Raw genomic sequence first — 144179 nt, 5'->3', positions numbered from 1 at the left:
TTGGCACATTCATTCACTGCCTAATTTTTATCTATTTCTTGTCTGATTTACATTCCCACTTGACACTGATATAATTTTGCAGAATTAAGCAGGGAAGTCATCTTACAATTTTTCCTCATGTTTTAAAACTTTCACTATGTTTGAGTCTTGTGTGGTCAGCAGGTATGTATGCAGTCCTACAATTGTAGATCTATACATGTAATCAATTTTAAGGAGGCTCATACCTCATTCAGAATGGGGAATATATAGTCTTAGTATACATTGACTTTTATAAGTCATTTGATAAACATGAAGCATCCTTCTTGTTTTCCCATCTAACCAATCCAACACCTTTTGTTGCCAGTCAGCCACTGCAAAAGTGTAAGTTAGAGCAGGAAGAGCAAATTGGTTTATAGCTTGGACCTTGTTCACAGATGTCAATGTTGTTTTTAGCATTAATTTTAGCCTTCTGAAATATTCCTTACTAAGTTTCATTCATATTTGTTCATGTTTTATTATAGCAATAACCAATGACATTGGTGTGATATATTGAAGATTTACCCAAGGATGGTGGAGTTTAATCATGAGGGCAAAGCCTGAGTGATTAAATAAAGCAAACCATGGGTAAATCTTCAATATACCACACCACAGAGTTGGTTATTGCTATTATACAATGACATTATTTAAGAAAAAAAAAATCTTACTTTTCTTAAATAATGTCTTTGTATAATGCCTCTGTGGTGCCCTTCTGCATTTTTTTCCAGTATCCTAGGGCCTTCTTGATGTACTGCTCAGGTGTATGGAACTTGCATTCTCACACTTATGCAGTACATTAGTGATGTATAAAGGAAGCAACAGAGAAAGGAAGATCTCCGTTACCTTTTTTTTATTTTTTTTATTTATTGGTGCTGCGGTAGCATTGTCGCCTTGCAGTAAGACGCTGTCTGGTTCGATTCTCAGCTAGAGCGTCTTCTGCGTGGAGACATGCGTAAATGGGTGTACCTTCATTGAAGGTTGTACGTCAGGGCTGGCAACTCGGTATGTAAAAATCTACTGCCAATCATTAGTGGACCGGAGTTCTGCTGTGGTGACCCCTAACCGGGAAAAGCCGAAAGACACAACATGAACAAAAGAAACCAGGAGACTTTTAACGTTCGGGAGAGATGAGACAGTGAAAATAAAAGGATAATCAGGGACATTTCTTTAGTTTTGCAGAACATACCTGATTATCCTTTTATCTTTTGCTGTGCCATCTCCCTTGTTAGTTTGAGGTCTCCGATTTTGGAAACTTATTTTTAAAAGAAAAAGAAAACAACAAATATTATGGGATATACTAATGGAAAAAAGTCTGGGTGACTGGACCTTTTTCCATTTGTATATTCTCAGATTTACAATGGGCACACTGGTTGGGCTGACCAATCAGTGTGCTCCTTTTTGAATATTAGTGGCCACTTATTGTATAATGTTGATCCTTCATCTGTTCCAAAATATTTAAGCACTTCCTCTTGCTCTAGTTCTTTTATATCACATCCCTATCCCAGGTTGAGGTTTTCTTGATGCTGCAGCTTTCCTACTTTAAAGGCTGCTTTTGCACATATATCAAAATTGACATTCTTATATCATCTGGAAAAGTTTTGAATACTTCCAATTGTGATTTCAGTTCCTCATCTGATGAATTATACAGTTTTAAATCATCCATAAAAAGAAGATGAGAAGTCTTTACACTTTGCTGTTTTCTGAGAGCCAGATTGTGGGCATGACCTAATCTGTTAAGTAGAGCTTAATGGGTTAAGGGCAAGACAAAAGAGCAGAGCTGACAAACAGTCACCCTGGAATATCCCACTTTGAATTTTTATCCCTGGAGTAATAATTTGTCCTTTACCCTGGAATACTACATTGTCCTTTATCATGGCTTAACTGCAAAGTGGTTTGCTATTGTTTCATGGTTGTAATGTAGTCAATCAATACAGGGTGTATGTTATATATTTTAAGTACTTATTTGTCTGTGAATGTGGGATACAGTTAAATTCTATGCATGCCATACTTAGATTCTTCCCCGTTTTGCAGTTCTCCGCTATTGCTTTATTTAACAACTTTGTTCCATATTACTTTCTATTGTTATCCTTTTGTTCTATTGGCATCATTGAGTTTTCTTCTAAATGACTATAAACTATGTCTGCAACAATTCCAGTATGTAATTTGTACATCATCAGAAAGCAAGTTTGTGGTCTATAGTTTTTAGGATAGCTTGCAGTTACATTCTTAAGGAGGAGTATTGTTTTTTCCTGTTGTTAACCAGGTTATTGTCTGCTTAAGGTGTGCATATAAATAATTATTACTCATGGCTAAATCTAGATGTAAAGATTTTAATACTTTTATGTAAAAGTTAGGTGCTGCATATGGGCCTGGGGTTTTACAGTTGAGATTTTCTTAACTTTGTTTCAATTTCTCTGGCCATTACTTCATCCCATTTCATATCCTGTACATTTCAACTTCTTATTCTTTGTTTTACTTCTTCTATCCACTCAGTATCTTTGTTATATTTCACAGGATCTTCATAGATATTTCTCCAAAGTGTATCTATTTATTCTTTTTTTTGGATGTGTTTCAATTCCTTGTGGTTTACTTCCCAAATGTCTATAAAACATTTTTGGGTCATCAACAAAATGTTTAATTTGTTCTTTTCCTTTATATTTATCTGCATATCTTCTACATTTTTCTGCCTATGCTGATATTTTTAGTTTATTATTTGCGATAGTGCATGATGGATCCTGATCTGTTCTGATATTGCACATTGCTTTTATCACATCTATCTTTTTGAGCAATTGTGTTGATCTGTTTTCTCTTCTGTAACAGTGGCAATTCTTGTCTTAATTGCTTTATAGCATTCAATACGTGTTTGGGGATGAGTAGTGAAATGTATGCATGCAGGTTTGGTGATGACATGTTTAAAACTGTTTCTTTGAGTGCATGTAAGGTGTTTGCTGGGGGATGTGTGAAAGGGGAAGGGAGTTAGTGCTGTGTAAAATAAATGTTTGTGCATCTCCTAACATGAGAAGAACTTATGTCAAGGTAAGTACGGTCTCAGAGATTGCTATATAAATGTTGAGGGAAAACATATGGGGAGATTGCCTCCTATGTAAGAGATGATTTTTTTGTGTGTTATTGTGTGTATGAGGTTTGCATGATTCTTAGATAACTATGTATAATTGTGTGTGTTTGTGGGGGTATTTGCTTCTATGAAATTAATTATGTTGCTTACGTGCTGTTTGTCAAGGAGTGTGCTATTTGACTAGCTGGTCCTCCTACCAAGGGGTACAAATAGAGTAGAATAACAAACAATTAAAGGAAGACAACACTAGCTAAATCACTTAGAGTTTGGAGTGAAAGCACAGGAGAGGAGTTCAAGAAAAAACTAAAGGCTCTAGCACCTCAGCCACAAAAAAGCATACCAGTATTTTGGAACAGTGGATAAACTAGTGTTGGCATAGAAACTTGAACAGTGAAAGCAGAGTAGGTGATGAAGCCGATAGGATTAGAGAAGAAACCAAACAAACCCCAGTTACACAAAAGGTCAAGGAGAAAAGATTATGGTTGTTTGATCTCATGTGCATGAAAGAAGAATGCCATTTGGGAGAGACAAAAATAATGTATGAATTGACAAGGGCATTCATCAAAGAAATGTGTGAATTGCATGAAAGAAGACTTGTGACAGTCATGCATGACTGATGAAAAAGATTAGATAGGGGCTATAAATCAAGAGAGGTGGCAACAGTTGATGGCACAAGTTCACCACCATATAGAATCTGGAAAAAGGGACTGGATATTGATGATAATAAAGGACAACAACTTAAGTTGGACAGTATGCTAGAGCTGTCTGTGTGATAATGAGGCACTGATTAAGTAAGAAAGGATAATAATTCTGTAATATTACTTCAGAACAGATAATTAATTCATATTAGTAGGCTCTAGGAACAGTTAAGGTAAGTAAGGGAGAGACAACTATAAACATTGAGAAGAAGAGATTAATTTTTCCCAGAATTTCTCTTCTACCTCCTTTTCTTTGAACAGCCTTGCATTCACTTTTTGATTGCTTCCTCCCTTCTCTCCATCTAGTGATGCTTCTTGCCTCACCATATATGCCATTTCTTTATGTTATTTATTTAATTTAACTATTTGCATTTGTTGACCAAGATAATCCAACTGAGCCAGTAGCTTCTTTTCAGCTAAGTCCTGATGACAAAAGCTCAAGAAACTTATTTCCAATTTTAAGCCACTTTTAAAGGCATAGTAACCATAACATATTTACAAGTTGATTGTCTAAAACACTTGTGAAAAACTAATTTGTCAGTTTTAAGAAAAGGGTTGACTGTTGTCTAAAAATAAGTTTGAGATGGTGAATTAGAAAGAAGGAGTTGAAGATGGAAAAAAAATAAATTGTTAGGTATTTGGTTCAGGAAGGAGGTAATTGGGATGAGAGGTGCTAGGCAATAAATTGAGGCAGGTGATGAGTCAAAAAGAGGAAAATAAATGATTAATCTCTAGTTAGAGGAAGGAGGGATTTGGGTTAAGAGCTGGAGGAAATGAGTTGTACAAGTTTAAACAAAACAAAGAGGAAAAGGCGCCTCAAAAGTAACTTCCACAAAAATCAAGAAACAAAACACCTGGAACCACCAAAAAACACAGACTTTGACTTTATTGACTAAACCACACATACAATAAATGATTAATTTGCTCACCGTGTTTTTTGTCAACAATGTAACTTACTCAGCAAAACATACATCATTAAACACATCCCCCTTATATATAAGCTAATCCTTCACAATTATCCAATCACTTAGTAATTAATTAATTCAACAATTATTCACAAGGAAAGCATTTAAAAAAAGACTTTCTAAAAAGGTTTTTCACAACAGGATATTCATTTCATTGATAGATACTATTTCATATCTACTGTCATCTCTTAATAATTCTTCCATTTTGGCACCATAAATGATGTTATCCATAATGACCATTCCCCCACCTTTATCTGGCCTTGAAATTATTATATTTTTATTTTCACTCAGCTGTTTCAGTATATCTCTCTCCTGCCAAGTCAAATTAGATATTACCTTTGACTTGTTCAATACATCTCTGAGTTCCCTCTCTACCACCATCTCAAAATTCTTGAGATGTGGATGTAGAATAGGATTAACTATACTTTTCTTTTTAAGCAAATTATTACCATAGGAGGAGAAATATATTATCATGTCCTTGCTGTTTTCATACAATAATTCCAATTTTTTCTTCCTAGTAAATAGTTTTAAATCAATTAAAATCTTACTAATATCACTCATAATTGGGGAAGAACTTTAAGCCTTTCATAAAAAGCTTGAAATGCCATTCATTAATTTCAACACTACTGTAATTAAAAATGTTGAAATTTTGAAACTTAAACGCATGTTCATTTATCTTAATAATACCATCATTATTTGCTATAAATTCATCCTCCATTAAAGCTTCCCCTCCTAGTTATGATACTGCACTATCAGCTTGTTCCTGATTCTTTCCGAATGTCTTGGTAAAGTGAATTGTAAAGGGTCACTAATGTCATACTCCTGATTTTCAAATTCCCCAAATTCCTGTTCATCATCTATTAACCTATTATTATTGTAATTGCCCCCTTTATGAATGTCATTACATTCTCTAGTTTTCCATTGATTTCCATTGGGAACATTATTTTCTATACCAGGTTCACTAAATCTCAGCCGTTTATTGCCCCCATATCTTTCCTTGTTATGGAGAACATAATTCCCACCATAACTAGCCCCTTATTTGATTCCAGGGTAACTTCTATTTTCTTTATATTCAAGAAGATCCCTTTCAATTTTCCTAGACTTTCTTCTAGAGATATTTAAACATTTATCATCAATTTTCTTCTTGATATCATAGCATTTATTCCTTTCGTTAACAACTGTAAATAAAAGATCTTTTAAAATATATTCATTAACCTCCTCAATTTTCTTAAATAATTTTTGCCTTTCAACCTTATTATCCCTAATGATAATTTTCATAATCGCAAACCCACATGTATCAAAAATATGAATCAAGTCTTTAATACTAGCTTCCCTTGTGTTATTTGGATATTTGTAAACACGCAGCCCTTTGGGCACTATTTCAAGTGACAGACATTGTTAAGTATAGATTGTTCAACTGTAGCATTTTATATTTCAACATTAAATCCTGTAACAAACCAATATTCTCATTATATGTTATTCACCCTATCCAAACCAAATTTTTTAATGTCTCTAAAATTACTGTAACCATCAGTCTCTTTAAGCCAGTCCTGCCACAAAAAGTCACTGCTCGTTTCAACGCATTTATTACATGCCTTGGAACTGTTGATTTCACCCATCGGTTTACTATGATAGTTCATACGCTTCTCTTTAGGTCTCACATCCAACTGCTGTTGTATAACAGAGTCATTGACACATTCGTGACTTTTGAATATATTAGGAGTGCCCTCAAAAACTCCATTGTTGTGATTCACTTCTCTTCCTTCGACCGTTAGAGTATGTCTACTTCCCTCTGGCAAGTCAACATCACTGCGCAATTCTCTCAAGGCTTCCTGGTTACCAGGCAATGAACCACTGTTATGTGCTCCCAACAATTGTGAAATATTACTATTCAGTAACATGACAACTTGTGTAAGCTGCCCCACAGCATTATGCAGCTCGTCAACCTCATTGACTTCCACTAAGTCACGTTCCTCCACTTTATTGGGCTCCATCCTCCCTCGAAAACTTGACCAAACAAAACAAATAAGAGGAAAAGGTGCCTCAAAAGTAACTTCCACAAAAATGAAGAAACAAAGCACCTGGAGCCACCAAAAACCACGAACTTTGACTTTATTGACTAAACCACACATACAATAAACGCTTAACTTGTTCACCGCACTTTTCGCCAACAATGTAACTTCCTCAGCAAAACACACATCATTAAACACATCCCCCTTATATATAAGCTAATACTACACAATTACCCAATCTCTTAGAAACGAATTCATTCAACAATTAATCACAAGGGAAGCATTTAAAAAAAGACTTTCTAAAAAGGTTTTTCACAACAATCATACATAATAATACATATAATTCTCCTTACTATAAAATACATAGAATTACTATCCTCCTATAAAATACATTGATGTAAAAAATACATAAATATAAAAAGTAATTATAACAAAACATTTTTATCAAAACCTAACATCTATATAACTAAAAGAATACAAGGGCACCATCATGTGGCAAACAAAATTATTGCACCTAACCCATTGTTGACAAAAACGCAGTGAACAATTTAAGCGTTTATTGTATGTGTGGTTTAGTCAATAAAGTCGAAATTCACGGTTTTTGGTGGCTCCAGGTGCTTCGTTTCTTGATTTTTGTGGAAGTTACTTTTGAGGCATCTTTTCCTCTTATTTGTTTTGTTTGGACGAGTTTTTGAGGGAGTTGTATAAGTTTGCCACACACACACAGAATGAAATCAGTCTCCATAATGATTTTCAGATTTTGCAGGGTGTATGAAGTTTTGACTTTGGGAGTTTGGTTGCTGGGAGGAATGTATTTGATAATAATATCTGTCCTTCCACTCCACCGTGACCTCTCATTTGATAATAATGTTTGTCCTTCCCATCCTCCATGACCTCTCAGTTGATAATATCGGTCCTTCCCCTTTACCGTGACCTTTCATTTGATAATATCTGTCTTTGCCCCTCCACCGTGACCACTCATCCTTGCCAGCTGTCTCATGTCTATTCCTAATACAGTTATAAAAGTAATTTAGTAATCCCACATTCTTGGATCTATTTCCTTCCTTCCATTCTATTAAAGTTACATCCGCTTATCACTGCTTAGGTTGCCTTTCTATTTGCCTTCTATATGCTGCCCTGGCCCTGAGGCTAATTATTAATTTCCTTCTTTGCCTCTTCTGTGTTTATAAAGGATTTGACTCCTTTCAAAAAACAAATTTTCTTGTCATTGGAGACTCAGTAGTGAGACACATGAATGTCCGATTCACCAGGTTGGACAAGGAGAAAGTCAAGGTCAGCTGCCTGTCTAGTGCCAGGCTTCATCAGATCAAGTATGCACTCAGGTCTCTTAGCAACAAGTACCATTATGACTCTGTCATACTTCATGTTGGTGTGAATGAATTGAGATGTACCTCACTGTACTATATGAAGAGAGACATGGTTGAGCTCTCTGAGTATGTACCCCAAGTAGGTATGTTCCTAGCCTTGAGCAGCATATTGCCATCACCTAGAATGATGCCACAGTGTAAACAAAAAAAGATTGATTTCAATCACTGGCTTAGTTTCTGTTGTCATTCAAAGGGGATCCAGTTCCTGTCAGCATGGGAAGCCATGGTTGTCAAACCTCACTTCTTTGCCAGAGACAGTTTGCACCTGGCACCTCTAGGCTTTCAGCTTCTGGCAAAGGCTCTTGCCACCCCCATACTGCCTTTTTAGGCAAGGTCTCAAAAACAACATTACCAACATGAAATTAGCCAACCAGAACTAAATAAGGGTTGTGCTGCTAAATGCTAGGAGCTTAAACCAAACACTGCACTCCCTGGAAGCACTTCTATCACTAGAAGATGTAGATGTCTGTGCAGTTAAAGAAACATGAACTGACATCACCATTAAGTCCCCTTTTTAATCATAGCCTAACCACAGGCTTTGTTCCTGCAGAATGGAGAACAGCAGCAGTCATTCCTTTCGACAAAGGTGGCCTAACAACAGACCCGGGGAATTACAGACCCATAAGTCTGACTAGCCTCCTCTGTAAGGCCAGGGAATGTATTATTATGGACCTCATAAATAAAGACATAGGCTACCTCTAAACCCTGGATCCTATCCATTTTGGCTTCATCAAGGGGAGATCCTGCCTGTTAAATCTAGTGGACTTCTTTGAAAATGTAACCAGGACCATTGACAAGGGTAAATCTGTGCACACAGCATACCTCGACTTGGCAAAGACTTTTGACACAATCTCACATTCAAGCATTACCAATAAACTTAGCAAACTAAATATAAACCTCTTCATTGTAAGATGTGTTGCCAATTGGCTCATAAACTGGACACACGCTATCAAAGTGGGTGACTCCACATCAACTAGCAGACCTGTTATCAGCAGGATGCCACAGGGGTCAGTGCTGGGAACCCCTACTGTTTGGTATATACTTCTCAGAAGTTCAGGTCAAAACTAAGGAGTTGTGGCTAGCCAAGTTTGCAGACAGCTGCAAACTGTGTGCAATTATTGAATCCCCAAATCATGTCAGTATATTCCAGGAGGGTCTCACGCAGACCAGCAAGTTGTGTATTAGTCATGATCTCAAACTGAATGCAAAAAAATGCATCATCATTCCCTTCAGCAAAAACAATGTCCCTTCACTCTATCAAATTAACAACAATACCCTAAGTACCCAAAAAGTGGTAAGGGACCTGGGATCACAGGTTGACCGCAACCTTAACTTCAACCATCATGTGTCTACTGTAGTAAGGAAGGCTTTCTAAGTAGCACACTTGATTAGTAAAAGCATCACCTCAACAGCAAAAGAGGCTATAACCCCACTATACTTAGCACTAATCCAGCCCATAATTGAGTATGATGCCCCATTTGGCATGTACCGCACAAAGCACCTGTAGCAACTGGAGAGACTTCATAGGTTTCTAACAATGAAGATCAAGGGACTCCAGCATGTGCCTTACACAGACCGACTAAAGTCTCAGTCACTATACTCCGCGTCCTATAGACTTCTTAGGGGAGACTTATACCTGGCCTACAGAGCAATCCAAGACCCAAACTTAATGAAATTGCTGCATTTCAATAAATCAAGTGGGACTAGGACTACCTGATCCAGGGACCTAAATACAGCCTGCAACTTAAATAGGACATGCTGGAAGGACAGACAGATTTATCTCCCAGCAATAGCCATGTCTTTGGAACAGGCTACCAGTTCCTGTCACCTTTATGACACTGTTCAAGAGGAACCTAAACGAGTGGATGGAGCACCATAAATTCTTAGCAGGGACAGTGCTCATATCCCACCTGGACATGGGTATTCATCACAGAATGCAATCTTGGGTATTGACTAGCATTTTCATGGCATTACATTGGGATGAAATGGCTAGGCTTAAAATGACCTTGGGTTCAATAGCATAGTAATCTCCTATGATCCTATGATTTGAATTCCTCTGGCTATGCACCATAATATCCTGTGGTAATCTATGTGAATCTACACCTTTCCTTTCAGTAGCATGGTTTCTTGCATTGAGTTGGCACAATGTGTAAACCTGTACTTTAGGACTCTCTGCCTCACTCTCATCTGGCTTCTAGTGCAATGTTGGAAAGTCTTTTGATCTTCCTAAGTAGCTACAGAGTCAATATATCCTTTACTTTTAAAAACAGGCCACACTGTATTTCTAACCAAGTTTCTTACTCAAAGGCATAAGTAATTATGTATCGGGGCAGACATTTCAAAACTATCCTACTCTAAAAGATAACACATGAAAAGTATTATTTGCTTTCTGATATAACCCATCCTGTCAACATTTATAGAAGCCAAAACCAGCAAAGTGAACTTAAATGTAAAACAAAATAAAGTAAATAGAGAAAGAAGAATGAATGCATTGTAAATGCACTTACCAGTTGCAAGCTGGTAGAAATAACACTGGCAGAGTTGTCTTCTGAAAGTCGTGTCGCCTACAGTGTCTACCTATTCAAACATTTTAACAGAAGCTCCAGTATCCCATTAAATCAATAGTAGCTCACAAGCAGGCAGGCCATTTATCTCTATTGTACAATAAAGCAATAACTGAAGAAATAATTTCTGCCTTAGCTATAATAGTAATCTATCAATCTGACATTAGCAATATCAAACAAAGCCCCTATAAACATTAGAGCGAATGCTACATCTGTGAACTTACCCATTACATGTTGGGTGAACACTAAAAATAGTATTATGTCTGAAGGCAGAATATCTGTAGTGCTAATGCACTTTTCTTAGTACCTCAGGGAATCACTGCAGGATTGCAGCAATTGTGATTTACAAATCAAGTTTCATACATCTCCAATGCCCAGTCTCACAACAATATATACATTTGTTTACCGGCAGCATCTGATTAAGGCATAATGAGGTAGTATTTCTTCATATAAAGGGCTGTAAGTTAATGGACCAGTCTCCCGAAAAGGTAATAGGATCAAACAGTGAAAAAGGTCAAGAATGCAACAAGACTGGAATCAGGAACTTTGGATCTGTTAACCACATTCACTTCAATAGTTGGAGAAGCAATGGATAAGATACCATGGAAATACTTTCGAGTCCCTAGAGTGAAACAACATGATGAATTAAAAATAGCCATGAGTTTTTGATTACCATGTAATTTCTTTCCAAATGATTCCAATTTTATTAGTGGGTTATGCTGAAATTTGATAAAGGAAGCCCAGTGGATGCATATACCTAGATTTACATGTTTTTATTCAATCCCACACAATAAACAGATGACAAGTTGAAGAGGCTTTATTTGGGAGTTATTAAATTATATGTGTGAGGAGTAGTTGAGTGACAGAAAACAAATGACTATGGTAAGAAAATCATTGTTGTAGAAGACAAAGGAGGTGAGAAGGGGTCCCCCAGTGCTTGGTCTAGGGTTGTGCTCTTTGGGGTACACATTTTAGACATCTCAGCAGTCACCGAAACATAATCCTCTTTCTAGTGGATGGTACCAAGATGGAGGTATGTGGGTGATGAGTAATTATAATGTAACAGTATAGGGCCTAGAAATATGACAAGTACCAGTCAATGTAAAGAAAAACAAAATACATAATCTTGGATCCAGAAGGGTAGAGCACCATAAGGGTACTCACATGTCATATTTAAATGTCACTGACCGTAAATGTGAACTACTAGATATAGAAGGTAAAAACAGACACCAAGGCCAGCAAGATGGTGTGATGTGTCCTAAAAGGAACAGACTCAAGACACAGCAATATCTTGTTAACATTCATTTAACTATGTCAGACTGCAGCTAGAGTAACTTATAAAATGTTGGTTCTCATATAAGGAGAAGGATATGGGGATATTGGGGTTTGAGAGGAAGGCCACTAGAGTGATACGGAGCCTGAAGGATGACAGGTATCAGCAGAGACTGAAGGAGGTAACCTTTTAACCCTAAATGAAAGTAGCTAGAGAAGGAACCTGAAGTGGTGTCATAAGATTGTGACTGGGAGCTGAAAGGTGCAAGCATAGGGAAGACAAGGATGCATTAAGGGGCGACAGCTACAACTATCAAAGCACAAATTTCAAAAAGAAGTGGGCATGGGGAGCAAGTTACTAAAAGGAATTATGGATTGCAACACCTATCACAAACTCTAGAGTGGATTGGATGCCTACAAAAATATAGTGTAGAAAACGTGCATGCTAAATGGTCTCATGTATCTTTTCTTTCATCACTGTTATGTAATGCAACATTAGAATACATGGGGCATGTATAAGGCAATACACTTTTATGATGGGGTAGAAATGTAGTTGTCGATTAGTCAAGATTTGAAGATTATACTGTAAGTGGGGAAATGGGCAGCCTAAATGACCCAGTCAGTTTTCAGTTGCCATCATGTTTCCACCTTTCTGTTTCCAGATAATAACTGCACTGCTCAAATTATTTGTAAGTGGGTCTGTGCGTATGTGTGTGTGTGTGTGTGTGTGTGTGTGTGTGTGTGTGTGTGTGTGTGTGTGTGTGTGTGTGTGTGTGTGTCTACATAAATGACAGGCAACCTTTGTCACAACATTTAATGACTTATACTCTCCATACCTTTAGATGGGCACAGCTTACTGCTGTGAACAATTAGATTATATGGATGTTATGTCTAACTGCAATATTGCTGTGTAATACCAGTATGGTTCAGTAAAAAGCTTTTAAATCTGGACTAATGACAATCTCTAAATAATGTGATTCTGCAGTCATGACAGGTGATTTCAAGCATGCATTTTATATTATGCATCACCAATAAATGTTTTACAAAAGATTTACATTTAAGGAGAAATAGTGTACAAAAAGTTTCTTTAGGAGGCTGTTAGGGGATATGCACTAATGCTTTTATGAAATATAGAAAGCATTCAGTGGAGGGATATGTACTAATGCTTTTATGAAGTATAGAAAGCATTCAATGGAGGGATATGTACTAATGATTTTATGAAGTATAGAAAGCATTTAGTGGACAAAGGTAAGGAAAATATCAGGTGCAATACGTTTACTGTTTCGTTAATGTCAATGTTCTCATTGTGTCCATACCTAACAGTGGCCCACCATTCCAAATAAACTGTTTCATAATACTGTCAAGGACACTAAAGCATGTTTCTGAGAATGCCATTATATGCAATAATAACTCCATCTTCATACTTAACAAAGGACATTATGAATTGAGCCTGTAATGCATATTGTGTTCGACTATGGCTGCCAGACAGATTTTGTAAGGATATTTAGTTACTTTTCCTGCATTTATGACCATTATATATAATCTCTAATGCATATAGACACTACCTGATTTCCAATGTTTTGGCATTAAGAGAACTCTTTCCATCTAATTCTTATCTTCTGGTGTATCTCTGAACATTAGTGAGCCATTCATCTTTGCTAACATGTATAAATGAAGAACAGGTGGCAGACATTTGTCATGAGCCTTTCATTTGCATTAAATAGGAAACTCATCGTGATGTTTTTCCTTGCCTTGGGCAGTGCAAAAGCAAATTGTGGTCTCATTTGTTCTACAGCCATTTCTTATTCTGATTTCTGCAGCTGTCTGTTATCACACGCCCTGCATATTAATGCCAGGAATCTAGTTCTTGAATTGCATTATGTTAAAGCTTTAGATGCTGCCAGTGCTATAAATTTTCCTTTTAGAGCTGAAGTCACATTAGTAACTCTATTTCTGATACAATGACAGCCTTGCCAGGATTCTGTCTTCAAGGCAAGATAAATCTCTTAGATGCTGTACTGCTGTTACATACATTAAGTACATCTAACAATAACCACACAAAGCCATTCTCACCAGTTTGACCTTCTTGTCTTTGTTATATTTTTCACTAACCCAGTGTAGGTAATTTGCTTTTTAAGGTTTCTCTTACATGAGAAGATAGCTTAATTACATTTATTATTTTACCTTAATCTCCGAATTGTTATTGGATAGTTGTCATGCACTTTAATGCGCTCACTGTAAAACAGTAACACACAGTTAAATATACACTCTTTTCTTTACAGTAACAGTGTTGTGCCACCAAGCTAACTCATAGAATGCTTCAATCAATGCACTGCCTGGGACACTTTTTTCCTATAATAGCATTAAAAGGATGCAGTACCTAAACATTCTGTACATTCCATTGCCTGTTTGGTAATTAATGCAGAGGACTAACACTTTGATGTATTGTGGGCCTACTCCTGCAGTTCAGGGTTTAATTCTCTCACCCTTTATTTGTTACTGTATGACTGAACAAGTCACTTAACCAGCTGGTGCATACTATGGATCAGCTATCTACTCACTTTAAAAAATAAATTCCCTGTGCCTGTCTGCATTAATAGTCTTAACATGGGTATTGAGATATCATTGCAGAGGACTACAAAATGATGTAGTGTATTTTTGGTGGTTTTATGACATGCCATGATTGCACAAATAAAACCATGTGTATACCCTAGCAGAATTACAGTGCATCCTAAACTGCACTGGGAAATGAAATAAAGCACAATGTGCCAAACCAAACTTGCACTATGATTGCTTTTCTTCCAAACCCGCAGTGTGGAGTATTACACCATAACTTATAGGAGTGGAATATTATATTATAACTTGTAAACCTTACTAAAGAGAACCCCATATACGAAACCCATCAACAGCTGTTGCTTTATACTAATGGAAAAAAGCCATCTATATACCAAAAAGATACAGGGATTTTCTTTTTATAGCACCCATCTTATTTATTTATTTATTTTTTGTCTTTGTTGACTAGGAAAGTTCAACTGGGTAAAGTCCATTTTCTGAGGAGGCCCGGGGAGAAAAGCTCCACTGCAGTACATTTATATTAACAAGTGAATTTCAGACACTTCTCAGAAAAACAACAGTTACACTTCTCATGAAACAACAGAAATAATTACAAGACAGATATATATATATATATATATATATATATATATAGTAAAATATTTACATCAAGAATTATAAATCTACACAGTTCTTCCAACTGTAAAATCTTGCAGAAGTAAATCGACTGATACTCCAGAAGGGAAAACATTGTTATAAAGAAGATTAGTGTTCTTTCATGTCAGTGAAGAAAGGTTTTCAAGGACTTTAAGATACATAATGAAGTTAGTTATAAAACCATGTAGGAAGGGAAATTTATTAATTCATAGGTTTGTAAAAAGTATGAGTGATGTATTGAAGTAAGTTATAAAATAATGTATGAGGGGATGGAATATAATATTATATAGGAGGATTGTGGTAGAAAATAGCATAAGACAGAGAGCATGGTATAGGATTGTTTCTGTTTAGGCTGCCTGTTCCAAATTGGTGTATGCAGAAGGGTTATAACTTAATTACAAGAAATGCATGAGAGGAGTACAGCTGTGGATGGGTGCAGTTAGAAAAAGAGCAAGATGAAAAGTGTTGTTTAAGAGGGGGTTGTAATGCAGGAGGGAAAATTGTTAGGTGTGTAAAGATTCAAGTAGAGGAGGGCAAAAAGTTTGTGATGAATAAAAGCTTGTGCTTCCACTAGAGGTCTCATGCTGGTGATGAACATGGGCATGACCAGGATTGGGAAGTTATTGTTTGAGCTGAATTTTATAGCTTGAACATTTGTTAATCATTTTTACTAGTATAGGGTTGATGTTCCAGAGGTTGGAGATGTAACAGGAATATAGTGATTTTCCCAATCAATTATTAGCCTTAGTAGTGTTTAGTACAAATTTATCATCAGAACAGACCCCCGGATTCATGAAGCCTGCACCAGGCGCAGGCGTAGCATATGCCAAATATGTCCGCCGAGCGATTCAGGTACGAACCAACTGCGCACGCACTACCGGCGTACGCCAGATCTATGCAGCCCTCGGCATAGGTATGCAAATCACCCCATGCACAGTGTCGCATCATGCTAATGAAGGCATACAGCAATTCACGAAGTGGTGCAGGCGTAGTGCAAGCCCATGGAAATGTAAACCAAAAAACATGGTTTACATTTTCCCAAACAGAACATCGGAGTTATGGAAGCAGACCAGACTCATGTATTACAAAGTTAACATATGCTAATGGTGAAATACATGGCCAATGGCACAAGAAAAGATGTGCAACACCTAAAAAAACAACATTTAATGTCATGTCCACAGTAATGCACAGTACAACCACAGGGCATGTGTGCACAAACAGGTATACAAAGGAAATATATACAAATGTCATAAAATCGCAATGAAAGACAAATCAGGATTGCACCATAATATGCAATGGTAGGCATGGCACACCACAAGCAAGGCGCAAGGGTTGCCAAGGGCCCGCGACAGTGTTTGGCGCTGTAACTATGAATTAGTAGTCAATGCATGCAAATAAGGCAGGTAATACTGAATCGCAAACGTCCTGCCGGATTAAGGATGTACCTGACGGCGCTATAACACTGAGGAGTGTATCAGAGGTGATACATGACATCAGCAGAGGGGTGTGCCAATGTATCAGTAAGCACATTGGAGCAATGCAAATCTGGCCTGGCCGTTGCTAAGCAAAGCTGCAGGACAGGGGTGGGGAGGAAGGTATAGAACCATTTAGCTGAGAGCACACATGGTGCCTGAAAGCGCATGTGTATGGGGATGAACTCGTGCCTGAAACCTGGTAAGCGGATGCACGTGCCGTGAACAATAGCACAAACAGGAAGGTCAGGGGAAGAAAAGAAGGAAATGCTGAAGCAGGGTAATTGGCGTACTAATGAGCAATTAACACCAATCAACTCACGGCGGCCAATCGACGGCAGTAGACAAGCCTGCATGCAGAAACCTGCAAAACAGGATAGGGGAGGCATAGGATTGAAAAGAAAGGAGGGGAGGACTTGGAATGCAATGATAGGAGAACTGTCATAGCAGAGCAAAGCAAACCCACAGTAGACCGGCAATAGCACACATTACGCAAGATAAGCCAGGTCTAGGAAAGTACAAATGAAAGCAGGCAGCTAAATGCATGCCAGCAAATGGTAGGTGTAACGTGCACAAATGTAAACGGAAGAGCAGGAGGTAATTCACGGCATCCAAATGTAATGCAACATCAAAGGCAGCACAATAGTGGTTCCATTAATAAAACACAGAAGATACCCTGTAACCACGATCGTACATACACACCCTATGACATCATCATCAGTGTTCACAGCAAATCAGTATAAAGTGTGAAAGCACCCAACACACACCTGTGTACTCCCAAACACCGCACCATAGGTGTAAACAGATGGAAAATGTACATGTTGGGAGCTGCCATAGCCGTGATTTATCAGCATGTGTTACAGACCGACGGTGTTGTGGAGGATGATGCCAACAACCACCGTAGGCCTCGGAGAAGGAGAAGAGTGTTCAGACCAAGGGTAACCTACCAGGGGCTACATGATCTGGAGATAGTAGAGCATTACAGGGTGGACAGGGACATCTTACAGCAAATAGTAGAGCTGTGCCGGCCACGCCTGAGAACCAGAAACAACAGGGGAACCCATCTCAGTGGACACGAAGGTATGTGTAAGCTTGCGAATACTAGCCACAGGTACCTTTCAAAGGCCAACTGGAGATATAATGGGGATCTCACAGGCATCGGCATCCAGGGTACTACACCAGTTCCTGGATGTCATGTTACCACATGCCAATGAGCATATATACTTCTCCCGAATGCAGGAGGAGTTGGCCAGCAATATGCGTCACTTCCACCATGTGGCAAACTACCTGGAGGTACTGGGTGCGATAGACTGCATGCACAAAAAAATCAAGTCACCACCCAGTGAGTATGGTAGGCGCTACATAAACCGCAAGGGATTCCACTCCATCAACTGCCAGGTCGTGTGCATTGCCCAAGGCATTATCATGGATGTGTGTGCTGGCAGCCCTGGAAGCTACCACGACTCCCATATCTGGCATGCCTCACAGCTGTATCAGGTATTTGTCAGGGGGGACATCCAACAAGGCTACCTTGTGGGGGATGCTGGCTATGCACTGGAGCCATGGATGATGACCCCCATCAGAAATGCACACACACCAATGCAAGAACGCCATAATGAGGCACACGCACAAACCAGAATCATCATAGAGCATGTGTTCGGGATGCTGATATCACGGTTCCAGTGCTTGGACACATCTGGTGGAGCCTTGCAGTAGTCTCCAGGCACGTGTGCCCACATCTTCATAGTATGTGCCATGCTACATAATATTATCCTGCGGAAACAGCTGTAGCAGGGTCAAAATAGGGGAGGGCCTCACAGCCCACCGTAATTGCCAAAGCCAACACAGGCACAGAGGGATCCAGACCATGGACACACTGTGCCAGCCCCAGTAGGCAGACGGAGGCGTGCCCAATATGCCTACATCTTGACAAAGAGGGAACGTATAGCACATACCTTGACAGTAAAGGCTCCCACGGACTGAAACCCCTCCCCACCTGCACACACAGTAACATGGATGGCACACAAACACGACTACCTGTAAATTGTGATGTATAGGTGACCCACTGTGGAATCCTACATAGGCAGCACTCAAACATTGTACATGCAACAGCCATTGGAACACGGAAATGTCAACACCTAAACAGTAGATGTGCCTATCAGCATCTGTCAGTGCTGTGTGTATAGGTTCTCAGGTACATCGGTAGGTACACGCCTGATTGTCAGAGACAAAACACCAAATGGGGCAAACAGTGACTCCTGTTGCCACAACATCAAGTAAGCAACTGTCGCTTACTGGAGCAGAGGCAATCGCAGGAGCACATGTGTGTAAGCACTGTCCTACACACACTCATCATGGATTCCCTGCTGCGTTACTGAGGGGCTCCACAAAATGTAATCATGGATGTTGTGTCAAGGCAGGGGATGTACCCATGACAGGCATTCATCACCCCGGCATGCTGCATGCACGGTCGTATGAAGGTGTAACAAATTATCGGGTTTAGCTAATTGTGATATACATACCCAATACCGGAGTACAGCCAGTAAACATCACATGGACATACCATTAACTGGACTCATCAATTTGTAAACTACTGGAGTTATCCATGTGAGTGTAGTGTGGAGTAACTGCTGTAGTGTACTGCACATACAAAATGACATAATACGTGTACAACCCCCAGATGTCCATGTGGTACATGCAGTGACTGTTGTGCATGTTCCCGGTCCCATGTCCCGCAAGGGATGTAACGTAATCCCGATGGCAAGGGTAATGCATTCTGGATGCAGGTCATCGGAATATGTGTAGCACAGGTTAGCGGGAATAAGCGTTGCATACAGCTGGTAAGCGATGTTTAAATATGCAAAGTCGCAATTAGTCACAAAACCAAGGAAATGAGATAATTCCACAGTAAAAGACCACCGATAACGAAGTATACTGAAAACTGTCTTTAATAGACATGACAAAGATGAAAAAATGAACAGTAATCCAAATAAAATCGAGCGCTTTCGCCTGGTTAATACCAGGCTTTATCAAGATGCATGTTAAGAAAACCCAATGCAGAGCATTTCTCGGATACCAGCACTTAACTTGGTGAGGGTATTGTTGCAGCGTGTTACTACTGTGTACCAAGCTAATCCCATCCTGTTATTAACAGAGAAAAGTCCGGCTTCGGCTCTTGGAATCCATTCCTGTTTGACAGGTAGTGCGGCTTGTATACTCATTGAGGGATGGAGGCAAAAGAACCAGGTCAGGTGATCAGCAAATGACTATATAAAGCATTGGGTTTTCTTAACATGCATCTTGATAAAGCCTGGTATTAACCAGGCAAAAGCGCTCGATTTTATTTGGATTGCTGTTTATTTTTTCATCTTTGTCATGTCTATTAAAGACAATTTTCAGTATACTTCGTTGGTCGGTGGTCTTTTACTGTGGAATTATCTCATTTCTTGATGTTTAAATACGACTATACTGATATGCGCGAAACAGGGCTAAGCATCATCGACCACTGCACAGATCACGGTCAGTGATGTACAGAACAGGTGAAACCAGCATTAGTCACCCCTGAACAAATAGCATCTGCTCTGACGGGTAAAACGACCACTGCCAGGAGTGGAACAGGCATTCATGTATACAATCACCCAACACTATTGCTAGGCAAGATGTACGTACAGTAGGGTTGCCACAGTTCAAATGACCAATGTGGGACATATGCCAGATGTCTGCAGGACGACACATATACCCAGCCAGTACAAAAACCAGAACATCAGTGTTTTGCATAGATAAAAAGTATATTCTAGTAATGGTCGCAGGTACGTGTTCCATGTCCTGTAACATGTAGGTGGGTCAGATACAGAATAAGTGTTTTATGCAACTATGACATAAACTATAGGGAATATGTTTGTCCTAAAATAGCAGGACATTTACTATGTTCACAAATATTTCACAGGACACAACTGCACAAAGAGGGACTGTCCCTCGCAAAGTGGGATGGTAGGTAATCTTAACCTATGGCAGGTGTGTAATGTGACAGGTACAGACACAAACGTGCAGAGTCCAGGAAACACAGTATACACTGACAAAACACACAATGAAAGGCGTAGCGTGCCTGTCACCACCCCGTCCGAGATATGTATACATATATATATATATATATATATATATATATATATATACACATAGATATATATATATATATATATATATATATATATATATATATATATATATATATATGTCTACACATATGTAATACAGATAGAAAGGGTGATAATGTGATATATGTCAATATATAAGGGGTCACTGACATCTGCAAATATACAAATATATAGATAGGTCGACAACATTCAAAACACCTTTGAGGTACAAATAAATAGGATACCGCCAGCTATGGAATGTGTCACACACCGACACGTGTAACCAGGAGGCTGAAAAACAGAAAGAACACAGTACTGGAACAGTAGAACCGCGAGCAAAATGACAATAGTACGGACATGTAGTCACCGCTGCCGGCGGTGTGGTCCACGTAGGTACCGTGTACAACTGTGGTTGTGAGTGATGTAGCCTGTGTATGTGTGTGTTGAGGGTGCCATGTGTGTTCCCGTGTGACTAAAGTGTGTGTGTGTGTGTCCGCATCGTGTGTCTGTAGGTGGCAAGTCGGAGGTAGATGATTACAGTAGGTGTGGGTATAGCTAGCCGTAGGCATGCGGTAAACACCTGTCCCACATTGGGAGGGACAGCCCCCCCTGGGCAGGTGTGTCCTGACATGAAACATTACAAAGGGCAACTGTCCAAGAGTTTAGGACATTAGTATGTCCCAAATATTATGCAATAGTTGCAGGAAATACTCATGCCTATATGTAAGAAATGGAAATGTTACATGCAAACCAATAAGTAGCTAAGGACCAAGAAAAATTGGTATGTAATGAGGATAAAAGTATGTGCTAGCCTGTGTACTGACCGTGGCCATATGTCAGCCTGTAAACACCACTGTGTGACCTGCAAGTGTCCAACTATGGCCATATGAAAAGGTGGCAAGCCATGTCACAGAGGGTCTGACACCAACACCACTGCAATGACTGCAAATATCTGGGACAGACATACACGGGATAGCAGTCATTTACAAATATCCCTGCACATATCGCCGTACATCCGGAGGTATGGAAGTATCAACCTCACCTGCATACCATATAGATACCAATTAACAACGGCGCAAAGTAAATTCCCATAACAGAAGTCTATTAAGTGATAGCACTGTAATTAGGGAAGGGGCCCACACACATATATATGGACTACGTAGAAATGCAAGCCCCACAAAAATAAAACTTATATGCTACGTACACCCGCCTACATCCCCCATACTGGAAACAATAGCAATACAGACCGTAACCACAGCCCAAACATCTAGTTAGTCAATTACATCTGCTGAACCGTTAACATAACTTGTGAGTGACACATTTAAAGGCGCCATGCAAAACTGTATCTGCCATATAACGGAACAAATGGCAATGTTACAGGTGTTTGCAATAGTCCTTTATCAGACGGGTGGGATGATAGGTATAGTCACAGGTAGAACCACATACTCAAGCCATCACACACAATCCACGGGGGATATGACTCCAAAATAGACTTGGCTCTACACATAGCAGTTACAATTACACACAACAAAGCACAATACTGTCTCCCTGAAGGCAGGGCAAATGGCCAACGCCCAAGTGGAGAATTCAATTATACCCCACTGTTGCTGCGTAATTGGCGAATGGAGTAGCTGCACAGCTGAAGTGCACGTAATTAGTCACACCGGACCACCAATTGGCGGCAGTAAACCACATGTTGCAGGTATAGACGTATATAAGGATGACTTGCCAGATATGCAAACTGTATGTTCATACCGTAAAACAGTTTAAAGAGTGATACAGAAGAGCGAGATAGAGACGAAATACCGGAACAATATCAAGGTATGTAGAACACTAACTGTATGTATAGTATGTTCTGTATTAAGTTATGTCAGTGTATGCATAGCCTGGTTTGCAGTAATTAAAAGTGTCTGCCATGCATAAAGTGGGGAATGGTATTTATGTAGTGATGTCTTGCTGATCGTACTAATGTTTGTAGAAGTTGTGCGTCCAGCAGTGGGCCACAAGGTAAATAGCACAGACACCACAAAGGATGCAACATGATGGCTTTAAACAGAACAATGTCGTATGACCCGCCGTCAGTGGCAGGGTATGTCCAATAAGTACGTGCCATAGCAGGGGATAGTATATGTGGATATACTGTAACAGTACGCATGTGTATGGGCATATAACATCAATGACATGTCTAAGGTGGACCATCTGTGCAAGTATGCTTTGAATTATGGGATACCATGTAAAACATGTGTAATGTATAGTACAGTAGATTGATATGTCAGATATGCTACACAGGAGAACAGGCATATGATGCATAACAAAGGTATTGTATAGTGATGTGAGTAGTATGTAATTAATTTATGTAAAAACAGTTATGATGGCATAAATAATGTAATCCACTCTGTGCATTTGCAAAGGATGCAAACATTACTCCCATACTAGAATAGCAGAAGAGATGTGGCAGACAAACATGAACATGACTGGCGTGTACAATAACAGGATACATATGGCCTGTAGTCATGGGACATTGTAATAGCGTGACAGCTAATCCAACTGGAACGGCTATTCCAGTAACCATGCACAAAGGACATGTAATAGCTCCACAGGTTCATAGTGGGGTACCATGCAGTCTGGCAAGTCTATGTGTAACAACAACTACAGTGTGCACACCAGTGGCACCTCCTAGGGTAGTGTCCTATGAACAGAAGAGCCATGCATAACCTGCATCTCTGCACAGTACAGCCACTGCAGTGATCCCTGGCGTACATGTGTCCACCATCCACCAAGCAAGGTATCACATGAACACTGCTACTGACTGTCCATGTGTGATGGACATAGGAATCATGTCCCAAAGCATGGTGAGTGTCTGGTCTGGGAATGCAACCCCAAGCACATGCCACGCACTGTCACGTGTGTGCACGTATCCATGAGCATTATGCTCATAGTGACTATTGTTTATGTCGTGTATGCGGAGTATATCCATTAACATATTTGCAGACACGGGCCCTGTCTTTGCAGCAGAGGTCACCCCTGAGTATGTAATCTGAAAATGTGCACAGATGTGGTGTCTGTACATAAGCCGCAAACTTTAACTGTCGTAGCTCAATAAACATCATGGCGTTTTAATGTTGAGTTATGTAAAGCTGTTGTGTAAGATACACCCTAAGTGGGGTGTTGTACCCATGGATGTGTGTATAAGTCCGGTGTTTAGAGGTACAATGGGTGCCTATGTACCAGCTACACACCCAGTACAGACATGTGTAGGCACATAGAAGGTTATCCACGCCACAGTGGCAATGTGGTAATCACAGGAGTGTGTGCGACATACATGTGACTTACAAACACGTACAATGTGACATGTATGTAGGGGACTAACACCTATGTGATAACCAGTGGGTGGATGGTGTACTGCAAAGGTGATGTTCATACCAAGTGTCATGCAGGTAGAGGCCATGATGTTCATATCGGTATCCGTCACAGTGACACCCGTATGGATGGGGGTCTGTATCAGCTGGTGGAGCAACAACAGTGCTGGATATGCAGTGGTCTGTAAAGCTAGGCAGGGAAGTCCCCTCAGTAGTAGCCTGTACAACAGGGAAGCATATACCGAACATTAGGGCCCCATGACTGAGGACTGTGGTATGCCAAGTGTAACTGGAATGCAGTATGTGATATGGTATGCCACCCTCAGTGTGTGTGTCCCATCCATTAGCCACTTTGCATAACATCCGGGGACATATGTTGTGATGTGCAGGTGGATGTGTATGTTGTCAATACCAGAATGGAGAACGGTGCTGAATGGCAGCGAGAGGACAATGTAGGCTGTGTGGACCCCCGTGTCATCATCAACTACTCTGGTGACTGTATGAAAGGTGTTCAACAGGTGTAGGAGGCATGCTGTAGCCCCAACAAGACCAACCCAGCTGGCATCAAGGGACCAGAGCACAACAAAGACTCAGCGAATGATGTCCATGATGGTGTGCCCTATAGCTGTGCATATCAGTCCAGTGAGGTGTGTAGGGCAATAGTCCCAGTCGTGCATTGTGGCACCACCTGTGTGGAGTGTTACTGTCGCTGTGTGCCAGTCAGGGGCCACAATGTCTGGTACAAGGCTATTACTGAATATGGTGTCCCAGTGAGGAGACATGCCATTCAGAGGTCTGTGGACATCACAGCCTGGGATTTTGTAGGGTGACAAGGGGCCTGTGTCCTAGGACATATAGAGTGCAGGTCAGTAATGTGTAGGTGTGACCGCAGGTACACCGCAATGTTCCTGCAAGGAATGTGGCCACGTAGGGAGTGAGAGGGTGTAATGTTAGCATTGAAGCCATCAGACAGCATGTTGCCAACATCACCTGTTACTGTCATGTTCCAGAGTGACAGTTGTATGTGTGAGCAGATGTGGGTATTTCATATGACTACTGACATACCACCATAATGCCTTGTGGTACATCTCGGAATGTGTCACAGTAATGTGTACGTAGCTAGTTATGGAGTATGTGATGAGGGATCCCGTGGCCCTACCGAGGCTGACCAGTGAGTTACCCTACCCATGGGAATGTACACCACTGTGCAACAGCCCCCACCTGTTGTTGTAAAGTATGTCCGTGGGACCGCACCCCCAGAGTGTCGTCTATTATCTGGTGTGTACCATCATGGCTCTGTGTGGAATAGCATGAACCATATTGTCGTGTACGTGCTAATGAAGTGCACTGGGGTATGTCTCAGTGTTTGCATGTGCATTGTCCACCTGCACATGTGTCACGACATCAACTACCGCTGTCATACGACATCTGTAGTAGGTGTTGTAGTACTCATCTACTGTGTATGCCGTGAAGTGTGTGGTGCCGGTATGTGGCTAACAAGGGTGAGTAGCATATGTTCGTATTCCACCAATGAGGGGATAAACCCAAGTGTGGAACAGCAGTCACATGTTGGTAGTGTCCATGTCAAGGATACTGTTGGTCTTGGAGGTGGTGTATGGGTTGAACCAGCTGAGCGGAGGTTATGACTCATGCACAGCATACGCCTAATGTGTTGGTACATGTGCAGCTATCACAGTTAAGTGTGGGTTACTGTCAGTCTCACATCAGTAGCAGCAGTAGTTCCGGACACAGTGATATGCACGTGGAGCACCTGTCATGCATTGTGCTAAGTAACCAGTCGGGATGTGTGTACAACATAGTGGAATATGGGGACACCTCAGCCATGGGTGTGCCAGTCCAGGTACATGCCTGAGAGGTACGGTCTGTCTATAACCAGTCATTGCAGGTGTGCTCTTCAGAGCCAAGAAGCAGGTCCCACTCACTGCAGAGATATTGAAGTGGTGCAGTATCAGGTGTGCCTTGCCTGCGTGCATCACAGAGGATGATGTCAAGCATTGTGTGACATGACCACATGCTTCACTAGTCAGTTCCCGTTCTGGTGGTGACTGTTATTGGACACTGTGCAAGACAGGCAGTATAAAAGCAGCAAGAGTCCAACATGTGATCCATACTCCCAGGGCTGACAGGTGCAGGTTAACTGTGCCACAGCATCATGTTGTTTGACCAGGTCTGTCAAAGTGGACGTATACTAGATGCCTGTGGAATGACAGCAGAAGCATGGACAACTGTTGGGAGTGACACAGTCATTCGTAGTACAGTGGTAACAGGTCTGGATGACTGCAAAATGCTTCCCAGGGCTTGGACCACACCATCAGGGCTACAACACTGGTGGGCTATTGCATGACCCTGCACACGTAGTCTGTGCCCTGAGATACAACTTCAGTCACACAAACATGGAAGATGAGTCACATCATACCTGCTGAGTTGTGGCATGTGTGCATAGGTTATGTTGCAGAACCAGTTACTTGACAGCAGGATGTAAGTGACTATCGCCTTGTGTAGCCTGCTGAGTGGAACAGCAGTGTGACCGCCGACAGTCACCTATGACAGGTGTGTAGTGTATGTTATGACACCCTATTGGCTGTATGTGATGGGCACACATGTCTGTAGGCTATAGGTTGGTGTGGTTGTGTTTGGCGATGTGGGCTGCCATTGGTGCCCACACAGAGTATGGAGGGGTACTGTACAAGGTGTCTCTGTATGTGTGGCCTGTGGTGGGGATCATGTGGGACTATGTGATGTGTGGGGTGCGTTGCCAGTGTTGCACATCCCCACATGACTGTCAGGTGCAGTCAGGGTTGGTGACAGTATAACCCCCAGCAGGGCTGCATATGTGCATCCCCCACAGGCTGTACTGTTGTATGTTGGGAGGTGTGCATTGACTGTGTACATGAGAATAGCTCTATTGCCACATGTACAACATAGTCATCATAGTGACAAGCAATAGCACTGGTACGTGCCAGTTGGACATGCCTGTATATAAGTGGTACATGTCAGGTGGACACGCTGTATAAACCACCATGTCTCACGAGGTATGTGAGTGATGTGTGTACAACAGCTGTTGTACTGTAAGCAAGCTGGAAATGTATGGACAGACAGTGTACCTGTGAGGACTGGTGTGAAATGGGTGCTAAACTAAGCAGTAGCTCATAACATGCCAAGAAGCTCTGAACAAGTGCCGAGCATGCCCATACATTACAGATAGGGTGGTGGATAATATCAACCCACAAGTGTTGACGACAGTCATGATTGGTGGCACCGCATCAGAACACTGCCGTGTATGGTCTGCAAGTCCATGAACCATTATCAATGTAGATGTTAGCAGTAGACAGTACGGATGTTCAGCTACAAATGCCTTTGTATGTCACAGGAGTGTTCTACTAGTGGCCTGTTGACAGACTCACGACTACTAAAGGTGGTACAGTGACATGTGCATATCACAAGGTGTCAGCTACAGTAAACCAGGGTTAATGTGTTGTACCCCACCTGCATTGTAGCCCATAGCTTACAGACAAATGTCAGCCATCTGTGTATGTGAGGATGTGAATGGCCATGACCTATGGGCAATAGTTGTCACAGTGTTGCGAACAACATACAGAATGGGCTGTGTGTGTGAGGTGTGTGACATGTGCACATTCTGGTGGATGATATCAGCAATGGCACCACTAGGGGAATACCCCCGTAGCCATTAAGAAACACCTAGGCTGTGGTCAACATTATGGACACTCTGTTAGGGATGGTGTAGTGCAGTACACCTCCCTCAGCTGGAGACGTCTCCCTGGCCCTTTAGGTAGTCATCCGAGGTACCCATGACATGACAGGGTGGTATCCATGAGTACGGAGATCATTGGACAGGCATACACAGCACCCTTGTGACCAATATTGAAATACACATCACCCTCCAGGGGTAGGGCCCATGTGTGGATGGCTGATACTAGCCTCCACAATACTCACCTCCAGTATGCAGCATGCTATCCACTTGCATACAGAGATATGCCACGCTATGCTGTTAGACATGCTACATGTCCATAGCCTGATCTGAAAGACATACGTCATGGACAACCACCGTTATACGACTAGGATGGCCACATGCTGGACAGACCCCTGTGCCATACCTGTGACATACTCCTGCCATACCATGCAGCCCTGTCCACATAGCTGCATACATCATCCATGTCATACATGGTGTGATGGCCATATGGTAGATGTAGTATCAACTATCTGGATCAGTAATGTGTCACTGATGCCCCTTGCGGTGGCGTAATGGGTGTCAGATACAGCTAGGAAACCCAGCCCATACATGCTATAGCCGATAACCTTACCTGCAAATGACATCAGACTAGCCATTGTCCCATGTCTATCACATGTGCAGCACAGGCGATCCATGGCAGGATGTTGAACAGCTGTACAGTGCAGTGTAGATGTCTATGGCAAAACAGATGCATGTACAGGTTTCCATGCATACTTGGTGCATTGTCACTGCCCAAGTCCAGTAAGGCTGTGTCTGTGTTGATATGTGACATATACACAGCATCAAGGTCAACAGCATTACCGTGGATACATCAGGCATGTGTAGATAGGTAAGAACACCAGTGCAGGCAAACAGACATGCCCACATGAAGATAGACGTCACATGCAGTAGAAACACTAATGAGGTGACACACATATATGGGGATGATATCCAATGCATACTGGGTGTTACTTGTGTATGACACATACATGCCAGTCATGTTAGTGTCATGTTGATTTGCAAAGATAACTGTGCAGATGTACTAGAAATGTATGTGCAGCAGTATCACTGTACATGTCTGTAAATGTGACCTGTCACCTTCATCATGTCTTAAAGATAATGCCTCATACACGCCTACCAGCATACAGCCGACAGGAGGATGATGTCGTAATCCCGTACCTCCATGAGAACTATGAGGTGTTATTTAGCCATGTGCCACAGCACACACAGCAGTAGGACGACCTGTGGCAGGATCTTCGCAGGAGGGTCAACAAAGTGGGCGGCCACAACCGCACCTACCAGCAGGTGCGCAGACACTGCATGGACTTGATACGTCATGCAAAACAGTGTGCCACTGCAATCACCAGGGAACAAGGTGGAACATGTGGTAGGCCATCAACCCAGCCTCCACTCACACACACAGAGGAGCTACTGGCCAGTCTGGGAACACCCTCGGAACAGCCCCCACAAACACTAGCTGCCATCGTGGAGGTGGGTGTCTCCCAACCAATGAGCCTGGAGTTGCCTGGTAAGTCAGTACTGAACATATGGCCAGTATATCCCATGTACGTGCATGTGTCAGTGTACATCATGTAATGTAACAACATATGCAAGGTATGTGGACACACATGCTTTATGCTACCCTGTGTATGCACCATACCTCTGAACTGTACAGGTATTTGCAGGTTGTCCAGATGTCTGCCTCATATTGTCAGTGTGTTCCCTTTAATATCTGTCCCTTTCTGGCAAATTGCTGAGGAATGGAGTCATTAAATGATGACATACATTTGTGTTTATGACTGCACATTCTGTGTAAAACCCATGTGCATGCAAACCTATTAGTCTAGCAAATTTCTAAGTTTGTAAGAGCAATATGTCACAGTTGTCCCTATATGTCCCCCATCATAGTAGGCTTTGTCCACATTTATTGTTCTAAGAGGTTGAGAGGTATGGTATGCACAGATGTGATTACTATATGCTATTGTACAGGCAAATGTGTTAACTTGCACTGTGCACCCTGTGGCTGTCATACAGTCATGGATAATGTTCATACTGCTGTATCACCCTATACAGGTACCTCTGGTGTGCCACACAGACAAGAGTCCATTGCAGGTAAGACTGTCATCGGTATCAGGCATGTCAAAGCATAGATCTATTCACCATGTGGCCAGTTAATACATGGATATACAGGTTGCATCACCCATCATCCACACAGGCCACCCACGTGCAATATATACAACTGAAATGACACACAGACATGAAACTACAGTATTTGTCATTGCTACATGTGTGTCCAGCTGTGCATACAATGGTGGAGGTGTTCTACAATGGAGGTATATGTACTATACAGTGGAACAAACGTGTGGTACATAACCTGGTACCGCACAGTGAGCAGTGATATGGGCAGACCACAGGCGTCACCATTGTGTTATATGCCCCTGCAATGGTTTCACACACTGTGATGTTCCATCCGACATGCCTGAGACACGTAGCGTTTTGGTTGCAATATTGTCACAATTTCCCATAACCCATACCCCACATACCACACATACACTTGTTGTCTGCATAGCCCTGTGGATGGTGACATATCCAACATCTATGGGTGTATGTCATATGGGACAACACAGACATGTGTGATAGACTGCCATCACATACATGACCAACACATGTGCACACATGGCCATGGGGGATGGCCAGAGACACATAGCCACACAGAAAATGGGATGTGGATACACCCTGTCCCACTTTGTCCACACATGGTCCAATTACAGCCGTACTAGACCGATTGTACAGGTGATGTGGTACGCTGCACATCCTAAATGCCTGTGCACAGCTAGTGGAGGTGTCAGTGACGTTAACCTCATAAGATGTGTTGAACATGATGTCTGTGTCGTAACATGATGGTAGTCACCTTTACAGATTCCACTGACAGTGACACCAGGCCACAGATACTGTACTTTTCCCCTGCTGCCGTAGGACATCACTGTTAGCTGTGCACATTGTGTGCATGGTACATCAATGTCATGTGTAAAATGGTGACGTGACAGGTCCGCTATGTGTGGACATGGTTGCCAGGCAGCTAACACTCTATAGTCATCATGCAGGGGTGTCATCTGTATGTCCTCCAGTGACCTGTCACATGACACAGCATGGTTTGGTGTGTATACACCTCAGCATTGTAGGTCACAATCCACAGGTATGTCATGGGTATGCATGCAGTTCTGGATATGCAATGCGTACATAACATGCACTGTTTAGCAATATAGATGCCTCATTATGCCATGCAATGGTACAGTGTCTGTACCTCACACTGTACAGCAATGTAGATGGCTCACAGTCCCCTACCATGCCCATGCACATTTGCTCAACATGCATTCTATCTGTAGGGCATATGGACAACACCGCAATGTGATACCCAGTACGACACTGTACATGTGTCAGGACACCATTGTGTCAGGCATGCATGCATGTTAATGCACACGTCAGCAGATTACTTGTCAAGGTCACGTCAGTCATGTGTACTGTTATCCTGTTCTGGTCCACATGGTGTATCACGGGGATGCATGCATACTACCAAGATTGTGTGAATTGCATGGATAATGATATGACACCTGCCTGCTGTAGTGTGCATTCCAGGGGGTATGCTTACAAACAGTATTGATGTCTGAGCTGCATGCTGTCAGCTGTATCACAAGCATTCTGCATGCCATCTGTCATATCACATGCATGGTGTGTCAGTGTGTGTGTGTCAGTGTGTGTGTGTGTGTGTGTGTGTGTGTGTGTGTGTGTGTGTGTGTGTGTGTGTGTGTGTGTGTGTGTGTGTATCAGTGTGTGTGTGTGTGTGTGCGTGTGTGTGCGTGTGTGTGTGTGTGTGTGTGTTTCAGTGTGTGTGTCTATTGTAATTTAGAGTCTTTCTTTGCATTCACAGGTGATGTAGGTGCGTTACCCTCCTGTCCATCTGATAGTGTCCCCACAGATGCTAGCAGTGACGAACATATGCACGAGGTACAGGCAGGGATGTCAGGGGCCGAATCTGTGCCAATGGTTGCCATCCCAGCTATGTCCCCCTCTTCCCCGCACACAGTTGAGCTGCCAACACATACCGCATCTACAGTGGCCATAGAGGAAGGACAGTCAGCATCTGTTAGCGCTGAACAGGAACGTGTGGTGGCTACAGAAGGTGTGTCTCCACACCATGGTGGCAATATACTGACTGCAAATGTGCCACACAGGCATGTGGCTGGTGCTGCTCGTAGGAGGACCTCTGGCAGACATGCACCTGCAGGACATAGCGCAGCAGCTGGGATCACCAGACGCATGTTCCAGACTGTAATGGCGGCACAGGCATGTGCTGAATGGCAGAACAGAGAAGGGCAGAGGCTGCAGAGGCCTGCTATCAGTACCCTAAACAACAACATCCAGGCATTGGCAGGTGTTCAACAGCAGCTTGCTGATGTTCTGGACAGGCGATTGGGTGACATGGTCAGAATCCTCGACTGTGGCATGGCAATCCACAAGTGTGAGCTGTCTGTGCTGTAACATCTGATACGGGTGAGGGGTAGGCGACATGGACGTAGGCCAGCTACACCATCTAGTGCAGGTCAACGTGAGCGTGCCACCTCACATGGCCGCTCCCATAGTGCCAGTAGCAGTAGCAGTGCAGCTGGTGCTGCGCTGTCCACACCAGGTCACAACAGGCCACGTGGACGTGGCCCTGGACATTCTCGGCGGGGACACGGTTCCAGTGGCCATGTGTCATCGGACAGTAGCCATTCTCTACCTCTGCCTGGTAGTGCCGGTGCAACCCCTGGCAGGCACAGGACACGTGGCTATGTCCGGTCACAGTGAGCTGTACAACCTGGTCTATACAATCTGGAGCTGTCCATAATACCCTTGTGTAGGCATCACAAATGACAGAACTGTGTGCACACATACACGCACACAGCAAACACAACTATAGGGCTCCACAACATCGACATGCATACGGAACAGACATGTCCATTCAAATCACCGGCCCTTACCCACACACATGATGCCATCCATTGATGCAGCCTATGCCCCTGGCAAGCAGTATCACCCTGTGCATATGATGAAGCCTGTGCCACATCCCTGTCATCCACACCATCGGTGCAGGGATATGCTCAAATGGTCTGATGCACAGGGTGAACAGAATAGTGAGTGGTGTATCTAACATTACTTGTGTATGCATATTGAGGGATATGTATGTTGCATTAGTCGTGTGTGAATACTGAGAGATGTGTATGTGACATCAGTGGTGTACTGTCGACATGCACTAGTCATACCATGTAGTCCAGGTGCAGCATGCATTGTGATATGTTCACAGTATGTGTCTCAGTTACAACAGTAACAGCATGCTGGTAATGATGCCCTGGTTCCCTCCTATGGTGTACTGGCATGTGCCTACAGGTAGTAGTGTTTTCAGTCCCCCATGTGTAACTGTGGAGTACTCACAGACATGTATGGCAATATCAGCATGCTAAACGTACCCTCAACCTGACTGTTGGAAAGTCGAACATGACACAGATGTCCGCACATATACTGCACCTGAAGCATGTCGTCAGTTGAACAGGCTAGAGCGGACAGAGATGTGACATACATACCGGGAAACATTGCAGGTATGTTGACATGGTGCAGGGGTTGTACACAGCGGTCTGGCCAATGATGACATTAGAGGCCACTTGATAGCATGAGGCCACACTGTGTAGCAATAATACCCTGTCACAGTACAGGAACATGGCCACATTCACAGGGTCTACAGCACTATAACACATGCCCCATAGTGTTGAGGTGTGGACCCTTGCCTATGTGGTCATCACCCTCACAGTACTTTGCACCAAAACGACGTGGCACAGAGAAGGAACATGCACAGGTAGCCAGTACGGCTGGGACCGATGGCATCAACAGGGTAGTAGACTGCATTACCACGAGGGGTTAGTGATCCTGTTTCCACTGTATGGTAGCATACACCCTCACACCAAGCACCAGACATCCATACATACATACATACACACACACACTGTGGTGACCAGATATGTGTGTACAGATAGCCGATGTGTGTGATGCACCACATCTGCCGGCGTCATGCTTTCCACACTGGAGTATGTACAGATCTCTACAACGGTGTACTGGGATGTGTAACAACTGGGACGAAGTCCCCACCATATGTGGCATTTGTGGTCACACAAGCGGACACACATGGCAGTGCTGGGAATGATACACCTGCCATATGATGAGCCATTTGATAGACATGCAGCGGTAATGTCTGCAGTATGTGTACCAACGCTATGTCTGGCAATTGTGTGGTTATATGCACATGGGAGGATGTCAGTGTTACAGGTGTCACATGACATACAGTTGGTAACACCTGACTGCTGTGTATGCGTTATGTCATCAACATCAAGTAACAGTGACATAGCATACTGTTTGCACATGGCATGGTAGGATGGCATGTGACAAACCTGTGAGCCATCCCTGGCACACATACATCTACACAGGTGGATCACCACTTTATGTACACACATCCCTCCATACGTGATGTACAACCAACCGTACTGTCTGTATGTCACCATATACAGGTGTCAATGATGGGGCTGCATTGCAACTGCATGTTGTAGTTAGGCACAGCTGTGTTACGGACATCGGCCACCGTACATGCATGGTTGCTGCATGCACAATACAGATTGTACATGTGCGTTGATCCTACATGTGTCTCCTGTAGCCATGTTTGTATGCATTGCTATTGGTGGACATGTGTGTTGACATACATAACACATGGACTGTGGTATGATATCACAGGTGTCATGGGTGACTATTACAGGGGAATGTGTCCTCGGTCAACATTGCTACCTCCTGTACTGTGAGCATTCAACAGACATGGACCCACCTTCCATTTGCTTGTGTATGATTGCTTAGGCCACTGTTCTGCGTGGGGGACAGCAAAAGCTAACCTATGTACATATGTGTTGCGTGTGTGGTCCATGCACACATCCACTACAATCACATGTATGACATATCCAAACATGTGTGTTCGTTGGTGTACAGCAACACTCATCTGTCACAGCTTTGTAAGACCCGGGGCCCCTGTTATGTCTTGAGCTGACCTAGTCATGTATAGTGGTATAACTGCTATGCATAACACCTGTTGGAACCCTGTCAGTACATGTTTACTCTGCACAGTTGCTGTAGACCTCTGTACAGTCCACTGGACATGTGTCACATGGTGTTGTGGTAATGTATGGCTGTGTATTGCTGCAGCAATGACATGGTTATGTCTCGAGGGCTACAGTGTAGACTGCGGTGTGTACGTCTGTGATCTGCACCTGTGACAGCTGTGATGGCAGCTGGGTGTGTACTGGTCACTGCATATGTGTGACCGCCCTGTGTGTGGGGACAGTTATACCTTACTGTGCCCTTCCGTGTTTAGACTCCGTCTGCATGCAGGACAGCCCACACTGTGCGTGGGGACAGTTATACCTTACTGTGCCCTTCCGTATTTAGAATCCATCTGCATGCAAGATGGCCCTTTGAGACTGCTGTGTGAGCATGCCCAGTATGCTGTCGTGTAGATGGACACACATGACAGTCCAAACTGAGCCCTTGCGTGTTGAGACTCCGTCTGCATGCTGCTAAGTGTGTGAGCATTCCCAGTACGCCGTTGTGTAGATCGACACACAGTACAGTCCGATCGGATGTGTATTACTAAGCGTGTGGCCAAGGCCAGTGACACCTTGTGTCAGTGATGTCCCTCTGTGCATGGGCATGGCCGTTGACATCCTGTATAGCCATGGTGGTCATCCAGGCAACAGATGTCCATTTTCAACATCACGATGGATGCCTACCAAGTACACACTGGTCAACTATCTTGAAGGTTGTACTGTCTGTGTCGCATCACGTGTCTATGTCTTGTTGTTGTGGTGCTCCGTAAATCTTACGTTGCCCCAATCACACCACTGCCATGTGTTTGTCGACGTCTACAGTGGGACAGTAATATGTCTGTATGCTTTCAGACTGATCACTCTCTATACAATCCCTGTCGGCGTCCTTGTCAGTGCGGATGATGACACGCACCTAGAAATATGCCTCTGGGACTGCTGTGTTTAGTAATCTTGGTAGCACGTTCTGTAAATGCGTCATGCTGTAGTGTGATAGGGTAGTTAGGTGTATGTTCGACTCCCAGCCCTGCCAAGTGTGTGTGTGTGTGTGTGTGTGTGTGTGTGTGTGTGTGTGTGTGTGTGTGTGTGTCTGTGTGTGTGTTGTGTGCATGCTCCCGTCCGCCTGGGGACTCAGTCTTGCTTTTAGATGCCTCACACCACAGATATTTCCTATCGACATCTTTGCCTTTGCGGATGATGACACGCGCCTAGATGTATGCCTCTGGGACTGCTGTGTTTAGTAATCTCGGTAGCGCGTTCTGCAAATGCGTCATGCTGTAGTGTGATAGGATAGTTAGGTGTATGTTCGACTCCCAGCCCTGCCAAGTGTGTGTGTGTGTGTGTGTGTGTGTGTGTGTGTGTGTGTGTGTCTGTGTGTGTTTGCACTCATGCTCCCGTCCGCCCGGGGACTCAGTCTTGCTTTTAGACACCTCACACCACAGATATTTCCTACCGATGTCTTTGCCTTTGCGGATGATGACACGCGCCTAGATGTATGCCTCTGGGACTGCTGTGTTTAGAAATCTCGGTAGCGCATTCTGTAAATGCGTCATGCTGTAGTGTGATAGGGTAGTTAGGTGTATGTTCGACTCCCAGCCCTGCCACGTGTGTGTGTGTGTTTCCAGCTGCATGACAACAGTACATTGTTTTCACAGTATTCACTCTCCATAACATCCGTGCAGCGTCTTTGCCTTCGATGCTGCTGTCTGCAGGCTAGACATATGCCTGTGTGAATCCTGTGATCTACTAATCATGGTAGCGCATTCTGTAACTGCATAATGCTGTCGTGTGGTACAGTGGTTACATTTGTGTTCTGCTCCCAACCCTGCCACGTATGTGTGTGTGTGTGTGTGTGTGTGTGTGTGTGTGTGTGTGTGTGTGTGTGTGTGTGTGTGTGTGTGTTTGTGTGTGTGTGTGTGTGTGTGTGTGTGTGTGTGTGTGTGTGTGTGTGCATGTGTGTGTGTGTGTGTGTGTGTGTGTGTGTGTGTGTGTGTATGTATCTATATACATATATATATATATATATATATATATATATATATATATATATATATATATATATATATTGCATATAGATATGTATGTTGGGATTATCACTCTTGAATGTGCTGCATTATCTGTACGTGATCACCTTGGATGCATGTACATCTGCTATGGCTCTGTGATAGTGCACATACTGTGTGCTGTAGTGATCATGGGTTATACTTGTGTAGTGACCGGTTATTGTGTTGCTGGGTATTACACGGGCATTGGAAACAATGTTAGTACAGCACCTTTGAATGGTCGTATGCACATCTCGGCAACAGTCAGCAGTGGTTATTACATTGGAGGGTGAGTATGGCTCATATCCGTATGTAGTAACTGACAATTCTATGCAACTCAGGTTAACATTACAGACTCACGTTTATCCACAGGTTGTGGTACAGATCCCAGGACTGTATGTGTATACATTGATAGGTGCAAGACTGGGTTGTGTTGGATGCATGGAGGGGTGTCCATGGCCAGTAATGGCGATCTCTACAGCCTGGCAGGTATGGTCTGTGACTGTCCCACAACCTCCTGTATATGGCTGATGCATGCTGTACCTGTGTATATGCAGACACACACACTTACCACAAACAGCTAGGGCTATCACATACACAAACCCATTGCATCACCATTGGGCCATGCAATAACCGTTGTCCCTCACACACACACACACACACACACACCTACTTGTACATTGGATGGCTCAATGACAGCTCTGGAAATGTAACACCACACCCTGTGCATATGATGTCACCTGTGCCACCACCTGTAATGTGTAACATTGATGCAGGATCAGACTAACCTGGTGCTGATGCACACGGTGGCTTTATTCCACTGTATTGATGTTAGCATGCTATTAACACAAAGTGTGTTACTTCCAGGTGTATATCGCAGCTATGACCATCAATGTAGCATAGTTTACAGCACTGTTAATTCTGATGATGTATTCTCCATCCATGTGCCATTTCACTGATGTGTGTAGTATTGGCAGCATGTGTGTCTGAGTGTGCAGTATGTGTGTGATATGTGTAGTACACATGTATACATGCTTACAAATGCATACACTGGCATACACGACATTACACGGGCTTCACCATTCGTACACTAGCTTACTCGTTCTTCCACACGTGCACACGGGCTACCATGCGCGCACACATGCTTACTCAGGCTTACTGGCGTGCATGGGCATAGACACACTGTGGGCAGGTTTGCAGGTCACATCGGTGGTATCCATGGCGTACACCATCAGTCTCCCGACGTTCCCTAGGATAGCTCATAACACGCCTCTTCCACTGAGTACTGACAGCAAACATGTGACACTGCTCCGGTGAGATTACAGTGTTTTATACATACACACTCATGTTGTCACCTATCTTCTACTCTAATAGTCCCCTTATCCTACACTACACTGTAGAGGCTTGGCCCATATGGCATGACATGTTGTGATTCAGTATCCTCAGTCTCACTTGCATCAGATTGCCTACAAGTGCTTCGTTACATCTCTGACAGAGCGCTTCCACACATAACAACCAGTACGCAGTAGCCATGTTGTCTCCAGCTTGCCATTCATCTGCATGGCGTACTAACATCTAACTAAACCTACATTTTGTGTGTATATTATACATATTTGACTTGTTTTGAAGCGCAGCGTGTTCTCGTGGCACTGCGCTATGCTTCCACACCGGAGAACGGGGGAGGACAACTACTGTTTTATTGATATCCAATGGACAAAGCTGCCACTGGCCTTGGACTTGGACATTGGCATGCTTCTTCGACTGTATTCATACTGTATTTGCAGCTGTCATTGCTCCTTTTAGCAACATGCAGAACGTTAGTCGCCTAACATCTGGGTACATTTCTGCACATAACTCTGCTCTTGCACGGACAGCTTACTGTTTCATGTATCGCGTATTTACATCATTTGCATAGCTTTTACATACAAATGGGGTATGTTGCAAATCCAAACATTGTCCGTGCAATGTTCATGTTATGGGCAGTCTTGCATGCCCCTACGGGTGTTTGCTGAATAGCCTGGCAGTCATCTTTCCTTGCTGTACTCTCACTCAACTCATACACGCCGGAGGCTTTGTGTATCATGGCCTAGGCTTTGCTGTGTGCTATGTCTATTTGTGGTGTATGCATGGCTGTGGGCATGTTCCACTGTCATCATTGGTAAAGGTGACAGCCCTATAGGTACTTCATGTAGACTGCTGTGTCATTTGACATGTCAGCACATACCTGCGGCCAATACTGAACTTCCTACTGCAGCGCTTTTCATACCTTCTGAGTTATCTTGCAGTCGATAATGCTGTTTCCTCAGACATGTATCTGTTTCTGATCATACCTCCCAATCTCCTAGAGCAAAACATCTGTACAAAGCCTAACATGATGGGGGGACAAATAGGGGCAGATTTTAAATATTGCTCTTACAAACGTAGATAGTTGACAGTATAATAGATTTTGCATTAGTATGACTTTTCTGAAGGATTTGGGGTCTTAAACTCAAATGTTTGTCATTATTTAATGACTTCAGTTCTCAGGTATTTGCCAGACAGGTACAGATTGTAAGAGGAACACACCAAACATATGAGGCAAACATCTGCACATTCTGCAAGACTCTGTACAGTTGCGAGGTATGTTTCTGATACAGGATATCAATTTTCTTACACCAATACACACAATATATGGCGCCATCACAGGCCAGATGTCATTACATTCCTATTGCAGGACACACCCACCCAGATGGTTGTATTCCTCACACAGGCCAACAGGTGCTTATCCACACTAATTATTCTATCATGTACCTTATGTGTATGCCGGTATTTGCGCTTTCCGTCAGTGGCAGAGCTCACGTACGAGTATGGGAGACTGGACACTGTATCGGTGACACTTCATGACACCCTGAGGGACACATGTCTTTTGAGTATATCAACCTTCCACATTGACTTTCACAGGGCATACGTTGTCATTCACATTTGTCGAAATACATGCTTTTGACTTGTACATGTTTTGTCATTTGTCCTGATGTCTTTCTTCTCACCTGTCCACCTAGTATCACTAGTCCTGTACATTTATTTAGGACGGGTTACCTTCATACCTCTCAGCTGTACACATTATGGGTAAATGCCCCGAGGTTTGACCTATGATTTTGTTACATTTGTCATAATAATGTGCCTTTCTGGTAGATTGCTGGCAAGGCATGGCGGACTGTGAGGTTAGGTAATAATGACTGACATTTCTATTTCATGATTACTAACTCTCATAACATTCGCATTCCTGACTACGCCATTATTCTATCAACATTCTGACTTTGTCTGGGGTATATTTAATATAGTCCCTATTTGTATTTCATGTACTATGCCTTAGTCCAGCTGTCTTATTCTGAAAGTTTGGCAGGTATGGTTACCATCTTGGTCGTACGCATGTCCATCCATGATAATCGCCTCTTATCCAGTCCAGTTTCATACTTTACAGGGTTAACAGGTATGAGCCATGTATATATAACGTGGAGAAAACAGCATTCATTTGCTATGCTGTGAGCGGATTACACATGCACAGGCACACTTGCATATCCTTATTGTGGGTTACATATGTTTCATAGATATTTGTGCTTGCGTGGCCTTTCATAATTCTGACCATAACAGTTACATATCTGTATTCCGGTTTATGAACTGCTGCGAAACACACGTTCACCTTTACATATTTAAATGTGTGTACAGCACGAACGCATTCATTACACTTTAAAGTTATATGTGCAGTGGTCGTAGGTCAACCGGGACTGCATTCACATTGGCCGGATGCCAGAACCACTATTCTATTGGTGTTCTGCCTCATTGATATGCATACCCATAGTACTTAGCTACATCAACATACGCCTCACCGCTTCACCTACAACACAGGCATCCATTTTCCTGCTGGGAAAAATGCGGTGCTACTTATTACACATTCCCTATTGCCTACTGCTGTGGACCCCAGCTGCATTGTTAATCACTCCAAGGATATGCAGAGCACCAAGGCATATAGTCCTGGCACATACAGGTCTTTGATTGTCAGAGTGTTTATGTAGTGATCTGGGTTTAGACTTGTCCGCCTGGTGAACAGAACTTCCCTGGCGGAGTTCAAATGTCAGACGAAGCATATGGACAGAGAGTTTCTCCCTATTATGAATTTTTACCTGTGTTTATAGACACAGGTGTTTGGGCACCTGTCAGCAGCTTATTCTGTTGGCAGTACATATTATGGGTGGGGTTGTTACAGTCCATACTCCATGGTGAGGGGTGTTCCCATTCACATTTGACTATTACCTGTATACAGTCATACGGGGATTATTATTTTGGACATGAAGTGACTACAGTTATGCAGTTGTACATTACACAAATGTGAAGGGTTGTTACTGTAAATATGTACGGACCATACCTCTCAGCCTCTTAGAGCACCAAATCTGTGCAAAACCTACATGATGGGGGGACAAATAGGGACACATTTTAACGATTGCTCTTACAAGCTTAGAACGTTGATAGAATACTAGGTTTTGCATTAGCATGACTTTTCTGAAGGATGTGGAGTCTTAAACTCAAGATATTTCTCATTATTTAGTGATGTCAATCCTCAGCTATTTACCAGACTGCTGCAGATTGTCGGAGGCACACAACAACAATATGAGGCAAACCTCTGGCCATTCTGCGAATATCTGGACAGTTGAGTGGTATGGTACGGACCTCTGTAATATGCTGTTGTGTTCTGGCACAGCAGTAGCTCAGCATTAAAGACTGCAGTTGGAATGTGCTGACAGACAGTTGGGTTTCAGACTTCATACTCCGGACATTAATGCCAATGTGCAAACTGTTATTCCATCATATTTCTATGTTTCTAAGAGCTATCTTTACAAATTGTCCCTGTTTTTGGACCTTTGTCTCACTTGTATTCATGGCTCTGTCCAGATATCTTGCTCACACAGGTTGACAGGTATTGTCGGTCACACCTGTACACATTCAGTGTCCCTCCCACTTGATCAAGGTTAACCTGTTTACATCAATGTCTTCCTCACCCTCATGCCATTTGCCACTATGCGAATGTGTGCATTATATTCTCCCTCCTATTCGTGTCGGGACACGTGCATCACGGGAACCTGTTTTATCCTGGGTAGTAGGTTATGCATGCCCACTTAGGGCTGGACAGTGTCATGGACCTCCACTGCACATTCTGACTTGTGTCCAGATATCTACAGGATTGGACATCATGTCTTCATACCCATTGTACTATTTACACAGGTTGGTTATCCCATGAGGGATATCCCAAAAATTGGACAAGACCAAACCAAGTCAGATACCGAATATATTTGTGGCTTTACGAAAACATGCAGGGGGTTTTACATGCAGGGGATACATGGTTTGCAATCCTGACACTGCCTAGTGTGACAATACCTACTACATATGCGTAGGGGTCACTGTGTGTAGCTGTGTCTGCAACAAACCAGTAGTGGACCAAGTACGGCTGGATTTGGTGGACGTTCTGGTATGGAGGCAGGTTGTGTGGTGTGGAGGGTATGCTGGGTAGGCCATTATGCATCCAGGTGTGTTGCGTTTGTTATGGCCAGTTCCATCAGGACCCATCTGTGGGTATGTGACGGTGACGTATCTATACATTTGTCTCGCACATTTCCATATTCATATGTTTGTGGGATTGTGTTCTACACTATGGCCTGTCTGCTTGTCTTGCAGCTGTTTCTACATGTGGTTGTGTTTCTTTCCACTTTACCTGCTGCCCCCTCGTACACCTCTGGTTCACCTTTTCTGCATACGACACAGTATCGCCTTTGAGGATTTTACCATTAACCACCCACCCCTCACACGCAAATTCATCACACCCCATAGAGCACTACTTTGGTTGTTGGCCCATGACAAGGCCAGAGTAACACATTGACTACCCTACATGCGTCAGGTACCTTTATGGTTGTGTGGACTACCCTGCCATGTTTGCTTTCCACATGCTATACCTCATGCACATAGGTACACACCCATACTTCACTTTCATTACTTGGTTGGTATATCTGGGTACTACACGTTTGACTGTGTCACATACACATTCGGATTATACCACTGACTTCCGGATTTTGCCAGCCTGTTGTACTCATTGGTAGGATGGCACCTTTTCCTATGTCCAAGCTATTCCTTACACATGCCCGACTGTTGTGGACAATGCCTCCCCACAGTCGACGGTTGTGTTTCCACCTTTTCAAATGGCCACAGTGTGACATTTGCGGTGAACACAGCATATTTAACAGGCTGACACATAACCACGGTCAGTTCGGCAGATAGAACTTACAATTCTTGCCTATATCTAAGCTTATTCTTGTAGCATTTCGGTGTCTTATTCTTTCTTATGACATTTATGTAATATACGTTCAGTGAAAAATGTTTAATGCAACTATTACATGACGTCTACGGAATAATTATGTCCTATATTCTCTGGATATTTGCCATTTTTACAAGTTTGTGTCAGGACACATCTGCCCACTGAGGGACTGTGGCTCACAAAGTGGGACAGGTGGTAATCTTAGTCGACGGTACGGATCATACTGCTCCTTTCGGCCTACATGTGTCCTTATTGTTATAGCTGTTTATATGCTCCTTCTGTTTCGTTTACATGCGTATGCTATTTCCTATCACATTTGGTATGTGACATACGGACATACCTTTTGTATGTGACTATTACATGCCTTGTGGGATATGATTCGGACATATGGTCACTACATATATCTACATTTCTCCTCGTGTATTTTGTTATGGACACATCTGCACAGCTATGTACCCTCCCTCACATTATGGGTCAGCTGGTGACCCTCTCCATTGGGCTGGACATACCTATTGGCGGCGAGCTAACATATGATACGTTTCACTTCCACATGGTATAGCTATCAACACTACATTGGACTACGGGCACACGGTTTTCATGTCATTTGTTCAAGGGTAGGGACCCGTTATTCCCTACCGTGCATTTGTGTTTGCTTCTTCGTTTTCTGTTCACAGGGACTATCTTGCATGCTTTGCATACGTTTCAGTATCCACGGACACTGATAGGTGCGATTACTATTGCAGGTGGAATATAATATTCAGCAGTTTAGGTTGCTCATCGACAGCCGATATTGACACGTCTCCATGCGCAACTTCGTTATGCCCCATGCACTCGTGCATGTTTCCTATGCACGTGGCTGCGGTGGCTGCGCACCTTCATTAATATGCATATGGCATGACTACTCCATATATATGCTGCACAGCCAGCGCAAGCCTTACGCCGGCCTTGCGCCGAGCTTCATGAAGCCCGGGGAGAGTTTTTTTGTTGAGGTGTAGAGCAATAATATATTTTTAATGCAGGACATTGTTCAGGAAGATATATCAGTTTGCCTGCCATAACTTGCTGACAGTACGTTATGTAGTTGGTAAGCTCTAGTCAGTTTAGCTGCTTTAAGGCTTGACAGTGGTGAGGCTGGTGTGCAGTGCTGGTACAAATTTAGCTATTTTGTTACAACAGGAGGCTAGTTTGTATTTTAGTGTAGAGCTTAAGTTTGTATGGCTAGGTGAGGCATACAAGAGGGTTGGAAGCACATAGGATGAGGCTAGGGTCTGTAAGGTACTGTTTTGCCCTCTAAAGGGAGACAGATTTCTAGTGGATCTCTTTAACTGTTTAAAGAATGTGTTGACTGAATTTAAAATTGCCATCTATAATAATGCCCAGTAATTTAGTCTGTGGTACTAACTCAATTTTAGTATTCTTTGCTGATGCAACCCAGAAAGAGTGCTTCTGATGGAGATAATGTTTTGTGGTAAATAACATCAGTTTTGTTTTATTTAACTTATGAAGTAGGTTTAAATTTTTCAGCTAAGGTTTGATTAAAGAGAAAAACATTTGGGTGATTTCTTGTAGTCTGGCTATTGTGGGAGGTGTACATATTAAAATCAAATCCTCTGCATATTGTACTATATTTGCTTGGGTAATGGCAGTTTGAAGCTTGTTATACAAATATTAAAAAGAAGGGGTCCTAGTATAGAGCCCTGAGGGTGAGGGATACCTATGGTAAATGGAAGAGAGGAAGAACTGTCCTGTTGCCATATGATTGCTTGTTGCCTTCCAGATAGATAACTAAGGAACCATTTAAGGGAAGACAGAGAGAAAGCTATAGAAGAGAGCTCAGCAAGCAAATGTTGGTGTGATACAGTGTCAAAAGCTTTGGATAAGTCTAAGAAAGTCTAAGAAAATAGTTGACACTAAGTTACCATTGCTCCTATGCTGATTTATAGTGTTCATGGAGTGAATGAGGGTGGTGGATGTGCTGTGGTGGGGTCTGAAACCATGCTGTGTTTCTGAGAGCAGATTATTTGAATTCAGGTGATGCACAAGCTGCACATGAATACATTTTTCAAGTATTTTTGATACGGGAGAAAGATTGCAATGGGCCTGTAGATGTTCTTCGTATTTCACTGTTGCAGTCATCACATTTGGGTTATCTGCTTGCAGGTAGCCCTCAGTCGGCCTGATTATCAAAGTCTTGGGTCCCGCGTTGGTTGCTGTCTCATCTTCCATGACGTCAGGTAGTCAGGGGTATAAAGCATTCAGCTGATGCCATTACATCAGTCTTTCTTGCCGTGCAGTGCCCGAACCAGAAACAGTTTGCAAGTGCCGGTCGACCGACTCCTGAAATTTTCATTTTCTGGTTTCAGATCTGAAGTCTTCAACTAAGCTAAGTATCCCATTAGGGAACCTTTTTCTTGCTCTAAACTGATGTCAGTAAAAGTTAACAATTGTGTTTCTTGTGGAAAGCAAATACCTCATAAAGATTTTCATTCTTACTGCATTCCTTGCCTAGGCCCAGACCACGACGTACCTCGCTTTCAGTTTTGTGCCTTACTCAAATCTCATACTATTCATCGTTGGTTCATTTTCACATCTAAATATTTTAGTACTCAGTTTAATTATCCAGAAATGGCTTTGGTAAGCCCACCGACTACCGACTTTCCAAAAATATGCACATAGGTCCAAAGTTGCCAACGGCGCTTCTCCTAAGCTAGTCGCCAGTTCGCCGGTACTCAGTGAGGCACTTTCGCAGCCCCTGATACTCGCTACTTCAGATTCAGAGGCTTCTACTGAGACCCGTTCAGAGTCTGGTATGCTGTGAGATGCTTCTTCGACTGTGGAACCTGCAGATGTCTCTACCTTGGATGGGTCTGGAGCCGTTGTGCAGGCACCGGCTTCTGAGGGTGTATTCAAGCCTACTGACTTGCATATTAAACCGATGCCATCTTCTTCTTTAAGGTCTAAAATTCGATCCATGCCCTGAAAGCCGACGTCCAGACCACATGGTCAGGCCCCTACACCTAAAAACAAATGATGCACCAAAGCAGTCCGGACAAGCACCGTAAAGCCCAAAAAATGTTAAAGTCCTTATTGTGAAGGCTGTTTGCAATACAAGCTGTAACACTGAAATTGAAATCCACTTGCACGTATAAAGCCACACTGAAGTCGGAAAAAACTTAAACCTTAACGCACTTTATTGTTAAAACAAGCGTTTTCGCTGTGGTTAAAACTACAGCTTCATCAGAGGCAAAAGTAAAATGCAGTGTCAGAGTCAAGTTTTTATGCAACACACCCACGCCTTAATTAGTAATGCAATCACAATGAAGGCGTGTTAGCAGCATTTCTTGCAAAAGTAAATTCAGGGAATGAAAGCTCTGTTTAGGAGCATTCTCAAAAGTATGTAGTTTCATACTTTTAAAACAGTTGGAAACCATAAAACATTGATGCATCAGCAGTTTGTTACATTCATACACCAAGCAAATGTGCATTAAAAGCATGAAAGTGTGTAAGAAATATATACACAATAAAAGCAGTCTAAAACAATGCATAACAGTTCTGCATAAAAAATGTTTATAGAAAAGTGTTTGTAAAAATGTATCTAGTGAAATCACTACCTGCAACTGCAGTTGGAAGCCTTGCTAAGTATAAATCTTAACAGTGGTGGAAAGTATATGTTACTACAAATTACTATTAAAGTAAAATAAAATGAAGTGAAAAGTGAAGTAAGACAAAGGTAAAGGAGTTATCTTTTATAGCTCCTCATTTTCAGGACACAAGCTATATTGCAATGTTCATTCAAACCTGGGTACGAAAATGAGTCTAGTAATATTTGCCATTCTAGCTCCTTATTCTCCAAAAAGAGAGGTACTGGACCCCCTCTTTCTGTTTTCTTGACCTGGTCAATTGCAATAAAATGAAAGCTATGTCCTTGATGTTTCATTACATGTTTAGCTAAAGCGTTTTCTTTTTTCAGTTTCCTTATGGCATAATCATGTTGGTACAGCCTGTCCCGTAGTCTCCGGTCAGACTTGCCTATGTAAAATGCTTCACAGCAGTTACACTTAGCTAAATAGACTATGGATCTAGAATCACAGTTAAGCTTATGTGTAATGTGGTACTTTTTGTTGCGTATTACAAAGGAATTGGAAGCCTTCACAAGGTGGCAATAGTTACATGCCCCGCACTGAAAACAGCCTTTTGTTCTAGTCATTAGCTCTGTCTGTTTACTTCTTTCTAGCAAAGTTTTCAAATTATTGCCTCCCCTATATGCTATCAGAGGTTTTGTGCCTAACTTGTCCATGAGTTCCTCATTATTTGTTATGTAATACCAATTTTATAAAGTATTATTTGAATATTCCTCGAGTCAATACTGTAATTTGTGATGAAACTATTTACAAACGAGGTCCCTGTTATCTCAGTGTTGGAGGTTGCCCTAAGAAAGGGTATGTTCTCCCCAACCCTCGGATTAGCCTCTAAGTCTTCCTCTTGTCCACTGAAAATTTTGTGTGGAAGTAAGGGTAGAAATTGACCTTCCCTTCTTTTATTATTGACCTCATCCAGTATTTCTTCAAATAAAGTATTTGGGTATCCTCTGTTGGTGAACATTACTTGCAAGATTTTACATTCTTCTTGGAATAGTATCTCATTACTGCACATCCTGGCTGCTCGAATTAGCTGTCCCTTTATGATAGCCTTCTTTGCTTGAATGGGTGGCAGCTGTTGTAATGTAAAAAGGAGTTGCAGTAAGTTGGTTTTCTGTATATCTTTGAAGAATATTCACAATTGTTAACTTCTTTATACAAGTGAACATCAAGGTAGTCAATGCTTAGCTCTGAGAATTTAGATGTGAATTTTAAAAAGTCAGTTGTGTTATTAATAGAAGAAACAAATTCATTTGCTAGTGTCTCATCGCCATCAAAAAGGATGAAAATATCATCCAGGTATCTTGTGTAGAACTTGATGCAGTTCATTGTGTTAACGTCCTTAAGAATGTTGTCAACCTCCCAGTAGGTCATAAATAGGTTAGCTACTGTAGCACCACATGGGGACCCCATAGCTACACCTTGTTTCTGGAGATAATATTTCCCATTAAAGATGAAGAAGTTGGATGTAAGTATGATGTCTAAAAGTTGGGATACTAAATCAATTTCATTTTTGGGTGCCCCCAAACGATCTAACATCAGTGAAATCCATTCAATAGCCTCCAAGTGAGGTATAGACGTGTATAGATCTATGACGTCGATAGTGAGGAAGTTCAGTGAGTCGCTGTAATCAATTTCACTTATCTTTTTTAAAATTGTCCACGAGTCCTTGCAAATGTGTGATATTTTCTTAATATATTTGCTCAGGATAATTTCTACAAGTTGGGCACTGGGGTATGTAAAAGAGACTTGGCTATCAATCAATGCCCGGATTGGTGGATTAACCAAGTTTTTATGAATTTTTGGTATACCAAAAATTACTGGTGTCCTAGGCATTGTGATGTCAATGTAATTGTAGGTGTCAATATCAATGCACCCACTAATAAATAGGTCCCTTAAAAAACCCCTAGTCCTAGAAATTGACATGTTCATCTCATTCAGTGACGATGAACTATAAGCTGGACTATCGAGCACAGTTTCCATTTTACTAATATATAGGAAGTTGTAAAAGATTACAAGCCCACCTACTTTGTCAGGTTTTACTACCCTGACCGGTGCTTTACATAAGTTTTCCAAGCCTTGTAGTTGTTCTTCTGTGATGTTATAGTCTAACCGGTCATTTTTAGTATGTGAAAAAGTGGCCATTTGTCTGAGGCCCAATTCACAAATTTTTTCAAAAAGTGTTAAAATGTTGTGTAGTGGAGGGTTGTAAGTACTAGCTAATTTCAAATTAGTATTCATGTTAGTAACATCATTGTTAAACATTACATGCAAGTTCAGTTTCCTGACAAAGCATTTCAAGTCAATCAACGTCTTAACAAGGTTACATTTAGTTGTAGGAACAAAAGTGTTCCCGAATGCTAGTAGTTCTATCAGGGATGGAGGCACGTGAAAGCTAGAAAAATTATAGATTTTAAAGTCGCCTTTTTCATTCGTTAAGATACTTAAGTCACCTAACATGTTGTTGTTAGTGATAGGCGTTGAATTGGGAGTAGAGTCATCTGTTACTATCGTCTGGACCAGTTCTTGTTGTAGTAAGGGCGCTGTTTCGGGTTCCCTAAAAAATGCCTTCCCTGATTTTCATACCTTTGTTGGTTGTGTTGTTGTCCACTTCTGGTGTTGTGCACTTTCACATAGTTGCCACGTGGAGGTGCAGCTGAGTGTTCGTTCCTGTTTCATCCCAGTCATCACCTCCACTTAGGTTTGGCTCATTGTTTTCATTCCCAGTTTCTGTAATAGTACTGTCAACTTGAGTATTAGTTGAAGCCACTAATGGCTTAACTATTTTTTTGGGAGTAGTTCTTTCTTTGACTCGGAAACCCTAACAACAGACGCATCAGACTATGCATGGGGGGCTCACTTGGCAGGGCAGTGATTTCAGGCCAAATTGAACCCAAGTCAAATGCACATGCATATCAATAAAAGAGAAATGTTAGCTGCACAGAATGCTCTGACAGCCTTCAAGGACCACATCCTTCCAGGACAATTATTGGTAAAGGCGGGCAACACCCCTTTTATGTGGTACATAAACAAGCAGGGGTGAACCCACTCATACCCTCTCTGCAGACTAGCCATGGCTCTGTGGAACACAGACCTGAGCTACCAAGTGCACCTACAGGCTCAATTCCTGCCAGGAAAGCTAAATACACTGGCAGACAACCTAAGCAGAAATCTCTTGGACCCACATGAATGGAAACTGGAACCAAAGATATTCAACATGTTGAGAAACAAATGGGGGAGCCCAGAGATAGAACTATTTGCCTCCCCTCAGAACTACCAATTGGACAAATTTTGCACAAGGGCTCTTCACAGACAAGCTTGGAAAGTGGATGCCCTGTCCTTCACCTGGAAAAAAACTATCAGTTTATGCCTTTCCCCCTCTGCCTCTCCTCTCCAAAGTGCTACTAAAGATCAAACAGGACAAACCAAGGACAATACTGATTGCACCGGACTGGCCGAGTCATCACTGGTACCCCCTCTTGTGCAGTGTGACACTGCTGGCACCATGGCACCTGTCTCATACCTCTGCCCTGCTGTCCAAGCAGGAGGGCCAGATTCTGCACCCACAGCTTCAAACCCTGAACCTTACAGCCTGGCTAATTACCTGACCTTTCCATTACCAGCCCTCAGTAAGCAAGTGATGGATGTCATTCTGGAAGTAAGGAGGCCTAGTACCAGAAAATCCTATGCTGAAAACTGGAAAAGATTCTGTTCCTGGAGCCAAACTCAGGGGATGGGCACATCAGTACCCAATTTACCCCATATTCTTCAATACTTTACTGAGATGCTTCACAAGAGCCTTTCCTTTTCTTCAATCAAAATTCATGCCTCAGCCATTTTAGCACATTACAACACAGAACCACCCCTCTTCTCTCATCCACTGCTGAAGCAATTCCTCAGAGTGGCCAAAAACTTAAGACCACCCAGGAGAGCCCCTACTCCAGCCTGGGACCTTAACTTTGTATTGGAAAAGCTCACTCTTCCTCACTTTGAGCCAGCTGCAAATGCAGAGTTGAAATTCCTTTCTTGGAAAACAGCCTTCCTTCTAGCTATCACTTCAGCAAGAAGGGTGTCTGAATTACAGGCCCTCATGGCAGTGGAGCCTTTCATTATCTTTCATGCAGACAGGGTGTCCCTCAGCACCAATCCCTCATTTATGCCCAAGGCAGTATCCAGTGTGGCCCTTAATCAGTCCATTTATTTGCCAACCTTCTTTTCTAATCCACAGAACAAAGGGGAACAAATACTGCACTCCTTGGACGTGCACAGACAACTTAGATTCTACTTGGACAGGACTAAGCCTCTCAGGAAATCTGAACAGCTGCTGGTGGTATTTGCTGCAGAGACAGAGGGGAAGGCCATTTCAAAGCAAACCATTTCTAAGTGGATAGGCCATTGCATTAATTTCTGTGGGTCTTTATTATAACATCGAAGTCTAACAACTTTGAATGTTATAATATCGAACACAGTAGAGCAAATGCTGGAAATAGCGAAGCTGCAGAACACCGAATACTTTACTAGGGAAAGTATTCAGTGGGCCATTTCTGCAGCTTCACTATTTTCTCAACTGTGGAGCGAAGGTTACGGACCCGGGTTAAGGTAACTGTGTGAACGAAGGTGAGTCTGTGATTGGGTGCTGGGTAGGTGAGTTATGGTTAGAGCATGGGTCAGGTAAGTGTGAGATTGTGTGGATGTGAGGGTTAGGGTGGGGTAGGTGAGTTAGGGAGTGGGTAAGGTGAGTGTACGATAGTGACAGACCTTTGGGTTAGGGTTAAGGTAATTGGATAGCTAGTGGTGTATGTATGGTTTAGTGTAGGGTTTTGTGAAGTGTGTGTGTGTGTGTGTGTGTGTGTGTGTGTGTGTGTGTGTGTGTGTGTGTGTGTGTGTGTGTGTGTGTGTGTGTATTATTTATTTTGGTGTGCTTGTGTTGTGTGTATGTTTGTCAGAACAGCACATTTTTTTCCCTGGGAAAAAAGTTGCTACTCTGACTGTTCGGTATTCTAGTGTTTCACTCTACAGGGTTCAATATTATAACATTCGAAGTTGTTAGACTTTGATGTTATGATATAGACCCCATTTCTGTTATAAGCATCATGGAAAACCTACCCCACAGGGGATAAGACCACATTCTTCCAGGGCTGCATCTACCTCTACAGCCTTTCTCAGAGGTGTCCCTACCAGGGGCATCCTAGAAGCTGCTAACTGGAGTTCTGTGCATACCTTCACCAAGTATTACCACTTGCCAATTTTTTCTAAATCCAGAGCTGGCTTTGTCACTGCAGTCTTGCAGGGCCTTTTAGCTGGTCCAAATGCTATCTAATTGCCTCCTCCCATCCTTAGCTTTGGGAATCTACCCAAATATGATGACTGCAACAGTGAAACTTGAAGAACATAGTACAGTTGTGTACACTTACCATAAATGTAGATGTTCAAGTGTATTCCCTGTTGCAGTCCTGGTTACCCTCCCTCCAGCACCCTGACTTCTATGGACTATAGCTCTATTCTTGTTTACTATGCTTAAAGCTTTTTGGTGTATTTGCTTTTTTTGTTGGAAGTGTAACCTTGTATATAATTGCTTCCCATTATGGGGGCACCTGGCATCTGGGGCAAGAAAAACTAATGTAATGGCATCGGTTGCATGCTTTATACCTCTGACTACCTGACATCATGAAATATGAGACAGCAACCAACACAGGACCCAAAACTTTGATAATCAGTGTAATCAAAATAAATAAATAAATAAATAAATAGAATAATCAGGCTGACTGAGGGCTACCTGCAAGCAGATAACCCAAATGTGATGACTGCAACAGTGAATACATTCGAACATCTACATTTATGGTAAGTGTACACAACTGTACTTTATTAAACTATGTAGATGCGCCACCTTTGTGTAAACATATAGAAATGGATTTTTTTTCCAGATGGGATGAACATATATGTTTTTATATAGATCTGTTTATCAATATAGAGACTGGAAAAGCAATTGCATCTGCAGCCATTTTTAAGTAGCCTGAGGGAGGTTGGTCAGCAGCTAGGGTGGTTGGTTTTAGCTTATGTAGGAGTTTTTTAACAGTACTGCGGTGGTGGTGCTGCGGTAGCATTGTCGCCTCACAGTAAGATGCTGTCCTGTTCAATTCTCAGCTAGAGCGTCTTCTGTGTGGAGGCATGTGTGAATGGGCATACCTTCGTTGAAGGTTGTGCATCAGGGCCGGCAACTCGGCACGTAAAAATCTACTGCCAATCATTAGCGGACCAGAGTTCTGCTGTGGCGACCCCTAACGGGGAAAAGCCAAAAGACACAACAAGGAGTTTTTTAACAGTGGTGGTAGGTACTGGGCTGAAGTCAAATGGGAGAAGATATTTAGCAGTGGCTTCTATTACTGAGAGGGTAGTAGAAGTATTAATGTTTGTGAGGGACAATATGGTCTGTATAAAATAGTTGGTAAACTGTGTGGTAATTGAATCAGCATTATTGTTGGATGTAGGGGTTGGGGTGGTAATTTGGCCTGGATGTAAAAGTTTGTTTATGGATGTCTAGAAGAGTTTTAGGTTGTTCTGATGTTTATTTTGGAGGATGTCATAGTATGTGTGCTTGTCATGTTTTACTTGGTATTTTGTCTTATCCCTTAGTTGCCTGAAAAGTTGAGATATATTTTGTGGTCTATTTTTAAGCCACTCCTTCTGGGTTTTGTCACACTATAGCATCAATTTCTTAGTTTCTTTAGTTAGCCATGGTGTAGGATTGGATTTGACCATTTTAGTACTTACTGGGGCAAGGTTTTTGAGAATTTTTAGAAATATTTCATTGAGGTGTGAGACAGCAGATCCTAAGGACATTGATATTAGTATTTTTCAGTTATATCCTCTTAATGATTTGATATGTTGGTCAACATTTTCTGAATTACAAACGTGGTTGTAACTTATATGTTTATCTTGGATATTGTAACCTCTAAGAGCATAAATAGGTTGATGGTCACTTATGCTACCTGGAAGGCTACAAGCTACCCTAATTTTGTTGGGTCTATTAGTAAGAATCCAGTCTAAGGTATTGCCTACCAGTACTTTTGTGGATTCTAGTAACTGATATAATCAACTGCATAAAGCCATACAGGTTTATGAAATCAGATGGGGTGTTGCTATTAATACAGCAAATAGCCACCTCCCCAGTCCAGCATAAGCCAGGCACTCAGTCGCAAATCCTTCAATTAATTGCCAGGAAAGTAAATCCAAAAGACGTACTATAAAAATAACGCTTTTATTTATGAAAAAGAAAGAGCGTTTTCGCCGTAGTATTACCACAGCTTCTTCAGAACAAACCATTTTTTAAAAAAAACGCCCATTTATATACAGAACGTGCATAGCGTGGTATAATAGTAGCGTACATTTAAAGAAACACTATGTCAAAACCACGCACAATGCACTTACAAATTGTAATCACTCAAATACTTTCACAGTTAGAACACTGATGGAAGAATATTAAATGATTAAAAATGTAGTTTACTGTGAATCTTGTGTTAAATACCAGTATAAGCACATCACAAAATAAACAGAAGAATGAACAAAAAATTAAGTAAGTAAACCACAGACACCCATTTTAAGACCTAAAAGCTGTCAGCTACAAAAACAAATTAACTGGCAGCCTAAAGGATATTATACTAAAATTATTTACAATTATAATGTATTAGTTAGTATAAAAAATTAGACGTATAAATAGAATAAAAAATATATATATTAAAAAATATTAAAAAAAAAAATATATATATATATATATATATATATTTATATGTTTAGAGGTATGTGTACATAAGTGCTTGTAACATATAGTATCCAACATGGCAAACAACCAATTAATTTTTTAACGTAAAAGAAATGAGGTGAATGACATGTATTAAATCCATTGGAACTTAACTACACTTTTGTCTCAAGTAGTTCCTCATCTTTAATATACAAGAAATGTTGCAATTTTCGTTTAATCCTGGGAAACAAAAAGAATTCAAACGTAGTTGCCATTCTAGTTCTCTAATCTCTAAGAGAATGTTAGTTGGTCCTCCCCTCGTAGACTGTGGTACTGTGTCAATAGCCATAAAACAAAAACTATGTCCCTCATGTTTTAGGCAATGTTTTGCTAGAGCATTTTCACATTTTTTTGTTCTTATTGCATACAAATGCTCATATACCCTATCACGTAGCCTACGATCAGTCTTACCTATGTAGTATCCTTCGCAGCAGTTACATAAAGCCAAGTAAACTATAGACCTAGAAGTACAATTAAGTTTGTAGTTAATATAGTACTTCCTACTACCTATTTGAAATGTACTACAAGTTTTAACAAACTGACAGTATTTACAAAACCCACACTGTGTGCACCCTTTAGACTTGATGTTACTATCTGACCTGTTGTTGTTGTCAAGAATAGATTTTAGGTTGCTCCCTCGTTTATATACAAATTTAGGTCTATCACCTAGTTTTTCAAATAGTTCTTCATTATTCAAAATGAAGTGCCAATATTTGTTAGAATTAATTGGATATCAAAAGAGTTACTGCTAAAGGTGGAAATAAAGCTAGTTTTATAAGATTCAATACTCTTAAGATCACTTCTTTTGTTGGTGTTCCCTAATACTAAAGCTTGCTCACTCACTTCTGCACAAGACATGGAAATGTCCACTTCTATGGTGCTCTTCTTGAGAATTGGGAGATAAAGACCATTCATCAGTTTATTATTAACTTCTTCCAGAAGTTCCAAAAACAAGTCTAATGGGTAATCTCTACTTGTAAACATACTTCTCAAGTTATTACATTTATTATCAAAAGCAGTATCCCTACTACACATCCTAGCTGCTCTTATTAATTGTCCTTTAATGATGGCTCTTTTTTGTCTGAATGGATGTGAACTTTTAAAGTGTAAGAGGGAATTGCAGTACGTTGGTTTTCTATGTATCGTGGAAACATATTCTAAGTTGTTAACATCCTTAAAAAGTTTCACATCTAAATAGTCTATATCAGTCGTGGAAGAAGTAGATGTAAATTTTAGAAAGGAAGTAGAATTATTAAAATATTCTACTAATGTCATAGCTTCAACTGCATTCCCATCAAACAGAATGAACACATCGTCAAGGTATCTAGTATATAGTTTGATTTTCCTCATAATGGTGTTCTCAAATAGGTACACCTTTTCCCAATACGCCATAAATAAGTTGGCGACTGTGGCTCCACATGGTGACCCCATTGCTACACCTTGTTTTTGTAGATACACTTTCTCATTAAACATAAAGTAGTTAGATGCTAAGATGATGTCTAAAAGTTCAGAGACAATGTCCATCTCATTAATTGAAGCACCAAGGTCCCTGAGCAATAAGGAAACCCACTCTACTGCTTCAAGATGTGGTATGGATGTGTAGAGGTCAACAACGTCGACCGTAAGAAAGTTGAGTGAGTTGTTAAAGTCAATGTTATTCATACTATTTAGGAAAGACCATGAATCCTTGCATATATTTGGTATAAGTTTCAAATATTTGGCAAGTATTGTTTCAACTAGTTGTGCACAGGGGTAAGTAATTGATAGACGACTATCAATTAGTGCACGCAGTGGTGGGTTGTATAAATCTTTGTGGATTTTCGGAATACCGAAAATCACAGGGTTTTTCGACATATTGATGTCTATATAATTGTATGTTTCTAAATCAATTTTACCCTCAATAAACATGTCTCTAAAATAGCCTCTAATCCTCATTTTTGAAGTATTCATCTCATTAATTGAAGATGAGGTGTAGGCTACACCAGATAATATACTCTCCATTTTTTCTATATAGGTATGGTTATCGAAAATAACCAACCCACCTCCTTTATCTGGTTTAACAACTCTTGTTGCTGAGGAGCAAAGATTTTTAAGGCATTTCATTTGTTCAACTGAAGTGTTGTGTTCAAAACACTTTTATGTCACTCTGTCATCATGACATAAATTCCTGATGTCAACCTCACATGCTTTCTCGAATGAGGCTAACACCGTGTGTATAGGGGGGTTGAACATGCTAGCTAGTTTTAATTTAAAATCAATAATGACGTTCGTGTTGTCAAAAATAATGTGAAGGTTAAGCTTACTAACAAAACATTTTAGATCTATAATAGTTTTAGGAAGATTACATTTCCTTGTAGGAACAAAAGTGTTCCCATAAGCTAGCAATTCAATTAAACAAGGATCTAATTCAACACTCGAAAAGTTGTAGATCTTAAAGTCTCCCTTTTTATTAGTGAGTATTTTCAACTTGTTGTTATAAGTGTCATCTGGTGCAGTTACTTCTGGAACAGTTGGTTCAGTCATTTGTTCTAGGTCTTGTGTGGATCTACTAAATTCAGTTCCACAATTTACTAGAGGCATTAATTTCTTGTTTTGTTCCATTTCTTCTGTTGGAACTTGGGGTTCCGTGGCCCTAAAAAATGGCCATTATTAGAATTGTTATTGTAGTTATACTGTCTATTGCCCACGTATTGAGGGGTACCATTTTTATTAACGTTGGCTTGTATTCTGTTACTATGCCTCAGGCCTTGATCCTCTGCGTCATCAGGAGCAAAGTCAGGGTCATTCTCACTTAAAAGTGAGTGTTGGTCCAGTCTCCCATTCTTTAAAACAGTAGTGTTACTTGAACCACTTAATTTCATATAAGCTGTATTGTTTGAATACAATAGTCTGTCTCTCAATAGCTTTTTGTTTTTAGTTGCTTTGGATTTTTCAACATACAAGTCTATGCTCGTAAAAATACGGGCATAGTCAAATCTGTAACGCTCAAAGTCTAAGTCATTTTTTAAGACTGTGTCCAAATTAGACACTTTGTTAGTCAATTTATTGATCTGAATATTATAATGCTTAATCATTACATCAAGAAACTGCAAACCCTGAGCGTCAAACAGTAAAGCCAGTTCTTTGTTAAAGTCAGAGTCAAAGAAAAGTCCAGTGGGGCAGAAAGAGGATCTTAACCCCTTAGGAATCAACTTCTCCAACTGACATTGCCTAAAGTATTTTACTTCCAGTTGTAATCTTTTTAGTTTTAAAAGTTTTGAGTCAAAATTTTTCAGTTTCTCTACAATAGTACCATTACTTACTGTAGAATTAGGGAAGTCCATGGCCGGTTGTTCCTGTCCTATGTCAAAGTTCATGTTATCCAAGTTCTTTATCCAGACATCCATATTAGGAACTCCAATAAGCCCATGGTGCTGCTGTTTGTTAACTAACGGTGGAAAATGCTGATCATACAAAATTCCAGTAGATGGAATAACATTATAATCCAAAATCGGTGCTCGTGATGTACTAGGTAATTGACCTGGTGGTATCGACCCAGTTGGCGAGTTGCTCAAGGGAACAAAAGCACCGGTATCCCTTGGCATCATTGGAGCAGTCACTGGTTGTCCTTGAACTATCGCTGGTCTAAGCCCATTGCGATCATTGTCGCGTTTTTCCATGACATCAAGTTTCATGGAAATGGCGTCCATACGTTGAGATAGTTCACGTAAAAAAGAAGACAAGTTGTTGGTATCGTTGTCAGTCTCCGAGTGGAAAAGCCTAAAATTAATTGGTTGTTTGCCATGTTGGATACTATATGTTACAAGCACTTATGTACACATACCTCTAAACATATAAATATATATATATATATATATATATATATATATATATATATATATATATTTTTTTTAATATTTTTTAATATTTTTTAATATATATATTTTTTATTCTATTTATACGTCTAATTTTTTATACTAACTAATACATTATAATTGTAAATAATTTTAGTATAATATCCTTTAGGCTGCCAGTTAATTTGTTTTTGTAGCTGACAACTTTTAGGTCTTAAAGGGGGTGTCTGTGGTTTACTTACTTAATTTTTCGTTCATTCTTCTGTTTATTTTGTGATGTGCTTATACTGGTATTTAACACAAGATTCACAGTAAACTACATTTTTAATCATTTAATATTCTTCCATCAGTGTTCTAACTGTGAAAGTATTTGAGTGATTACAATTTGTAAGTGCATTGTGCGTGGTTTTGACATAGTGTTTCTTTAAATGTATGCTACTGTTATACCACGCTATGCACGTTCTGTATATAAATGGGCATTTTTTTAAAAAAATGGTTTGTTCTGAAGAAGCTGTGGTAATACTACGGCGAAAACGCTCTTTCTTTTTCATAAATAAAAGCTTTATTTTTATAGTACGTCTTTTGGATTTACTTTCCTGGCAATTAATTGAAGGATTTGCGACTGAGTGCCTGGCTTACGCTGGACTGGGAGGTGACTATTTGCTGTGTTTCACAAGTTTGTTTTTTGTTTTTTGTTTGAGTTGTGTTGCTATTAATAATTTACCAGTCTATATTTAGGTGTCCTAGTATTATTGTCTCATGTTGTATATGTTGGAAATCCAGTTTAGGATATTTTCCACAGTGGTATGTTTTTACCTGGTGGAATTTATACGGCTGCTAAACTTTTCCTATTATTGATTTTGAGATGTGATATGAGGAGTTCTGCGTTATTAAACTGTGGTGTATCCTGGATATATGCAGATATATTTAGGGAATTCTTGTAGATGATGGCTATGCTACCTGCCCACCTTTTATTCCCGTCAAGCTTAATTAAAATGAAACCAGGTGGAGTAATTTCATTGTCATTTATATCCTTTTGCAGCCATGCTTCCATAGCTATAATGGCATCTGGGGGATATGTGGCAATACAACAAGGATGAATGTCTTGGATTTTATTGCATATACTTTTTAAGTTTGACATTTAGGAAGAAAAGGCTGGAATTGGGAATTAGAAGAGGAAAAGACAGTGGTTCATTTAATTCTGTGCTGTCAGTATAAGTTGTTACTGTTGTGTAGGGTCAAGGTTTGGGTGAGTGTCTCCACTGTTTTTTTTTTTTTTTTGTTGGTGGAAATTTTATGAAGAAAAATATGTTTAGTTTTACTGGACTTTGTATGGTAACATATTTAGATTTAGGTACATATAGCTGAAAAAAATCTAAATTGATAGACTTGGTAACTGTTGGTGCAATGAGTATGGATTTGTAGGACTATTCATCACACTTACTTGGGAGGAATGGTAGTTGTTAGAGAGTGTTAATATGATGAGGAGGCACAATAATAGAGTTTGAGTCAGAGACATTTTTTTATAATATTGAAGTTAGATTTTGCTGAAGATGGTTTGCACTGTAAAATGTTACTGGTTCTAGTTACAGCAGTGTAAATTCTAAAAGGACAAGCTAGGCGTGTACTACACCGGCTTTACTGTTTCATTTACTTGTTGTGGTTTGCAGCGGTCTTGCTGCATTGTCGTGTTTGCTGTTTATTTATTAAACATCTCATCTTGGTTTCACATTGGTGCTGCTCCTGTGGCGTTTTTGTTTATTAAACAAATATTTCATTGTAGACTCCTTCTGCTCATGCTTTAAATTCAGCATGTTTGGTTCTGATAAGGTCAGCAGGTATGTATGCAGTCCCACAATTGCAGATCTACACAAGTAATCACTTCTGAGAAGTCCCATGCCTCCTTTAGAGTGAGGAATATTTAATCATGGTATACACTGATTTTAAATACTGCTTGATTAGCATGAAACATTTTTCTTGGTTTCATGACCAACTGATCCAAAACGTTTTGGAAACAATCAATTGCCCCAAAGTTGTAAGTTAGAACGGGAAGAGCAAATTAATTTATAGCTTGAACTTTATTGTTAGACATCAAGGCAGTTGTCAATATTAGTTTTAGTCTTCTGAAATATTCCTTACTGAACTTTATTCCCATTGGTTTATTTTTTTATTGCCAACCCTTCAGCTATTCCCAAATATTTATACACTTCCTCATGCGCAAGTTCCTGTATATCAAATTCCTTTTCAGGCCAATATTTTCTTGGTGTGGCAGCTTTCCATTTTTAAGGGTTGCTTTTGCATACTTATCAAGATCAAATGCCATTATTCTTTCTGTCATCTGAAAAACTCCTCATCTGATTAACTATCCAGTTTTAAGTCATTCACAAAAGTACATAAGTCTTTAAACAAGGTTGGTTGCTAGGAGTATTAGTGTCACAACAGGTAGCATAATCGTCTTTAGTGCAAAAGGCTGTAGTTGTATTCCCACACCAGTTAGATTGATTACTGACACTGCAGTACAGTATAAGAGGGGTACTGTATTCCTGTGTGTACAGTCTTTCAGATGAGATGTTAAACTGATGGCCCATCTGACTGAGCTGTTGTAAGCACAGATGGATGTAAAAGATCCTATGACACCTATAAAAAAGAGAAGAGGAAGTTCCCTGATGCCCTGACCAAATTTCCCCTAGTAGTATAAATACCACTTCAGGCCTCCTTTGAGAAGAGGTTACTAGCCTAGTGGGGCTAATATGTTCAATAAAGGATAAATAAATAGGAGACAAATGATAGTCATAGCATAATCTGTTAAGTGAACAGCTTGTCAAGACAAAACAGCAATGTTGACAAAAAATCACCCTGGAATATCCTCCTTTGAATTTTTATCCCTGGATGAATAATTCTCCATTTATTATGGCTCAAGTGTAGAGCGGTTTGCACTGTTTCATGATAATTATAATGTAATTGATCAATGTAGGCTGTTTTCTATACATATGCAAGCATTCCTTTATCTGGACTCCAGTATATGCAGCCTTCTGTCCAGAAATTGTTGTTTCAGTATTAATATGCACATTGCTTCTCATCCAGAATAAGCTTTATCATTTAAAAAAAAAAAAAACAGAAGACTAATATCACATAACGTAGTATGGCTAACACCTCTTGTGTTTGCCAACAGCAACCTCTTCATTAGATACAGTTCTCAATAATGTTGAATTAGATGACTTTTACTTCTGCAGAGAGTGTGCATATTGATTGATATTGGTGGACTGTAATGATAGAAGTTTGAAAAGCCTTTTATGGTTGAAATGTTCTGAAATGGGTAGTGTTGTCTTTATTGGTCCATACATTTTGATTCATTGTTCACTGAAAAAGTGTTTAAAACTACAAATTTAAAACACATGTTAACAAGTGGTGCTCTATTATACAATATATATAATTTAATGCAATCAGAAAAGTGAATCAAATAACAAATGGTCGTATGCATAATCCTAAAAATGTGTACAAGGGGCCCATGTTTTGGAAACAGCCCAAAGGTAAACTTAATCTGCCACCGGCCAGATACATTTTCTATGAATGTGGTTTTCAATGCAGTTTCAATGAATGTAACTTTCAAGGGCAGAAACGGTTACTGTTGTTCATCTTAAGTCTGTTCTCATTGTGAGACTGTATTGCTTTGTGTAGCAAATGGCTATCAGTCATCAACAGTTATTATCAACCCCCTTTTTTCCCATTTTTCTACATGGGGTCAGGGTGTCCTGTCAACTGTGTTCATCTCTCTCAGTTCAATGACACTTTCATACCTTCTTCAGCACTCATGCCTGACTGTTGCAGGTCTTCTCTCACACAATCCATCCACCTCTTTGCTGGACACCCTTGTTTCCTTTTGCCTTCTTCCTGTCTATCCCAAGTCTTCTTCACCAGATTGTCATCTGCTTTTCTACACATATGCCCAAAATACTGTAATCTGTTATCTTTGACCTTGTCTGCAATTGGAGGTACTTTGGCTTCTGCTCTGGCATCCTCATTTCTTCATCTGTCACAGAGTGCATCCCACTGTCCATCTCAGGGACTTCATCTCCTTCACCTCTAGCTTCCTCAACTGCTCTGCCTTTATTGTCTGGGTGTCTGTACCATATGGCACTATGGTCACTCCACTGTTTAGTACATCTTACTTTTCAGCTTCTTTGGCATTCTTCTGTCATAGACTATCCCTGACATTCTATGTCAGTTGGCTGCAGTCCCTCTAATTCTAACTTTGACCTCCTCATTCAGAATTCCCTTCTCCTCAACCACCCCTCCTACATACGTGAAGCTGTTAACCTGTTCCACTACTTTCCCTTCTATCTCATTTCTCAGCTTCTTTTGATTTTCCCCATTCGCTGCTATTACAACTGTCTTATCTGTACTCAGTTACAACCCATGTCCCTTCAGCTTTGCATTACATTCCTCTATACTTTGTTGAAGTTCTTGGTCAGACTTTGCCTGCAATACCTCATTGTGTACAAACAGCAAATTTGTTGACCTGTCCCCTCTGACCTGTTTGCTAATATAGTTCATCAACAGCAGTGGACTCAGAGATGAACTCTAGTGCACACCCACTCAAACTGGGAATCCTCTGTGAGTGCAAACACTGCACTCAAGCAATTAGGCCTTTATACATAGCCTGCACCAATTCTACCATTGTTTCTGGGACTTGGAACCACCACAAGGCTGCCCAAATCAGCTTGCTTGGTATCTTGTCATATGGTTTCCCCATGTCTAGGAATGCCCAGTTGGAGTCTTTCCTCTTCTTTAGCTTCTTCCCAACCATTTACCTCACTGCAAACATTGGGTCAATTGTGCTGCATCCTGATTTGAATCCAAACTGTTCATCTCCCATCTTACTTTTGTCTGCTCTTCATATTTGTTTATCAATCATTCTCTCCAGGACTTTCATGCAGTGTGACAGGAGTTTGGTATCTTGGTACTTTTCTGTTAACAGGGCAACAATCGTATGAAATAACAGTGGATGTTTGTATGACTATCTGTATAAGCATCAGTGACTTGGAAATCCGTAACAGTCCGACAACAAAGCCAAAAGGAAAGCCAATTTCTTAGGTACCGGTTGGTTGGAGAAACATGTAGTTTCCGAAGTGAATGGTGTCTTCAGAGGTTTAGTCATGCTGAATTCAATACTGTTGTTTTAACACCAAATCTGATGCACGGGACCAAATGTATTAACCACTACATGATTTTTTTTCTGTGTCTGTGTTATAGTTTCCGATTGTGTGGCACATAAAGACTGCAGTTTTTCTCCGATGATGTAAGTGTCATGGTGCTCCCTTTTAGCACATTTGTGCCTTGGCCAGTGTAGAACAGTGACCTACATTGAACAATAATGGCTTAGCCTGGGATTTTACAACTGAGAGTCTAAAGTGTAAACCAAACATTAAAAGCTTGTAATGATTGCTTTCACTAATTACTAAGTATTGTTGTATTAATGTCACCATTTTGTTTGAAAAGTAGCATTTCAGCTATTTATTCTTTTGTATACATGAATGCATGGTACTTTTTGGGCAACGGTTGTTGCCCTGTTAATGGAAAAGTACCGATATCTCTGTATTGCCCACAGTTGTGAATGTTACCGCTGTTCTTGAACACTGGCACAAGTGTGTTTATTCTCCAGTAACCTTTCTCTCCATGCTGCTATGAGTACCCTTAGGACCCATTTCTCCCCTATTTCACCTAACATCTTTATCACATCTCTTGTGATATCATCTGAACTTACTGCTTTCCCTAACTTCATTTTCCCCAGTGCTATTCTTACTTATTTTAGAGTGGGCTCCTCCGCTCAATATAGGCTGTGTCTGGGGCAATACAACATCTAAGGAGTTTCCTTTATTCAGATGTCGATGGAAGTACTCCTTCTGTCTGCCTATGATTTATGATATAGTGAGCAGGTTGCTGTTGGCATCTCTTATGAAGGGTGTCTGACTATCTTTCTGTTTTTACCTTGCAACCTGATAGAAGTTTGTTGTCCCATTTACTGAGTCACATTCCAGAAGCTGGCAGAGTGTGATGCCTTGATCTTTGCTATTGCAACTAGTATTCCTTCCTAGCCTGGTCTGTATTTTCTGTCTTTCACTTTTTCCTGCACTTCTAAACTCCACCACCAGCTTTCCTTATGTACCTTGATTCCATACCTAGCTTGGCCATATATCTATTCTATAGTCCTCACACATTCTGCTATGAGGTGCTGCAATTCTGCCATTCTTCTTCATCTTTACCTATTTCCTCTTCTTCTTGAGGTACTAGAGCCCTGAGTAATTCCATGAAATCCTGTGCTTTCTCTACAGTTAATCTCCAGGTCTTCAGCCTAGTCTCTGGTAACCTTAGAGCCTTTTCTGACCACTGCCTGTGGTGGGAACCAGTGGTTTATACTGTGACCCAGCTATTTCACTGGGGGTGACTTTGCAGTCACTGATTCTACCCTAGTGCCCTAGAAGAAGTTTGCTTGAGTTGGATGTTAGCCACTCTTACGTGTGACCTTGTGATTGTTTCTCTTGCTGTTGGCCAGCATCAAGCCATTTGCCAGACAAAAGTCTAGAATGGCCTCTCCTTTTTTATTCCTTTTGAACCGATGTAGACCTCTCATATCTGGCCTAACATCCATTATCAACACTAACACCAATTCATGTTGTCCTGCTTTATCAGATAAGTTCTGTAACTGGCTGGTACTGCAACTTGCACTCTGTTTCTCACTGTATGGCAATGGTGATATTATGATTGCCACAAGTCTATCTCTAATTCTGATAACATCCCTCACTACTTGCTGAAACCTCTCCCGCTCCCCCACCTAGTCTCTGGATCCTAAATCAAGTGCACTTTTGTCTCCTGATACGTGGGATATCCAGCCTCTTCCTTACCATCATGTCATTCACTTCCATCCTGGACCTTTCATGTTTGGCAGGTTCATTTGTTTTGCATTCACCTTTTTCTCAGCAAAGCTATACTGGGCTTTATAGGGCATATACACCCCTCCCATTGTTAGCATGGGTTGCTAGTCATCATGGTAGAATCCTCTAGAGTCAATTTTCACACAGTCAAGTGGCTAGCCCTACCACAATGCACAGTATATGATCCATGTTCTCCTTTCTTGAGGATATTGCACACCACAGTTAATGCCCAAAGCAGTTGGTATATACAAGTCATCCCCTTTATTGGGCTGCTTCCAAGAGCTTCCATTAGAAACACTCAGCAGGTTTTGGGCGATGGAAGAAACTCCACAGAAACACATGGAGAACATGGAAACTCCATATAGGTAATTGGTCAGAGGTCAGGATCGAACCTTGTACCTTGTGCATGGGAGGCAAAGACCACAACCATTATGGCAAGTGACTATTATGCAAATGGTTATCAGTATTTGTCTTATGAAAATGCTATAAAATTTGAAATAAAAGTTTTCGATTAAATCCAAATATCTGTAATCGTTGTAGAAGTAAGGAAGAAAATGGGATGCACACTGACAGGTTGACAATGTTTATGGTAACTAGGGAGAAATAGCCAAGTAATGGGACATTGAAATGGCTGGTGGGGGCAATCTATTACACTGCCAAGGGCCCCATTTGACCATGATCAGGCAATGAATAGTAGACATCAGTTTAAACTGTGACCAGCATGCAGTAACAATGTCAGAAAAGCATATTATGTAACCCATGGCTGACCTTAGGTGAAATGGCGCCCTATTTAAAGGGTTCTATGACTCCACTCCTGCTCTCAACTGTCCCCACTGAATCCCATAGTGTCTCCCAGTTTCCTCCATCTTGGCCTACCCACACCATCCAGTATACATTTTTCTTCATTTTTTCACATTTTGACATACCCTTCAGCTTTTTCTTGCATCGCTTCAGCGCACCCTAATTGGCCACTGTGATAACTGTGGAAGAAACCATTGAAATAAGCCATGGGAAGACAAAGGGTTATAGATGTTCTGAAGTGCATTTTAAAATTTTTCTCAAACTTTAGTTGCAATAATGGCCTGATCAAAAGTCATGAGTAAAGGAAGAAATTCATTCTTATGTTTTTTTTTTCTTTCAAGGAAATATAAGTTGACACTAAGGCTTAATGTTCAAAGCTGAAAAAATCGTAGTTCACAATAAACTACTGCTTGTGTGGATTTAAAAAAATTCATCTATGGGTATAGTACCTGAGTCCCTAGTCCCTCACATAAAATAATAATCTTTGGTGAATCTCCTGATGGTAGATTGGAATGAAAGTGACCACACAAATAGTCACACTCATATATTCAAGTGGTTGCTGTCAAGCATTTATACAGCATGCCACCAAACTCCTACCAGACAAAAGACAAGCAACTTAGGTATACCCTTACAATGTAGAGAACAAATGGAACACAGTAACTAATTCAACCTGTTGATGTTTTATATATATATATATATATATATATATATATATATATATATATATATATATATATAAATATATATATATATATATATATATATATATATATATATATATATGAACAGCATGCCTCCTTACCCCCACCCCCAAAAAGATTACCACCTATATACATGTTTGATGTTTGAAACAAAAGTAATGATCACTGTGATGTATTCTAACTTGGTCTTTCTGGACAAGTACATTGTTAAAATAAATAAATAAATAATGACCACACTCTTTCCATTCCCCCATAAGCTATACTGACCTTCTATGGATCCCTCGGGAGTTTGTGAGGAAATTCAAAAAAATAATGACCGTGCTATCATGATCCCCAGCATAGGCTATAACAGCTTTCTGTGCAAAAAAAAAAAAAAAAAAAATAGAAAGAACATCAAGATGTTTGTGAAGAAAGTAAAAAGAAATGATCAGGCTGTCCACTGCACCCACACAAGTGACCCTCTATGCATATCTTGAGGTTTGATTGTGAGGAAAACTAAAATAAAAATAGTGACCACACCATCACCCCCCCCCCACCTCCAAGTAACCTACAGTGTCTTTCTTCTTCTATGTCATATATAACACTTCAGAGTGCTCAGTCAAATAGCATTTCTTTACCAGAAAACCTAGACAGAATCTACACAGATATGAGAACATGCAGTGACTTGAGATCAGAACTGAACCCCATACTTTAGAACTGAGACAAATATCTTAACGCATTTGTGCCTATAATTCCATGTACGAAATGCCTGATAAGTGCCTACAGCACACTGTAAATTCAAAACCTCCCTCTCACACCTAGAGCCTTACTGAATGCAGCCTGCCAAAATTTAAAAATAAATCCCCACCTCAAATGAATGGTAGAGATGCACAATCATAATACAGACTTACATAATTTTGAAGTTTACCCTCAATGGAACAAAAAATATGCTTGTGACCTTTGGTTAGCCAAATCTGGTAGAACTCCCAGTAGCTATGTGAAAGCATGCCACAAGCACCAGTACCCTCCTATGGAGATGAAATTTTGTTAAGTATTGCTGGTTGTACAGTGGTGGTCTTAGAACACAGTGCTAAATATTATATTTTACATTTACTGAACAGAGCTTTCCCATTCATACATCATGGCATTTTGCTGGCTATTTCTAATCATTGTACTCAGGGCTGCACTGATGCACAACATAACCAGACAACTTGCCAGTCAGATTGCGAGGCATATGTGCAACTTTAGGTGTAATTGGCTTTAAATAGTCATATTTGGGAGGCGGTCATCTCCTACCCAGCTTATTAAAACTTTCATTATTCCTGTGATCAGTCAAACAGCTGTGCTACCCAGGAAGGTAAACAACATTATAGATGAAGCACAAGGGCTATGCAGTGAGCCCAAACTGCTCATTTCATTTATCTTTTGCAAGTGGATGGGTAGAATGCATGAGTCAGATCAAAAAAAGCACAGAACCAGGGAGGATCTGACTTATACTGGTACCATGTTTTACCGCAGTACATACTTTGAGATTGTTCATCAGTGATATTATTTTTCACACATACCCAAGAATGTGCATGTGCACATACACACACACATGTGTGCATGCTCATGCACACACGTATACACAGACACACTCACACACACTGCATAGTTACCCACAGGCAAATTGTAGAAACACCAGTTCACCTATAGTATGTTTTTGGAGTGCTGGTGGTAACCAGAGCACATGAATAATTCCATACAGGTGCAGGAATCACTTGCAGATTCCACATAGAATAAGCCACAGCCAAGAAATCAACCAGATCCAAATGTGTTGAGATGGTAACACTGTTCACTGCACAATTGTGCCAGTGATCCAGTGCTTTTACATATATCCTGCTCCTACAAAGCCTCCAGGGATAGCCACATGTCTGACTGTGATGGAATGTAAATGAAATTATTCCAACATATTACACTTAAATAAATAAATATTAAATATTGCACTTAAATATGCTGCCATCCTCACCTTGTACCCCTCACTGTGCATGATTTTTGCAGAAAGTCCCTAACTTTTCTTATAGTTTTGCCCTGCCCTCATAAAGGTTTTGATTTTCTTGTAAATTTCTTAGGATTATAGTTAGTGAATAATGCCAGATGTTAGGCTTTCGTATTTCTTATTGTTCGTAAAATGAATGTTAGTACAAAACCTATTGTCCTATCAATGTTTTGAAAAAAAAAAAAGAAAGAACATCAAGAGCCAGATTCAAAAAGATAGTTGCAGGCAGCATAGCACATAGAAGGAAGACATGAGCACACCAACGCTGGATGCAGTTTTATAACATAAGCTAAAACAGACCAAGTAATTATCTATTCTATGTAAGATGATTTCAGACTTCACTCATGCCTCCTGTATTCCAAAACAGAATGGGTGCTCCCAATGCAATTTAAATGTGACACAGTACTTCAACAAAAAAAAATCTAAAAGCACTAGGTCGAGGCCATATGTGCCTAATTTTAACACTACAATTTTTTCACAGTTTCCTAGGTAATCCTGCAGATTATGTAAACCTAACTTAAAAAAAATGCAACTGGCATTTGATGCGCTACAACATGCCAGTGTACTGCAAGCCATAAGAGAGAGCGCTCTGCAACTGCATTCGAAAAGGGAGTCAGCCATGCTGCAATTAAGCCAGCTCTCTAAGCAGGCAATAATATTTAGATACAGAATAAGTACAGAGCTGGTGCAGGCAGTGTGAAGGACATATGTACCCCACATGTATAGTTGTGGTATGTAGGGTAATGCAGTGCTGGTAGAAAAAAAGTGTGCCTGCATTTAGGTATAGTGGCCTCTGGAACATTTCTGCAGCATTTGAGAGATGCCATAACAGTGTCACAAACAACTGCTAGTCACATGCTTGCACAGCTACTGACAGCAATTTGCACCAAGGTGGATGAATACATCTACTTCCAAAAAACAGCCATGGAGTTCATAACAGTTATGCAACAGTTCTGTGCCACTGCCAACTGCCCCATGTCCTCCTTGCAACAGACTGCATTCACATCCCAGTCAAATCCCTAGCTGTACCTGATGCTGAGCCTCAGTAGAAAGGGGTGACAATTGCTTACTTGTCAGGTGGTATGCTCAGCAGATGGCCTCATTACAGATATCATGATAACACACCCTGATAGTGTGCATGATGCAACAATCTAGAGGGAAAGTACCCTGAGGTCTGATTTCCGACATAGTAAACTCCCAGTGGGTCCCTACTATGTAAGTACATGACCACCTCTATACGGTAAGCAGTAGCCAGGCGTTGCAACAGAAAGCAAGATGAACAAGAATACCTTCTCATCCCCTGAAACCAAGTGGCAGAGTTGTCCATTGTAGCCTTGGCTACTGACACAATATAGAACCCCTTCAATCTATACCAAGAATGCATACAACAGAGCACACACCATAACAGTAAACCCAGAGCATGTGTTTGGTGTGCTGAAAGCAAGATTCAGATGACTGAACACGTCTGGGGATGCACTCCAATACACACCAAAAAAGGCATCATATATGGTTACAATGTGTGCCATGTCGAACAACATGATAACATCAAAACATGCTGACCTCCCAGCTGCAGGTGTGGGTGACCCTGCACAACAACATGAGTTGAGCAGCCCCTGCAAGTACAGCAGCTGCACGGCTCCAAAAAGACCTAATAGCAGTACAAAACAGTAGGGAGCCAGCAGACTGTAGCATTCAGTGTTTATTCCAAACTATCTCAAAAACATTGTATAAAATAAAAAAGAGACAAAAGATACTGGTTTCGGCTGTAAAATTTACATAGCCTTCATCAGTGCGGTAAAGACATGAAACCTTGCTCTCTTTTTATATAACCACTAGGTGAGGCTCTAATTTAATGAATTAATTAACAGTCCTGATTAAAGGTACTTATTAAGTCCTGGTGAAAACAACCCCCCCAAGTTTAATAATCCATTTATTTTCCTTACTATTCAAAATCTGATGCCATCCTGCTTTATTTGTCCTGTTTCCAATAATTCTATCACAGTCAAATTAAAAGTTACATTCTTGTGTGCCTCAGTGTGCTTGTATAAAGCATTTGTAAGCTTCTTGTGCCTGACATCATTATAATGTTCAGAAATTCTGAATTTGAGTGGTCTGGACGTTTGTCCCACGTAAAATGCTGAACAGATATAGGTAGCCAAACAGATCACCCAGTCCATCTGACAATTTTCAAAAAAGAAAATATCAAATACTTGACCAGTATTTTACTGCTAAACTGTCTTGTTTTCATTACTTTTCTGCAGTGGGTACAATGACCACAGGGAAAACATCCTTTAAGCTGGTCCCGCATAAGAGTTGTTTGTATGGAATCACCCTTACGTCTCAATCCATGTTTATAGTGACTCAAATATGACCCTAGCTTCTTACCTCTCCTAAAAGAAAAATGACATCTGTCATCCAAAAAAATTGAAAAGTTTGGCGTCTGATAAAAGGATGTTCCAGTGTCTGCAAACAATATTAAGTAAAACATCAGTGTTCCTTCCATAGGTGGTGACCAGTCAAATGGTAGAGTCCTTGTCCACCGACTTGTCCCTATATCTCAAAAGGTCCTGCCTTTCACGATTGACCACCCAATGTCTGGCCTCATAAATATTCCCCATTTTGTAGTCTCTATTCCTGAATCTGGTGGTTAAATCTTCCTTATAGGCCTCATAGGTAGCATCATTTGAATATATTCGTTTCATGCATAAGATTTGTGATTTCAGAATGCTTCTACGTATATGTGGAGGATGAAAGCTGGAAGCATGGAGAGGGGAGCTGTATTGGGGGTATTTACGATACACTTCTGATGCCAATGTATGGTCACTATTCCTAGTTACTAAGACATCTAAGAAGGTGATTCTGTCGATGTTATAGTTGACTGTGAATTGTATACCCCATTTGTTATCATTTAAGTAGCCAACAAACTCCATGAGTTAGTCAGAATCCAAGCTCCATATTAACCAGCAGTCATCCAGGTATCCTCTCCAAATGTCAATCTCATCTAGATATAGATTGTGTGCATTATCATAGATGAGTTGTTCCTCAAGGTGGGCCATAAATAAATCAGCATATATGGGAGCAAAAGAAGCTCCAATAGCTATGCCTTGAATTTGCAAATAGCATTTGTTCTGATAGTAGAACACGTTCTTAGTTAGAACGTGTTCAGCAAGGCAAATTAAAAAGGTATTGAAGCCTGGTTGTTACAATTCTGACTTGTATAACCAATACTTTAATGCTTCCAGGCCCGCCCAGTGGGGAATGTTGGTATACAATGCACAGACATCTAGGGTCCAGAGTAACCACCCTGGCTCAAGTTGCATCTTAGAAATTACTTTAAGGAATTCCGTAGTGTCCCGGATACGAGCCCTAACCCATTTCAAAAGTGGTTTCAGATATTGTGTAAGAAACTGGGATAGTGGTTCCGTAATCGAGCCCCTACCTGAGACTATGGGTTTACCAGGTGAATTTTCAAGATTCTTATGGATTTTGGGTAGGAAGTATATGTATTGATTCACAGGGTCTGACACCGTAAGATGATATAAAGTGGTATCCATGATGATTCCCAATACCTGATACCAAAAAATGATCAATTTGTTTCTTGAAACCAGGAGTTGGATCCAATGTCATATGAGTATAATAATGACAATCAGGAAGCTGTCTCTCAGCTTCTATATTATATTGGGTCCAATCATGAACAAATACCGCCCCACTCTTATCTGCAGGTAATATTGCCAAATCATTATTGTTTTCCAATTCACTAATAGACTCCATTTCAATCTTTGAGAGGCTGTTAGATTTGGCACAGAACTCCCTAGAGTGAAAATGCAGATCTTTGAGAATGCAATTCTGAAACATTAGAACATTGTGATGCATTGGCGGTGTGAAATTTGATTTATGGTATCTGAAACCATCCTGCGATTCAGGATTAGATGCTGTCTGAAAAAATAATCTTAGGTTAAGTAATCTACAAAATGAGGTAATATCTTGTGCAAATGTATCCTCAGACACATAAAAAACAGGTATAAAATTAAGACCTTTATTCAAAACTTTGACTTGGGTGGGTGACAGAGAGGTGGATGAAATATTCAATACATTGTAGTTGTTATCTATTTCTGCACCATCAGTTTCAGCAATCCTTCCACATTGTCTACCTTTGCAGTGTTTCTTACCTCCCCTCCTTTGCCTACCCCTAAAGGGATCTGTGTATTACTTCATTTAGAGGCAGGGGAGTCTGGAGTGTGCTGTGCATCAGGCTCAAAACCTGACGAGAACTCTTCACCTGAGGTGTCATAGCTTGATGAGGAAGGTTTCTTAAAAATAGACCTTGGTCTTTTCCTTTTGGTAACCTTACCTGACATGCTTATTATTGGAAAAGGGATGCCCACTCTCATAGTCAACTAGTTCCCTATGGAACTTCCTCATTTTCCTGTCTCTCAGTTGTTGTTCCAAAGTTAAAAGATCCTGGCTAAGTTTAAGGCCTGTATTATAGGATTCTTGTCCGTCACATTTATGAATATCTGCACACATTTGAGTGATTTTCATTATGTCCTTATCAATAGTTCTCTCAGAGTAGGTGGCTAGAACTTCCACAAAACTCATGGAAACTCTTTGTTGAGCCAAAGCCCATTGTTCTGTCAATGTTGTGTCAATGTTGTTAACTAATGGCTGTATGTATACCCTAAGCCCCCTTGGTGAAATACCTTTGGTTGGGTATTCCTTAAAAAGCTTTGAGTGCCATACATTAGTCCATAAGGACCTCATTCTTTTATTTAATTTAAGAAATTATGCCTCACGTGTACTTTTCAAAGGCAAATCCACCGGCCCATTAGTTTGATTACTTTTATTACCAAGACCAAATATGGCCAAATCATCACAATCTGAAGATAAGCCCTGCAGCACTTTGGTTAGATCCACTGGTGATCAATAAATTTGTGGAATAACCACTTGCTTAGGCTGTATTTGTCCCTTATGTGAACACCAGATTTTAAGACTATAAATAAATCAAAATTAAAGTGCCCCAATTAGAGCAACCAAGACCCCTGGCTTGATCCAAAAACAACTCAAAATAGAAAGCAAACAATATTGTTTCCAAAATTGTTAATGTATAAATCCCAAATATGACACTCCCGACCAAGTTGGCAACTCCACAGCAATGCTACGTTCATATAACTTGCCAATTACAATGTAAAGACAATTGGTATGATATAGACAATGCTAGCCCCTGCTATTCAGTCCCTTGACTGCAAATATCAATTATTCATAAGCAGTGCTAAGTCTATTTATCCATTTATCCATAACATCCACCATAAAAATTAAAATTAACTATAACAGCCCTTGCTGTTACTGGATATTAGTTGCCACATCAGAATAATGAAACTCATGAATCAGACTAGGATCATTTTGATTGTCATGCAGAAATAAATATAGCCAACATTTAGCTGTTCAGTAAGACACCATAAGGTCAGTGTTCATATTCAATAATATTATTGAGCCCACCAATGTAAATATACCTCCTGTCAGGGTTGTTTCCTACATTAAAGTGGTATGAAAAAAAATCATAGGTTGGGTTAATATTTAGAGAAAGCCCCTATAGGCACATTATCAGATGATAGAAAGGTATTACCCAGATTAGTTCCTAAAGTTGTAAGGAATCACCTTGTTAAGTAAATATCACACTCCCATAGGTCGGGTTAATGTTTTAAGAAAGCCCCTATAAGGGGCATTATCATATTGTCCAAAGGTCTAGCCCAAATAAGTTCCTGAAAGGTGAAATAACTTAGTTAATATATGTCCCTAAGTACTGTTTAATGTGCCCATATAGAGCTAACACAAAACTGTTCCTGTTTGGAATCAGAAAAAATGATACTCAATACAAGAGCACAAAATGAAGGGAAATAACTATCTAAGTGGTCTAGGATTACATAATAAAGTGAAGCATAGCAAGCCTCATAACGCAGGCTCAAAAGTTCAATGCCCCAAGAAACAAAATGCTAGGGCTTGGATCTAGTCTGTATGGTTCATCTAAAAATGGTTAATAGTAATCATAGAGCTTCTTATACAAGGCAACTGCAAATATATTATAAATCCTACCCTAAACAGTTAGGCACACTTCATTGTCCAGTATGCATAACACCATCAAAACCTGCCTATAAAGCTGACACAAACATACTCCTGTATTACATTATATGAAAATGGTATCCCAACAGACATTCAAGATTATCCGCATTGTTTAAGTATATCAACAATTGTCAAGTTTCATGTTCAATAGTTAAAACACATATACAAAACAGCCCAAAGCAGTAAATAACATACAATGTCCCAAAATCAAATTGAGTGATATTACAGTCCGACTGAATGTCCGAAGCTATTCTTGTCGATCATAAACATTACTACAAGCTGCGGCCTCAAAAAACAGATAGGTACTCTTTAGAATGTAATAACAATTCCAACTCGGTGATTTAAGAAGATATTCTGATGATTCTGTTGATTATTGCCACAAAATTAATACACAGCACATGTCCTGTTATTGAGAATGAACTACAGCCAGTCCTATAAAGATGGCACCCAATGCACCAAAGGATAGACACAGTTAATACAGCTCAATGTCACAGGAATAAGTCAAAATAAATTCCCCTGGTGTTAATGAGCCCATATTATTTTTGTACACTTACAAAATTGCACAAGTCTTTAGTCACGCACACTACTCATGATATATGGTGATTCCAAAAGCTGGTGTTCAAACGCCCAATGTAATAAAGCAACCAGACCTCTGTAATTGCTCCAATCCCTAGATATAAATGTTCCCTTGGTAAATTATGACAGAAAACGTACTAGATGCCTCTGATGTTTCAAAGGCTTCACCTGGCCATTCTATTGACATAGCCCAATGTCAGGCATTCAAGATTCAGTTCAAACACACAGGAAAGCTGAGAGATTTGCTTGTAATCACTCCAACGGCCATAAAGACGAAATGGAATAAATAAATCCACTATAGGGAGAGGAAAAAAACAAAGCAATATGCCTTACTAGTGGTATTATGCTCAAATATATCCTCATAAGATTAAGCTGTGCCTGATGCAGAGCATGCCACAGGCCAACAGCAAGGGTAGGCAAGTGAAGTATGAGTTGAGCAGCCCTTGCAAGTACGGCAACTGCACAGCTCCAAAAAGACCTAACAGCAGTACAAAACAGAAGGGAGCCAGCAGACTGTAGCATTCAGTGTTTATTCCAAACTAGCTCAAAAGCATTGTATAAAATAAAAAAGAGACAAAACAGACCAGTTTCGGCTGTAAAATGTACATAGCCTTCATCAGTGCAGTAAAGACATGAAACCTTGCTCTCTTTTTATATAACCACTAGGTGAGGTTCTAATTTAATGAGTTAAGTAACAGTCCTGATTAAAGCTTACCAATGCTTTATACAAGCACATTGAAACACACAAGAATGCATCTTTTAATTTTACTGTGATAGACAGAATTATTGGAAACAGGACAAATAAAGCAGGATGGCATCAGATTTTGAATAGTAAGGAAAATAAATGGATTATTAAACTGGGGGGGGGGGTGTTTTCACCAGGACTTAATGAGTACCTTTAATCAGGACTGTTAATTAATTTAAACCATCCAAAAAGAAAACTACCAGAAAGAAGTTTCACATCACATGCCTGACAAGGAATGCCACACGTAAGGCAGCACTTCAATGTACAGGTTATTGCTGTATTATGACTCAGAGGTAAGAGTACATTCAGTCATGCCGAGCATCAATGGCAGTGAGTACATACCAGTCATGGAACATGCAGCAGTGTTTGGGATACACTGGCATAGGAACAGATAGGTAGATAGATAGATGGACAGATAGACAGATATATATATGTAAATGTGTGAGTGTGGAATCAGTGAGATATGCAAGGCACATATAGGAACTTCATGTCAGTGTGAGGATAAAAAATGAGAACTGATCCACAGAAGTGCATTGAGTGCTGAGGGTGAGACATGTGCAGTACCATATTCAAATTCCATAAGTAACACAGGTATGCATACAGAGGCACACCTGTTCATGTGGGAATGCAGATAACAAAAAAATGTGGAATGTAGTAATCAGTGCTGGACAACTAAGGTAACACACTGTTAATTATGAAAATATGTGCCATATGTAAACTAGCAAGAAACGCAAACATAGCATAATGGAGATTATCACATAGAGCATTGCTGTCATCAATTTTTATACTAACATATACTCATGACAAATATGTACTGCATATTGCAACTTGAAACTAGTCAACTTGGTCAAATAAATGATCAGAATAATTATGTGACATCAGACATTAGAAAAGACACCTACAGAGTGATTAGTCAATGACCAGCACATTAGTCATCATTGCCAGAGGGTCAGAATGACACAACACTACCTACACTGGATCAACCATCAGCGTTACTCTAATGCAGTCTATGGTACCCACTCTGATGGCTAACATTAATGTCCTGGCTACCACTTCATATCTGCAATCACTTAGCCCAAGGTGCTGTAAAAAAGGAGCTGGATGTGATGACACTTGCATTTTGTGACACAGTGTGGGTAGGAGCAGTAGTGCAATGTGTCCATCTAGATGTGACTGCTTCGCTCCCAGCTGAGTGACCATTTTGCAACACAGACATTGATGCTGAAGAGCCATGTTTTGATCTAATGACAGGAATGTCTGCCTCTCTCCGCTGGAGGAGATCTGCTCAGTAGAGTTAGGGCATGTAACACCTGGTTCATAATATGGCACTGATCTAGCACCACTGTAACAAGGCTTTCAACAGAGCATCCAACAGATACTACACTGTCATGCTGTACAGCCAGTGCTGCCATGGCCTCTTCATGTCTGGGCTTCTGATCTTCAAGTAACATATTCGCCTAGTGTGCTACATGATCAGGAGCACAGACAAGTACATGCAGGGCAGAGCTGTGACATTGCTGTGAATGTTCATGTCCTGTAATAGTAAATGAAAACCCTCTGACATGTGCCCATGCACACGAGCTACACTTCTATGTGTAGGACAATGGACCATATTGGTCCATCTTAGAGAAGAGCCACCATCATTACCAGACTCTATAAGGGAGTACAGGTCACAGTCATTGTCCATCATCTGAAAGGAATGACATATTATCCTCCATATCACAGGCTATGCCATGAGCCACGTGTTTGTCCCTTTCCACTCCAGACAGTGAACCCAATGCAGTGGCCCTTGTTCAATCAACTGTACTATCAGAGTGAGGCACATCACATCCCAACTGAGGATCAGTGGACAGGCTATTGGAGGAGGCAGGTAGTGGACATGCTACAAAAAAACAGACAACACATGTCACACTTTCACAGATGTCAAATGAAGGCATTTTGAACAACTATATAACTACATTGCTAATGATGATATGGACTTACGACATCATCATAGTTGTGGGTGGTTCAAGGACCCTATATAACAGAAAATATGCCATGTTATTTATATATTGGGGCAAATATGTCAGATAATTTCTAAAACCTACCTGACATGTCCTCCTCTGTCTCAACTATTAGTGTTGAGGGTTGAAATATCACTGGTATGTGAAAAGATAACAAACACAACTCAGTAGTAAGCACATACAAGTCATTATGCAGCAGTGCACCTGACGTATAACATACAGCATATAAGATATATACATACTGGATGGGCGATGATGATGTGCAGATTTCAGGCATCCTATGCAGGTGAGCAAGACCATATTAGTCATGAAGAGCACAGATGAAATTATCAATAGTGAAATTTAGCAACTATATAGACTGCCTTACCAGGTACATCCTTTTTGGTTTGGGATTTTATCGTCTGATGTAAAGTGGGACCTGTATTATAAAATGGCACACAAACAACAAACATGAGTATACTCCACCATCATTACAGGGGACAGAGGCACACAGCAGCTATAGATCACACTAACAGGATATCCAGACACTTAAGTCACATGTGTTGCCACTGTTCCAATGTTGACTGGGCTATGCAAATGAAAAACACAGCATCACACACGTTGCTACCAGTGTTATGTATGTATGTATGTACTGTATAGGTAAGATATCATGCTGTAACACTTATGTTGTGCACCTGCATCAGATATGCTGTCACAGCTGCAAAGTAGTTCTGCTGCTGTAATACAAATATAACACTGCAGTAAGAATTGTGAATTACTGCAGTGTTATATTTGTATTACAGCAGCAGAACTTCTTTGCAGCTGTGACAGCATATCTGATAGAATTGTGAATTAACCCGCGGAATTGGTGCTGTGGTAGTATTGTCGCCTCACAGTAAGATGCTGTCCGGTTCAATTCTCAGCTAGAGCGTCTTCTGCGTGGAGACATGCGTGAATGGGCACACCTTAGTTGAAGGTTGTGCATCAGGGCTGGTAACTCGGCATGTAAAAATCAACTACCAATCATTAGCAGACCGGAGTTCCACTGTGGCGACCCCTAAACGGGAAAAGCCGAAAGACACAAGTAAGAATTGTGAATTAACTCATTAACACCTATGTGGTATGGAATGTCACATCTCTATCACTCTAGCCATGTCTTGCATTCCAGAGCATTTTCTAAAAAACACATTTAAAAAGGATAAGATAAACAAATGTAAATATGTTGGGAAAAATAAAAGTTATTAAACCTGTACAAACAGCAATGTGCAATGTTACAGGTAAGAAGTATTCTTTGCAGTAATAATAGTGCATTCATAGACTTTTCTACAAATGCTGGTCAAGATTCCATAAAGTTCTCAGAATGTGGTGCATTTCATCAAGTTCCATGTGAAAGTAAAAGGTAATCAAGTAATATGCTAATATGCCTCAGTGTACATAGAATAACTGAGTACAAAACAAATATATCCAGCAATGCTGGTTAACTCTCAAGCAGTCACATCAAATTTGTATATGTCCAAACAAGTGGTCCATAAACCAGGCTGTGCATCATCAATGTCCATTAATAGAAATGACATAAGTTCAAAGCAAATAACATAAAATCAATTAAGGAAGACAAATCTGCAACAATCCATCCATTAAGTGAAAAATATTTACCAAGAAATATGGATTCCGTCATAATGCTTGTATGGCTGTATATACATATATTCAATATAATATTAAACAGAATCTGCAAAATTCCACATAAAAAAAATAATTAAGGTGAAGGGCAATCACAGCCACTTTGCCATGGCTAACAGTAGTAAAAAATAACTGCTTGAAACACCCAAATAAATAGGGATATAGAAAAACATATGTGGGGGTAAGGGTGAAAAAGAGAAGCACACAAAAGTTATGCTAAAATAGGAAAATCTGAGAGGCAGTCAGATGGTCATGGATATATATATATATATATATATATATATATATATATATATATATATATAAGTATAGATATATATAGATGGATCTACTTCATTTGCATGAAGTTTCAGTACTTTGAAACCCACTCGGTCGAACCCAGTTATTTGAAGAACCAAAACTTTGAAAATGGAGTACTGAGATCACAATACAGCGCAGAATGGGAATATTCCCTTTTCCTAGCTATAGTGCGATCTTGGAGTTGGTATATTTAAGTAGGGGGGGTAAAGGGCTGTGGGGGGTGCAGGGGGGCTTGCCCCCCCGTAAAACACATTTTCTGTGTGTGTATTTTCTTTTAAGTCAGCCAGTCCGGTGATTAGGCTTCAGCGAAAGTGCACATTCATTGAAATGCACTTTCGCTGAAGTGAGCATCTACTTGATTTGTTCAATGTAATGTATTTTCAAACAAAGTAGATCCATATATATATGTCACATGGGTAGACAGCATATCTGATGACTGTAGACATTTCTGTGTACAGATTACATAAACCGTGTGCAACTATTAAACCAGCAGGATGCATAAGTATACAACATAATATTTATTATCCCATACACACATATATATATATATATATATATATATATATATATATATATATATATATATATATATACTGTTATGCCAACATAATACAACAGGCCCAACAAGCACCCTTTTGATATATCTATATATCTATATATATATATATATATATATATATCACTGTCCATATGCATGACTGAGCAAAGAACAGTTCTGTACATGAAAATGGAAGAACTGAGTGTGCACAGTTGTAATGCACCAGAGTATTTGTGTCTCGATCACACTACATTCAGAGACATGTAGATTATGTAAATCATTGCATATTTACACCAAATGCCTAAATATGGGCATCTATGTCAATGTTACCTTGCCTGTTGTAATATAACACAGAATGACAAGCAAGACATTCAGGAATGATCCTAAATAAAGCATCAACTGCACTGTATATACAGTGATGCAACAATGATTGTCTATGCATTATGTGAAGTGTAACTACCCATAAAGAGAATTCACACTAATGTGATACAACATGGCACAGTATGTGTCACTATATGCCACACAAAAATCACTTGTGCCATTGTGACAGCATGACACAACAATATTACAAGAATCACAGGGGCAAAAACAGTTATGTTGCTGAAGAGACAGCAACAATCCACAGAAAAATGGGTGTAATGCATATACACAGATAACATGCAAAACAAACAAAAAAAAAAAACTGGCCTTGTCTCACTGTGTTATTTGCGAACTATGTGGATGATGCATTTTTGAATTGCTGCCATCCCACTCATGTATACAGTGGAACAATACAAGCAGAACAATTGTGTCTCATTTGCATGAAGTTAACTGCAACAGTCAGACCTGTCACATTCAGGGCCACAGTGCTTTGGACATAATATTATGCTGCATTAAATGCAGAGGAGTACACATACACACAAAAGTAAGGAATAAAACTCTTTTCCTTTACGGAACAATATATGCACTAAATACAGCTCAACATGTAAATTTAATTGCTTAACGTATGTGTACCGTTTTAGTGTGTGTGTCATATTCAGGTGCAACCTGTTTTACCCTATAGCATGATATCTGAAGTGTACAGTCAGATGTGTGTCAGCTAAGCATGACAGCAATATGCTATGTCTGCACAAATGTGCATATGCATTACATTTTGTTATACTGCAAACACCATGGTAGCAGAAATACATAGCACACATATCACAGAGGCAATAATTATGTTGCTGAGGACACCATCCTGATGGAGTCCAACATCATGAATGACCTAAAGGGCAATCTCATGGAAGGAGTCACACATGACCTGAACCATGTCCTGAAAAAAAATTCCCTATCAGGTCCCTCATCTGCATCTGGAAGATGTCCATCATCACCTCCCAGATCTGATCCCATAAATCATCTCCATGTCATAATGGTTGATGTCTGCTATGGTGAGTAGCAGGAATGATGGCATGAGCAGGTCCTGGTCTGTCATTATCATCATCACTGATCTCATCCTCCTCCTGGTCCTGTGGGTCTGATTCATTTGGCATGGGTCTGCCACATCATCTTCTCCGCTGTTCAATAATAGGACGTCCGCAGATTCCACACTCTGTCAAGGGTACTTGTTACTACTGTGAATTACCGAAAGGACACTCTCCAGAATTATACATGGTGTTTTACTTGTATTGTTTTTTTTTTCTCATTTTTCTCTTTGTAACATATTTTATGTACATCTCCTGGCCTTATAATATGGTTGATTATTTGATTATTTTTGAAATCTCAAATTTGTAGGTGTTTCTTATGTAATGTGTTGGAATTTTTTTCTCTGTTAAGTGGACCTTTTTTCCCTGGGCCTCCATTGAAAATGGGCTGCTGTGACCCAGTTGGACTTTCCCAATAAACAGATGTTAATAACTAACTTAAAAAAAATATATATATATATATATATATATATATATATATATATATATATATATATATATTAACAGAAGTATACTGTATGATATTCCTGGAAGTTCTGCGGATAACAGAGTGATGCAAAGTCATCCTCAGACAAAGAATAAATATAAATATATTTTTAATACATTAATAAAAAGTAATAAATAATATTTCTGATTTCTTTTTTAAAAGACTCATTAAAAAAAGAAACCAGAAATGCTATTTATTACTTTTTATTAATGTATTAATATATATATATATATATATATATATATATATATATATATATATATATATATATATATATATATTCTTGGTTTTTATATTTTTCTTAAAAATGATTTCATCCTTCAGGTCATTGACTAAACTGATAAACCATATAACACAAAATTCTCTAGCAACTGTTATAAAGTGTGTAAGTATATTTATTTAATGTTTGTTTGATGTATAGGTAATTTATAGGTACATAATTATTTAACTGATGGCATTTGGTGATTGATTTGGGTATATAAATGTATCTGGAAGGTTAACTCATTATCTGAGGACGTTCTAAGTGTAGAACGGAAACACGGCGAGACTGTTAAGCATTAATGTTTGAGTGCGCAGATTCATATTAAAGTTTGTTTTTTAATAGCCGGGCTACTTGTGCGATTATTCACCTGCTACCTCTACAGTGCAAAGTGCTTGTTCTGGTAGTTACAACCTTCCGTGGCAGCTTATAATCGCTGGATGCAGTCTTTGCTTCTGGTTAGTGGTGGTTTTAGTACATATTGATAATAGTACATTGGAAATGTTGTATAATCCTGACCGTATGCCTGCTACCCTCAGTTATTTATATTATACAAAGCATAAAGATGCCTTATGGGCAATATTGTCTGACAAACATGATTAAATGACACCTGTTTTGTATTGTAATATACCTTCAATAACCATGTCAGTTACATTGCTTTTTTATCATGTTAATGGCATAGCATATACTGACTTTTACATTATTTAGGTGGCTATCGGATCGTATTTTATGACAGAGATGTATTGCACATGACGGATGTATTATAGAAAACAGTTTTACATTGTTATGTATTGAAATGCTTTTCATTACATATGTTGTTATGTTGCATAAGGTCATACATTACTGCAATGTGACCTAATGAACTGTTTCCACCCATAGACCATGATAGTTTATAGTTGAGCATAGATTCAATATGTGTGTGTGTGCGAGTGTGTGTGTGTGAATCAGTGCCCTAGGACCCAGTCGGCGGACTTTCTCCTAACGCGGTGCTCCCCCTTCTACAACTTACTGAATGGCTCTCAATCAACCACCTTACCTGCAAGTAAACGCGGAAGCTATTCCATTCAGCCCAAAGTTTTTTTAACAATGGCTTTAAGGTTAATATCCTACAACTATTGGATGCAGACCTCTCAACCAATTGGGGACAAATTTCAACAGAATCAGGGACAAGTCAAGAAAATATCAGGGACAATCATGGACACTTTTAAAATATTAATGCTATTAACTTGAAACATTGACAGAATCAGAGCATATGAATTAATACACATTTTCTGAAGTAAAAGAAGTTTATAACTCTTAATTATTGTCATTATTCATTAAGTGTAATTAATCACCTTTCCTCCAAAAGTCACTAGTTTTAGGAGGGATTAAGAGGGACAGAATTGAAATCTGAGTCAAAATCAGGGACGTCCCTGAAAATCATGGACAGTTGAGAGGTATGATTGGATGTGATGATTAATTTAAACTACTGAACTGGGTCCTAGCACTATAAACCAGTCCTCTACCTCCCTTAAACTACCAGTACTACCCTAAAAATTGGCTAAAACACAGTCGCTAGTGAAACTCTAGTTAGTGGCAGTGTACAAGTTCTTAAAACTCCTAAACATTAATTTAAACTACCAGTAGACTAAGCTGGAGTTAAGAACGATACAAAAGTTCATTATTTCATTATTTCTTTCTTAACTGGCTGTTATATCCTTAAGAAAAAAATACTCATTCAACTAAACTAAATAAAATACATACTTTTCATGCACTGAGTACAGGACTTTTGTTATCTGGTTTAGCCCTTTGTAATCTGGTTGCCCCCCCCCCCCCCCGCAATATTGAAAATCTGAGGTTACACATCTCTCTCACTATAACTGCCATTTTCAAACAGTCAGTGCCCTAGGACCCAGCCGGTGGACTTTCTCCTAACGCAGTATCTAACTGAACTGCACACGGATTATGCTACAATTGTTTGTATCTATTTCCTAGCATACATGCTTGATTGTCTGCAATATCTAGCTAAAACTGCATTCTTAATAAGTAATTAGATCTGTACTGCTGGTACGTTTAACAGTCTTATCTGAGATTGCTTACAGTTAATTGTTGCAAGACTTTTGTTGTACTTGCTCATACTAGGTGGAAGCACAGTATTTTTTCAAATTGTTATATGCTATATTAAGTTTTTAAGATCGGTTAGAAATGATTAAGCTTCATTAGGATACTGAATAATGTTATAATGTGGAAAGCTACAAAATGCAACAGTGTGCCTAAATCATGTGTTTAGTGTTTAGCTAACAGCCGATACGGCTACTGCATTAACTGAGTGTGTTGGTCTAGGTCTAGCATCATACAGCTAAAAGTGTCTGAATCATATGTTTTAGCTAACCAAGAATGGTCACAGTTGGGAGACACTAACCACTTTGTTGTTTTAGGTGCTCCCCCTTCCACAATTTACTGAATGGCTCTCAATCAACCAACTTACTGTGAGTAAACACAAATGATATTCTATTCAGCCCAAAGTTTTTTTAACAACTGCTATAAGGTTAATATCCTACAACTATTGGATGTGATGATAATTTAAGCTACTGAACTGGGTCCTACCACTGGAAAACAGTCCCCTACCTCCCTTAAAACTACAATTACTACCCTAAAAATTGTCTAAAACACAGTCATTAGTGAAACTCTATCAAGTGGCAGTGTACAAGTTCTTAAAACTCCTAAACCATAATTTAAACTACCAGTAGTCTAACTTGGAGTTAAGAACCACACAAAAGTTCATTATTTCTTAATTAACTGTCAGTAAAATCCTTAAGAAGAAAATACTTAATCAACTAAACTAACTAAAATACTTACTTTGCATGCACTGAGTACAGGAATTTTGTTATCTGGTTTAGCCCAGCTCTGCTCATCCTCGCTTTGCTCAGGCTTGCTCCATGCTCTGCCCTGGCCCAAATTCAACCCTCTCCTAGATATGCTAAATTTATACTACTAAACCACACCTCTTTCCCCTATATACCCAATCAGCAACAAATTGATTTACCTTCTACTGTCTACTAGGTATCCTGTTTCTGACTAATTTTCTGCACTAAGTTAAATTTCTGTATAATGCCTCAACCAGTAGCAATTTTCTATCTAACTAAACTGCTTCTATTTTCAACAATACCCCTATTGTGTATTCCATACATACTTACTACCTATGAATAACGCCACTACCTAGGTTTCCATTACCCCAAATTCCAAATTGCCACCCCATTAGAACCAGCTAAATGCAAACACTTCACTTATCCTCACACCCAACTCCATAACCCCTAAACACCACCAACCTGCAAGACTCAGATACATAAACCTGAAACTTAGAAACTATCAAAAAATCTTAAATAATATACTTAAACTTATAGTCAACTTCCACTATAACCTCTTAAGGGCTGGACATCCACCCAAACCCTGGTCCACACACACTTGTAAACCCCAGCCCCCTTAATAATCTCCCACATAACATAACTCTTTTACGTAAACCCCTCAACTCACTACTGGCCTGCCATCTAAACATCAGAAGTATAAATAACAAAGTACATAATCTCCATTCCCTCTTAGCAGTCCACTCCCCTGATATTTTATGTCTCACCGAAACTTGGCTCAAACCTGCTACTAAGGACAATGAAGTTCTGCCTCCAGGGTATAACATATTTAGATTAGACTAGTCCACCAGGAAGGGTGGAGGGGTAGCCATACTGTATAAGTCCACCCTAACTCTCACTAATGATACCCAACAACCACCTCAAGTTGATAATTCAGAAATTCTTATTACAAAATTACATATTAATGAACATACATACATAAACATAGTCTGTGTCTACATACCCCATGGCAAGAATATTGACTCCCTTGAAAACTTCTTACATTGGTTATCCAGTAACGTTCCCCATGAAACCATTGTTCTTGGGGACTATTAACTAGAACTCCTGTCCCTCTGAAGCCCCCTCTGCCCATGTAAATCTCCATGGATTTACACAGACCATAACCTCCCCCACCAGGATTGGTAAACACAATAACAAAGAAAGTACCCTTGATTGGATACTCATCAATTGCCATCTCTTGATGTACAAGTCAGGTATTCTGCCTGATGACATTAGTGATCACTGTCTTACATATATAATCAGGCTCAAACAAGACATTCCCATATAACCAACTGCAAGACAATCAGAAACAACAAAAACTTCAACCATCTTCCAGGAAGAACTTAAAACATGCAATTGGTATGCCATGAAACAACTTCCACTGGAAGAAGCAGTAGCTTACTTTAATAACAAATTCCTAGAAATCCTAGACTCTCATGCTCCTGTCCGCTCTCTTAGAACCAAAACAAAAACTGCACCATGGCTTTCTAAAGAAAGCAAATCCTAAAATCTCACTCAGAAATAAATATTGCATGGACAACCTGGCATTCAACAAAACCCCCATTTGACCACCTTAAATATTGACAGCTAAGGAATGACCCAACAAATCTATAATACTAGACAAAAAAAAAACTTTTACTGCCATCTGCAAGTGAAACACCAAAACAACCCTCAAAAGTTCCGGGCTGCTATAAACAAACTTATTCACCCAGGCCAAACTACCACTCCAACTCCCTCTGCCTCTAACCTCAAATCTCCAGAGGATATTGCAAATTACTTCAATAGCTTTTTCACTGAGACTATTCAGTCTCTAGCCAGTCGGCTAATTCCCAACAGTGACTCTCCCAATTCTGCCACACCCAGTGCCCAATTCTCCTTTAGCTTTAAACCTATTCCTACATCACTCACTCGAACCCTACTTAAGAAGTTAAGACCTACCACTTTAGCAGCTGACCTCCTCCCTGCGGAGTATCTGCAAAAATCTGCAGACACTATAGCCTACCCTGTGTCTATATTGATCAATAGAGCTATTTCCAAAGCTACCATCCCCTCTATCTGGACGATATTACATGTTATACCTCTGCATAAAGCAGGCAGTTCCAAAGAACTGCCTAACTTCAGACCCATAGTTATATTGTCACCACAAGCAAAAATTATGGAGAAATGTGTCCATAAGCAACTCATGTACTATCTTATTCAGAACAAGCAACTGGCCAACTCCCAGCATGGCTTTAGGCCATCCCACAGTACCACAACAGCTCTCTTTTCTTTCTCCAATGTTATTAGCCACAATAAAAACAACAAACTATCCTCTGCTCTCTTTCTAGATCTTTCAAAGGCCTTTGATATGGTGAACCACCAACTACTTATCCATACTATGAAGGCCCTCTTCTTAGATAATCACACTCTCCAATGGTTTCAAGCTTACCTGCATGGAAGACATCAAGCAGTCCTCTGGCAGGACAAGCTCTCTACTCAACTACTCATAACTCTAGCAGTTCCCCAGGGCTCTATACTAGGACCCCTTCTCTTCTCCATCTTTATCAATGATATTCACACCATTATTCCAAACACTACCTGCATTCAGTGCACAGATTAATCCACTTTGATCTGTTCAGCCAACTCTCAGACAAATCTGCACTTATTAACCCAAACAACCTTCAGCATTGCGGAAAATTGGCTATCTAATAGATAGCTGATCTTAAACCCTAACAAAACTAAGCTGCTTCTCTTCTCCCCCACATGCAGGGCCTCTCAACTACAATTTACAGTAACAGTTAATAATGGCAACATCATTTCCCCTGACACCCAAACTCATGGGAGTTATAATCGATAACAACCTTAAATTCAATATGCATGTCAATAAAACTATCAAAACCTTTAATAAGAAATTTGGCTCCCTCAACAAAGTTAAGCATTTTCTCACACCACCTGCAAGAACCAATATCGCCCAGTCTCATCTTCTCTCCACCCTCACCTATGCCTCCCCTTTTTTCTCCAACCTGAATAAAACTCATCTTAACCAATTATCCTGTTGTTATAATCATAGAGTCAGATTTGCCATTGGAACTGCATACAGGACTCACCACTGTCATAACTCAAATCTTCTAGGCTGGCTTGATTCTCTGTTTGCAATCTCAGCTGGTAAAACATGGAACTCACTCCCTACAGAACTAAATTTCAATCCCTCACTACCTCTATTCAAAACTAACCTGAAAAAAATTTTTTACAACTCACTGGTTATGCCCCTGCTCAAATCCTGATTAGTGACTATATCCTACATTTATGTGCTTTATCCCAAGTCCTTTGTTTCTATCTACCTAAACTAATTTTAGTTTATAAATGTATAACTGCTGGATCAGTGTTTTGTTCTTTATGTAATATGAATCTACAAGATTTATGTCTATGTAATGTCTTGTCTTGTGGAGCTTTTCTCCCTGGGCTGAAAATTGACATGTTATCCATTTAATAAATTGTATAACTGCTTTATTGTTGTTTTGTTCCTTATATATATGCATTTTACCGTATGTTTTTTGTCTATGTAATGTCTAATTTGTGTGGAGCTTTTCTTCCCGGGCCTCTACTGAAAATGGACATGTTATCCAGTCAGACTATCCTGGTCAACAAATGTAAACTAAATTAAATAAATAAATAAAAGTCATGAGGTTTAGTCCAATTGTAAATATGAAGGGGGAGAGAGATTAGGATAAACTGGTATAAATGGAGAGGAGGTGATAGGAAAAGGTTATGTAAAGTGGTAGAGAGGGTGGGATAGCCAAGTGAAGATAAGGAAGTGGCGATGGGTAGAGAATCTGTACATACAGGAGTAGAGAAAAGTAGACAAGATTTATGTTCAAACGGGGGGTATAGCATGAGCAGAGGCCATGAGTTTGATAGCTGGTCTTTCAGAAGATACTTGAAGGAAGAATGGTAGATTACAGTTCTAATAGCATGAGGAATAGAATTCCATTTTTTATAACAGAGTAGCAGTAAAGGCTATTTCTAATTGCTTTTTGAGGTTTATAGATTGTGAGAAATTATCATTTGAATGAAGGGATCTGTTTGGGTGACAGGAAGGAAGAATAGAGCTTAGTGCAGGACAGTCATGCATTTTATTAATGATGTGGGCAGTAGCTAGTTCTGTGAAGTCCAGGTAGTGGGGTAGTTCAAGCCAGTTCAAACTTTTAAGGGCATTGCAGTGATGTCTACAATTGTGTTTATTGATAGCAAATTTAGCAAATTTGTTATAGCATATTTCAAGTTTAGCTTTAACATTTGCCTAAACATTGATAAGGATAGGGGCATCATATAAGAGTGAAAGAAGGGGGTAAGTGGTTGCTAAGATGGTTTTAGCAGAGTTAGTAAGAATGTTTTTATGTCTGTAAAGCATGCCAAGTTTCTGGTGAGTTGTTTTTGTAGATTACTTTGAATGTGAAGTTCAAATCTGAGCTTGTCATAAATTGTCACACCAAGTTGTTTTGTATGGGGTACATTTTCTATCTCTGTATTAAGTTAAACGATTTTGAACTGGATTTGTCTTCCAGGTGTGCTTTAGAAATGAATAGGAATAGTTTTGTTTTTTGGGGTTAACTAATAATTGGGCATTGTGAAGCCATTTTTCAACAGAGGTAAACACTTCTTGCATGATTTCAAGAATATTCACCTGAGTGTCAGATGAACATATTAGTGTTGAAACATCAGCGTACTGTATAAGGGATGCTCACCTAGAAGAGCTACACAGGTCATTAATGAAAATGTTAAAGAGAGGTGGACCAAGAATTGAGCCTTTTGGTACACTAGTGGTAATGGGGATGTAAGGAGAAAAAATGTGTTGCCATATAACAGTTTGCTGTCTGTCAGTTAGATAACTTTTAAACCACTGAAGTGAATGAGTGGGTACGCTGAGATGGTATAGTTGCAGAAGGAGTTTGCTATGTGAGATGGTATCAAAGGCTTTGGACATATCCAGAAATATGGAAGAAATATGTTTGCCAGTGTCTCTTTTCTTGATTATATTATCTAAAAGGGATAATAGTACAATAGTTGTAGTATGGCCAGGGCAGAATCCATGTTGAGTACTGGCTAAGAGCTTTTCTGAGAAGAGATGGTACAGCAGTTGAGTGTGGATACATTTTTTCTTGTTTTTTGAGAAAGGGAAAAGAATTGCAGTAGGATGAAAGTTAAAGACTACTGTAGAGTTTCCTCCCTTGTGCAGTGAGGTGACATAAGCTCTTTTCCAAATGGCTGGAACATAAGACTCCTGTATGAATTTATTGATTAAGATAGCTACTGGGTAAGTTATGGCTTCTCCTGCCATCTTGAGGTATTCAGGCGAGAGGTTGTTGCCAGCTGTGAAACAAGGTTTAAGTAGCAGGTTTTCTTTTTTATAGCAGATATTGCTATAGGTTTTATGGTGAAGGCTAAGGATTATTTGTATTCATACTTTTCAGAGGTTAATGTGGTAGTGGAGGGGGCAATCTGCAATATGTTATGGGTTTGTGCAGGATAGGGTGATGTGTTGTTGATAAGGGCAGCAATGCTCGCTATAAAATATTTCTTAAATGTAGTTGCTATTTTGTGGGAGGAGCAGGTCTGAGAGTGATACAAATCTTTTTTTGAACCAGGACTGAGTAGTATGTGAACAGAGGACCAGAATTTTTGGGGGGATAATTTTTATGATTAAGTTGCAGTTGGTCATAGTATTCTTTATTAAATTTGCATATTTCTGTTTTAGCTTGATCATGAAGTTTCCTATTTTGCTGAAAGTGTTTTTTGTTTGTTTTTTTTTATTTAGCCACTCCCTCCAAACCTTGTCTCATGTATGTGTAAGGTTTTTGGTGAGGGTAGATAGTCAGGGGAGTGTTTGATTTTTACTCTTTTAATGCTTAGAGGGGCAAGGTTATTTAGGGTGTTTGAAAAGAAAATTATTAAAAGTTTTAACGTCATCATTTAATGGGAGAGTTTTTAGTATAGGCCAATTGAAAGACCTTACTGTCACTCATCTGGTCAGGATAAAACAAGCGAACATTTGTGGGTTCATTTCAAGCAGTTTAATTACACACAAACACATCAGGAATGAGGATTTGTAACTTAAACTTAAATAAACTTATAAACAGACTGCCTACCACACTCACACATGCTAACACTCTGGCTGTTCTCTCAAAATGGCACTGCTGCCTGCACATGCTCACTATTTATATGCACGTGCCTACATCTGGAAATTCTTCTTAAAGGTACATACACATGCTGTGATCTACACTTAGGATACTGTTAAAAAGATCTTTGTTAAATATTGTATGATTCCTGATTGTTTTAAAGTGGTGGGTATTGGGGTGATGTGTGGTAAGTCTATGTTTGTATACAGGGAGATGGTCACTTAGGGATTTAGGATAGGTTCCACTGATAGTAAATTTATTGGTGTCTGAGACTGAAATCATATCATGAATTGTGCCCTTATTGCTTTTGTTGTATCTAGTAGGTGTTGTGATTAGTTGAGTCAGAACAAATAGATTTATGCAGGGTGAGGGACAGTTAGAGGTTACATTTTGTCAGTCAATGTTGACATCACACATAATTATTTTTTCATAAGTAATATTACTAGATGCCCAGGAGAGAAATTCTTTGAGTATGGGTATATTGTTACCAGGAGGATGAAAATTACAATAATATAGTGTGTTTTTTAGAGTTTAGCTTTAAAAGTGTTACGAGTATTTCAGCTGAGTGAAATTTGGGGCTAAAGTTGGAATAGCAGGAAAGTTATTGGAGCTTGGGATTGGTAGGGGGACCACTCTTCCTTTTTTGTGGGGTCAGTCAGTCCTCATAATGTTATAGCCTGGAGGTAGTGTTTCTGCCTCTTTCATATTGGATTAAGCCATGTTTCGGTAATGGCTAGGGTATCTGGGGAATAGAATGATATCCAGCTGTAATTTTGTTAATTTAGGACATCGAGTGTTTCAGCTATATGCCTTCTGGACGTCCATGACTTTTTCCTTTTTCCTTTTTCCTTTTTGAGTCTTTATGATAGAGTCAGACTTTATTGGCCCATTGCTAGCTTCTGTTAGCCATAGGGATGTGGTCGTGACTACCCTTCACCTTCATTATTTTTTATTAAAACATCTGTGGATTACATTGGGTTCTGCAAATTGTGATGAGTTTATTTATATATGCCCATCTATGTATTACCACAGTATCTACAATTGCTTGCAAATATTTGTCACTTTTCAGAAATAACTGCTGATGCACATTTTTCTTTATTTAGTAATTTCTGGGTTTTACTGAAAATTCCATTGGGCATGTATATCGTCCCCAGATGTGCATTGGTAATGCACATATATGACTAAATGGACATGTGTTCCATGACAATGTATTTGGCATGAATGATTGTGGTTGCACTGACATCACTGGTTATATCTGCCTTGCACTTGAGTTATTCTCCATAGACTGGAGCACATTTGTATACTACTTGGCTAGGTGCAAATCTTGTGCAGAACTCAGTAGATTGCACCAAGTTTCATGAAATATATGGAATCCATCCCCAAATGTGGATAACCAACTGTTTCACTTTATTTACAATATTTTCCACTTAGCAATTTTCAGAAAAACTACAGTTAAATAACAGACTTCTCATAGGCTACATATTAATCACATGATGATCTCAAAAATCAAAAATAGAAATATTCCACTGTTAAAAATAATCATATAAATACATATAAACACACACTAAATCTTAACCATAAAATCACTTTATTGCCACGTCTTTATGGCTCATTAATTATAACGTGTTCTGTTGCATACAACGTCATTCCTGAATAGGATCTGCTGACCAGGGTACCTACACTGTTAATGAATGTAAAATAAGTAAATAAATAAAGTTTTCATTTCTGATTTATTCATGTTTGTGCTAGTCATCTCTTGCCTTAAGAATAGCCATAAACTACAAGGAAAAAGAACAAATATTAACAGCAACGGTCAGCACTATGCCTATATCTTAATATTTTAAGTTTCTGAGACAAACTACAACTTATATATGGCACCTTTTGACACTACAACTAATGGACTGCATGTGCAGACAGTTATATCTGTACACCCCTCTGCCTTTGCACAACCACAGTATTGTTTATAGTAAGCCAGACAGAATGCTAAGATGAGTTGGTTGAAGTAATTATAATTCACTAGTATGGGTAATGTCACTGCTGTAAACCATATGACACACCTGGAGTACTGTCTCCTTTCTAGTGAAAGACAAAGGCAGAATTATGATGCAACACAGAAGAGCATCTGATATGCAAGGGAACATCTGCATCAGGGAAAGTTTCCAGGTGCCAGACATGTACCTGAAAAAGACTGGATGTTAGTGGGGAAGTAAAATACTGATTTATAAAGTTCAGAAAGTAGTATAGATGCAAACTGCACAAACCCTGTCCCTACCAACTTGCACAGGAAGATGGTTCCAAATGTTATATCTTTTCTTAGAGTTTGTGATCATTTTGATTTGAGAACTATAAGTGAGAGGATAGACTGAACTTTTAGTAAACTGATCCTTTTTATTGGAGGGAGTCTAGATGGAAAAATATCTGTAGTCTTAAGGATATTGGGTATGTTAGATTATAATTAGAAAGGGAAAAGAAGCACAGCAAGGTGCTTATGCTCTATCAAGAAGGTTTAACATAGACGAGGAAGCAGGACACTTCTCTGGCCAAGCACAGAACACCTTAGAGTGATGTAAAGTGTGAAATGGTTCTATTATCAGTCACAGCTAGGGCTCAGAAATGTAACAGAAATCACCAAACTGCTTTACTTAAACTAACATACCATTTCTTGTTGGTAGTATGTGAGGAGTATGTGAAAAACGGCATGATCTATTACTAGCTGATGGTTCTTAAAGGCATTCGCCTAGTATATAGCCCATGAAAAGGGAAAGAAGTAATGGTAAATTGTGCACCATAGGTAATTCTTCAAGGACACAGTTAACAATAAACTGGTAGAAGTTGTTTAGTGCAATATGAAAAACTCTAGTGGGTGCAATTAAATCTGAAAAGGATAGACTCAAGTCTGATACATCTGATAATTCTGGAGCCTTACATGACTGCAGATGGCTGACTAGGACAAAATATGAACAGGTTTTTCATTTTACCTTTTTGGCTTTCACCTTTTAAAAGTTGAATTCTAAATGGTTCTTTTTTTTTTTTCAATAATCCGTCTTTTATTGTTTTTCAATTACATAACTACACACTATAAATATATACAATATATACATGATTGCTTCCAAAAGTTACATAAACATTATATATTAATACAAATTATTAAAAAAGGAATACAACATGAAAAAGTCAACAGTCTGTATTATTGTTACGATCTATGCCAAATCTAAGATTAAATCAGTCTTGTAAATATGTGTCCTGAGTAATAGTGGATAAGAACCCCTAGGCCAACACAATATTGAAGATTTGCTCCCATATTTTTATATTATTTATGCTTTTCTTATGGTCATTGATTAACAATTTATGCGCTAATATGTGTCTGATTGCTAATATTCTAAAATTTTCCCAAGATGTCTGAGTCGGGTTCAACCAGTTTGAAGCTATGTATAGTTTCATTAATAAACAGATATTCATGATTATGATCTTTTTTGATTTATCTAAGTTATCTGGAGGAATATGTAGGATCATAAATTCCCAAAAGAGTGTTGAATGCTGGTATCCCATTTTCTGTAATTGAAGTTTTAATGAATTCCAAAGTTTAAAAATGCATTTGCAACTCCAAAACATGTGAAACAAGTCAGCTGTCTGGTCTGTACAATATGGACATTTAGGCGAGTTCTTTGAGTCAAATTTATGAAGAATAAGACGGGTATAGTAGGCATTGTTAAATATCATCAATTGTGTGAATAGTAATTTCTGAAGGGACACAGACTTTAATGTTAGATTAAATGCTTCCAAGATCTTGCTGTCGTCAACTAATATTAATCTTTCCCTCCAATAATTCAATAAGAGAATATGTTTATTATATTTCATCTCTTTTATCAGTTTATATGAAGTAGTTATATATTTTTTATCTTGTATCAGAGCTTCCCACAGATTACGACATATATTTAATTCCTCTTCATTAAAATCAAAGTTATTAAAATAATTTATAGCCAGATCTTTAAGTTGTCTCATGATAATTAGATAGGAAATAGAAAGACTTTTCTCTTTTAAAATATCGTGAACTGATACCCCAAGAAAGGGGTAGAGATCCAATACAATTAAATCCTTTATTAGAGGGAATTTTTGTAAGTCTATCAACTTATTCCCAATTACTAAATTTGGATTCTTGTGAAATGGTTGAAACACCATCATATATTTTAGTAGGTTTAATGAGGTAAAACGATTTTGAATTGAAGTTACATAACTTTTAATATGTTCCATTAAGTCATATTTACTGAGTGTTCCTCTATTCAGAAAGGGTAGAGCTTTACAGTTAATTCCCACTTTAGTTACATGTCTGTAGGTTAAGACCAGCCATTTTGGCACCCATTTCAGACTGCCTCTATCAAAGTGAATCACCCTTAAGATTCTGTTGGCATTAATTATCAAGTAATAAGTTTCAAAATCTGGTAAATCTAAACCTCCTCTATTCTTTGGAGCCATCAGTTTCTCATATGTTATCCTCGTTTTCCTAGGTTCCCAAAGAAATCTCCCTAGTTCTATATGAAGCTGTTTAAAAAATTTCCTCGTGATTCTAAGTTGTGTAGCTCTAAGTATATATAATATTCTGGGAAGAACATTCATTTTGATAATTGCAGTTCTTGCCATCATTGGTAGTTTCAGTTTACTCCATCTTTTCAAGTCCAATGTTATCTGATCCCAAGTTGACTTAACATTGTTTATAAAAAAATCTTTATTATCAGTTGAAAATACAATACCCAGATATTTTGTTTTTTCTTCCATCACTACTTGTCCTATCAATGGTAGCAATGAAAAAGGTGTAGGAGTCTTTAATGGGAATATTTTGGATTTCTTAAAATTCAGTTTATAATTAGAGATTTTCTCAAAGTCTTCTATTGCTTTTAATATTTTCTCGGTGTCTGACACTGGTGTGGTACGATATATATTTAAATCGTCTGCGAAAGCAGCCATATTTATTTTCATACCATATAGTGTTGGAGGATTGTAAAAAACATTTTGTTTAATGTGTAAAAATAATGGTTCCAAATAAAGATTAAACAAAATAGGAGATAATGGGCACCCTTGTCGGGTACCATTTTTAATTTGTATTCTTTTAGAGCATTCTTGATTGATAAATATATTTGTATATGCGTTATTATATATTTTCCTTAATGTTAGAATGAAATCCGAAGGTATATTAAAGTATGATAACATATCAAATAGGTATACCAAGTTAACTCTGTCAAATGCTTTCTGTGCGTCAATTATGAGTGCATAAATATTGAGATTTTTGTACTTGGCATATGAAATTAATGTGTGAAGCATTAATGTATTATCAGTGGTCTGTCTCCCATCCATAAATCCCGCCTGTTCCTCTGATATTAATAAATTTGTGACCTTTTTCAGTCTATTTGCCAGGATGGATGTCATAATTTTCATGTCTATGTTCAATAGTGAAATGGGTCTGTAATTATCTGGGTTTTTAGCGTCACTTTTTTCTTTCGGTATCAAAATAGTCTTAGAAGCATTAAAGTGAGGATCATTGATTTTATTTTGAATTACATAATTAAATGTCTGTGAAAGTATTTTACTCAGAATCTCATTAAAAGTTTTATAAAATTCAGAGGTCAATCCATCCGGGCCTGGGGCTTTATGTGGTCTCAGCTTTTTAATTATCTCTTCTACCTCCTCCGCTGAAATTGGTTTAATTAAATCCCTATGGGACTCATTATCAATATTCGGGAATATGATCTTCTGCAAGAAATCTTTCCTAACTTTATCTGGTAAAATTGTCTGCTGATCACCATATACCTGATTAAATATTTTTTCAAAAGTATTCATGATATCTGCCTTATTAGTATATGTTCTATTATTATAGTTTATTTCTGATATTAATAATGTTGATTTCGCTTGGTTAATAATGTGTGCTAATGCTTTTGAGGGAGTCTGAATATGATTCGCGTATTTCACTAAATTTCTCTGTTCATAAAATGACAGTTTACTATTGTGTAGTAAAAACAGTTCTTTTTGACACTTTAATAAGTCTATTTCTGTTTATTTATTATAGTTCCTCATTAACTCCTGGTCTAGTGACTTAATTTTGGTTTCCAAGTCTAATAGTTCCTTATTTTGCATTTTTTTATAGTAAGTAGCTTTCTGAAGAAAAATCCCTCTTATTTGGGCTTTGGTTGTAGCCCATTCTATATCAACTGGATGTCTGTTTTTAAGAAAGTTATGAAGTAACTGTTCAAGTGTCTCTTTAACTTCTTTCAATATGTCCTCTTTCCTTAGTAAATATGGATTTAAAGACCAATTGTATCCTCGAAGTCTCCTATTACTCATATTATTATTGTTTAGTGTTAGTGTGATCTTTGAGTGGTCCGATAATTGTCCGGCTTGGGTAGAAACACATGGGTCAGCAGATATCAATACTTCCGAAATCAAAAAAAATCAATTCTCGACCACATTTTATGGCAGCTTGAGTAAAAAGTAAAATTCTCTGCTTTCTTTTGTGTGTGTGTATGTATAAATGGGTCATATAGTTTAAAATCAGTTTTAAATTCCTTCAATGCTATCATTGCCTGTTTATTAAAAGCTTTGGATGAACCAAATTTGTCCAACTTGGGATCTTGATACGAATTCCAGTCACCTCCCATTAATATATAACAGTTATTATATTGTTGTAAAATGGAGTAAAGTGAAGTTATAAAATGGTGCTGATTAGTAGAAGGGGCATATATATTCATGAGTAATATAGGTTTATCATAGAACTTAGATATCAGAACCACTAAACACCACCTTCCCTCTTTATCTATTTTGACATCTAATATTTTTTCTTGGTATTGGTTTTTAATTATAATTGCCACTCCTGCACTGTTCGTTGTCCCTTCTGCCGCCACTATCTCTCTAATCCATTTCTTATTCTTCAGTATATCCCACTGATCATTAGTCAAATGAGTTTCCTGCAATAAAATAAAGTCTGCTTTTGATTGGAAAAACAAATGTAAAAATAGCTTCCTTTTTTTCATGTTCTGGAGTCCTTTAACATTCCAAGATTCTATTATCCACATCTGTAGCTCTTCAAAAATGTAGTCCTATTCCTACTATTGAGAGACAACCTTAGATTACAGTGTATTAACATACCGTAGATTATTTGGAAGCAAATCTGACATCCCACCCCTACCCAGTGCTTATCCATATTCCTCTGGACCAGGATGTACATAGGTTTTTCACATCCTTTGAATATCTCTGTTCATCTAGATTTCTAACTCTACAAATTAACCCAAAAACCTTATGGAAAAAACCTACAACCACTATCTCTAAATCTACAAAGCTTAATCCAAACATTCCCTAATAAACACTACTAATTACCTAACTACAGTTCTGGACATACTTAATATAGTCAAACACATTTACTAATTGTTGTGTGAAAATCCAGTTTAACTAATAGCTCACAATATTAATACTCAGCAATGAGAATAATACATTTTAACTTCTTGTCATATACACTATTAATTATTAATTCCAGAGAAAGGAAACAGTTGTTAAACATAACAATACAGCTCTAAGGTTATTTTTGTTTAAATGTTCTAACTGTTTTTAGGTAGTTGTCCTTCTCCAAAGGTAACAGTCTGCTAAAACCTGTAACATACTCTAAGTAACAATAACAACTGTACTATACAAAGCATTTGACTAAATAATTGTATCCCTATAAAATATATTTAAAAATACTAAAGAGAAGGACAACCTAAATGTAACATTTTAAACATTTCAAGTTCACAGTCTTTCATAACATTTATTATACTAACATCATCCTGTTATTTTATTGAACAGAGCATACACATACATTTTCCTAATTAAAAGTGAAAGAACAAAAGAAAAAAAAACCCTATCTAGGAAGAAGAAAAAAAAAAGAAACAGAGACATAATTAGCAGATTCTATCACTATACAATGCAATACCCTTCTATTTTAACCAACCCATTACAATAGCATTTCCTACCTGTACAGCTGTACATTTCCTTATACCATACAGAAGCCATTTACCCTCCAAATAAGTCCAGGAAGCTTCGTTTTTAATTCCAAACAGTTTCTACAGCTTCTCTATAGTCCTTCCTGCTTGCTGAGCTTGTTTTCTTCATTTCAAATTCACGATGGGGGAACCATTTCGCGGACGGGCCTCCTGGATGTGCTACGTTGAAATCAGTCCCCCTGCATCCTCCAAAGGACTTCCTGTTACCTTGTGGCTTGTTTACACTCATAGGAGCCATAAATCTTCAGAAAAACGTCGTGGACACGCTGGAATTTCGAGATAAGGATGTAATCACGAGTTTCCCAGGGCCTGGTAGAAAAAAACAAACAAACAAAGAGTTATAAAGCCTCGGATCATCGTAGTTATGGAGTCCCAGTCTGTCTGATGCTGAAAGAAGACCTGGATGCTTTGATCAAACTTCTGAAGGTGGCAGTGCTTTGAAAAGCTTCAAAAAGGTAGGTTTTGCTTCTTTTTTAGTGTTTATTGAATATTTAATACCATCCACTGTGAAAATTAAAGTATTTGGATACTTCTTTTGAAATCTGATGTTTTTTTCAATCAAAAACTTGCAATATGGAGCTAGCATTTGCCTGGATTGTCTTATTTGTATTGGTATGTCCTGTGTCATGGAAATTGTGTTATTTTGCCAGATGATAGATCCACCATTCTTTTTAATAGTTAGCAGTATTTTGCTAGCATCTTGATAATTCAGAATTTTGATGTAGACTGGTCTAGGTGCATTTGAAGCAAATGATTCTCTGATAGCTCTATGTGCTCTTTCTATAACAATCTGCTTAACACTATCAGAGTCCTTGAACAGTGTTTCGAGTATTTGCATTATGGTAGCATTCAGATCATTGTACTGAATTGTTTCTGGAATTCCTCTGATTATTATATTATTCCATCTGGATCTTGCTTCCAGGTCTAAAATTTTATTTTGCATGGTTTGGATGTCTGCATCATGAGAGTCTGTTTTTTTCATAAGCATAATTATTTTATCCTCACTTTCAGCTATTCTGGTTTCTGATTTATCCATCCTTTCCAAAATCTGATTACATGTGGCACTAAACGTAAGCATTTGTGTTGATAAATATTTTAAGGCTTCTTGAATAGGTAACAGTGCTGATTTAATTTCCTCCATGCTGACCGGTTGGTCTGGTTTGTTTGTTATTCCTGTTTTTACAGTCTCCCTTTGTGTAACTGTTTTCTGTCTTTTAAAAAAAGCTTCTTTTTCCGGAGATTGCAAGGCAGATAGTTTAGTTTTAGAAGTTGTGATTTCCATAGTTTTGTCTTCTTTTGACATTTTGATACACTGTAAACGTATTTATACCAGATGTAAGGTTTCAGCTGAGAGATATGTATTTCCTTTGTTTGTTGCTCTGTTCAGAGTCAGGCTGACCATCAATTCCAATCCTGCTGTTAGAAAATATTTTTCTCTATTTTTCCTTCTCAGAAGCGAAGATAGATGTTAGTACTTTAGTTATTGCTGCCAATTAGCATATAAATTCTTGTGATATATCCACAGGGTTGATTTTTGTTTCAGATATCTGGAGAGCTGTAGTTTTGCAGTGTTTAAAGAATGGCGGCCATCCTTGAATCTGGATTCTAAATGGTTCTTATTTACTTGGACCACACTAAGCTTGAGTAAGAAAACCCCTCTGCATACAGGAATCTATCTTTGTTTGACTTTGGTCACGTTGTAGTTTTGATCACCACATCTCTGCTACATTCTTTTATCTGGTTACATTGTGAAAGCATGGTACCAATTTCATCCTAATTTCATCTGAATGCCACATATAGTGGGATACACAACTCAGCACTGACATGGCTTGTTGCCTGTTTGGTATTGTGCTATATTTATAGCACCACTGCAAACTGTGGGACCAGATAACAGCATCTACTTGTGATGTACCTAAAGAAATTATGCTGAATTCAGAGATTTTTCAAGTTTGTTTTATGAGGCACTGCTGAGTTGACACTTTTGGGATTCTGGACTGATTCTTAAATGGATCAATGTGAAAAAGAGTTTATTGGGAAGATGCTAAAATACTTAAGCTGAATTCTACTAGATACTAGCGTTCAATTCTCGGCTGGAGCACCTTCTGTGTTGAGTCTGCATGTCCTCCCCGCTGTCGAGTGGCATTCAAAAGACATGCGTAGAATGGGCATGCCTTCGTTGAAGGTTGGGCGTCGAGCTGGCACCTCAGCACCCGTAAGAAATTTACTGCCAATCATTAGCAGACCAGAGTTCCGCTGTAGCGACCCCTAACCAGGAAAAGCCGAAAGAAAAATGACTAGGAATATAATATAAAATGAATAATACTTAAAAAAATATGTGAAGTGTAGAGGGGAAAGGCTTCAACCCCTGCACTCTTACAACAAGAAACCTCAACATTAACCCACTAAACCAACTAAGAAGTTAGTACATTTTTTAATATATATGGGGTTTTGGGGCATGATTAGATGCTAGCAACAGTTTGTGACTTATTATGGACAAAGGCAGGGAACATTAGATGTATCTCTCAGTCTCACAGTTCAAGTTAATGAATCTGAAATAAGAGTCTATATCAGTTTTAGTTTCACCAGCATCTAGATGAAGTTACCCAAAAAAGAAATGAAATGTAGTTCCATATCCATAGGATTTCATAGTACATCTAACAGTGTCAGTCATTCATTCAGTCAGTAAGCTTGCTCGCAGTTATGTAAATGCAGAAAAAATTATCAAATATATGCAGCGCTTTCATTTGTCTGATAAAACAAACCTGATAATAAGACTCCTTGTAAAAACATGAAACTGATCTTTCATGATCTTAGATTTCAAGGACTGATAACAGCTAAGACCAACAGCAAATCCATTTCAATATCCTCATTTCCATATTGATACTCTTTGAATTGTTTATTCTGAAAAATGCTGTGAAGCTAGCAATTGCTGTAGGCACAGAGGATGGAATCCTGACTGCCAAAAAAACAGAAGATTCAAGATAGAACTGGGTACCAGATGGACTTCTTGGGAAGAGGAAAATATAAAACACAATTACCTGCTAATCTTCATAAAAGGAGGAACTGTGACAACTGCAATAAATGCTTCCTTTCCATGTCAGCAAGGAGTGTGACTGTCAAAACAGTACCAAAAAGGGGTAGACTAGCCATGCCATGACTGTGGGAACTCGGCACCATCAAGCACATGTATGTCTCACTACATATTGGCTTCTCCAGTGGTTGTAGTGATAATACATTGCTGCTAATCTACTCACCTACACAAGTGTAGAGAAATATATAGGACAAGAATGAGGTGTAGATAACACAGGGTTTATCTAAAGAAATGGAATTAAAGAATAATTTAAAAAATGCAATTTCAACTTGATCCTGTATTGCTCACACTATGCAAAACTACACATTGTCTTGAAGCTGGGTAGGCTTAAAGAAGCAAGAAATGGATACTTATACAGGGCAAGAGTATTTATATGAACACAGTACTTTCTTTGTTTGCTAAGGCCAGTGAAGTAGCCAAGTTTCAAGACAAAATGGTATGCCTGAACCAACATTGTATTTCTTTCTGACAGTTACCATAATGTTTTTTTTTTCTGAAAGCTGCCAAAGCATAATATGACTGAGAATGATGAGTAGTAGCCACCTGAAGGAAGCAGTGCTCTACAGACTCTTGATATTATAGGGAAGGACTAAGCTTTCTAAACAGGATGCATGACACTTCATCATGGGTTGAGTCTCTGAGGATGAACTGGATACAGTCCAAGCTTTTAGCAGAATATACATCAATATGAGAATAGCCAAACTGAAGCTCTGAAATCAGAATTCAATGCAGGGGTCAACCCTTCACACTTGAGAGCTATGATTCTGCAAACCCTTGTTTTTATAGTCAAACAGAGAGTTTGCCAGCTTTAGTAAACTAATGACACGGTGACACAGAACTTCCCTTCATTCAGTTCATTCACAGTAAAATAAGCTATCATAATAATAACTATAAATAATTCTGCTGTTATTTCATTTGGTGCTGTTCTTGTTCTCCTGAGAATATAAAACGAGTGTTAATGAATATAAATCTCTGTATTACATCTTGTGCTTTCTATGCTGTGATTTTTTTTCACTGAGGTTGTGCCTGGAATTAGTCAGTTTTGATCAGTGTACCGCTCTGGTTAACATGTATAAATAAACAAACAAATAAGTAAATAACATGCGTCAGTGATAAATAACAGTCCGGAGATAATTATGCTACTTTGTAAATCCCCAGAGGTACATAGCAAGATAATGCTTTTTTTTTATTCTTTGCTGATAACCTCAACCTCTATTACTCTCTCCCTAATTCTGACCTTCCAAAAATAGTAGACTCAATAGATAAATACTTGAAATTCTCCAACTATAAACTAAACTTAGAGAAATCAACCATCTTTCCCCTGATCCCTTTTTGCCGACTACCTAACTGCCCCCCAAATCAAAATTAATCATTCTTTACAGTACCTCTGTATTTCCTTTCACCAAGACCCCAACCAAATCTATTCAAACAATATTCCAAACTATGATCTAACATCCAACAAGATTTGAACAGATGGGCAAAATTATATCTCCCATTTCTTGCCAAAGCTGCTATAATCAAAATGAACATTCTACCCCGTCTACTCTATGTTTTCAACTTTTCTAACATAATAATTCACAACAATTTTTTAAAACTCTCCACTCATCTTTCTCCAAATTCTTATGGTCCCCCCAATCAATTAGAATTAGCTTTAATAGACTAACTCTCCCAAAAGACAAGGGTGGCTTAAGTCTACCTGACTTCAAACTCTATTACGATATTATCAGTGGTAACAAGATAGTAACAATATCCGATTATACTCCCAATTCATCTACCTGGTCCCCTACATGGGTAAAATTATACTATAATTATATTAAAACATTCAACTTCAACTCCAAAGCTCTCCCCTTTCTGAATACAGAAAATCTAAAAATCTTCCAACAGCAATTAACCATTAAGCATAGAATAACTATTCTTCAGAAGATTTTCAAATCTCTAAAACTGTTCATTGCTTTCAATACCTTGCAACCATTCCAGCTCAACCTCAACCTTAAACTGAACAACAAAATGATCAGCCTTGCTAAACACCCCCTCTTCAGAGAGTTAACTATAGCAGATCTCTTTCCTCTCAGAAATAATTCACTATCTGATATAAGACTCATATGTCTCTACCCAAAAGTTATACAATCATCTTGAGACAAATCCTTAAACTTTGCCGTAATACCTTGGAAGACACCTCTTTAAACTTAAATGATATTAAAGCCTGCAAATACATATAGAACCTCCTTTTACTTAAGAAGAAAATGATTTCTAATTCATACAAATGTATTCTTTCTAGCTGAACCCAAAATGAACTAATGTTTTCAAACTACTGGAAAGACACAGATCCCTCTATTTCCCCTAACCAAATTTCCCAAGCTATTCAACTTTCCTTGAAACTTAATCCCCTTAAAAAACTTAACTATACCAAACTTATGATCTTAAATAATGTGTACATCACCCCTGCTATACTTTCTAAACTCTATCCCTCCTCCTCTCCCCTCTGTCCCCATTGGGAGACAATTACAATGCTGACCTGCTCCATATTTTTTGGAGTTGCAAATGCTCTTACAGACTCTGGTGCTCCCTTAGAGTACAATTGGAAGAAAGGGATAGGAGAAAATGACTTTGCCCTGGAAATTTGCAATATTATATATCCCCACCTACAAGATTATTTAAACTTCAGACTCGTATCTTAATAACACTCTTTTCCCTTGTCAAATGTTGTATCACCCTTAACTGGAAGGATAAATCTCTACTCACTTGGGATGGATTTAAACAACTTGCTACTAAATATTTACTTACTCACAAACATCTGAAACACACCGAAAGACTTAGTATACACTTTATTGAATATTGGGATACTTTATTTGATCTCATTCTAGCTTAATCTCTGATAACTTATTTATTTTGTTTGAGATAAGGCGTATCTGTAAATAGTTATTTGTTGTATGCAAGTCTATATTAATTTTATTGTTTTGGTTGTGCATTGTCTGTTACCATTGTGTATTGCATTATTAAAAATTGTTAATAAAATGATTAAAAAAAAGAATGTCATACTTTGTATTATTCAGAAAATGTAGGCTGATGCAAAACTCATTGTTCTGTAACTGTTTAAAACAACTTAGAATAATATTTAAACAAGTAGTCCTTGATTTTGGTTCTTTGCCTCCCATTATTTTTGTTTTGTCCAGAAATTTTGAGTAAAGAAGTTGAGACATGCTCAAACATACAGGCAATAAAGTATTAAACATCAACAGAAGATACAATATGGTGTTACATATATGCAGTCAAGGCAAACAGGCACATGAGAATATAAATTACAGTGCATTAATCACACCTTTACACATAAGGCCTGTTGACTTAAAGAAGTCTGTAAATTTTAATACTGAACACACTGGATAAAAATTGACTTGATACTGAAACTGTTTTGTTCCAGTCATGGAGCACGGTTTACTTGAAATTGTAATACGGCATAGCTTCTGTTGGAATGTTATCATGATATGCTGATTTTACAAAAGAGATTTGAACTTCTTGTTCTATTTGTAATTGCATTCCTTGTCAGAAAAAAAAACATTACAAGCTGTTACATTATATTTGACAATGTCAAATTGAAATGCATATATGCTTTCCCACATTTTTTTTATTTATATTTGTCAATTAATCTGCTTCCAGCAGTAAGTATTGCATGCAGCTAAGTTATCCTCTAAAGTGAAAATAATGCTATTTTCCTTTCTTCACATCAATCTGTACGCTATTTCATAGTAGTGTATATAAACATTTGTATTTCAGAATCATTCTCAGTACCTTTTTCAGTTCATTTAGATTTTCAAGCCATAAGAAAATAGGTTCATAGATTAGTACTAAGCTAACTGCCCTTGCGGTCCACTTTAAGCCTAGCCAATTATCCCTTGTGAGACTCAAACCCTGCACCTTGTTTTTGTAAGGCAAACACCTTAACCATTAGGCCACCCTCCCAAATTATGTGCAATCCAGTTATTTTTCCAGATAATCTCCAAACAGATCATCTTGCTGCCATAATAAGCATGTATGACCCAAAATATCTACTATATTCATCTCTTTCCTGGCCTATGACTCATCCCTATATTGTATTTCAGTAAACTCAATTTAATAACATTGTTTTTTATCATGAGTTTATTTCTTGCTGCCTGACAACCATCAGGCATCTGGTAGCCATGGGAGACCATCATTTTTGCAGCAATGTGGGCTTTTCTAATTTGGCCCCACTCCCTCTCTCTTGGTTGCTAGCATGCAAGCTCAATAATGGAATGATCCTGCAATGCCCTGTCAAGGAAGCCACATTCATTTGAGAACTGCATTATGTGTAGCCTGGCAATAGACAAGCTTACATCCCCAGTCTCTCCACTGAATGTCACATTCCTATACTCAATGACATAAAATCTTACAACAGTTTGTACTAACATCATCCCCAGGGCTTGGAAAGCAGAAATAAGGCACTTTTCCCAGCTCCCAATGCTGGGTCCCTCCATCACCAGAGCTGATAGTCAAATTCTGGTCATCTGGGATGTAGTAAGTCTTCCATCTTTCCATTCCACCGAGCTAGTATGCAACATTATTCTTTATACTTTTGTATCCTTCTGCAATGACTTCTAGTACATACTCTGCAAAGGCTTATGATCACTTTTTAGTAGCATTTATTTTTGATAATTAGTCTTATGAAAATGTTCCCAGCCATAGAGTATGACTAGTATCTTGACAATCAAGAAACAATTGTTACCCATATGTAATTGGTTTGTCATCTTGCAATATCATTGCACTAGTTCTGTTCTGTTCTGACTTGAGTCTATCAGTATTGTGACTGGCTTATTTATATCAAAAGACTTCATTATGGACAATTGTGCCACTAGGTGCTTAAGGAACTCAAAACTTTTTTTTCAGTAACTTGTCATATATTTTTAAAATCATTTATTTAATAGTTTATTTATAGCATATTAGAATAAAGTTCCTGTTTCTTCTTCTTGGGTAGATACATGTGAACCACAGTACTAGCTTTCCTCCATATAGTTTCAAATCATCAGAAGTCAAAACATAGTTCATGCATTGTAGCACTGTAGCTCTGATTTTTAGCTTCAGGCTAGATTGTCTAAATCTACTCAGTAACTGAGCCAGTCTTTTGTCATTCTTTTCACTGATCATACCCCATATACCAGTATAGCATAAATATTATTAGCAACACCTTTTGGACTCTTAATACTCTGTATAACTGTCTAAAATACTTCAAATGCTGACAAAATAACAAATGGAATTCTAACCATTCTATATCCTTTCATGGTCAAGTATGCAATGCTGTCTTTGTCAAGATTAATCTATCAATAATGCTAGTCAGCATCAAGTAGAAAATACTTTTCAGATGAAATATACAAAACTACATGTTCAGTAATACAAAGTGAATAATGGTCCCTCTTTCCATCTTTACCAAGGTCTTTTGGGTTTATGTATATGCACATTTTGTTTCCCAACAGGAAACATATTATCTATGCAATCATTAGGCTCAGTTTATTTCTTAATATCAAATAAACTCAACACTTTTTACTCTATTTCTCTGGGCTTCTGGAGAATTCCATGGAGCATGCACCAGAGGCAGCACTACTTCAAAATCTGTTTAAAAAAATGAGGAAATTCCAGTAATTAACTCAAACTGTTGAATGCATCTTTATACCCACAAAGCAATTCATCACTCTGTATGTGCTCCTATTTTTTTTTTTTTACATTGCTAAGCTTTGATAGGGCAAGGCAATCCAATGCAACAAAAGCTTCCTTTCCAAATATCTGACATTGCAATCTAGATTTCATATCCATGAGTTTACAAATAAGCAAGTTCCTGCCAAGTAATTTCACATGATATTATGAATAAGTAAGCAACTTTCATTGAGATAGTCTCAGCATATACCCTTTTAAATTTAATGTTAAATGTTTGAACAGCTATTACTATTAAAGTATGCACCTATGTCTAGTTAAAGCACTATAGTTCAATTGTATGCTTTGAGCTACTCTGCCTAAATTTATCCTTTTGTTAGAAATATTCTTTTTCACATTCATGAGCAGCATCAACTTTCAGATTTTACTACTCACATACAAACCTCATGTCTATGACTTTATTGCACTATGTAATTACTTTTCAGTTACAGATTTACTTGTCTTATTTTGCTGACCTTAACAAAGTACTTTTTTGTTACAGCTTGTACACAATTGATTCATCACAGTATATTTTATCACATTTATATATTCCAACTGCAGACCTTGCCAATTGCACATTTTCTTAGCTTTACCATGCATCTCATGACTCTTATGCCTCATTTTAACACTGTTTCACTCTTCAGTTTTGTTTTGTTTTGTGTATCACTTTACACAATTATAATTCCACTTACAACAATATAATTTCACTTACTATATGAACATCAATTACTTTATTTAAAGCTAAATCTATTTTTTTCAAAAATGCCTTAACGCTAAATCAGTTTCTTATAGTAGTCTGTACATTGTGCGATCATTATAAATAACAAATAAGAGTCTACCTTTTACTGATGAATGCTGTTACTCACCAATCTAACAGTTGGTTTGATTCTTTCATTCATTATTATTAACTCAGTTCTTGTGAAGAAGGAACTTTGGCTATATGGCAAATCGTTTCTTTCAGTTCACAGTATCTCTGAAACATGTGTCTTATAATTACAATATTATATGTTTCTTCTTCTTGAAATTCAAATGTACTGCTTCTTTCAGGGCCTCCTTATCTGTGACATGTAGAAATACATTATGTTTCTTGGATATTCAGCTTCTAAAGAGGAATAAATCAAATAGCTGAGTACACAATTTCCATGTCTCACACAATTTTAGTGCAGAAGATCAAGGCCATGAGTTGCTGTATATGATTCCTGCAACCCCCACTTCACTATTGTTTGACTTTAAGCAAGTTACTTCACCAGAAGTACTTCTATGTTGCCCCTTAAAAAAAATAAATAAAAATTGTACCTATAATGATTTTCAGTTAAAATGAATAAGAAAGAATATATAAACTCATTCATCTAATGTTTATTAAATGTTCATTAAATAAAGATTCACACAATTCTAATTTAAAAATCATCCCATGTCCTCATTTTACCAATAGTTAATCATGCTGCAAATTGACAGGTGTTCATCGAGACAAGTAAGTTACATCTTCTATACATGAAGTATTATAAGTGCAATAATTTCAAATTCTATACTTTATATCAGTGGTATATATAGCTTTTTCTTTAAATGAAGGAAGATAAGAATGTTTTCCAGATGCTTGATCAAAGATACTAATGCTTCACACTGATATCAAATTCAGATACTGTAAAAGGCTGGGGTAGTTCTGCATTGGAAATGAGGCTTGTGACTATACCTGTCAACCTCTGAGCATTGAAAAAGCACAGTGCTGTCCTTTAAAATCATAGCAAAAGGTCCAAAAGAGGAAAAAAATATATTTTTTTTCAGAACATGTGCAGCCTTATTTATTAATGGCTATGCTAAGTGCAGGTATTGTGTCTGGGGAGCACTGTGCCTCTCATATGATAGTGTGCTAGTTCATATTCATTAAACGACTCTACACTTACAGCCAGAATCTGTAACCCTCATAGAATCCAGTGCATTTCACCCAATAATTGTGCAAAAGTTGTGGAGAATCCTGTAATATGCAAATATGCCTCAGTGAACCTAGAATATCTTAGTGCAAAACATAATTGTCCAGCAGTATCCATGCACTATCTAGCAGTCACATCAAATCTGTAATTCAAAGAAAAGTGTATCATAAACCATGATGTTCAGTACCAAAGCTACAGAAATTATACAAGCCCAATGGAGGCTGCAGGGCATTTAAAATAATACATATCTGCAACAATCCATCCAGTAGGTCCACAAACAATTACGGATGTATTCATAAGTCGAGTACTTACAAAATACATTAAGCAGAAACTATAGAATCCAACAGAAACTATACACATTTTAATAAAAAGATTAATAAAGGCAAAGGGAAATCATGACCACTTTACTAGGGCTAACAGCAGCTAACAATGGGTGTGGGACATGTGTGGGGAACCAACCCACACACCCAAAGAAGTAGGGAGATAGAAAAGCAGATTTGAAGTACAGGGGAAGAAGTGGGGCACGCAAGAAGTCTACTGGAGCAGAAAAAATCTGAGGAGCAGTCAGAAGGGCATGGGTATCTTTTTTTTTTAGTCCTAATAGGGCCGGTTTTCTTTGTTTGTTGAAGACAAAGAAAGGAAAAGACAGGGAGAGAGGAGAAGAATGGCAAAACAGCAAGTATATACATATAACAAATATCACAACACATGACAAAGGGTTGGAAATAAACATAAAGTAGAGGTAAGGTACACAGACAGCAAACTCTACAACATGGGGAACAGAAAATGGGCAAACAGGGCACTGGCCATGGCGAAACACACAAATACATATGTACCCATGCACTGTCACATTTTGACATGCTGCAAATTGTGTGACTGCCTTAGCTGAATGTGAACGACTGATAACAAGCACATGATTTAGGGAAACAAATAGGGATTGCAGTACACACTGGATATGGAATCCAGTCCCTAAGCAGTCTGTCATTAGTGCAAGTGTAAGCCAAGGAACAGCACCTATCACCAAATATGGCCAAGGAAATGCTGGAGAAGACCAGTGGAGAATAGAATAAAATCTCCGACCAGGCATGCAGAAGGCAAATGACCAGGCACAGTGTCAAACAGCAGTACAGGAGCAAAGCAACAAAGTGACTGGTTATTACATAAGAGGGTGCACACAACACAAACAGATGTGAAATGGAATGCATATGTCACCAACATATGCCATGTGGGAGGCAACGCAAAGGTGTTGACCTTTAGTGGCTTAACAGGATCCTATCAGAAAACAATGTCACTACATAAAGGTGGGACTTCAACTGATATTTCCAACTTTAGACCAATCGCCCTACTCTCTCCAATAGCTAAAATAATGGAAAAATGTATTCACCAACAACTTCTTGATCATCTCCTCCACAATAACTTACTTGCTAACTGCCAACATGGCTTTAGACCATTCCACAGCACCACAACTGCCCTGCTATCCTTTTCTGACTGTATAAACAAAAATCGTAACAATAACTCTCTTTCTTCCGCTCTATTTATCGACCTTTCAAAAGCATCTGATACTAGACAAGCAGGCATTACTATGGTTTAAATCTTATTTAAACAACCAACAGCAAGCAGTCCTTTGGAATAATAAGCTCTCAACTCCCCTCCCTGTAAACATTGGCGTACCTCAAGGCTCAATCCTAGGCCCTCTTCTCTTTTCTATGTTTATTAATGAACTAAATACCAAAATTTCTCAAGCCACCTGTATACAGTATGCTGATGATTCAACTTTAATATGCTCAGCTAGAATCTCAACTTTACTCCAGACCCTCACACAATCAGTTTTTCAGACTGTGGAAAACTGGTTCATGCAACACTGTCTCCTCCTGAACCCCAAAAAAACAAAATTATTACTCTTTGCTCCTACTCAAAAATCACCACAAATTCACTTCACAATAACCTCTAACAATGGAACCACCATATCCCCTGATACTACAACCCATCTCCTAGGGATCACCATAGATAGCAACCTCACCTATGATGATTATATTAACACTACTATAAAATCTGTCAACAAAAAACTAGGTTCCCTGTATAGAATTAAACCATTTCTGACCCCAACAGCTAGAACCACTATTGCCCAGACCCACCTGATATCTACCCTGCATTATGCTTTTGCCATTTATACCAATCTTTCTAAAAACAACCTTAACAAACTTGCAACTAGCTATAATAACATAGCCAGATTTGCCACTGGTAAACCTTTCAGAACCCACCACTGTCTCAACCTCAAACAATTGGGATGGCTAGAACTGCAGCACCAGCTACTCTGTCACCAACTTACTATAACCCAAAAGATAATCCACCACCCTAATAACACCCTAATAATATCCCTATCCTCACTAATCTGACTACCCCATACAAAAACCTTACAACTCTTTACTCAGCCAATAGGCTCCTAGTCTCCACTATTAAATCTAACAACAAAGCTAGGGACTCACTTTTCACAAACACAGTGGGAAAAGCCTGGAATCTGCTACCAAGTGAACGGTCTTCTCTCTCCTCCACACATCTTTTTAAAAATCATCTCAAAGAACATCTTAAAACTCACTGATTATGTCCCTCTACTAACCCTGACTGATTATCCACTCCTGCTCTCCTTTTATTTCACTTCCCTACTGTAGTATATCGCACAAACCTTTCTCTGTCCTACACTACTGAACTATGTTGCCTGCCTGTTCTCACAATTAAGCTAACCTCTATCTATTCCTCTGTAAAAAAAAAATAAATAAATAAAAATAAAACAATATTCCATATTATTCTATATTTTATGTTAGCTCTCTCCTCACCAAATAATCTCTGTACACTTTTATCCACTTTTTCTCTCAATTTATGGTTATTATCTGCACTATAGTATGCAGCTTAATATTTTGTATTTCATATTAATATTGTTGATTACATTTTTGCCTAATACTTGGAGCTTTTCTCTCTGGGCCTCTACTGAAAATGGACATGTATCCAGTTAGACTAGCCCAGTCAACAAATGTAAATAACAAATAAAATGTCAATACACATACAGACACCAACAACATAGAATAATAAATGGAAGGAAATGTATGAATAATGCTATATAAGGAATGTGTCAGCTTGTGCAGATGAACTATGACCAAATGCTCCAAGTCATGCATATCAATCAAGTATAACAGAAACAAGGATTGAGAGCACCTTGTGTGCATATGTGGTGCCTGTATATAATAGCCAAATAGTTGGTACAAAGTAGCATTGTAACAATACAACTATATTGTAATGGATGATAATGCAAAGAAAGGTTAATGTATAGCATGCATATGTGCAAGATAGTGGTAGTGTGGAAGTCCACCAAAACCACATTGAAGCAAATGCTAAATGTCACATGAGCAGACTGCATTGCTGATGGTACTAAACACAGTCGTGTGCAAATCATACACACAGTAATAAGTAATCATCAAACAGCAAGTGGCATAGGTACAAAAAATGAGAATTAATATCATACACACACACACACACACACACGCACACACATATATATATATATATATATATATATATATATATATATATATATATATATATATATATATACACACACACACACACACATATATATATATATATATATATATATATATATATATATATATATACACACACACACACACACACACACACACACACACACACATATATATATATATATATATATATATATATATATACACACATACTGTCATGCCAACCTACTACAAAAGTTGCAAAAAAACTTGTGGTTTTATATATATATATATATATATATATATATATATATATATATATATATGTATGTATGGGTCTACTTCTTTTGGTTGAATTACATTTGATCGAAAATGATTTCAGGCAGCCCACTTCACTGAATGCTCATTTGTTTGATAGCTCATTTGGTCAAAGTCCATTTAGGTGAAAATGGAATATAGCCCCTGCCCCACTGCAGTGCGACCCAGGAGTGGGAATACAAAGTTGGGGGGGTGTGGGGGGCACAGACCCCCACATTGGGGGGTGTGGGGGATGTAGCCTCCCACATTTTGCAACTAGTTTTTACTGATGTTATATATTTCAATGTATTTTTAAAGGATACACAAGTATGTAATAGTGAATACACATTTATATATATGACCATTGGTATGACTGAGCAAAGGACAGTCTTGTGCATGACAGTACAGCACAGAAACATGGAGTAAATGAATGTATACAGTCCCAAGTTACAATAGGGTTTCTGTATTAAACAGAATATGTGCAGAAAAATGTACATGTTAAGTAGATCATTGCAGATATATACCAATTGCTGAAATATGGGCATTTATGGGAATATATACATGCATGTTGTAGTATACCTGAAGGATAAAGAAGGTATTTTGGAATATTGCTACAGAAAGAAGTGATTCCACAGTGTATACAAGATCGGTACAGTGGCTGTCTATACAGTATGTGAAAGAGGACTGCCCTTATACAGCAGTCACAGTAATATGATATAACAGAGTACCATCATGGCCAGTACATGCCACACACAAAGCTGTTTTGCCAGTGTGACAGCATAACACAACAGTGTCATAGAAAGCACAGGGGCAAGCACCTGTCATGTTTGTAAACAGACATGACAAAGCAACCCACAAACCTTACTCATCTCACTGTGTTATGTATACATTTTTTATTTATTTATTTATTTAACATTTGTTGACCGGGAAAATCTGACTACGTTCCACAGATCCTATTTTCAGTGGAGGCCCGGGGAGAAATGCTAAAGGGAAACTGCTGTTTGTGAGATTCTGTCACCCCACACACATATACAGTGGAATGCAAGTGTCAGTGGCAGCATGCTAACTGCAAAATTCACAAGTGTGGCATTTAGGGCCACAGTGTATTGGCCATAACAAGACTGTGCTCATTGTATGCATAGACATACACACATACACACAAATGTAAGGAGTAGCACACCTGCCCACATGGAGTAATGTATGCATCAAGTACAGCATTTTATTTACATGAACATGAGTACTGCATGTTTAATGTGGTAATGTATGTCTTGCTCCAGGTGCAACATAGTGCAAAATGTTACATGACACTGTATTGTACGGTTGGACGTGTATCACCAAAGCAAGGCAACAAGTGTGCCTAAAAATTGGATCACATAGACAATACTTATGGTCCCAAGGGGCCACCCTGATGGGGCCAAACATTAACAATGATTTCATGAGCTATATCCCTGAAGAAGTAATGCATGGCCCATGCCATATACTGAAAAGAATTGCCTATTACTTCACTCATCTGAGTCCAAAAGACATCAGTCATAACTTCCCTGATCTGGTCCCAAAAATTGTCTGCCTGTGGCTGATATCACCTCTGGGGAGCAGCAGTGATGATAGCATGTGCAGGTCTAGGTCTTTCCACATCATTATCATTGGCACTATCAGCATTACCATCCTCAGACTCTGAGTGCTCAGGCAGTGTTCTCTCCTAGGTTCCCATCTCCGACAATGGATAGGAGAGTGGCCACTGGTCTAACACTCTGTCAAGTTGAAACAAATAAAAAGACAAAAAGTATATACTACACATTCCAGCAACTATATCACTACATAACATACCTACTGTGACACGATTGACAGGAGGAAGACCTTCAGTATGACACAGTACAGTAAGGTAGCCCAGAGGCAACTCTACCACCATTTGTGATGTAAAGCATGAATCCAAAGCATAACAAGGATAAACACTTGTCTAACAGTCCGCACATTCCTGTGCAAAACATGGCTGTCATGAAACACAAACTAATGTGCACATAAAGAATATTACAGACAGTATATGGATCACCATATGAGACACAAGGCATATCATAATACATTGTAGTTGTCATTTAAACCTACTTCTCAGATGATATGGGCTGTAAGGAAAATATATAATGTATATAATAAAAACAATTGAAGATAAAAGGTAAACAGTCATGTGCATGACGCATTCCCAATGTCCTATTATCCATATGCATGGACGATATCAATAGAGGCACATATCTGGGGCATTATATCCAACACAGAAAGTCAACAGGTGACTCCAGTACATGACATGGCATGCAGTACACAGCTTATCTGAGGAAATCCTGCTATTACCTGACCAATTAGGAACCAGCCAGCATTATGCATGACAAACACTTGCACAGACAGCATATGTATATCATGGGGTCCCCTTCAAAACATCTAAAACCCATAACATCTAATTTCATAACACTGATACCAGAACATCTAAAACCCAAAACATCTAAAACCCATAACATCAAATTTCATAACATCTACCACTGCAAATCACAAGAACATAACATCACCTCCACATATAATGACATCAAACTACCAAACACAATTTTTACTACGTTTTTGCAGGGGGGGCAAGCCCCCCTGCACTCCCAATGTGGAGGGCTCCACCACACCGCACATCCCCGTAAATTAAATATACCAACTCCAAGATCGCACTACAGTGGGAAAAAGTTAATTTCCTAACCCCACTGTATCAAACTCCCCTGCAGAAAAACAGCAAAAAGTGTGTTTGATAGTTTTATGTCACTATATGTAGAGGGGATTATATAGGTTCATAGGTAGGTACTAGGCTATCGGCCCTGGGGCCTATATAAGCCCAGCCAAAAAGGTACCCTGGCTTTTGCCACCCAAGAAAATTATTTTCCTGTGCCACTGTCGAGCAGAGCCACAGAGGTGACCCCGGGGTGAATTTCCTATTTCCCATCCAATCATCAAGATTTTTTTTGAAGAGTGCTAATGAGGAGCTTTGTTTGATATAGATAAATAGTTTATTCCAGAGTATGGGAAGTCTCTGGGACAGGACTGTATCCCTCCAGCATGTTCTGTTTATTGTGGTGACATGGTTTAGGTCCCTAGAGCATGTAGCTCGGAGGGATTGGGATTTCTTTAAGTGGAGCATGTCCAACAGCTCTGGGTTTGACATAGCTTTGTATGTTAGGCAGAGATCGCCTCTGAGTAGGCAATATGTGAAGGAGTAATGCTGGAGTTTTTTGAGACGGTCTCTGCTTAGGGCATCTGTTTGAGGCTGGTAATCCTCTTTGTGAGGTATTCTGTGGCCTTTCCAGTTGTTGTAGATGTCTTGTGAGGTACATACCAAAAGGGGCATTGTACTCTATAATGGGTCTAATGAGTGATGAGTAGAGGGGAACAATGACCTCTTTTTTCCTGGATGAGAAACCTTTTGTGATGAGGTGTGCCATGTAGAGGGATTTCCTGACTACTGTGACAATGTGATTATCAAAGGAGAGACTACTGTCCACCTGTGTCCCAAGGTCTCTTATCACACTTTTGGTGTTAAGTAGACTACCACTTATGTGTTAGCTCATGGGTACAGAGTTTTTACCAAAGGGGATGACAATGCACTTTTAGGAATTGAGCTTGAGGCCATGGCATTAACACCAGGCATTTGTCTCAGTGAGGCCCTTTTGTAGGACGTCCACATTGTTAGGAGTTTCAATTATGGCTCCTATTTTGCAGTCATCGGTGAACTTCATTAGCCAAAGATGTTCTGTTTGGCCTGTACTTCAGAAAAGTAGATGCCAAACAGGAGAGAACCCAGGACTGAACCCTGTGGTACTCCACTTGTCACTGGTCTGAAGTCGGATTTGGAGTCTGCTACTTTCACAGTGTGGGTTTTGTCAGTGAGCCAGTTGGCAACCCATCTTATGACATAGGGATTTATACCTAGTTTAGTGAGTTTATCTATAATTCCAGAGTGGGGGATGGTGTCAAAAGCCTTGGCAAGAACCACCTTACCCTCGTCTACGGCTTTGGTGACTGCTTCAAAGAAGTCATCCAGGTTTAGGAGACATGATCTGCCTTTTACAAACCCAAACTGGGTGGGGTCCAGAGTTTGGAGAGTACCAATGTCTTTGTTTATAAGTTCCATGATGATACATTCCATGGCCTTGCTGACCAGGCTCATTAGGCTAATGGGACAGTAGTTCTCGGGGTCAGTGGTGGCTCCCCCTTTGTGGAGTGGGATAACCGTCACTGTGCGCCATTCAGTGGGCACAAAGCCTGAGTTGAGGCTATGATTGAACATGGTACTTAGGTGGGGTGCCAGTTCATTCTGTAGTCCATGTAGTATGCAGCTTGGGATGTTGTCAAGTCCCAAGGATGCTGTATTCTTGGCTTTGGAGAGTGTGTTTTTTACCTGTGCAGCCGTGATTACAGGAACTTTGCATTTTTCTGATATAGAGATGGGCCCTTTACGGGGGTGAGAGGGGGGTAAAGTTAGCACTGAACCTATCTGCGAGAATGTTGGCAATATCAGTTGGCTCTGTATATTTAGTGCCATTGTGCTTTATGTCAGAGAAGATCTGAGTGTTGCCATTGAGATTCTTGACATAGCTATAGAATGCTTTGTGGTTGTCTTTAGAATCAGTGGCAATTTTGTTTTCGTAACTAGCTTTGGAGGATTTTATGAGGGTTCTCAGCTTCTTACTGAGACTGACCAGGGAGTTCCTCCAATAATGGGATTTTGCTCTTTTTTTACAACCGTTTCTTTCTTCTGTTGTAGAGTTTGTTTATGGCAGGGGACTACCAGATTGGCTTCATTTTTTGCAGGATAGCATCTTGGTTCTGTTAGGGATAGAACTATTCATTCACTCATCTAAGTGCTTATAAAGTGCATTTGTGTAGGATTCAGCAGTCGTACCTCTATTGTCCATCTGCATGAGTGTCCTGAAGTTTGTCACTTCTGTCTTAAGAAGTGTCAAGTTGGCTTTGGAGAAATTGTTTTACAGTGATTTCCCAAATGGTGGGTGGGGGCAGGATGTGGATTTTTAGGCTGATTAACTTGTGGTTGGACCTGACAAATGAGGACTTGACCTCTGGTTTGCAACACTGGTCACCCATGTTGGTAATGACCAGGTCTAGGATATTGCTGCCCATGGTGGGGGTGTGGATAAGTTGATCCATGGCATTGGAATTTATGAATTCCAGAAAATATTGAGCAAAAGAGATGGTACATGAGTAGTTTTCCCAGTTAATGGTGGGGTAGTTGAAATTGCCCATTATTAGGGTGTTGGGCTGTACCCGAATATTTTCCAGTGTATCAAGAAATGAGGAGTGGGAATCCTGGGGCATGGTGGGGGATCTGTAGCAAGTTACAATTTGGATTGCGGTCTTGCCCAGAGTTATTTGTACTTGGATAATCTTGGATGCATTATGCTGATCAACTAGCCTGGAGATGTGGATATCCTTAATGAAAATGGGCACGCCTCCGCCTTTAGTGTTTTGGTCCAGGTTAGGTGGCCGAAAGGTGTGGTATGAATTATAGCCTGGAAATGCAGGGGTGCTCTCTGGAGCCTTGAACCAGTTCTCTGTCACTGCACAGATGTCAATGTTCTCCATTTTAACGAGTTCCTCGAGTGAAAGCATTTTGAGGTTTAGACTTCTAGCATTGAGTAGCATTACCCTCAGATTTTGCTTGCTTGTACCTGTTACAGTGGTGAATTTGACATTTGAACCTTGCCTAAAAAAGGGACTATGGGGGTGGCAAGAGCCTTAGCCAGTATCTAAAATCCCAAGGGCGACAGGTGCAGGCCATCTCTGGCAAAGCATCGTGGTCTGTCAATCATTTCATCCCAGGCAGACAGATGAGAATGACACCAGAAGCTTAGTCAATTGTTGAAGTCAATAATTTTTTCCTTGTACTGTGCTATCATTCTGGGTGATTGCATGATGCTACTCAGGGCTAGAGTCATACCTGCCTGGGCTACAAGATCAGAGAGCTCCTCCATGTCTCTTTTCATGTAGTCCAGGGAGGTATGTCTCAGGTCATTCACACCAACATGGGCAATGACAGAGTCATATTTGTACTTGTTGTGGAGTGACCTGAGTGAGTGCGATGTGTGGTGGATCCTAGCACCTGACAGGCAGCGGACAATAACTTTCTCCTTGTTTAGCCTGGTGAATGGAACATTAGTGTGCCTGACTATAGAGTCACCTATGACTAGAGTGTTGGGTACGTTGTTATGCCTTATGGGCTGTGATTGAGTGGCACACTGAGTTTGTGGGCTATGTGTCATTTGGGTTGTGTTGGGCGGTGGAGGTTGCTTGCGCTTCTGCTTTGATGTCTCTGTTGTATGAGCAGATTTTTATTGAGAGCCTTCGCGAATGTAGGTTTGTGTTTTGTGTTGCTATGTGTGTGTTTTGGTGGTGTAGGTTTTGAGGGATTATGTGATGAGTGTGGTGTGGTGCAAGTGTTTACCTTCTCCTCTTGACTGTCTAGTCCAGTCCTGGGTTAGGAGAGCTTTGCTTCCAGTTTGGCTATATAAGTGCATCTTTCACAGGATGTAGTGTTGGTTTGTAGGATGAGAGGGTTCTCTGTGTACATGAGACAATTGCTGCATTGCCCCAAGATGCCCAGATTCATCAGGTAGACAGGAGAAAACAATGGGATCTGACCCTTAGACATACCTGGATAGGTGCTTATTTATTAAGTACTAAAACTGTTTTCCTCTAGACAAGTGAGAAAAGTTGAGTGCTGTAGTAATTTGTAGCTTATTTAGTGCTTACAATGAGTTCTGATCAAGTATTGAGCTCAAAGAAACAGATTTGAGTGCTAAAACTAAAAAAAAACTGGCTAGTTCTAAGGGAAAATTTGAAGAGCAGACTTTATGGAGCCAGGAATAGTTTAACCCTAGCTAAGTGGCGATGCATAAAGTATATATATTTTTTTAATATAACAGTAGCAATTGAAATTGCAAACAGCTTCAACTCCTTCTTTACAGCAACTATCCAGTCTCTAGCTACCCATCTCACTCCATTGGACACAAACACCAGCTCTGGCACATCTAGCCCTGATCCACCCAGCACCCAACCCACCTTTACCTTTCAAACCGTACCTACCAACCTGCTCTGGACCTTACTCAAAAAGCTAAAACCTACTACAATAGCTGCCGACTACCTCCCAGCTGAATATCTTCAAAAAGCAGATGATACCATAGCACTTCCCATTTCTATTCTGATCAACAGATCCATCTCAGAAGGATCCATCTCAGCAATATGGAAAATATCAGATGTTATACCTCTCCATAAAGGAGGAAGTTCCACAGAATTATCTAACTTTAGACCTATAGCCATTCTTTCACCACTAGCTAAAATCATGAAAAGATACATACACAAACAAATCATGCACTTACTTTTTCAAAACTGAAAGCTTGCTGACTCTCACCACGGCTTTAGGCCATTCCACAGAACCACCACAGCTCTTCTATCTTTCTCTAATGTCATCAGTCTTCATCGTAACAATAACAAACTATCTTCAGTACTCTTCCTAGATCTCTCAAAAGCTTTTGATATGGTCAACCATCAGCTACTGCTCAATACCCTACAAACCATCGGTTTAACCCACATGCAATACAATGGTTTTACTCCTACCAAAATGGTAGACGGCAAGCTGTCTTCTGGCAGAGCAAGCTGTCATCCCAACTTCCTCTAACCCTAGGTGTCCCACAAGGGTCCATACTAGGTCCCCTTCATTTCTCTATTTTTATCAATGATCTGCACACCACCATCCAAGGAGCCACTTGCATCCAATATGCAGATGACTCAGTGCTAATATACTCTGCCTCTTCTCCTACACGACTTCTAACCCTCACCCAGACCACTTTCAGCATAGTAGAAACATGGCTAGCTAATCACTGCCTGCTTCTAAATCCTAACAAAACCAAGCTACTACTTTTCTCCCCTAACCATAGAATTCCTCCTCCTTCCTTCAACATCAAATCTAACAATGACACCATTATCTCCCCTGATGATCATACAAAGCTTCTAGGTGTAATAATAGACAACAACCTTAAATTTGAAAAACATGTCAATCACACTATTAAGTCCATCAACAAAAAACTTGGCTCCCTGTACAGAGCCAAACATTTCCTCATCCCGCCTAGCTAGGGTAGCTATTGCAAGATCACACCTCCTCTCTACTAGCCTTATGTATGCCTCCCCTGTACTCACCAACCTATCCAAAACTGATCTCAACAAATTACTACAGGCATGGCTTTTAGAATCCACCATTGCCAGAAACTCAAAGCACTGGGATGGCTAGAGTATCTTACCATTCTACAGTTCAACCAGCTTATAGTAGCACATAAAATACTCCATCAACCTGATAACAGCCCTGCCCTCAAAAATATTCTCACCTCTCATAGTGCCCCCAGGCCATTATGCTCAGCTGATAAACTAATGATACTAATGATACTGACCCACAAATCCAACAACTTTGCAGGCGATGCTATATTTTTCAACTTAACCAGTAAAATCTGGAATCTACTCCCTACTACTGTTACCAAGGAAACCTCACTACCCCTATTTAAAAGAGAACTCAAAAAATACCTCACATCTCATTGGCTGTGCTCTTGTTCTAAACCTGACTAATAACTTCACTAATACATGTCTTGCTACCCAACCTGCTGTTTAGCCAGGTATCTATGCCTCATAGCATTTGAATGTCTAAGCATTGTGAATTATGAGATCTGATTGTATTCTATGTTCACATTTTCTGATACATTTTTGCCAATCAGATGTAAGTCTGCACATTGTGTATATTGATATCTGCTTGTATTCTTTGTCTATATTTTTCTAAACATGTTTGCCTGAGTTTATCACTCAAGGATGCATGTACTGTCTCTTTTTTGGTATGTAGAGCTTTTCTCCCCAGGCCTCCACTGAAAATGGACATATATCCAGTCAGACTATCCCAGTCAACAAATGTAAAATAAATAAAAATAAAATAAATAAAATGAGCAAACTGATTTAAACAAATTAACCAATAAAAAGCTACAAACTGAGCCCCATTCCAGCAGTCTTTGATCAGACAAGTTCTAACTGCACACACCTGCCACTAGGGTGTAGGGGTACCTTCTTCAGAAAATGATCTGGATTAGTGCTGAAGTTATGCAAACAAAGCTAGATTCAGCAGGTCTGAATTTAGTCTATGCTACAGCAAACAAGGTGTACCAATTTCAGAAAGAACCAAAACCTAAAAGGGAATACCCAGCTGTGATCTAAACTTATAGTGGATAGTACCACTCACACTGAACCTGAGTAAATTGTCAACCTGCTTAATATGGATTTTTTGATAACTTGACCTCCTTGTATTTTCCAGCCATACCCCACCATTCCTGACTCCAGCCTAGCAGAAACACACACACTCTCTTTAACCACAGACTGAGCATTGGTTTTGTGCCATCAGAGTGGAGAAGAGCAACAGTAATCCCCCTGTACAAAAGAGGTCCATCAACCGACCCTGGGTAGAGATCAGAGCCTTAACAAAATTGTCAGTGCAAGAACTCATGATCTTGATAATAATTCAGCAGTCTTCTGAACAAAGTGATCAGCTTTCAAGATTTAAATTTCCATTAAACTGCCATCATTATTTAAAAGAATATTCCATGATCAAGGAAAAACTGTGGTATATGTGCACATGCCAACAGCTACTAAGAATAATGCAGACTGTTAAGCAATACTTATGGTGTGAAATGCAACCCATAAGTCAGGTTAAAATACATTAATTTGTTAATAACAAGTGACCTTTACAGAAAGTGAGTTGTGAAAATAGGAAAAAGCTTTCAAAGCAAGTAGCAGTATTGAACTCACTGTATCCACACAGTCTCCACAACTATGACACAAGTTCCTTGTCTACAGAGTTACCTTTGCATAGTGCAGATACAGCCATCTTAGCACCTGGAGTATGCAGATGAGTTTCAAATTCATTAGCATTCATTAATTACACAATCTGCATTAAGTGTAGGGAGTATAAACATGGTGTAAGGACATACATGACTGCATGCACATGCCCTGCCTCTCCAAAGATGAGTACTGTAAAGGGTTACCTGCTAAGTACTTGCAATGTGAATGATTAGAATGACTGCAGTGTCAATGTGTTTTTCACTGTCATTCCTCTTTGATGTACATTTGCCAAGGAAATGCCAGGTAGAAGGGACTTACAAGACATTTTGTGGCTACCATTGACTGACCAGCCCTGGGAACTATTGACCCATTAGCCTGACCAGCCTGATCTGCAAGGCCATGGAAAGAATCATTATGGACCTTATCAACCAGGACATAAGCAACCTTCAAACTCCTGACCTGACCCAGTTTGGTTTTGTCAAACATAGATCTTGCTTATTAAACCTGGTGGACTCCTTGAGAATGTCATCAAAGCCCTGGATGAGGGGAAAGCAGTACATGCCATCTATCTTGATTTAGCCAAAGTGTTTGACACAATTCCTCACTCAAGGACCATTGAGAAACTCTCCCAGCTCAAGATTAACCCATATATCACTAGATGGGTAGCAAACTGGCCCACCGATAGAATGCACACTGGCAAAGTTAAGGAGTCCACTTCCACCAGCAGACAAGTTACCATTGGTGTATCACAAGGATGTGTACTGGACCCTCTGCTATTTGGAATCTATTTCTCTGAAGTCCGGGCAAAAGTCGATGGTCTGTGGCTTACCACATTGATAGACAGCTGTAAACAAGGTGCAATCACAGAGTCCCCCAATGATGTCAATATATTACAGAAGGGACTGACATAGATAAATGATTGATGCCAAAGCCATGGACAAAAACTAAATGCAAAAAATGCCTCATTATCTCCTTTGGCAAAGAAGTAGCCCCTGCTAATTATGATATAGTTAGCACTGCTCTAAACTCAAAACCAATGGTTCGAGACTTGGGAACCTAGGTTGATAGCAATCTACACTTCCATCACCATGTGTCCATAGTGGTAAAGAAAGCTTTCTACACTGCACATCTCATAAGTAAGGACAATGCATCCAGACCATGGAGGTCATAACTCCACTTTACTTGACCCTTATCAGACCACTAATTGAAAACAATACTCCCTTCTGTATGTACCTCACCAGACACCTGCAGCAGCTGGAGAGACCACAGAGGTTTCTAACCAAAAGAATTCAGGCCTCTAATACATGACCTACATGGAAAGACTGAAAGCCCTGTCACTGTACTCTTTATTATACAGGCTGCTGAGAGGTGCCCTGTGCTTGGGCTACAGAGCAGTCTCTTACCTTGCCATAATGGAAATGCTGCACATCCTCAAATCAAATGGAACAAGAGTCCCTCACTCCAGGGATCTCACCCTAGCCCATGACATTAACAGAACAATGTGGAATAGACAGATATGTCTCCCAGGGATTGCTTCTCCTCTGGAAAAAGCTCCCACTTCATGTGAAGCAGAGTTCTTCCATAACCTTATTTAAGCACAACACTGACAATTTTATGGGCAACCGTACATTCATCCTAGGGGAGGTGCCTATGTCCCGCATGGACAGGGGCAGTCGGTGCTGATAATAGAATTGGTTTGCAAGCAACAACCATCTACCTATGGTCAGTTGGGGTTTTTCTTTCATAGTTAGGCTGGTAAAGACCCTAGGGCCATTAGCCTAGTAACCTCCTATGAACCTATGAACAGAATAGTAGTAGCAAGAGTAATGTGGACATATGTGGCACATATAATGGACAAATTTTCCATATGTCAGAGGTTGTCATTATGACACATAAAATATAGTGTAAATGTTGATATCATGAGTAACTGAATGTACTATGGCAAGAATGACCTCCTGCCATTGTGTGTGTCCATTTTTTGACCAATTGCCATTACATGAAATCCTAGTTATGTGTGATCTAAATGTCATTTGTGATGGTACAAGCAGATGTGAAAATGATGACTGTCTTACGCTAATAGTATAAAACACTGTTCCTTGCTACATATATCCATTTAATGTGTTAATTTGGTCCATTTTATTCTTTTTTCTAATGCCTTATACATTTGCACTCCAGTCTGGTAGCACACAAACACATTTCACTTCCTAAGAAAAAAGGGAAAATGTATTTTGGGCTGTATTCTGTAGCTCAAACATGACTGGCACCAGTGCATGGACAAGTGCATGGCTGTGAGTACTCTGGAAAGTACATAGTGAAAAAGTTATGCCTTTCAGCTACCTATCCCTGTGGCACAAGGTATAAGTAAAGGGACTTTAGAGCAATAAGACAGGTGATGCAGGATTCAAATACAATTAACTGATAATTTTACAGAGAGGCAGCCTGAATTTGTTTGAGCACTACGTTTTTGCATAAAACTCAACTATTCTTATTATTCCTAACAGCATTGTTTGGCTTTAACCATAATTCTGATAATGTGTGCCAGAAGTAAAATTTCTGATTTTGCAAGGAGATGTGAGAAGGATGAATGTGCCACTGGAATGCACTTCTTGATCTGGTTATTCTTAGATATACCCACTGATTAAATTAAATTTCCTGTCAGATTTTTTTCTCTGTCATTTTTTCTCTAATGGCTTTTTCATTTGTGCTCCACTCAGCAGTGTGCAAACATAGTTCACTCCCTAAGGAAAAAAATGAAAATTTTAATGTGGGTTTCTTTCTGTAGTGCAAACAAGCCTGGTGCCAATATATGGCTATCAGCACTCTGGATAGTACTCAGTGAATAAATTTCACAGTTCTGGTAAATTTTCCTTTGGTACAAAGTATAAATGCAGTGATACTAAAGAAAGAAAACAGTTGGTGCAGTGTTCAAAGCCAGTTTAAAGATATCTCAGATCCCTCATATAGCCTCCTAATCCACCTTCTAATTTTTTCAGGAAATTCAAATGTTTCCATTGCCTTGCTCACAAAGTCCCTGCATACTCTGTCAAATGTTTCTCTGCATGAAGAGTATTCTAAAAACTAAGCCAACATAGGAATGTAGAAAGGAGATTCTGTCTATAGGGATAACTGCAATTAGGGATATAGAAAATAGGCAAGAGGGGGCTGGAATTTACTGGGGAAAACTGGCAAAGGAACCATGGTATTGGGAGCAAATAAATAAGAGAGTGAAAGATGATAGAATGAGAAGATGCCAAGAATTTATTTAGACTGCAGATTAGAGATTGCCTTCCCTAGCAAGGATTGATATCAGAGTATAGGCAAAGCAAAATAAATGACGGGATCCTAAACAAAAGACTAGCACTGGTAGAGTTTTTAGTATAACCTAGACCAGAAGCTGCCATTAAAAAATAATAACTAGTACAGCATATAAAATATTGCATGATAACTATAAGACTCAATCAGGGGAAGTTAGAAAGGACTGGGAAGAGAGACTGAATGAGCAATTCAGAAAGAAACAATGGGAGGATATATGTATAGCTCCCAAATATGCAACAAAATCTAGAAGATTTACAAGTTTTGCTTGGAAATATTTACGTATATATTTTTATACCCCATGTAGACTCCAGATATTTTTTCCTCAGATAGATAGCAAATATTGGAGGTGTGAAGGGGAAGAAAGAGGTAATTGGGAACATATATTCTAGGAGTGTAGTGAGTTGGTGGACTTTAAGGTTTGCCTGCAGGATGCACTGTCAGAGATGCTGGGTGAGCAGATTGGTGTGATGAGGGAAATTATTTTTCTGAGCTAACACATGGGATCAGAAGTGCTTAGACATGGTAAGGCCTTGCTGTCTAATTATGGTGGCTGCCAAAAAAGCAATTGCTCAAAAATGGAAATAAAAATTTAAACCGACTATATTAAAAGTAGTGAATATAGTAACAGAGATAGAGGAGAGGAATGAGGTTTAAAAGAAGGCAGGACTTAAATCAACTATGTAATGTCTGACTAAAAATGATTGGTAGATTATAAGTGATGTATAATGTTTGCAGCTGGGAGTGTGTCAGCATGGTTTGTGCTGTAAAATGCTTGCAACCTGGATTGTGTCAGTGTGGTTTGTTTTCATTTATATAAATGTATGATTGCTTATGCTCTAAGGGGTGGTTTAATAAAGATGTTTCTTGTTTAAAAAGGGGTAGGAATTGAATAATTTATGTAATGTTGATTAGGTCATATGATATATACAATATATGTGAAACATAATGTTTGTTAATTTTAACTTGTTAATACAGTTTAAATACTTTTATATAAATGTAAATGTCCCTATGTTACAATTCAGTATATGTGTTAAAATAAAAAAAGTATGTGGCAAAAAAAGAAAAGCCAGCTGAGACATACCTTTATAGAGGGGGTCAGAATGCCATTTGTCACAACATCTTGCATAGGAATGTCACAGTAAATGCATTTTTGACTGTCATAACTATGCTTATTGTATGAAAAGTATCATTACTGCGAGCTATAAAATTCAGTATAATGTCTGTAAATTTTGTTAAATACAACAGTGTTGATATTTAATGTAGAATGCACATACATCGGTACGATGTGGGCAATATTTTTGTTCAAATTATTGAGTTCTTATATAACATAAGTATGTCTTTATGACATGTGTTATGAAGTATGTATGTAACCTAACCATCATGTCTTACTCAGCTCATGCAAATGCATGCAACTGAAAAGTATTTACAAACACAAACATTGCCTTTTACATAGGAATGAAGTCCCATGACTAAGTAAAGTCACGGATATACAGGCATCTCTTAAGTTTGTCTACATTCACTGTTAAATTAGTATACCTCTCAATACCAGGTTAAGAAGTATGTTCTCATACAGCAATAACAGAACAGTTAATGAGCAAATTTTAACATTTGTTTCTGTTTTCTCCTGGGTTCAATTCCAGGAAGTACTATTCACGCTTACTAGTATCTAACCCCCCGACACACCAATAAGTCATGTCATACCACTCTTCCTCCAAACAACCATGATTATAACAAATGACATAAAGCATATCAGTGTTTAACATTGGAACATGTCTCAATAGTTTGAGCATCACACGTAGCCTAATGTCACTGCCATTTTTAACACTTTCTGTGCTTATTGATGTACTCACTGCCAATGTGCCTGACAAGATATTGTTGTGCTTTCAGTTGTGGAAACAGAGTTGACAAGGCTATGTATCTTTGTGCACAAGCATTGTGTGTCAATTCAGACCCATATTTCTAACTTGACTGCAGATGCTGGGTGACAGTAATGATGGTGCTCCATTTAAAGCACAAATGTGTAGTGTTGAGGAGTCCATGATTCTCATGAAGTGCTACAGCTGGAGGCTTCTGCAGGGGGCATATAACAGGTCTCAGTAGAAGACTGAGGCTTGGAATAGCTCAGCCAAGGCTGTCTCCAGTGCAACTGGCATCCCATGCACTAGTGATCAGTGCCATCACCACTACAGTGACATAAAGAGGCACAGGAGGGATCTTTTTAGCCAACGGGAGGATGAATTTAAGACTGTAATTATGCCTCAGTTGTATAAGTATACTGACCCATAACCTGTCTATGATATTGCATTAATTAGCCAGCAGACACAGTTATTCAGCATGCTTACACACACACACACACACACACACACACACACACACACACACACACACACACACACACACACACACTCACACACACACACACACACAAATATATTTTTTTCTTTTTTTTTCTAATGTACAACTGCAACAGAGATAGCAGAAAACAAATTAAGGGAGACTAACTCACATTAGAGATGCACATGGTGAGACTGCTTCTGTTCTGATTGCAAGGCACAGAAGTATTCTCATTCCATCACTGTATATCATCTTTGGCAAGCATTTCTTAATTTTCATATCAAGTCTACATGTTTGCTCAAATACTTCTTAGTTATTGCATTAGGCAATGAGTTCATCAGATTAATTGTGAGTGGGATCAATAGCCAGAAACAGATATTTAATTTTTTTACACATTAGTATTCATAACGTATTCTAACTTCAATACTGCATACCAAACAAATGTAAAATAAAATAAATAAATAAAATAAATTAACAATTCGATATTTGTAAATGAAGTTATTTCATTAGAAAGCACATATCTGATATGGCAGAGTGAAATACATGATTCTTTTAATCACTGGTTTTATGACACATTCACATCCTCCCATCATATCTTGATGTGGCCAAAGTGCACTTATGTATTTGTCATATTGTTTCATGTACTGAAATATTTAAGTAATGTGACAGACCATTGATCTAATTCTCTTTTTTTCTCCCCCACCCTACCTTCGCCTTTTTTATATATTGCTGCTGTAAATAAAAAAAACATCAGCACAGGGAGGTAGACCTACCACTGGGGTTCAGCCCTCCATACCTCCACAGGTTGCTGCTGTAGCACCACCACAGGCAGCATAGACACCGAGCACATGTGGTTCACAACCTGTCAGCATTGCCTCCACAAAAGTCCTGCCCTACCTGCTCTACCTGCATCAGGTTGCTCTGCCCCAGCTGTTGGTGCAGTGGTAACTTCTGGTAGCAGTAGTACTGGAGGTGGTGATTTTGTCACCCACCAAGAGCTATCAGGGCTGGTGGAGGGTACCATGGAGAAGGCCCTTGGTGCCTGAGTTGGCAGGGTTGAAAAGGACCTGCATCATTTTGCCAAAACTATGTCATGTCGATAATTGATCCAGGCAGCTGACACAGGAGACAGTGATGACATTTCTGAGTTCTGAAGGTGAGGACTCGATTCTCACTGTTCTCAAGTTGAACACAGATGTGACTATGAGGTCCACTACCTATCCACAATCATGGCATTCCCCAACCATTTGTGTCCATCACTATCACTGTCTGTCTTCCATGTCCTGCATGTCTGCACCTGCTACCTAATTTATGCCACCTACCTGACCATCTCATTCTTAAGCATCTTCCTCAATATTCCTCTTTCTTAAAAAAAAAAAAAGAGCACCTGTGCCACAAAATAAATAAACAAATAAATAAATTATATATATATATATATATATATATATATATATATATATATATATATATATATATATATATATATATATATATATATATATATATATATATATGGGTTCACTTCTAAATTTAGAAATCCCAAAATCTCGAGTTTCCTTGAGATCGTGGAATCTTGAAATTGTGAACCCTCCCCCAAAACACCACTAAACACATAAAAAAACAAGCGTATGCACACACCCACACCCACACCCCCTGCAACTTAAATATACCAACTCTGAGACTGCACTACAGTGAGGACAAGGGAAATCTCCCGGTCCATGCTGTATGCCGATCTCAGTTCAGGATTTTGAAGTTTTAAAACTTCGAACATATGATCCTCGATCATATGAGATTCGAAATTTTGGACTTCGAAATTCTGAACATAACCCATAATATATATATATATATATATATATATATATATATATATGTATATTCTTCAGACATAGCGCTATACTTCACCTGTGTGTCATTGGTCCAATTGGCTATACAACATTATTCTGTTGTTTCCACCCATCTCTGTTGTGGTGACGTTCTAAAGTCATGAAATTCTTTGTACAATTCTACATTTAATCTAGACAAAAATTAGAATCACACATAACACACATAGCCAGAAATGGGCCATTGAAAATCCTTCCCTTTTCGCCCTCAGCACTTGCGTGGAGGTTGGCATCATGCACCAGTGTTGACAGATGGTGAATGCCATTTCACTTCCTATGGCAAAAGCTGAAGATTTTAATTTCAGCCACAGTAGTTCTCTTACTTTCATGCAAATGTGTTTAAATCCACTGAGTTATAAGAATACAGAGTAAAGGCAGACTAAAGACACCACTGTGAAACAGTTACTGTAACAGTTCTTAGACTGCTGGATATAAAATAGTAGAAGTTCCTGTGTGATGTGTTGAGATAATTCTGTTTGTAGTCTGATTATTTGCATAGTATCATGAGTTTAATTACAGCTGTAGGTCAAATTATTATTTAATGACATATTATGCTTGTCTGTATATATCTCCATTTACAACGTTGCACTAACAGCATTTCAATAGTGCAGCAGGAAAGCATTTGCAAAAATATTCCATCCCCAAAATGGAGACCTAGTAAGACACAATTATTCTGCTTATGTCTTAATGTTGGTTGTACTGTCCTACTTTTTCTTGCTTCTTACAGCAAGCACATTATTGTGCAGAGCATCACAGATTAATAGTGAGGAAATAAGTAAGAGCAACACACCATACAGATGGTCCTACATGCCCCCAAAAAAGAGTACTGTTACTATTTTTCTCCATCTCCCTTTCTGTGTCCCCCCCTTCTGTTTCAGTAAGTTGTCACTGTCCTTCACTTCTGTGATTCAAGGTGTGTAAAGTAAGAGTTCATTTGTGGTATGCTGAGATAATGTTTAGATCTATAGACAGATGTTTTTGAATATTTCCATGGGTTCTAACTTAGGTATTAGCTGAGTGTTACTGACTGTTTTAGTAGACAGTTTTATGTGTAGCTGCTGGCTACATATTGTTATAAGCCATCATTATCCTGATCTTTTCATAAGTTAGTTGCTTCCTGCCTCCCTCTCCCCATCTATGCATCTTCTCCCTTCTGTGTCAGTCATCATCCTCCTCTGCACTTGTGCAATATCTGTTAGAGAGCACCAACTACAACTCATTTTAAATGGAAGTACACAGCCTACATCAAAATCTTGTCTATTGCGAAATTTGCACCACTGACCTTTGCTATGTATTGTCAGGCTAATCTTCTGTTGACCAAGCTGAAGAGTTGAATATACAACATAGTTAGCATAAGGATAATGAAGAGTAAAACATATACTCTCCTTTTTGTGAAAGGAGGAGTTCCTTTTTTAATGTCTCAAAATCTTTTGGGTTTCTAATACCATGACGGGAATGGACCCAGTTCCTAAGTTAAAGTACGATTAAAGTTCGTGAAATTAGTATTGTTTCAATCTTTGATGTCAGCCAAAAGTGCTCTTCCCAGCACCTGCAATGTGCCCAGTAATGACTCCTTCTGCAATTCGTACGGGGTTACTTGTGTTGGTAACTTATCTAAATATGATTGTAGATTATTTTTTTATAAGACCCATTGCTCCTACTACTATTGAAACTGTTTGAGTATCTTTCTTCCACATTGCCCTTGTTTCTGCCTGCTGATCCTGATATTTTATGACTTTGTGTCTCTCTGTAAACAAGCCACTGTAGTCACTGGGTGTGGTGGTTTCAATGATCAACGCTGCTTTTGTTTTTTTTTCCTGGACCACTATATCAGGTTTTCTAGCATCTATCTTTTGGACTGTTAGTATTGGGTGATCCCATGTGATGTAAACTTCGTCATTTTCTATGATGCTTTGTGGCTCATGTTTCCAGTGTTTTTCATCCAATTCAATGCCATAATGTTTGCACAATCCCCAGTGCAACAGTCTTGTCACATTATTATGCCTTTCAGTATACAGTCCTTCTGCCATTAGTATGTCACAACCAGCAACGAGGTATGTGACAGTTTCCAATTCAGTTTTACAAAACCTACATTTGTCTGTTTCTCCCACATGTTGAATGGACTGTGTAAACCAGAGTGTAAGTAGCCCAGTAGCTTAGGTCACCAATATTAACCTTCATCTTTTGGTTTGAATTCACCTCTCCTTAACCATTCCTACGTTCATTCCTGATCAGCATGAGGTTCTTATAGAAGTTTTCTATACTTGCAACTATATTTATGCATTTTTCACATTTCTTGCCTTCTCATCTGGTTCTTTACCTTATATTCTTTCTTTTGTGTTTTGGCACATTCAGTTACTTCCTGATTTTTATCTACTTCTGGTTTAATTTCCATTCCTGCTTGACTCCAATATACTTCTGCTAGATTAAGTAGAGACGTAATCTTAGATGTATTCTACTCATGTTTCCAAATTTTCACTATGTTTGGGTCTTGTGAGGACAGCACATATGTGTGGAGTCCCATGATTGCAGATCTATACATGTAATCAATTTCAAAGAGGCCCAACCCTCCTTCGGAATGGGAAATATATAGGGAAAGAGAAGTATGTCTGATTCTTTGGTGCTAGTAGGTGGAATACTTATGTAGGTTTTTTATTGCTTTGTATTTCGATGTTTCTCTTCTCTTTTTATTGATTTTACTTGGAACTATATAAAAGAAAATGAACTGAGTAAAGTGAATGGAAACTGGGCTGTTAACTTTAACAAGTATTAATTACAATTTGTCATTTATGCTTTGTTATTTTGATAATGCAAGCAGTCCTGCTTCCTCTTATTTTATTTGTTTACCTTCCTTTATGACCATATTTGTGTTGTTTGCATTATTTTGGATACATATTTATGAGTTGTAAATGTAGAATCCATATTTTATTAATGGCAGACATAGCAGTCATTTTTTTCCACTCGGCTTCATTGTGGTTGAGTTCCTTTGCCTTGTAGGACACTTACAGAGGAGACTTTGAATGCTTAGATTTGTTTGGCAGTTAGTGCAGGGTATTAAGGCTATGAACTGTTAATGAGCTGCTTCATGTAGTCCACACTTTTATCACCCCAGCCTCCAATTGCCTACCGTGTGATTCTGAACAAGTCACCTAAGCAGAGACTGGCATTGTACTATTGGAAAACTGGGCTAGGCTCCTTAATGGTCTCCTTATCCACACACCTTTAACACCCTATATTAAGTAGCACTTACTTTTCTCTAGGCTGTAGGTGTAGAATAGCATCCTGCTAGAGAACATTGCTTATCCAGTCACATTTCTTTTATACTAAGACACATTAAAAAGCAAAAGCATGGCAGAGTCCATTAGATCGTACAATTATTTTATCACAGTCATGAAATAGCAATGCAGCTCAACCAACATGTGGAAAAAATTAATAAATTACTTTGTCTGATGCAGACAATTCTGATGTTAGCAATTTAGAGCCCCTTCCCAAGCAAACCTCAGCTTATGGTCCCCCCAACAAAGCTATTCCCACATCATATTAATATATCTTCAGGCAGTAGCTTTTCATGGTGCATTCATGACCTTTTATGTATACGTGACAGTCTATACCATGCAACCCTCTAAACCATGAGTGGCAAATAGACTGGTTTTTGAAGGCAGTGTTACTACATTGTGGCAAGCATACCTCTCAACCAATGTGATTTAGTCATAGCATTGTGATTTCTGCTCTAAGATTAAGTTTCTCTGTCTTAGATGTGCTGATACTTTATTAAATAACAGAATTAAGCCCATAGAAATATCCCTTATTGTTAACTGAATGGGGTCCAGTAACTGAAGACCATCCCTGGGATTCATTAACAATTATACAAGCGTCTGTGACACATACATGATTACAGCTCATTAGGGCAATGAGCAGCAGTGCTCCTTAAATATGTATGGTGCTCATCACACTTATGGCTATTGAATTAAAAGAATGTAGATGCAGGAATGCAAAACTGGGCAAATATACACAGAATGCAATGTTAATAGTGCAGAAATAAATATGCGGGGAGGGTACGTTTTACAAAATACAATCAGTTAATGCAGTCAAATATGATGATGTGACAAAGAAACATTTTCAACAGAAAGACATCCTTATTGATGGTAATAATAAATAATCCAATTTCCAATTGTTTACCCATGTACATAATTACAAAAAGACATGCTAACAATGGATCTGAGAAGGGCACAATGCAACATTGTAAGAAAGAGGAGTAAGTGTGTTGTTAATGTTGATAACATGCCAAACTGAGATAACAGTTAACAAGCAGAATGGCTGTATTAGAGGCTATTTGCACAAACTGCATTTGTAGTAAGACAAGCATATACAGGGAATTTATGTCTGGTAATTCACTGACTGTAGTGCTGTTCTCCATTTCATCCTGTATAAGCAAGACATGTGCTGTATAGCATCGGTGTCATGCACAGCAGAAAGGAACATGTTTTACCATTTGTTGTCATTGGACAGCCATGGATAGAGGGGTATATTACCATGACACATGTTCTAGACAAGCATGTGTTTGATACAAATGTGCATCATAAACAGTAATATAACAGCAATCAAAATACACAAGTGACAAATAACAACACAGATCTGATGACACTTAGCCATTCAAGGTCTCTGTTAGAAAATGGAGTGCACCTAATACAGCATTACACTGGTCATGCTAACAAGACATTAGAGCAAACACTGCCATAACAGCATGTAAACAATGCAAACGCACAAGAAGCTGTCCAAACACAGGCCCATTCAAAATTTGTGATGATCTGGCATCACGCCGCACTGGAAGACATCTATCCCTAACAGAACCAAGATGCTATCCTCCAAAAAAAGGAAGCCAATCTGGTGGCCCCCTGCCATAAACAAACTCTACAACAGAAGAAAGAAACTGTTGCAAAAAAGGGTAAAATCCCATGACTGGAAGAACTCCCTGGTCAGCCTCAGTAAGAAGCTGAGATCCCTCATAAAATCCTCCAAAACTAGTTATGAAAACAAATTGCCACTTATTCTAAAGACAACCACAAAGCATTCTATAGCTATGTCAAGAATTTCAATGGCAACACTTAGATCTGCTTTGAGATGCAGCACAATGGTGCTAAATATACAGAACCAACTGATCTCGCCAACATCCTGGCAGATAGGTTCAGTGCTAACTTTACCCCACCCCCACCCCCTAAAGGGCCCATCTCTATACCGGAAGAATGTAAAGTTCCTGTAATCGTGGCTGCACAAGTAAAAACCACACTTTCCAAAGCCAAGAACACAGCATCCATGGGACCTGACAACATCCCAGGCTGTGTTCTACATGAACTACAGAATGAACTGCCACCCCACCTAAGCACGATGTTCAATCATAGCCTCACCTCAGGCTTTGTGCCGACTAAATGGTGCACAGCGACGGTTATCCCACTTCACAAAGGGGAGCCACCATGGACCCCGGGAACTACTGCCCCATTAGCCTAATGAGCCTGGTCTGCAAGGCCATGGAAGGTATCATCATGGAACTTATAAACAAAGACATTGGTAATTTCCAAACTCTGGACCCCACCCAGTTCAGGTTTGTAAAAGGCAGATCTTGTCTCCTAAACCTGATTGACTTCTTTGAAGCAGTCACCAAAGCCGTAGACATGGGTAAGGTGGTTCACACAGCCTATCTATATCTCGCCAAGGCTTTTGACACCACCCCCACTCTGGAATTATAGATAAACTCACTAAACTAGGTATAAATTCCTATGTCACAAGATGGGTTGCCAACTGGCTCACTGACAGAACCCAAGTAGCAGACTACAGATCTGACTTCAGACCAGTGACAAGTGGAGTACCACAGGGTTCAGTTCTGGGTCCTCTCCTGTTTGGTATCTACTTTTCTGAAATACAGACTAACACAAAAGGTCTTTGGCTAATGAAGTTCGCAGATGACTGCAAAATAGGAGTCATAATTGAAACTCCTAACAATGTGGACGCCCTACAAAAGGGACTCACTGAGACAGATGCCTGGTGTCTAAGCCATGACCTCAAGCGCAATGCCAAAAACTGCATTGTCAACACCTTTGGTAAAAACTCTGTACCCATGAGCTAACACATAGGTGGTAGTCTACTTAACATTGAAAGAGTGATAAGAGACCTTGGGACACAGGTGGACAGTAGTCTTTCCTTTGATAATCACATCTCCACAGTAGTCAGGAAATCCTTCTATGTGGCATACCTCATCACAAAAGGTTTCGCATCCAGGAAAAAAGAGGTCATTGTTCCACTCTACTCGTCACTCATTAGACCCATTATAGAGTACAATGCCTCTTTTGGTATGTACCTCACAAAACATCTACAACAACTGGAAAGGCCACAGAAATACCTCACAAAGAGGATTACCGGCCTCAAACAGATGCCCTATGCAGACTGTCTCAAAAAATTCCAGCTTTATTCCGTCGCATGTCACCTACTCAGAGGTGATCTCTGCCTAATATACAAAGCTACGTTAAACCCAGGGCTGTTGGACATGCTTCACTTAAAAAATCCCAATCCCTCCGAGCTACACATTCTAGGGACCTAAACCTTGTCACCACAGTAAACAGAACATGCAGGAAGGATAGATTCCTGTCTCAGAGACTTCCCATACTCTGGAACAAACTACCTATCTATATCAAACAAAGCTCCTCATTAGCACTCTTCAAGAAAAATCTTGATGATTGGATGAGAAATAGGGAATTCACCCCAGGGATCACCTCTGTGGCTCTGCTCAACAGGGGCACAGGAAAATTAATTTTCTTGGGTGACGAAAGCCAGGGTACCTTTTTGGCTAGGCTTCTAAAGGCCCTAGAGCCAGTAGCCTAGTACCTACCTGTGAACATATGAACATAGTTATATAAGCCCTCATGTCCAATAAAGCTGTAGAGTGTGAAGAAAACAATCACAGCAATACAGAAAGGTTTGGAGGAATACATGTAATACAGTACATTGTTATTTGTAAATTAAGTAATGCCTGTGAAAAATCAATGACGTACTCAACATTTGCATCTTCTCAGAATCAAACACTTTAGGACAGATACCAGAATGTTGTGTATCAACCCGTGATGCACAGAAATAGGCACACTATGTGTATCATGATGAACCACACTTGAAGGGCTTACAGCACTTCCTTATTGTAATGGGTATGGATCTCCTTCTGTGAATGGTTATGCCTTAAAAATGTGCTCTGACTGTGTAATAAGTACTTCCTTTGTCTTAGTGCCTTCTGTCTGACACAATTATGTGAAAGACAGATATTACTAGATTTAAACTTCTGCCTGTCATACTACACACTCTATAGAGCTGTGTATTGACTACATTTATCACACAACATGGCTATAGATCTTGTCGTAAATAAATTAAATTAATGTGTGAAGTAATATAGGACATTTGAGGATTATGTGTACAATGTGATTTTGTCAGAACGATGACAGGGAAGTAGCTATGTTAATGTAATGTTCACACAATTGTGAGCAATGCAATATCAATGTTTCTCAGCAAAGGAAGCTGTTCCTGTTGTTTTGTCCAACAACGATGACTCAGATTTGAAATACACTGTATCTGTGCAGATATGCTATACAATCCATTACTGAATGCATATGATGCAGGAGCACTTAACCATGACATTCACAAAACAACTGCTTCACCTGCAGGATATTACAAAATTACTTTATATTTATTTCTCCAAAGTAAAAATGAGAATAATAACGTCATGCAGTTTTGTTTGTGTAGTGTCAGTTCATTCATTAAAATGTTGCCCTTAGCTGGAATTGAACAGAAAGCTATGTAAGTCCACCAATTGCTAACATGTATATGAATCATATACTACACAGTGGAAGTCTTAATAAAGCTGTAAGACTCCACCTATGTGAATTCATTACATCACATGACTATGTTGCAATTTGTATGAGATAAAAGGGCTGGGGAGATTTATCCCACTGTAATGCACACATAGCACTTGTAGATGCCATTTGTGCATAACAGCATTAGGACATGCAAGGCTTTCAGTCAGCTAATGTTGGTTTTAAGCACCTGACTATGTTATGACAGAAGCTACATGATATTGGGAATCATGAACATGTCTCAGTGACACTGGTGCTACAATTGAGAGATATTTTGGTCTTTAAAGATGTGGCATCATGCTATTGTTGCAAGGGAGATATGTCCCTGTAATTTCTTTAAAATATTGTAGCTATATGTGTCTTTCTCACACAACATTGCCTGCTGATAATGTGTGATACAGTCATGACTGTGACAGGAAAATGGCAATCATGCACAACGTGCGGATAATCACATATTTGAACACATGCCTTATTAAGGTAACAGCATACAGAACATAGTCTCATGGGAATGCCAAATGTCATCCCACGACATCACCATTATCCAGTAAGGCATTTCTGTTTGAAAGATTAACAGAAATCATTTTAGTAGGAATCTCCAGGCACACATGTACACAGCATATAGCTGACAGACAACATTATCTTCCTGCATTCTTACAGATAGACTGATGCAAGTGAGTCTAAAGACTAATAGCTGGATTTAGACAGACTACCTAAGACCACAGGGTGCAGAACACTGCCTGAATCACATGCATCACACCAGATTCATCCATCCATCTTCAACCCGCTTTCCCATTTTTGCACATGCGGTTAGGGTGTCACTTCAACTGTGACAATCATCTCAAGCCAAGGTTTACAACACTGCTAGCCCTGCAGCGATAGTTCATTTGTACCACTCACTCACATGCATGCTCTCACCTACAACCAATTTACGTGTCCATTCCACCTATTGCGTATATCTGGAATGTGGGAAGAAACTGGAGCACCCATGAAAACCCACATGATGCAGGGAGGACATGCAGACTCCACACAGAAGGCACCTCAGCAGAGAATCAAACCAGAAGACCTGTTACTGTAAGGTAATAATGCTAATGACTGCACCACCGTGGCCACACTAAATGTTTTACAATTGTGATAGGGCACCATACCTCTCATCTGTACAGATATTCACAGAATATCCAGATTTTTGACTCACATTTTTGGCATGTTTATCATAAAATTGTGATTTCTGGCAAATCATTGAGGAATGAAGTCAGAAAATAATGTCAGACATTTGACACTCAGACTTCATACCTTTCATAAAATTCATGCTAATGCAAAACCTGTTATTCTATCAACTTTCTAAGTTTGTAAGAGCAATATTTAATTTTTTTTCCTATTTTAGGGCCTTTGTCCCCCCATTATTTATAGCTTTGTCCAGATTTCCCATTTTAAGAGGTTGAGAGAGGTATGTAGTGCACATTTGAATGGATGACATCACCATTCTTTTATACATTGATGCTCTTCTAAAAATATATGGAGGGGGTTGAAGTACACAGTAACACTACAGTGCTATATGCATTAGATGCCTTCTCTAGGCAAAATGGCAGACAAACACACATGCACATTAGTCAGTCATTGCTGGATTCGAGGCTTCTCCCTCTGTACTTATGCAGTCTAGAGAACACAGTATCAACAGCCAGCACCACAGGATAGCTCATGTGACTTAGTGGATGTAGGTAATTTTTGTTAGCATGATGTAAGCATTGTGCTTCCAAAACTGTCTATTGCATGGGGGAAATAAAAATGTATAAGGTAATCCTCTGCCAGTAAAAAAATCTCCTAAATGGAAGTTTACATAAGGGATGTCATCATAAGCACAAATGTACATGACACTACACAGTCACGTTCGTTAACCAATGTTTGATTCAACCCCCCCCCCCACCTATTTATTTACACAATCTGTAGGACACAGAATTAGCTGCAAGTGCCATAGGAGGAGTTTGAGTTATATAGTCACATTGTGCACTTTTGACACAATGAACTCATCAGTGTGATGTGACAAAGATGTTTGTGTTAAAAGTGAAATAGGGATAGTGGCATCCTGTCTCATGTTAAAATTTTCCCCGGACTGGACTGGAACACGATACTACATGTCTATACAGGAAGTTATACGTTCCTGATATTGAAGTAACACAGTTGTTCTCCATGGTGGGATTTGAAGTTCCTACTTATCTAATTATAAACTCTACAGAGCACAGCATTAACTGCAAGTGCCACAGTATAATTGTATGATTATTAAGGAAAAAGATTGCACTTTTGACATGATGGCCTCATCAGTGTTTTAATGAAAAGAATATTATATTAAAAGTGGAAATAAACTGCAGAGTGAGCTGTGTCCAGAATTAACATTTTCTGCTGAGTGGAAGTCATACATCTCAACCTCTTAGTACAAAAAAATCTGGACAAAGCCTAAAAAAATGAGGGACAAAGGCCCAAAAATAGGGACGCATTTTAAATATTGTTCTTATAAACTTAGAAAGTTGCAAGAATATCAGGATTTGTGTTAGCATACATTTATAAGTTCATAGGTTCATAGGTTGGTACTAGGCTATTGACCTTTGGGCCTATACAAGCCTAGCCATAACAATTCACTGGCTATTTCTTCACACAGTATTCACTTCCCTGGACCCCTGTCTAGCAGGGCGACTGATGTGATCCCCGGGGTGAATTTCCTATCTCCTGTACAATTGTCAAGGTTCCTTTTGAAGAGGGCCAAAGAGACGCTCTGCTTGACATGTATGGGCAGTCTATTCTAGAGGCTGGGGAGTCTCTGTGTCAGGAACCTATCTCTCCAGCATGTTTTGTTTATTGTGATGACAAAGTTTAGATCCCTGGAGCATGTGGCTCTAAAGGATTGGGATTTCTTTAAGTGTAGCATGTCCAGCAGCACCGGGTTTGACATGGCCTTGTACATTAAGCAGAGATTGCCTCTGAGTAGACGATATGTGACAGAGTATAGCTGGGGTTATTGTAGACAGTCAACATAGGGCATATGCTTTAGGCCTGTGATTCTTTTAGTGAGATATTTCTGTGGACTTTCCAGTTGTTGCAGATGTCTTGAGAGGTACATACCAAATGGGGCGGTGTATTCTATAATAGGTCAAATAAGGGATGAGTGCAGTGGGAAAATGACCTCCTTTTTTCTCGATGAAAAGCCCTTAGTGATGAGGTGTGCCACATAGAAGGTTTTCCTGACTGTTGTGGTGATGTGGTTATCAAAGGTGAGACCACTGTTCACCCGTGTCCCTAAGTCTCTTATCACACTTTCGGTGTTTAGTGTACTGCCACCTATGTGATAATTCACGGGTACATGTTTTTCCCAAAGGGGATAACTGTACATTTCTTGGCATTGAGCTTGAGCCCATGGCTCTGGCACCAACCATCTGTTTCTGGAAGGCCCTTTTGTAGAATATCCACATCATTTGGAGATTCAATAATGGCTCCCAGTTTGCAGTCATCTGCAAATTTTGTTAGCCAGAGTCCCTTAGTGTTGGCCTGAATTTTCTGAAGAATATAAAGTCTGAAACTCAAATGCATATTGTTATTTAGTGACTTTAATCCTTAGATCATCCCAGTGATTTGTCAAAAAAGCAGAATTTTTATGAAGAACAGATAAAAAATATGAGGCAAAAATCTGGACAGTCTGTGAAAATCTGTATAGTTGAAAGGCATGGAAGTGGAAAAAGCAAATCTGTTGCTGAAGCTTTACTTCCATGACAGTAGAGCCAAACAGACACACAAGTTTACCACTGTAACTTCAAGCCACCTACCTAAATTAGTTACACAAGCCACTGAACACAACATTAGCCACAAATGCCACAGGAGAATTCTGACTTGTATGGGGAGAGAGTGCACTTTTGACATGATGACCTCTTCATTGTGTTGCAGACAAGTTTGTGTTAAAAGTGGAAATAAATTGCA

Source organism: Protopterus annectens, chromosome 3.part1, assembly GCF_019279795.1.
Source record: "Protopterus annectens isolate FY-2018-M chromosome 3.part1, PAN1.0, whole genome shotgun sequence".
Classification (NCBI taxonomy): domain Eukaryota; kingdom Metazoa; phylum Chordata; order Ceratodontiformes; family Protopteridae; genus Protopterus; species Protopterus annectens.
This window is presented reverse-complemented; position numbering follows the sequence as displayed.